Source organism: Macrobrachium rosenbergii, chromosome 55 (genome assembly GCF_040412425.1).
Source record: "Macrobrachium rosenbergii isolate ZJJX-2024 chromosome 55, ASM4041242v1, whole genome shotgun sequence".
Classification (NCBI taxonomy): domain Eukaryota; kingdom Metazoa; phylum Arthropoda; class Malacostraca; order Decapoda; family Palaemonidae; genus Macrobrachium; species Macrobrachium rosenbergii.
Window position 1 is genome coordinate 12095932 of NC_089795.1, and position 130369 is coordinate 12226300.

At 41.1% G+C, this 130369-nt stretch overlaps 1 protein-coding gene and 1 long non-coding RNA gene across 6 annotated transcripts; one reads left to right on the forward strand and one right to left on the reverse strand.

Annotated features, from left to right (window-relative positions):
• The first annotated feature begins 17584 nt into the window (after positions 1 to 17584).
• LOC136835907 (zinc finger protein 300-like) lies at positions 17585 to 85676 on the forward strand. 4 transcript variants are annotated; one of them, XR_010852286.1, is made up of 3 exons: positions 17585 to 17671; positions 84876 to 84940; positions 85336 to 85676. XR_010852286.1 is itself a non-coding variant. In XM_067099777.1 (2 exons), exon 2 carries the CDS (start codon positions 49684 to 49686, stop codon positions 50539 to 50541), a length of 858 nt encoding a protein of 285 aa, XP_066955878.1. In that variant the 5' UTR covers positions 17585 to 17671; positions 48935 to 49683; the 3' UTR covers positions 50542 to 58034. The 4 variants fall into 4 exon arrangements, 1 of the variants encoding a protein (XP_066955878.1); XR_010852285.1 differs by lacking the exon at positions 17585 to 17671 and adding an exon at positions 79438 to 79568; XM_067099777.1 differs by lacking the exons at positions 84876 to 84940; positions 85336 to 85676 and adding an exon at positions 48935 to 58034.
• Positions 85677 to 112444: 26768 nt separating this feature from the next.
• On the reverse strand, positions 112445 to 121517 carry LOC136835715 (uncharacterized). 2 transcript variants are annotated; one of them, XR_010852253.1, is made up of 5 exons: positions 121183 to 121512; positions 118288 to 118414; positions 117211 to 117366; positions 116357 to 116450; positions 112445 to 114470 (listed from the first exon to the last, which is right to left on the reverse strand). It is a non-coding gene; the product is annotated as an uncharacterized lncRNA (long non-coding RNA). The 2 variants fall into 2 exon arrangements; XR_010852254.1 differs by lacking the exon at positions 112445 to 114470 and adding an exon at positions 114717 to 114838 and having other exon boundaries at positions 121183 to 121517.
• Between the last annotated feature and the right edge of the window lie 8852 nt (positions 121518 to 130369).

The window sequence follows — 130369 nt, forward strand, 5'->3', positions numbered from 1 at the left end:
TGATTGATATAATTGTGTTTAACATTAAACATATTGCATTAATTGGGAGCCTTGATGGCCAGGTCAATTAGAGCAGCAGCTCGGACTTCTTAGAGGTCTGCGTCGCGGGTTCAAATCCACGGCCGACCGGTCAGAGAGGCAGACACTTGGCTATCCGTGTAGACACTTAGGGATTATGTATATAATCAACGGATAGGTTTGCTTGAAGCAAATGGGTGTTACAGACTTATACACATACAAACAAAAGCCACTCCAACATCTTCTAAAAACATAATGTCTCGACTGCCGACCCAACCGTGTAACAACTCCTCGCTGCTGGGAGAAAGGGCGCTGGTGACTGGTACAATACTTGTACATACGCTACCAGGGTCTAAGCGATGACAGGCAGGGCAGCCGATTAAGACTACAGTCTACCCCAAAGCCAAGTCAAAGCCCTTCACAAGAAGGCATCGTGCTTACCCCGTTCAAATGGGAAAACAAGCACGTTAAAAGAAGATATTGCATTAAATGTTTACCCAAGGTTTCAACCAATGTTATATGATTGCCTAAGTTGAAGGTGGTTATAAGGGGTTTTGATCAAGGAAGGATGCGTTAAGTTTTGCATGCCATACCGTATAAATAGCAATACAGTAACACACGGAAAGGGAGAGGCAAGCAAACACACAGCAAGTGTGTATTGTAATTGACTTCAGTACGGTGCATATGTGTACTTAAACACACAAACATGGTGTATATACATACACGTGCAAAGAGAGACACTGATAAGTAAGAAAAGTTTCGATGCAACATGACTGGGCAGTTTATACTAAACTGTTATTTTGTAATGTGTTCAAGTTTTTCAGTTCACTGGTATTGCAACTTGAGAAAAACCCATTACTTAATATATAAAATGATTTTGTTCATAAATTCACTGTAACTTTTAGAGTTATCCATCAGCGGACAGAAATGGAAAAGAGTGAGAATGAGGGGACGAACACATGCAGCCAACGAGAGATCGAAACTTCTACGACATAGTCATGACACTCAGCCGCTCAAAGTAATAAAAGAAGTGACGTGTAATGACATTTTTGCTTTTTAGCCAATAACAGTCGTGGAAACTCCCGAAGAGATAAAGCTTTGCCCAGCCCTCCCCACTCAGCTCTCCTGGCCCTCCCACCCCACAAGCACACAGTTGCAAAAGCTCCCGTGCAGACAAGGTCCCTCCCCATTAAGCACCCTCCCCCAAGTGCTTACCCGAGCCTACCACCTTCACAGTACCCCTTTCTTAGCGTGCTATATTAATGTTAACAATTAATGTTGCATTTTTCAGCCCGTGCAGTGTTGCCAACTGTACAGGAGGCTTTTTATTCATTTTTATTTGTAAATATATTTTATATACTGTATATATTGGGGTGCTCCAGTCCTTGCAAATGTGGATTAAGGAGGGGGTTACTTATGCGTTAGGAATGTGAGAAAGCATTTGCCTATAAAAATAATCTTAGGGTACATCCACACTACACCTTGTCGAAGACGTATCACAAACTGGTTAAAACAAGTTAACAACTGTAAGTCAAGAATGAATCTGTGGTAAATGCCAAACAATGAAATATAAAGTAATTAAAAACCTGTACGGCTTCCAGAAGCAATAGGAGTCTTGTAGGAGAGTTTAACATAGTAGGAAGTCTGTCTTCACAAAAAAAAGGATCACAATGCCAGCCTTCACCAAATACAGGCAAAATATAAACTGCCATCAACACCATTACAACACAAGGTCCTTTCTTGGACATTTATTTCGTAAGTCCTCACTTGGTCCATTAACTAAAGAAGCCACTGACTGTTATGCATGTCTTGTATGTAAGCCCTAGCGATGCAATGTATCTTACGTGCCTGATCAGTGCAGGAAGTAAGCGTGTGTGTCTGATATGCGAGAACTAGAGACCTTATTTAACTCTTTAGCATGGGAGGTCTTGTATTGTCAACTTGACCGGTTGTCAGTGTTACCATGTACAGTATGGGAGTCCCCAGTTTACGACGGTCTCGACGTACGTCGATCTGATCTTACGATGCTAAGAATTCTTCGCTTTCATTTTTATATTTTTTTTAATGTTAAGTACTGTTTTTATTGCCAATTATCATTTTTATAATTTCATCTGGTTTATCAAGATTGCGTATATTGTCATTTTTATAATTTTATCTCGTGTATCTAGATTGTGTGAGTTGAAATAAAGAATACAGTATTATTATTACTTTTATTATTAATAAGATCCGAATTAAGACAGTCACTGCCTCAGGAACGGATCTTCGTCGTAAATTGAGGACTGCCTCTATTGCATATGTTTCTCGTGTACTATCGAATAGCATTCGAATGACCGCACAGCATGTGATGAGCTAACATGCTCCTGTGTTTTGTATCAAACCAATTGTATTTTTGTACACTTATTTTATATAAGTAACTTACCAAATAATTACATAGCTATAGTTTCTACTTTAGGCGGCAGTTCAAAATTCAAAATTTGCAGTAGCACTCTTTTTCTGTTTTGGGTGTAGGTACACTGCCGCCCCCACTTTCGGGGAAGAATAGGTACAGCGTAGCTAAAGAGCTCAATTCGTTTCTGCCGGCTAGTGATCTAACACTAGTCATTAGCAGCTCTTGATTCATTTTTGCGGGATGGTCTGAGATCGCCTTTTGGTGAAGTACTCTTTGCTTATGGTAGTGCAGCTATTTAGCTTAGCTAGAATTCTGGAATATGTTTTCGATTGTGACTTTCCTGATTGGACTTTTGACTTATTATGTCTGACTCTAGTTTGTCCAGCATTAGGTATTGCAGCAAAGGCTGCAAAACTAGACTCACTTCTGCAAAATATGACTAGCATACCGTATGTAGTTCTTGCAGGGAGCAAATTTGCTCTCCTGAACTTAATTGTGAGGAATGTAAGGACTGGGATAAGGGGAAATGGAAGACTTTACAGACACACTTAGGTAAGTTACAGCGTGACCGACTGAGGAAAGCTACAGCTAGGGCTGAAGCTAAGGCTTCCGCTAGTACAGGTCATTCCCCAGGAGTTGATATTGCTGTTCTGACTATCCCCTCAACACCTGTGACAGCTTTTTCTCGCAGTTCCAGTCTTCCAGCTTCTCCTGTCTCTCCATTACCTAGCTCTCATTCTGCCGAACCCAATGCCATTGCCAGCATAGAAGCATGGGTAGATCAAAAATTTAATTTATTTGTGAATACTGTTTCCCAGATTGGGAATTCTGTGAGGGGTCCTAATGAACAAATTTAGTGCAGTGTCAGTGGAGGGGGTGGCTGTTCGTCCCACCGATGCGATGCTCCCAGACCAAGGTCTCTGCTAAACTCCCCTTGCTCACCTGGGAGGAAGCAAGCTGGCAGTCCAAGGGAGGTCGGGGGCGGGTTTGCCCACAAGCAGTTGTCGCCTCATCCGAGCCTGTTGCCCACCAATCCCAGGCTGTGGAGGAACGCCATTGGAAAGGCGTCTGAATGGACGTACATGCCCTATCATCAAGTGATTCAGATTCTCCCGCATCCAAGAAGCGCAGTGGGCGTTTTGCGAAAGTTTCTAGGCCGTTGAAAAGGCTGGGCGCTTCCTTGGAAACAGATTCACCCCCGTCTCGTAAGCAACCTGTAGAGAGGGAACGTAGCCCTCTCCCTTCATCTAGATTTTGGGAGTCGCCAGCGAGAGATTCCCACACCCATTCAGTTGCGAAAGTGCGTTCCGACCCCAAAAGAGTGTTTGCCAGTCCAGCTCATCGGTGCAGAGATGTAACAACTTAGGTCTCCTAACTTAAGTCTCCTAACTTAGGTCTCTTAACTAAGGTCTCCTAACGAAGGTCTCCTAACTTAGGTCTCTTAACTAAGGTCTCCTAACAACTTAGGTCTCTTAACTTAGGTCTCCTAACTCAAGTCTCCTAACAACTTAGGCCTCTTAACTTAGGTCCCTTAACAACTTGGGTATCCTAACAACTTAGGTCTCTTAACTTACGTCTCCTGACTTGACAAATGGAAATTACGCTGAAATAACCATCACATTTTCAAACGTTGCCAGCTGCCTTCGGGGGACCAGTGGGCACATTGGAAGGATTCGCAACAGTGACAATATGGGGCAGTTTCTTAGTTGCATGTGAGAACAATCGTTTGCCGATTGTTCCGTTGGTAGATTGTTGCCTCCTTCCCTATTTGTGCTTTTTCTTTGTTGGGGGAGTTGACGTCTGTCGCCTTGTCTTCGACAGCGTCAGTCAGGTTCAGAGAGTCAGGTCCAGGGCAGCAGCAAGTCATTCCAGCCCAATTGCTTGTTTTTATTTTGAACCTGATGGTCTCTGAAAGACGAGACCATTACATTGCAGAATGATGGTTTTTTGAAAGTGGAGAACTGAAGTGTTTGTCGATCTGTCAACAAGATCTCTTGACCCTTAGTTGGTTTGTTGGCCATAACGCCGACTAGATTGTTGGCGACATGTTGACAACAGCAGGCCCTAGCCTCGAGGAGCTTACCTCATTGGATGGTTCAGCCACTACATCTACAGAGTAAACCCCGTAGGGGGTTGCTGCCATTAGTGCGCCTCACGCGGTGCACTGCAGGCGTTACATAAGGTTCTGTGCAGCGTCCCTCGCATGGCCCTTAGCTGCAACCCCTTGCATTTCTTTTACTGTACCTCCATTCATATTCTCTTCCATTGTACTGTCCACCCTCTCCTAACAATTGTTTCATGGTGGAACTTGCTTTGAGGTTTTCCTCCTGTTACACTTTTTAAAACCTTATTACTATCAATTTCCCTTTCAGCGCTGAATGGCCTCATAGGTTCCAGCGCATGGCCTTTGGCCTAAATCCTACATTCTATTCTGTTCTGTTCTATTCTGCGGGGTAAATGACCCTTGTGCGATTGCAAAAACGTTCAACGGACTTCAGCGGGCCTAAACCAGGATCCCCCATAGGGGGCAAGGCTTTGAATCTTGTATCATGAAAAGCTTCTCGACCCATCATTTTTAATAGTTGTTCATATGGCTGCAAGTATGGTTGAGAGGCAAGGCTTGTATAGAACGAGAGCAACTGATACGAAAAGGATTCTTTGTGGCAGCCTTCCCTTATCAGAAATGGTTGCTGACATCACATTCCAACTGACGAGACAGATGTATTTTGGTTATTAAAATACTTTCTAACCATCGTTTCCTTTTAGGTAGCTTTGAAATTGATCCATTCGGGTAAGACCCATGTTAGTGTGTTTGTTTGTTTAAGATCCCTGTTTGCAGTTGAAGTATGTTTGGAATGTTTTGTTTCTGTCCACACCAGGATTTATTCTGGTGAGGATGGGGACGTCGTGTGTTCTAGGTCACTGAGATGAGCATGCAACCTTTGGAATGTGTGTTCATTACGTTCATACCATCTTCTTCTCCTTTCAGGTAATTAGGAATCGGTATTCCTACTTGTTTTACTGTACAGGTTTGATGATGAATTTAAATTAATTTAAATTATATTTATCCTTCGTGCAATTCTAAAAATGCAAATATGCAATTGCAAAACGTTTTTGACAGGATTCAGGCCGTCTGAAGACACGGGTCTCTCTCCCGGTGTTTTTTCCTTCATTGCTTGGCGACGGCCGTCTAAAAGGAGCCTAACAATAATGTAGTCATTCGTTAACAGTTCAGTGTCAAGTTTTATTTCTTAATTGTTCTTAGATGTATGGATGGAAAATGTCATTTGTTTTGGTACGATGAATATCTCCGAATCCGATGGTGCAAAACTCGGGGAAAAAATAAATTACGTTCCTGTTCTCGAAACTGTGGGCAATATAGAAGAAAATAAATTATGAAAATATGATCTGTCGCTCATTTAGCACGCACACTACCACCATCAGTGTTCTCCAACTACAGTGGTCCCCTTTCCCCAAAATATGTGGCCAAAAAGAGTCGCGACTTTTCAATGGACCATGAAATATTAAAACCCCAGTTTCTTTAGACTGAATTCCTCTGGACTAGATATCGCCTCTACAAAAAAAAAAAAAACTTACCAAAAGCTTACAATCAAAATTCTGGGGATCAAAAACGAAAGCATCAGGATTTTCAAAGCTAAAAAGCAAAGCCAGCATGACCAGTGAGGACCCTTTAGGAGCATTAAGAATCAAAATTACTAAACAAAAAATTGGGGTCGTGATAAAGGTTCTAACAAAAAAAAAAACACTATCTCTTATGAAACAAAATATGATTACCAACGCTTCAATTTCAGTTCTCTACGACGCCAAAAAAATGGGTCGCAAATTCAGTTGCACAGAGAAAGAGAAGCCTCGCAGCACATCACAGAGAATGATTCAAGATCTTGCGGGACAGAACAGCCATTGTGCAATTATTGCATCTGAAAATTCCAATTTTTTTTTACTTAATAGTTTGTTAATTTATCTGTTTTTATGGTAAATGATCTTATCTTTCTATATTCCCCATTACCTTCTGCTACCTCTTTTTCGAACGAACACCTTAATTTTCTCTGGAAGCTTCTGGAATTTCAAGTCAGTGGCCCTTAGGTGGGCTTGTTCTATATGAATAGGGTTCTTCATCTGAATAATAATAAAGAATATGGACATACATAGCACTACCTTATGATATTACTTGGAAATACTTTCCCACCTACGGAAGGCTTTACTAAATCCGGGTCAATTGCAAACTCTTGCCTGGAAAGAGGAGAAGATGGTATGAACCTAATGAACACACATTCCGAAGGTTGCATGCACATCTCAGTGATCTAGAGCACAAGATGTCCCAATTCCCACCGGAATAAATCCTGATATGGAGAGAAACAAAGCATTCCAAACTACTTCAACTGCAAACAGGCTTCTCAAACAAAGGAACAACACTTCCAAGTCATTGACACACGATCAAAATGGATCTTACCCGAATGCGTCCATTTCAGTCCTACCCAACCCCACAAGGGGTAGTGCCGTCAGCGCACCTCACGTGTTGCACTTGTGAGAGAGGTGTGAAATAACAAGCAGGAAGACAAGTACTGCTAGTTTATTGACGAAGCGACCCGCTTATAAAGCGGCGTGCGGACGTCTGCGTATAACACAGAGACCGCGGGTACAAAGATTTACAGGTGACCTGAGGTCAAACTATGTCTCTACAAAAATACTCTGTTACATATACATAATGCATGGCCACTTGAACAGACAATAAAATATACAATTCACAATAATGATGATAATGTGTGTTCGGCCGACCCTAGGTCGCATGTGAAGGCACCTCCTGTGACAACTTTCATATCTTTCTGTTTTCATTTTCCATTTCAGCACTGAATGACCTCACAGGTCCCAGTAGTAGGCTTTTGGCCTCAATCCTACACTCCTTCAGAGCTGTATAAAGGGGAAAGATGGTAAGAAAGTGTATTTAAATAACCAACACAAGTGTTTCAGCAATGAGTAAATAGAATAGAATGTAGTATTTAGGCCAAAGGTCAAATGTTCGGACCTAAGAGGTCATTCAGTGCCGAAATGGAAATTGACAGTAGGGAGACTTGACAGGTGTAACAGGCAGAAAGCCTCAGAGCAGTTCGAAGCAATACGGAACAATTGTTAGGCGAGGGTGGAAAGTCAGGTGGAAGAGAGAGAATATGAACGGAGGTACAGTCAAGGGAATGAAAGGAGTAGCAGCAGCTAGGGGGGGCTGAAGGAACGCTGCAAGTGTGAGAGATGGTGCGAAATAATGAGCGGGCAAAAACAGGACAGGTTCACACGGAAAACGTAGTGATTAAATATGCCTGACGCATAACATAAATACTTCGTCACTTGTACATAAAGCATGATTGTGAAGTCCCCGCTCAACGGGTTTTCTACGAAGAACCTCCCGTTTTCTACGGCGCCTTCACAGCTGACCCTTGGTCGTGGTACTCGGCCTTATCATCATTATGTAATTGTACATTTTTTACCTATTCATTTTTGCCCTTATGCACAGTGTATGTGCCAGAGTATTTGTGTCTAATCTGCTATTGATAATCATCACGTTATCTTCATGTACCAGTCCTGTCTTGTGTAGAGAATAGTTTTGACCTCGGGTCACTCCGGGGTCACCACTGCGAGAGGGTGCGACAGAAAGAGCAGGTAAGCGGGCCGCTTCCTAAATAAACCAGCAGTTCTTGTCTACGGGATGTTCACTACAGAGAACGTGGTGAGCGGGGACTTTACACAAGGACTCTTGAGTAATACCTGCAGAACACCGCGCGAGGTGCACTGACAGCGCTACCCCCCTACAGGGAGCAGTGAGTCAGATTAGAGAAAAACTTTTTTTTCTTTTTCTCCTCCTTTCTTTCATTCCCCTTCTTCTTCTTCTTCTTCTTCTTCTTCTTCTTCTTCTTCTTCTTCACATTAACATTATTTCTTATGGGAGAGAAATTATTACCTGTGCTGTAGCTATCTGTCACGGGTTACTTGCTACAGTAAAAGGAACAGAGAGAGAGAGAGAGAGCCACCCATCAGTCAGCAACAATGTGGGAAGCCTGAATCTCTCTCTCTCTCTCTCTCTCTCTCTCTCTCTCTCTCTCTCTCTCTCTCTCTCTCTCTCTCTCTCTCTCTCCCTCCATTATTCCAGAAGGAAAAACTGCAAGGTCGTCATATATATGATGAAGAGTGAAAGATCGTCTTTCATTTATATTTTGATAATGAAAATGATCACGTAAGGGCTATATTAGACGTTTAGTAAGAAACAATACCAAATTGCGCTTACAGCGAGATTGAAATTAGTAAAGCAAGGGATTAGATATATAAAATTTGATGAGATTTGGAAAAACACGAATGAATGATAACAAATTTGCGTTATTTTAGCTAAACTGTCCAACAAAATCGCCGGCTTGATCAATTTACCGTCAGCAGATCGAACCGGTACGGGTGTCGAGCAGGTAATCCACCAAGAATACTTTATTAATTACATTTATAAATAAACCAACTCGGTTTAGTATTAAAATAATAAATAAAAAATACACTCGTTACATTTTTATTAATGTAACATGTTAAAATGCGTGGTTTTTTTACCCCATAATTACCTCAAATAAGAGACCTATAGGTTACCCCAACAATGCCTTCGTAATTATATTTATCAGTGAAATTATAGAGGGATGAATAAATTTGTTTTTATTTAGCATTTCCCAACGTTTTGTGTGTGTGTGAGAGAGAGAGAGAGAGAGAGAGAGAGAGAGAGTGTAATTGTCGTGAGTGAGTGCTTCGGTTGTTGGAAGAGGGATGAGGTCGTTAGTTTGTTTGCGGCGCTGTCTGTCTGTCTGTGGAATATGTGAAGGATTTTTCAGTTTTTCTGGGAGTCTTTAGTCAGAGCTAGTGCCGGTCAGTGGTTCTTGTGTGGGACAGTTTTTGTCGTATGCTTTTCTGGGAGTTGTTGGTTTTCTTGTTGTGTGCTGTTTATTTGTGTGTGTGTTCTGTTTCTTTTTTTTGTATTTCCTTGTTGTGTTTGTGGTTGTTTGCGGTTGTGGTTGTTGCGGCGACCTTTATCCATCTCCAGCAACCGAAGATCAGGGTGAGTGTTGTTTGTTGTTTTGTTTGTGGGTTAGAATTCCGCCACTTAAATTTGGCGCCCAACGTGGGGCTGTTGTAAAATAGCCGTTAGGATTGTTTGTGGTGGGTCGAGTGAGAGTAAGAGGTCAGGATGAGTGAGATAGAGAAACTGAGAGAGGAACTCCTGAGTGGCTAGGGAACTCCAGGGCAGGCTGGAGGAGGAGAATGGGAGGCTGAGGAGTGAGAATGAGGAGTTGAGGAGTCAGTTGGAGGAGATGGGAGGAATGCTAAGAAGTGCAAAAGAAGAAATGAAAGGGGAGATGAAAGAGTCAGAAGAGAGAATGGAAGAGAGGATGGATAAAAAGTTGGAGGAATGATGAGAAGTGTGGAAGAAATGATGAAAGGTATGTTCAAGGGTGTTTTTGGAGAAGGGGCTGTTGGAGGCAGGTTCTCTGGAACGTGTGAAGGGGCAAGAGAGAAAGAAAAGGAGGAAGAAGTGAATGGAAGCGTGAGTGATGAAAGTGATATGGGAATAGGAAGTAAGAAACGAGGGAATGAGAGGCAGGGTAAGGAAAAGGGGAATGAAAAGCAAGGGAAGGAACAGAGGGAAAGTAAGGATAAGTCAGGGAAGAAAAAGGGAAGAAGGGAAAGGGAAAGGAAACTGGTAAGAAGGGTAAGGAAGTGGGAAAGGCAGGAAAGAAGGGAGAGGGTGAAGGCAGTAGTGATAGTGAGGTGGATGGAGGTGAGTGGATAAAAGTGGATAAAAAGAGGGGGAAGAAGAGTGTAATGAGTAAGATGAATGTAAGTGCAGAAGTGGACTCTTTGTATTCGGAAGAGGGTATGAAAGGACAGAGCGAAAGTAGCGAAAGTGAGAAAGAAGTGAGAAAGGCTATGTATGTGAGGGAGGTACCCCGGTGTGAAAAGTATAATGAGTATGGAAGTAGGGATGTGCATGATTTCTTTAGGGAGTATGAAAGGTTTTGTCAGGATAAGTATGGGGAAAGTAAGAGAGTGTGGGCACGAGAATTAGGAGAGTATTTGACTGGGTTTTTACTTGATATGTATAGGGTTATTATGAGTGTGGGGGATGTTGAGTATGACAAGGTGAAAGCTAGATTAGTTGAGCAAGCGAGGCGTATGAAAGCGAGTGTTAAGTATAAGAGGAAGAATGAATTTGATGAGGCAAGAATGAAAGCTGGGAAACCTTGTCACTGTATGCTTGTAGGCTGGAGACGTTGGCAAGGAAGAAGTTTGGGGATGATGGGATAGATGAATGTAAGGAGTTAGTACGGAAGTTGTTAGGGACAGTGCCAGATGGAGTTAGAGAATTTGTGAACTTGAAGCGGAAGGAGAAGAAAAGATGGACGAATGAAAGGTTGACTTGGGGAGAAATTTTGGAAATTGTAGAAGATTATGAGCTTGACAGGGTTATAAAAGAGAGCAGAAGTGTAAGTGTAAGGGCTGGGGTAGATGAGAGTACCAGAGTTCGGAAGCTTTAGGGATGCAGTGTTGAGGGGCCCAATGAGAATGGCCGATAGTGTAATAGATAGGAGTGTAAGAGCAAGTAATGTAGAGGTGCCAGTGACGATGAATGATGGGTTTGTAAAGGGAACAACGGGTTGGACGGGTTAGGGATAGTAGTGTACAAAGGGAAGGTCGGTGAGTGGAAGTCGAGCGAAGTGTTTTAGATGTGGAAAGGAAGGACATACAAAGAATGAGTGTAGGTGGGCTTTAGGAGCGTGTTTCGGGTGTGGGCAACCGGGACATTTGGTAAGGGAGTGTACGAAAGATAGGGGGGTTAAATGCTACCGGTGCGGACAGGTGGGTCATGTTGCTAATGGTTGTAGGGGTACCCTGAGTGAATGTGATATGTGGTAACTGTGGTAAGAATGGGCATTATGCGAGAATGTGTTCAGAACCGAGAGCGAAGTGTGACGAATGTGGAAGGAAGGGCATGTATCAAGTGTATGTAGACGAAAGAGGGTGACTGTGACAGCAAATTCGGGAAACTGAGTGTGAAGGGGGTTCAAATGGGTGGATCCTCCAGGATGCAAGCGGTGCGTGTGATGCATGTACGTGAGGGTTGTTGCATGAGGAGGTTTTGCTGGAAAGACTGACGAGTGCATGAGTGTGCAAGTGTGTTGTAAGGGAGTAAGATTGATTGCCTTAGTAGATACCGGGTGTAGTATGAATGTCATATTTAAGAATGGATGTGAGAAATTGAGGAATACGTGTGAGATTAGGAACTGTCAGGGGAAGTAAGAGGATTGGAAATTTAGGGGTAGCAGTGGTTGGAAGAGTGTGTGAACGGTTAGAAATTGGGGTGTAGTGATGGATGAAAGTGATTTTTGTGTGATTGAGAGTACGAATGATAAATATGATATTTTATTGGGATGTGAGTTTTTAAAAAATGCGGGATGGTGGTCCGTCCTAGTATGAATGTAATTGAATTACGTATGAAAGGGGATGTGCTTGGGGATTTGTATTTGGGGAAGGATGGTAGGGTTGAGCAAAAATTGTGGAAGAGAATGCCTGTAATTGCGACAGAGAGGGTAAAAGTGCCACATGATATTGGAGAAGTTGTGAGTGTGAAAGTGGCATGGCCGGATAGCCTCGGGATAGCCAACAATGATAGGTGTGAGTATGTGGTTGAGGGAATAGACATAAATAAATTAGTCAGGGCAAATGTGTGTGTATATGATGGGGTTTTGAACATGGGAGATCCGAGGGTATATATAACGTCATTGCCGAGTGGCAGGAAGAAGCGAGTCCGAGGAATATGTGAGGGAGATTGCGTGGGAATATTACGTACGTTGGTGAATGTGGATGATGAGAGGTACGTGAAGGTACGGCAGGTGATGACAGGTGATTTGAAAGGAGCTAATGATTGGACGTATGAGGAGTTGAAAGAAAGAGTAAAGGTAGATGAAAATGTAAGTGATAACGTAAGAGAACGATTGAGGAGAATGTTGTGGGATAGGCAGGGGGCATTGAGTCGTGGTGACGAGGATTTTGGGGGATCGAAGCTTCCGGAATTTAAAATAGTTCTGGAAGACGACACCCCCATATATCAGCGTCCCCGACATTTTTCTCCGTCTATCAATCGTGAGATAGAGGAGCAGTGTGAGGAGCTTGAGAGGGTGGGAGTGATTGAAAGGAGTACGAGCGCCTGGAATAGCCCCATAGTACCGGTACGTAAGCCAGATGGAAGTTTGCGAATGTGTGGATTATCGGAAGGTGAATGAAGTAACTGTGAAAGAGCGATTCCCGATGAATGTGGTGTCTGATTGTGTGTACAAGATGAATGGAATGAAAGTGTTTACAAAATTAGATTTGGTAAGGGGCTACTACCAGATGCCTCTGGAGGAAGGGAGCAGGCATATTACGGCCTTTTCTAGTAGTTCCTGCCACTACCAGTTCCGGAGATTAAGTTTCGGACTGGCTAATGCGCCTGCTGCCTTCCAAAGGGCAATGAATGTGGTTCTGGCCGGGTTTGATCGCAAGAAGGTAACTGTTTTTATAGATGATATTTTGATTATGAGTGAGACTGTAGAAGAGAATATGGAACTGCTTGAACGAGTGTTAGAAAGGTTGGAAGAAGTAGGAATAAAAGTAAAACTTGAAAAGTGTGCTTGGTTGGCTGGGGAGGTGGAATTCCTAGGGCATATGGTGAGTGGAAGAGGTGTAAGGAAGAGTGATAAGGTCGTGAATAAGGTAAGGGAATTTCCACGTCCCCGGACCGTGCGTGAGTTGAAAGGATTTTTGGGTTTAATTGAGTTTGGAAGGAAGTTTATAAAGGATTGTTCAGGGATCGGGAAACCACTTACTGAATGGACGGGGAAGAGAAATTGTGTAAGATTGAAATGGGATGAGCAAATGATCGAAGCGTTCGAGAGATTGAAAGAGGAGGCTGCAAGAGACGTGACGTTGGCTTTCCCGGACTATAGTGAGAATGCGAATAAACTAGAACTGTATACGGATGCAAGTAAATATAGTATGGGAGGATGCTTGGTACAAATGCAGAAGGCGAATGGGGGAGAACAATTGAGAGTAATTGCGTATGTGAGCAAGGCGTTTGGAAAGGCAGAGTTGAAATATTCGGTGATTGAAAAGGAATTGGCTGCAATAAGGTTTTGTGTGAAAGCGTTGAAAGTATTTTTATATGGGGTAGATTTTGTGATACGGACGGACCATCGACCGCTAGTATATATGGTTAAAAATGAGAGTGTGAATGCTAGAATTGCGAGAACGATAGAGGATTTGAATGAGTTTAGTTTTAAGGTAGAGTATGTACAAGGTAGACAGAATATTGTTGCGGATGCTATGTCGCGTATGTGGGCTGAACGAGATGATAGGGTTAGGAGCGACTGGGACCCGGACCAAGTACCTGTAGGATTTGTGGTAAAGCAACAGTATGTAGGGGTGAATCGAGTGTGGGAATGTCTGTTTGGGGGGTTGAGTAATTTGGAAACAAATGGATTGATTGACGGAGTACCTGCGAGCATGAACGAGTTACGTGAAAAGGTGATGAATGAGATGCCGGAAGGAGGAGTGCGCGAGGAAGGAAGGGAATTAGATGAGGAGGAAAAGTTAGTGAAAGTCTTGTTGGTAGTGGCTGAAATGTTTAAAATTACAGTACGATTGTTCTTTGGATGGAATAGGCCGGTGGAGTATAAAGGAGGGGTGGATGAAAATGGTATGAATGTGATTTTAAATGTTCACTGTGGAAAGGATACTTGTAGCTGGCTGGTTAAGAAAGGTGATTGTGGGGAAAATGAGGGAATACGGGGTAGGGTTGAGGATATCGTTGAAGATGAATGCGATGAGGATGGTTGTGAGGAAGCTAAGCAGGTGAATGTAGCCGTGAGAGCGTGTATGCATGAAGCGAAAGGTAAATTAGTAACGAATGTAGTGGTGGATCAGAATAAATATTGTAGTTTGGTAGACACGGGAGCACAAGTGTCGTTAGTGAGTAGTACAGTAGTTAGTGAATTGGAAAGGTGCGATTGGGATATAAAAAGAAAATCAACGAGTGTAAGGATACATGGTTTGGGACAAGGGAGTGTGTTAGTATGGGAGGAGGTACAACTAAAAATTCAGTTAGAGGAATTTGAAATAATACATAATTTTGTAGTCATGGATGAGAATGATATGCCAACATGTTTTTTTATTAGGAATTGATTTTATGAGAATGCATGATATAAGTGTGGATGTCGGGAGGGAATTTTAGGAAAGGGCGGCAGGGAAATAACGAAGGTTAAAGGAGGGGATGTGTCTAAAACTAGTTTTGTAGGTATGGTAGATATTGCAAGGAGTGAAAATGATTTGTTGAGTGAAGAGGAAATTAAGCAGATGCAAAATCAGTGCATGAAAATAAATATGTTAAGAGAGTGTGTGTTAGGGGTGTAAGAGTAGGAAGTTGGCCGTCTGAGTTAGAAGTGTATAAGCGAAGTGCTAAGAGATTTGTTGTATGTAAAGGTATAGTTTATTTTTGCATCAGGAAGGAATATGGGATGGGGAAGTGTATGTGCCAGTATTTTCGGAAGACGCAGCCGTGGGTATGTGTTTATTGGTGCATAATAGGTTTGGGCATCTGGGGAAAAATAAATTATGGGAATGTATGAGAGAGAGATTGTATGTGCCTGGATTGAGTAAAATTTGTGCGGATGTAGCGATTACGTGTGCGGACTGTCAGAAGGGTAAGTATCAAAGTGTGCATGCGAATCCACCTGTGTTGCGATTGCAGATGAAAGAGTTATTTGAGATGGTTGTGATTGATTGTGTGTCGTTGCCTGTGACTGCTAGAGGACATGTGGGAATGGTTGTAATGGTAGATCATTTGAGTAAGTTTGCATATGCGGTAGCGATTCGGAACAAAAAAAGAGTGAGACTGTGGCGAGAATGGTGGGTCAAGTGATGTTGCCAATGTGCGTGTGCAAGCCGACGCGAATGTTGAGTGACAATGGGCCTGAATTTGTTGGATGGGAGTTTGAGCAAATGTTGCGTGATTGGGGCATAGAACATGTGTACTCTACGCCGTATATGCCCAGTGCGAATGGATTGGCGGAACGAACGGTGAGAACGTTGACAGAGATATTACGTATGATGAGTGAATGTGATAATGATTGGGATGTAAACGTTGGGCGAGCGTTGTGGGTATACAACGCCACTGTGCATAAGGGTATTGGTATGTCTCCGTGTAAATATGTGTTAAATTTTGAAAAGATAGTGAGACCGAGATTGGGTCTATCTGAGAATGATAGGGAGGTATGGAAGAAGGCGCATGAAAGGTTTGAAAGTTACAAGGTGGGCGAGAAAGTGTTGAAAGAAGTAATCGAGAAAGGGCGGTTGAATGTAAATAAAGTGCGTGAAAAATTTGAGGGTCCGTATGAGGTGTTGGAAGTTGGTCCCAGTGGGCTTAGTTATGTTGTAGGGGAAGTATGTGTAGATGGTAGTGTGAGAGAAATGCGAGCGCATCACAACCAGTTACGTAGATGGAAGGATGTACCGGAATATGTGAGAGAGAATGGGGTGTATAAATGGTTGAAATCGAATGTGGGTGAACCAAGTATGCATGAGAGCTTGTGTATGGAGGATCAGCAATTTGTTTTGGTAGAGTATGGTAAAAACGTAAGAAAGGGAAGAACGCAAGTAAACTGAATGGTCGTAAGTTGTGTGATAGGGTGTGAGTGCCAAAGTGGAAATGAGTGATAAAGCGTGTAATACGGATGAATGGGATGGTATGGATAGAACGTATAGCATATGCGGGTTTGATATAACTGAGTTGACTGAACGTGTAGGGGTTGGTGAGCGGTTGGAGGTGAGCGAAAGTGTAAGAGTAAGAGAGCGTAGCAGTGATAGACGAGTGATTGAAAGCATGAATGAATCGTTGCAAGAATTGGAAAGGTCAATGAGCGAATGGGATGGGTTAGTTGAAGAATTGGGGAGGTATTTGGGAACGAGTTAGAGGGTATAGATGAGATTGTGGATGAAATTGAGAGTGGTAATAGTGAAGAAGATAGCGTGAATCTGAGAGAGAATGGAGGAGATGATGTGAGTTTGAGTTGTTGGAGAGAGAGAGTGATTCTGAGAGAATGATTGCGTGCCCATGAACGCGATCTAGAGGACCTGCTAGTGAGCATCCGTGGGTGTTGCGTAAGGCGATTTGAAAGAGGTGTGAAAGGTGTTGGTTGGGAAATGCTAAAAGGGGGGAGAAATATAGAGGGATGAATAAATTTGTTTTTATTTAGCATTTCCCAACGTTTTGTGTGTGAGAGAGAGAGAGAGAGAGAGAGAGAGAGAGAGAGAGAGAGAGAGAGAGAGAGAGAGAGAGAGAGAGAGAGAGAGAGAGTTGTAATTGTTGAGTGAGTGCTTCGGTTGTTGGAAGAGGGATGAGGTCGTTAGTTTGTTTGCGGCGCTGTCTGTCTGTCTGTGGAATATGTGAAGGATTTTTCAGTTTTTCTGGGAGTCTTTAGTCAGAGCTAGTGCCGGTCAGTGGTTCTTGTGTGGGACAGTTTTTTTGTCGTATGCTTTTCTGGGAGTTGTTGGTTTTCTTGTTGTGTGCTGTTTATTTGTGTGTGTGTTCTGTTGTTTTTTTTTGTATTTCCTTTGTTGTGTTTGTGGTTGTTTGCGGTTGTGGTTGTTGCGGCGACCTTTATCCATCTCCAGCAACCGAAGATCAGGGTGAGTGTTGTTTGTTGTTTTGTTTGTGGGTTAGAATTCCGCCACAAAATAACTGGACTTACAATTAAAATTATATGAATTAATTGTATTGATTACACTCTATCAATTTAACATGTTAAAATACGTTGCTATTAACCCATGAATAAGTAAAATAAGCTACGATATTTGCGATACACCTTTACCGACACCGGAACGCATTAGCCACGGTAGAAAATAACTCGGCTGCCAAAACACTTCATTAATTACGTTTATGAGTAAAATCACTCGATTTATTATAGAAATAATATAATTTCCATTACATTTTTTAACATAAAAGTAAAAAAAACGCGATTATTAACCCGAAAATGCCTCAAATAAGGACCTAATCACCTCGGGTGGAAAGCGGTCGAGTGACACTTGATGTAAACAAACTGGTGGACGTCTTGTGTCGACAGAAAATCAGCCGGAGAAATCGGTCGATTGAGACGGGAAAGGTCGACCGAATGATCGAATTGAAAGCCAGCCGAGGTAAAGCAATGATCGATGTTCAATTTCCGGGTTGAAAATCGGGTTAAATTTGAGGTTTTGCGTTAAATGTGGATGAATTAAGAGAGGCATTCCCGGCCTCGAGGCTCCTGTGGCTACGGTCGGCGATGTCAATTAACTGTTATTTAAAGCGTTAATGCCGTTGTTTAAGTTAATTAACTGTTATTTAAAGCGTTAATGCCGTTGTTTAAGTTATTTACGTGACTCAGATAACACAGGAGGTTAAATAAATGATTGATGTTAATTTCGTGAGTTGAGAACTATGTTAAATACGGTCGAATTAAGTCGGGCACCTTGGTTCGCCTTGTGGCATACGCCTCTGTTGGTTTGAGCTGTCATTTACGGTTTTACTTATGGACATTAATGGCTTCCAACATAACATGTTGTATTATGATGTGATTTTGAGGTTTATTTCCATCGCAAATGAATACTCATCCTTCCCCGGCAAATGATATATATCATTTGCCGGGGAAGGATGTCATTTGCCGGGGAAGGATGTCATTTGGCGGGGAAGGATGTCATTTGCCGGGGAAGGATATCATTTGCCGGGGAAGGATATCATTTGCCGGGGAAGGATATCATTTGCCGGGGAAGGATATCATTTGGCGGGGAAGTATATCATTTGCCGGGGAAGGATATCATTTGCCGGGGAGGGATATCATTTGGCGGGGAAGGATGCCATTTGCCGGGGAAGGATATCATTTGCCGGGGAAGGGTATCATTTGCCGGGGAAGGATATCATTTGCTGGGGAAGGATATCATTTGGCGGGGAAGGATATCATTTGCCGGGGGAGGATATCATTTGCTGGGGAAGGATATCATTTGCCGGGGAAGGGTATCATTTGCCGGGGAAGGGTATCATTTGCCGGGGAAGGATATCATTTGCCGGGGAAGGATATCATTTGCCGGGGAAGGATAAGTATTCATTTGCGATGGAAATAAACCTCAAAATCATTCAAATCACATCATAAAACAACAGAAAAACCTATATTTTATGTTGGAAGCCATTAATGTCCATAAGTAATATAATACCGCGACCTTCACAAGACAGAGCACGGCTTACAATTCACCTTTGAACTCTACCCTACGGTAATGGGGACCCCGACGGGAATCCGGGGTTTCCATACGCGATCTTCACGAGACAGAGCACCAGTATGTCCGTTTCGAACGGTTCATGTCCTGTCCGGCAAGTGCAGCACCTTGGAAACTGGTTTTTTTCTACACTTTTAGGGCTTCTGACGCTGGCGGTGCGTTTGTTTGTTTTGTCGGCCAAATGGAATGTCCCTTCGCGTGTTTAGTACTGAAGTTACCCATACGTTAACAAGTTGTTGCACTTGCCAGACGGGATATGAACCCGTTTGAAACGAGCACGCACTGGTGCTCTGTCTTCTATTGCGATAATAAAACAGTTCAGTCGAGAAATCCCCATATAAATTAAATTCAAAAAATCAAACTAAGTTAATTACAATAAACCACTAAAATTAACGTTAAATTGTTAATAAGCATCCAAAAATACTACAGAAACTGCCATTTCTCGCTAAATACGAGTGTACCTATAACTTAGTTCACCTCCTAACTGTAGCATTGCTTGGGGTTGGTTCTTTCCTCGATGCTTGAAGCCTAAGGCTAGATTAGGCTCAGAGGAATTATAGGGTTGGCTATGGCCTGTAAGTATTGACTGTAATAATGGCTCTTGCTTGCTGGGAATTTTTGACGGTGTCGGGCTTGGTTAATTCGTCCCGATATACAAACCGTCAGTCCTTTACATTTAGGAATTACTTTCAGTAGGCTGGAAACGGCTGCTAAACTCTTGAGCAAGGTGGTTAGGCAGTAACTACCGCCAGGTAGGCGCGGATACCCGCCTGCCCGGCCGTCATGCTTTGCTGACGTGTTTTCGTTCAATCTGCCTGACTGTCTTTAAGCTCTTATTATCCCTGTGGGATCTTTCTATATTTTTATTAATATATACATGTGTTTTAAACATCTGACTTACCTGGTAGTTATATATATAGCTTAAGTCCCTAGGCAAATTCAAAACTGTGACAATGTGTGATGGGTAGTCAGGTGTACCACTAGTCAAGCCCTCTGCAGGTACCTTGAACCATTCCAACTGTTCCTCAGATCTTCCGTGCCGCCATACGGTTTGCGCTTCGTTAAGAATTTTTGCTCGTTTGGCCGGCTGATTTTCAGAGTTTTGGTGAAGTACTTTGGCTTTGTGCTTTAAGCTCGTTTTTTGGATTTGATTTGGATTTTCTGGATTTGTTGAATATGTTGATTTTGACCTTTGCTCTTTGGATTTTTTCTTGATTTTCACTTTCCAAGATGTGCAGCTCTGCTTCAGGTGGCGAGAATATGTGTGAGGGTGTAAAACCCGGCTGGCTAAAGCAGCGTTGGATCCTTCTATTTGTGCTAAAATGCAGAGGAAAAAATTGAGTTAAGGATAGATGTGATGAAATGTTTTGGTTTATCAGAAAGAAAGTGGATGGATTACTACCGATATGTTTCTAAGCAGAGGATAGGATCAGAAGAGCGGGAGTAGTAAAATCTGCTCTACAGAGATAGTCAGGAATTGAAGATTCTCCTCATATCAAATCCTATTATTCATTCCCCAGTAGTGGTAGTCCCCAGAACCCCACTGATACTGATAAGGAACCAGCCTTCAAGGACATGATGGCGGCCATTCAGCCACTTGGACAAAAGGTAAAATCCTACTTAAGAGACAGAGGATTGTAGTCCCGAGAATGTCAGAATCTGAAACATTCAAGTGCTAATAGAAAAATAAGAGTGCAAGTGTTGTGGAGGGTGCAGTTGCTCGGTCCTGTCGTGCTCCTAGTCCTGAGCCTCTTCCAAGCTCACAGCCCTGTGAGAAGGAATGTGACAGGCGAAGGAGCGAGGCTTTAGCTGGTGATCGTCCTCGGCGTACCTGTTGGCGCTTCCCAGGGCGCTCACCCTCGCCATAGGAAAGCGAAGTTCAAAGTGTTTCATCCTCGTCGGAGAGCGTTACTAGAGAAGGGACTGCGTCATCGGCATATCGAGACCCTCAAAACTTCCTTGGTGGAGGCGCGTCGGGATTGACACTTCCTCAAGGATATAGTCACTGGAGCAGCCCAGAGGCGTTCCCCTCTTAGTTAGGACAATTGCTCTCAGTGAAAAGCAAGGCGTATGTTGTTATCATACGATGATAAATCACCTTCCGCTATTGGCGAAATAAGGCGGGCGTCGCCGAAACTTCATTTCCAACGTCATCGATGAAAATGAATTAGTAGTTGATAATGCGGCTCCCATAACCGATCCCCAGCAACAGGTAGCTCGCCAGATCAGTCTAATTCGGACAATACAACGAATCTCTTCCCTGATGCCGTCTTTCAGCACATAGATAAAACGGATGCGACGTTTGTCCCACGGATAGTATGTCATTAAGCCTGAGGAAACTTTTGACCGATGTCGCACAGTGACCAACTCTCAAGTGACTTCAGGGTGCAGCGGGACAGCGAGCGTGAAAATGTTTCGCCTATTCAAGAAACCTCAATCATTTCGTCAGCCTGAGAAGCTTTTGACAGATGTCGCACAGGCGTCCAGTTCTCAGCGACCTTAAGGTTGGACCCGGAACGTGGTGTCCAGAAGTCTGGAGCGCCAGGGCGCCGAGTAGCTCAAGAGGATGGGCGCCAGGAGGCGGATCTAAATGCAATACCTAATCGTTTTGTTGTCTCTGACTCATATGGAGTATGGAGTAACTGTTGCCCCCCAACACATTCTAATTTAACGCAGTTGACCTTGGAAGTACTTTGCTATGCCGTTCAATTTACATTGTTAAAAAGTTCAGTTGATTTGTTGATTACTGTACATGTAAATTACTCTTGTGCAACCAATTATATCAATACTGTACTGTAGTATCTGGTTATTACCTTTCTATTGCATTGTAGCGTGATCACACGATTGCAAGTTAATGTCCCATAATAAAATGTGATTGATATAATTGTGTTTAACATTAAACATATTGCATTAATTGGGAGCCTTGATGGCCAGGTCAATTGGAGCAGCTCGGACTTCTTAGAGGTTTTCTCCTGCGGGTTCAAATCCACAGCCGACCGGTCAGAGGGCAGACACTTGGCTATCCGTCATAGACACTTAGGGATTATGTATATAATCATCGGATAGGTTTGCTTGAAGCAAATGGGTGTTACAGACTTATACACATACAAACAAAAGCCACTCCAACATCTTTAAAAACATAAGACGTCATATACTCGACTGCCGACCCAACCGTGTAACAACTCCTCGCTGCTGGGAGAAAGGGGCTGGTGACTGGTACAATACATGTACATACGCTACCAGGGTCTAGCGATGACAGGCAGGGCAGCCGATTAAGACTACAGTCTACCCCAAAGCGATTTTTAAATCAAAGCCCTTCACAAGAAGGCATCGTTGTCATACCCCGTTCAAATGGGAAAACAAGCACGTTAAAAAAGATATTGCATTAAATGTTTACCAAGGTTTCAACCAGTGTTATATGATTGCCTAAGTTGAAGGTGGTTATAAGGGTTTTGATCAAGGAAGGATCGTAAAGTTTTGCATGCCATACCGTATAAAACAAGCAATACAGTAACACAGAGGAAAGGGAGAGGCAAGCAAACACACAGCAAGTGTGCATTGTAATTGACTTCAGTACGATGCATATGTGTACTTAAACACACAAACATGGTGTATATACATGCACATGCAAAAGAGGACACTGATAAGTAAGAAAAGTTTTGATGCAACATGACTGGGCAGTTTATACTAAACTGTTATTTTGTAATGTGTTCAAGTTTTTCAGTTCACTGGTATTGCAACTTGAGAAAAGCCCTTACTTAATATATAAAATGATTTTGTTCATAAATTCACGGTAACTTTTGGAGTTATCCATCAGAGGACAGAAATGGAAAAGAGTGAGAGTGAGAGGACGAACACAAGCAGCCAACAAGAGATCGAAACTTCTGTGACATAGTCATGACACTCAGCCGCTCAAAGTAATAAAAGAAGAAACGTGTAATGACATTTTTGCTTTTTAGCCAATAACAGTCGTGGAAACTCCCGAAGAGATAAAGCTTTGCCCAGCCCCCCCACTCAGCTCTCCTGGCCCTCCACCCCACAAGCACACAGTTGCAAAAGCTCCCGTGCAGACAAGGTCCTCCCCATTAAGCACCCTCCCCCAAGTGCTTACCAGCCTACCACCTTCACAGTACCCATTTTCTTAGCGTGCTATATTAATGTTAACAATTAATGTTGCATTTTTCAGCCATGCAGTGTTGCCAACTGTACAGGAGGCTTTTATTCATTTTTATTTGTATATATATTTTATATACTGTATATATTGGGGTGCTCAGTCCTTGCAAATGTGGATTAATGGGGGTTACTTATCGTTAGGAATGTGAGAAACATTTGCCTATAAAAATAATCTTAGGGTACATCCACACTACAGCTTATCTAAGACGTATCACAAACTGGTTAAAACAAGTTAACAACTGTAAGTCAAGAATGAATCTCTGGTAAATGCCAAACAATGAAATATAAAGTAATTAAAAATCTATATGATTTCCAGAAGCAATAGGAGTCTTGTAGGATAGTTCAACATAGTAGGAAGTCTCTCTTCAAAAAAAAAAAAAAGGATCACAATGCCAGCCTTCACTAAATACAGGCAAAATATAAACTGCCATCAACACCATTACAACACAAGGTCCTTTCTTGGGCATTTATTTCGTAAGTCCTCACTTGGTCCATTAACTAAAGAAACCACTGACTGTTATGCATGTCTTGTATGTAAGCCCTAGCGATGCAATGTATCTTACGTGCCTGATCAGTGCAGGAAGTAAGCGTGTGTGTCTGATATGTAAGAACTAGTGATCTTATGTAACTCCTTAGCATGGGATGTCTTGTATTGTCAACTTGACCGGTTGTCAGTGTTACCATGTACAGTATGGGAGTCCCCAGTTTCTGACGGTCTCAACAAACGTCGATCTGATCTTACGATGCTAAGAATTCTTCACTTTTCATTTTTATATTTTTTTAATGTTAAGTACTTTTTTTATTGCCAATTATCATTTTTATAATTTCATCTGGTTTATCAAGATTGCGTATATTGTCATTTTTTATAATTTTATCTCGTGTATCTAGATTGTGTGAGTTGAAATAAAGAATACAGTATTATTATTACTTTTATTATTAATAAGATCCGAATTAAGACAGTCACTGCCTCAGGAACGGATCTTACTGTCATCTAACTTGAGGACTGCCTCTATTGCATATGTTTCTCGTGTACTACCAAATAGCATTTGAATGACCGCACAGCATGTGATGAGCTAACATGCTCCTGTGTTTTGTATCAAACCAATTGTATTTTTGTACACTTATTTTATATAAGTAACTTACCAAATAATTACATAGCTATAGTTTCTACTTTTTTAGCAGTTCAAAATTCAAAATTTGCAGTAGCACTCTTTTCTGTTTTGGGTGTAGGTGCTATTGCCGCCCCCACTTCGGGGAAGAATAGGTACCTTGCAGCTAAAGAGCTCAAGCAGTTTTGCTGGCTAGTGATCTAACACTAGTCATTAGCAGCTCTTGATTCATTTTTTTGCGGGATGGTCTGAGATCGCCTTTTGGTCACAGAAGTACTCTTTGCTTATGGTAGTGCAGCTATTTAGCTTAGCTAGAATTCTGGAATATGTTTTCAATTGTGACTTTCCTGATTGGACTTTTGACTTATTATGTCTGACTCTAGTTTGTCCAGCATTAGGTACCTTGCAGCAAGGCTGCAAAACTAGACTCACTTCTGCAAAATATGACTAGCATAACATTATGTAGTTCTTGCAGGGAGCAAATTTGCTCTCCTGAACTTAATTTTGAGGAATGTAAGGACTGGGATTTGGGAAATGGAAGACTTTACAGACACACTTAGGTAAGTTACAGCGTGATCAGACTGGAAAGCTACAGCTAGGGCTGAAGCTAAGGCTTCCGCTAGTACAGGTCATTCCCAGGAGTTGATATTGCTGTTCTGACTATCCCCTCAACACCTGTGACAGCTTTTTCTCGCAGTTCCAGTCTTCCAGCTTCTCCTGTCTCTCCATTACCTAGCTCTCATTCTGCCGAACCCAATGCCATTGCCAGCATAGAAGCATGGGTAGATCAAAAATTTAATTTATTTGTGAATACTGTTTCCCAGATTGGGAATTCTGTGAGGGGTCCTAATGAACAAATTTAGTGCAGTGTCAGTGGAGGGGTGGCTGTTGTCCCAATCGATGCGATGCTCCCAGACCAAGGTCTCTGCTAAACTCCCTTGCTCACCTGGGAGGAAGCAGGCTGGCAGTCCAAAGGAGGTCGGGGCGGGTTTGCCCACAAGCAGTTGTCGCCTCATCCGAGCCTGTTGCCCACCAATCCCAGGCTGTGGAGGAACGCCATTGGAAAGGTGTCTGAATGGACGTGAAACATGCCCTATCATCAAGTGATTCAGATTCTCCCGCATCCAAGAAGCGCGGTGGGCGTTTTTCGAAAGTTTCTAGGCCGTTGAAAAGGCTGGGCGCTTCCTTGGAAACAGATTCACCCCGTCTCGTAAGCAACCTGTAGAGAGGGTTATAGCTCTCTCCTTCATCTAGATTTTGGGAGTCGCCAGCGAGAGATTCCCACACCCATTCAGTTCTGAAAGTGCGTTCGACCCAAAAAGAGTGTTTGCCAGTCCAGCTCATCGGTGCAGAGATGTAACAACTTAGGTCTCTGGCAAGTCTCCTAACTTAGGTCTCTTAACTAAGGTGGTGAAGGTCTCCTAACTTAGGTCTCTTAACTAAGGTCTCTAACAGTTTAGGTCTCCTAACAGTTAGGTCTCTTAACTTAGGTCTCCTAACTCAAGTCTCCCTAACAACAGGCCTCTTAACTTGGGTAAGTTAACAACTTGGGTATCCTAACAACTTAGGTCTCTTAACTTAGGTCTCTGACTTGACAAATGGAAATTACGCTGAAATAACCATCACATTTTCAAACGTTGCCAGCTGCCTTGGGGACCAGTGGGCACATTGGAAGGATTAGCGCAACAGTGACAATATGGGGCAGTTTCTTGTTGCATGTGAGAACAATCGTTTGCCGATTGTTCCGTTGGTAGATTGTTGCCTCCTTCCCTATTTGTGCTTTTTCTTTGTTGGGAGTTGGCGTCTGTAAAGCCTTGTCTTCGACTGTTGTCAGTCAGGTTCAGAGAGTCAGGTCAGGGAGCAGCAAGTCATTCCAGCCCAATTGCTTGTTTTATTTTTGAACCTGATGGTCTCTGAAAGACGAGACCATTACATTGCAGAATGATGGTTTTTGAAAGTGGAGAACTGAAGTGTTTGTCGATCTGTCAACAAGATCTCTTGACCCTTAGTTGGTTTGTTGGCCATAACGCCCGACTAGATTGTTGGCGACATGTTGACAACAGCAGGCCCTAGCCTCGCCGGAGCTTACCTCATGGGATGGTTCAGCCACTACATCTACAGAGTAAACCCGTCTGTTGCTGCCATTGGTGCGCCTCACCGGTGCACTGCAGGCGTTACATAAGGTTCTTTGCAGCGTCCCTCGCATGGCCCTTAGCTGCAACCCTTGCATTTTTTTACTGTACCTCCATTCATATTCTCTTCCATTGTACTGTCCACCCTCTCCTAACAATTGTTTCATGGTGGAACTTGCTTTGAGTTTTCCTCCTGTTACACTTTTTAAAACCTTATTACTATCAATTTCCCTTTCAGCTGAATGACCTCGTAGGTTCCAGCTTGGCCTTTGGCCTAAATCCATACATTCTATTCTGTTCTGTTCTATTCTGCGGGGGTAAATGACCCTTGTGCGATTGCAAAAACGTTCAGCGGACTTCAGCGGGCCTAAACCAGGATCCCCCATAGGAATGCAAGGCTTTTGAATCTTGTATCATGAAGAGCTTCTCGACCCATCATTTTTAATAGTTGTTCATATGGCTGCAAGTATGGTTGAGAGGCAAGGCTTGTATAGAATGAGCAAAGCAACTGATACGAAAAGGATTCTTTGTGGCAGCCTTCCCTTATCAGAAATGGTTGCTGACATCACATTCCGACTGACGAGATAGATGTATTTTGGTTATTAAAATACTTTCTAACCATCGTTTTCTGTTAGGTAGTTTTGAAATTGATCCATTCGGGTAAGACCCATGTTAGTGTGTTTGTTTGTTTAAGATCCCTGTTTGCAGTTGAAGTAGTTTGGAATATTTTGTTTCTTTCCATACCAGGATTTATTCCAGTAGGAATTGGGACGTCGTGTGCTCTAGATCGCTGAGATGCTCACGCAACCTTTGGAATGAGCGCTCGTTAGGTTCATACCATCTTCTCCTCCTTTCAGATCAGTAGGAATCGGTATTCCTACTTGTTTTACTGTACAGGTTTGATGATGAATTTAAATTATAATTTATCCTTCGTGCACTTCTGAAAATGCAAATATGCAATTGCAAAACGTTTTTGACAGGATTCAGGCCGTCTGAAGTTTGGTCTCTCTCGGTGTTTTTCCTTCATTGAACTTTCTCGTCTAAAAGGAGCCTAACAATAATGTAGTCATTCATTAACAGTTCAGTGTCAAGTTTTATTTCTTAATTGTTCTTAGATGTATGGATGGAAAATGTCATTTGTTTTGTCTGCGATGATTATCTCCGAATCCGATGGTGCAAAACTTCGGGAAAAAATAAATTACGTTCCTGTTCTCAAAACTGTGGGCAATATAGAAGAAAATAAATTATGAAAATATGTTCTGTCGCTCATTTAGTACGCACATTACCGCCAAATATGTTCTCCAACTACAGTGGTCCCCTTTCCCCAAAATACGTGGCCAAAAAGAGTCACGACTTTTCAATGGACCATGAAATATTAAAACCCCAGTTTCTTTAGACTGAATTCCTCTGGACTAGATATGGAGCCTCTACAAAAAAAAAAAAAACTTACCAAAAGCTTACAATCAAAATTCTGGGATCAAAAACGAAAGCATCAGGATTTTCAAAGCTAAAAAGCAAAGCCAGCATGAGCAGTGAGGACCCTTTAAGAGTATTAAGAATCAAAATTGCTAAACAAAAAATTGGGGTCGTGATAAAGGTTCTAACAAAAAAAAAAAAACAAAAAAAGCTATCTCTTATGGAAACAAAATACGATTACCAAGCTTCAATTTCAGTTTCTCTGACCTTCAAAATGGGTTGCAAATTCAGTCACAGAGAAAGAGAAGCTGATTTTCATAGCACATCACAGAGAATGATTCAAGATCTTGCAGGACAGAACAGCCATTGTGCAATTATTGCATCTGAAAATTCCAATTTTTTTTACTTAATAGTTTGTTAATTTCTATATTCCCCATTACCTTCTGCTACCTCTTTCGAATGAACGCCTTAATTTTCTCTGGAAGCTTCTGGAATTTCAAGTCAGTGGCCCCTTAGGTGGGCTTGTTCTATATGAATAGGGTTCTTCATCTGAATAATAATAAAGAATATGGACATACATAGCACTACCTTATGATATTACTTGAAATACTTTCCCACCTACGGAAGGCTTTACTAAATCCGGGTCAATTGCAAACTCTTGCCTGGAAAGAGGAGAAGATGGTATGAACCTAATGAACACACATTCCGAAGGTTGCATGCACATCTCAACGATTTAGAGCACAAGATGTCCCAATTCCCAGCGGAATAAATCCTGATATGGAGAGAAACAAAGCATTCCAAACTACTTCAACTGCAAACAGGCTTCTCAAACAAAGGAACAACTCTTCCAAGTCATTGACACACGATCAAAATGGATCTTACCCTCTTTTCGTCCATTTCAGTCCTACCCAACCCCACAAGGGTAGTTTTTTTTCAGCGCACCTCACGTGTTGCACTTGTGAGAGAGGTGTGAAATAACGAGCAGGAAGACAAGTACTGCTAGTTTATTTGAAGCGACCGCTTATAAAGCGGCGTCACGGACATCCGTATAACACAGAGACTGCCAGGTACAAAGATTTACAGGTGACCTGAGGTCAAACTATGTCTCTACAAAAATACTCTGTCACATATACATAATGCATGGCCACTTGAACAGACAATAAAATATACAATTCACAACAATGATAATAATATGTGTTCGGCCGACCCCAGGTAGCATGTGAAGGCACCTCCTGTGACAACTTTCAGATCTTTCTGTTTTCATTTTTCATTTCAGCACTGAATGACCTCACAGGTCCCAGTAGTGGCTTTTGGCCTCAATCCTACACTCCTTCAGAGCTGTATAAAGGGGAAAGATGGTAAGAAAGTATATTTAAATAACCAACACAAGTGTTTCAGCAATGAGTAAATAGAATAGAATATAGTATTCAGGCCAAAGGTCAAATGTTCGGACCTAAGAAGTCATTCAGTGCCGAAATGGAAATTGACAGTAGGGAGACTTGACAGGTGTAACAGGCAGAAAGCCTCAGAGCAGTTCGAAGCAATACAGAACAATTGTTAGGTGAGGGTGGAAAGTCAGGTGGAAAGAGAGAATATGAACGGAGGTACAGTCAAGGGAATGAAAAGAGTAGCAGCAGCTAGGGGGGGCTGAAGGAACGCTGCGAGTGTGAGAGATGGTGCGAAATGATCAGCAGGCAATGACAGGACAGGTTCACGCGGAAAACGTAGTGATTAAATATGCCTGACGCATAACATAAATACTTCGTCACTTGTACATAAAGCATGATTGTGAAGTCCCGCTCAACGGGTTTTCTGAAGAACCTCCCGTTTTCTACGGTGCCTTCACAGCTGACCTTGGTCGTGGTACTCGGCCTTATCATCATTATGTAATTGTACATTTATTATCTATTCATTTTTGCCCGTATACACGTGTATGTGCCAGAGTATTTGTGTCTGATCTGCTAAATTGATAATCATCACGTTATCTTCATGTACCAGTCCTGTCTTGTGTAGAGAATAGTTTTGACCTCAGGTCACTCCGGGGTCACCACTGTTGAGGGTGCGACAGAAGAGCAGGTAAGCGGGCCGCTTTCTAAATAAACTAGCAGTTCTTGTCTACGGATGTTCACTACAGAGAACGTGGTGAAAGGGGACTTTACACAAGGACTCTTGAGTAATACCTGCAGAACACCGCACGAGGTGCACTGACAGCGCTACCCCCCTACAGGGAGCAGTGAGTCAGATTAGAGAAAAACTTTTTTTTCTTTTTCTCCTTTCTTTCATTCCCTTCTTCTTCTTCTTGTTCTTCTTCTTCTTCTTCTTCTTCACATTAACATTATTCCTTATGGGAGAAATTATTACCTGTGCTGTAGCTATCTATCACGGGTTACTTGCTACAGTAAAAGGAACAGAGAGAGAGAGAGCCACCCATCAGTCAGCAACAATGTGGGAAGCCTGAATCTCTCTCTCTCTCTCTCTCTCTCTCTCTCTCTCTCTCTCTCTCTCTCTCTCTCTCTCCTCTCTCTCTCTCTCTCCATTATTCCAAAAAGGAAAAACTGTAAGGTCGTCATATATATGATGAAGAGTGAAAGATCGTCTTTCATTTATATTTTGGTAATGAAAATGATCAGTAAGGGCTATATTAGACGTTTAGTAAGAAACAATACCAAATTGCGCTTACAGCGAGATTGAAATTAGTAAAGCAAGGGATTAGATATATAAAATTTTGATGAGATTTGTTTTTGTTTTGAATGAATGATAACAAATTTGCGTTATTTTAGCTAAACTGTCCAACAAAATCGCCGGCTTGATCAATTTACCGTTAGCAGATCGAACCGGTACGGGTGTCGAGCAGGTAATCCACCAAGAATACTTTATTAATTACATTTATAAATAAACCAACTCGGTTTACTATTAAAATAATAAATAAAAAATACACTCGTTACAATTTTATTAATGTAACATGTTAAAATGCGTGGTTTTTTTTACCCCATAATTACCTCAAATAAGAGACCTATAGGTTACCCCAACAATGCCTTCGTAATTATATTTATCAGTGAAATAACTGGATTTAAAATTAAAATTATATGAATTAATTGTATTTATTACACTCTATCAATCTAACATGTTAAAATACGTTGCTATTAACCCATGAATAAGTAAAATAATTACGATATTTGCGATACACCTTTACCGACACCGGAACGCATTAGCCACGGTAGAAAATAACTCGGCTGCCAAAAACACTTCATTAATTACGTTTATGAGTAAAATCACTCGATTTATTATAGAAATAATATAATTTCCATTACATTTTTTTAACATAAAAGTAAAAAAACGCGATTATTAACCCGAAAATGCCTCAAATAAGGACCTAATCACCTCGGGTGGAAAGCGGTCGAGTGACACTTGATGTAAACAAACTGGTGGACGTCTTGTGTCGACAGAAAATCAGCCGGAGAAATCGGTCGATTGAGAAAGGAAAGGTCGACCGAATGATCGAATTGAAAGCCAGCCGTTGTTAACAAAAGCAAATGATCGATGTTCAATTTCCGGGTTGAAAATCGGGTTAAATTTGAGGTTTTGCGTTAAATGTGGATGAATTAAGAGAGGCATTCCCGGCCTCGAGGCTCCTGTGGCTACGGTCGGCGATGTCAATTAACTGTTATTTAAAGCGTTAATTTCGTTGTTTAAAGTTAATTAACTGTTATTTAAAGCGTTAATGCCGTTGTTTAAGTTATTTACGTGACTCAGATAACACAGGAGGTTAAATAAATGATTGATGTTAATTTCGTGAGTTGAGAACTATGTTAAATACGGTCGAATTAAGTCAGGCACCTTGGTTCGCCTTTTAGCATACGCCTCTGTTGGTTTGAGCTGTCATTTACGGTTTTACTTATGGACATTAATGGCTTCCAGCATAACATGTTTATTATGATGTGATTTTGAGGTTTATTTCCATCGCAAATGAATACTCATCCTTCCCCGCAAATGATATATATCATTTGCAGGTGAAGAATTCATTGTGAGGGGAAGGATATCATTTGCGGGGAAGGATATCATTTGCGAGAGAGGATATCATTTGCGGGAAGGATATCATTTGCGGGAAGGATATCATTTGCGGGGAAGGATATCATTCATCGGGAAGGATGTCATTTCCGGGAAGGATGTCATTTGCCAGGAAGGATATCATTGCGGGAAGGTATCATTTGCCCGGGGAAGGATATCATTTGCGGGAAGTATATCATTGCGGGGAAGGATATCATTTGCTGGGAAGGATATCATTTGGCGGGAAGGATATCATTTCCGGGAGGATATCATTTGCTCCCCAACCCTCTCTGTATCATTTGCCGGGAAGGGTATCATTTGCTGGGAAGGATATCATTTGCCGGGAAGGATATCATTTCCCGAGGAAGGATAAGTATTCATTTTGGCGATGAAATAAACCTCAAAATCATTCAAATCACATCATAAAACAACAGAAAAAACCTATATTTTATGTTGGAAGCCATTAATGTCCAAAGTAATATAATACGCGACCTTCACAAGACAGGAGCAACGACACAATTCACCTTTGAACTCTACCCTACGGTAATGGGGACCCGACGGGAATCCGGGGTTTCCTGCGATCTTCACGCAGACAGAGCACCAGTATGTCCGTTTGAGCAGTTCATGTCCCGTCCGGCAAGTGCAGCACCTTGGAAACTGGTTTTTCTACACTTTTAGGGCTTCTGGCGCTGGCGGTGCGTTTGTTTGTTGTCGGCCAAATGGAATGTCCCTTCGCGTGTTTAGTACTGGGGGAGAGTTGTGTCGTTAACAAGTTGTTGCACTTGCCAGACGGGATATGAACCATTTGAAACAGACGAAAACTGGTGCTCTGTCTCGTGAAGTCTTTTGTATGGAAACCCCGGTTCCCATCGGGTCCCCATTACCGTAGGGTAGAGTTCAAAGGTAAACTGTAAGTTAATTACAGCGACCACTAAAAATTAACGTTAAATTGTTAATAAGCATCCAAAATACTACAAGAAACTGCCATAAAAGGCTAAATAAAGCCGTGTTTACCTATAACTTAGTTCTACCCCTTCCTAACTGTAGCATTGCTTGGGGTTGGTTCTTTCCTCGATGTAAAGCCCTAAGGCTAGGTTAGGCTCAGAGGTGTAGGGTTGGCTATGGCCTGTAAGTATTGACTGTAATGATGGCGCTTGCTTGCATGAGGAAGATGATCGCATGACCGGTGTCAGACTTGATTTGTTCGACACGATATACAAACCGTCCCGGTCCTTTACATTTGGAATTACTTTCAGGCGTAGGCTGGAAACGGCTGCTAAACTCTTGAGCAAGGTGGTTAGGCAGTAACTACCGCCAGGTAGGCGCGGATACCCGCCTGCCCGGCCGTCATGCTTTGCTGACGTGTTTTCGTTCAATCTGCCTGACTGTCTTTAAGCTCTTATTATCCCTGTGGGATCTTTCTATATTTTTATTGATATAGACATGTGTTTGATGTTTATTAAAAACCCACGATTTGTAATAACCTTGCATAAGCCGTCGTTCCCAGCGCTGTGTCTTGGGTTTTGACGGCCAAGGGCTTTCTTGGAGAAGAATAACCGAGTGATAATGCTTCTCTTCCAGCAGCCCTTTATGTAAATACTACGCCCCTGTACATTCGGAGATATAGTTTGGGACGTAATATCTTCACTCCCCTGCATTCACCGGGACGTAAGAGTTCGTTCCCTTCTTGGGCTTCCGCCCTCCGTGTATAAGGGGCATCACTAATTCCTTCCTACTTATGCTGAGTGTTGCTCACCGCCTGCACTTGGAGAATTACGGGCCGGGTGGGAGGTTGCGGGCGTCGTCGATAAGTTCCGCTTCCACGGCGCCCTTGGTGGCCTCCCCTCCATCCTTTTTTCTCTTCCCGTAGGTTCTTTCTTTTCCCCTTTAGTAGATCTCTCTCCTTGGCCCTCTTCACTCGCTCGTCGGGCGAAGACCAGGGGCGGGGAGCGATCGGGCGACCTCTTGTAGAGTACCTCCTCCCGCTGCGTAGGGCAGTTCCCCTTGTAGCGAGAGGAGTCTCCCTCTACTAATCATCTTTGCTTTTCTTTCAGGTTGACAGAGCATCGCAGACACAGCAGTAGTTAGCTGGATATATCAAAGGATATCTCGCATGAAGCAGTCCCGACATTCATTCAGTGTTGCTTCGGGATCGACCGCAATACCTGGTTAGATGACATATTTCCGCATCGGGATCATTCTGACTCTGTTCCCACCGATGTGGATTGATCGCTGTCATTGCTGGTCTTCATGTATGCTGTTGCAATGCTTCCAGCATATCTGTGGTCCATCTGCTCCTGCTGTTCCCTGTGTTATGCTCTTGTCAACTCGACGGCAGTCTCTGGGCTGCTCTTCCTGGTCTCCTGCCGCAGCCGCCCTGATCGTTCCTGTCGCTGCTGGTGACTTTCAAGTGACATTTCTGTCCGTTGCAGTAGCTCCTGCCCTTCCGAACCGCTAACGTAGCTCCTGCATCGGCTGTCCTGATCGTGCCCACTACTTCTCCTAGTGGTTGTGCCCAGGGCCGCTTCCGTTGTGTTCCTGCCAGCTGCCCCGGGGTTACGATGTTTTGTGTCCACCATCCTGTAGAAGATGTCGGAGTGGAGGTGAAGGAAGCCGCCCTGTGGAAGTAGCCACCATCTTCTTCATCTTATCTTCGATTTCTTCTTCTGCTGCGTCTTCCCTTCCTCTCCCGAGGTCGAAGGGGGTCCCAAGAATCGGACAGACCTCTGTCGGCCGAAGGAGAGGAAGGCTGCTTCTTCCCCTTGATGCCCTTGGACGTCTAGGGACTGCCTCCTTCCGAGGAGGCAGTGGGTCTCTCGTTGGCTCTTCCCAACCTTCAGGTTAGGAAACTGATTGGCATAGCCGTGAGTTTTGTGTTTCGGAAGCCGCGGGCGCGCAGACCTCAGTTTGCGATCATGTTCCCAGTCCTAGAGGTTCCACCTCTAAGACAGGGGCTGCTTCGGGTGCTCGTTCGCGAGCCACTCCGAGTGCTTGAGATTCTGTGGAATATCGAGCATCCCGATCTGCTCTGGAGATATTTTCCTCGGCCCAGTTCGGGAGCAGTGCGAGAGAAAGGGCTGAGGCACCCAGGTGTCTCGGCTCTTCCTGCCAGCACTGCAAGCGCTCCCAGAGTGCTTGCCAGTGCTCGGTCTGGTTGGGTTCGCAGCCTGGTGTCTCGATCCTGTCGGTTCGAACATCAGAAGAAGTAGGGAAGAGATTCCCTTCGGGAGTCCTGCGGGACTTCTAAGGGACTGACTCTCTTCCGGGAGACAAGCTTCTCTCGTTGGCTCTTCTCGCCCTCGGGCAGGAACCGATTCGCAGTCTCATGTGGGATCTTGCATTTCGGGGGCCGCGAGAGCGCAGCCTCTCGAGGCCACGTCCTCTTTGCCAGTTTTGGAAGTCTGCGTCTAAGACTGGTTCTGTGCTTGGCTCTTTCGATCTCCTAGGAAACATAGCAGCCGCTCCTGATTTTTGGGAGTCTCGTTGGTAGCTCGAATTCTATGAACCACGAGCGCTTTCCTGACGAGAGGCACAGGACAAGAGAAAGTGCCGAGACACCCAGGTGTCTGGTTGCCGGGACACCCAGGTGTCTGGGTGCCAAGACGCCCGGGTGTCTGGTTGCCGAGACACCAGGTGTCTCGATACTACTCGCCAGCTGCTTCAGTTGCTTGGCCAGGCTTCATTCTTGTGTCTTGAACTTTAGGGTTCGAGCATGCAAGATAGCAGACACAGAATTCCCCTTTGAACCTTCTTCTCGAGGGGCCTCAGCCTCGAAGGAGTTTAGAGTTCGGGAAACTACCAATTGTTCACAGCAGACGAGTCCGGCCTGCCCAGTTACAATAATGTTCCCGCGATCGGCTCGGCTGAGCCCGGTCATGCTTACGAGACTGGTTCGGCTCGACTCGGCTTGCCAGACTGACTCGGTTTGGCTCGCCCTGCCTGCCTCCCAGTCCACCGCATACCAACCAGCTGGATCGCGTTCGCGTGATCAGCTCGGCCCTACTCAGTTTTTTCCGATTCGGGTTCTCGGCTATGTTCAAGTGAACTTTTTGCTCTTCCCAGGAAAGCGCTTTGCCACGGCACAAGTGCTCTTCTTCCCCCGTGTGGCAGTAATCTCCTTCGGTTGATTATCGCTCACGATCCACCTCTCCTGCTTATCTTACTGGCAGGACGGGTAGGGATACTCTTTTTCCTCACTTGTTCTCTTCTCCTCTCGGTTGTTCTGAGAGGCGCGAGACGGACAGAGAGAGCTCTGACGAAATTATCTTCGGTGTTCGGCTGCCTGGTGTGCTTTGGGTGTCGGTCCCCCGATTCTCTCGTAGTATAACCAGGTAGCCGAGGAGGGTTTCATGGGATCTGTCAAGGTCTCCCTCCAAGGGGAGAGGTACAGGAGTTTCACGCTTCAGAAACAGCAGGGGTCTTCCTCTTCAAGTTGCAATCGCCCCCGTGTTTTCGGAGAACTTCGCGCCGATGAAGATCCTCGGGACAGGACCGCGGCTCCCCCAATGAATAACCTTCATCACTCGCAACCCTTGCAGTTCCCGAGGGACGGAGAGTGTCGGGGACCACCGCGATCCTGGCTCCTGAGAGCATTCTCGACCTGATGAATTCTTTTCCTTGAAGGAGTTAATTCAGGTCAAGACACCAAACTTCCACCCCTGCCTCGACAGAATATGAATTCTTCTTGCCTCGGAGGGTCTTGCCGACTGCAGTTTTTTGGGCAATTCTGGTGCTAAGAAGAAGGACTTTGTCCCAATTCGGATCTCTGGTTTCGTAAGTCCTGAGTTGGCTCGACTCTTAGGAACAAACCTTTACTTGGTTCTGCCTTTCTCTTTCAGAGATTTGCCAGATACCTCAGTAATCAAGGTTCGTACCAGGGCACTGACTTGTCCTTTGGACAATGGCCAAGAACTTTGGGTCTTAGTCATCTCAACTGGACCTTGAGTTCAAGCCAGCCCCCCTCAACTCCTTGGCTAAGAAGTCCTAGGCTTCAGAAGAAGATTGCATCTGCTAATGCCTGGACGAAATGATACTTATCGAGTCTCTGGAACTGGCAGCGACACTGCCGAGACTGTGAATGGATTCCTTCAGGAGAAGTATCTATTTCCCTTAGGTCTCGGCAATTCTTTCCATCGAACTTCCATCCCGCCTCCTCTCCCGTGCTCCCGATTCGGGAAATGCCAGCCCAGCTAGAGCTAATTGGCTTGGTACCTTGTCATCTTGCAGAAGCTTCCCCTTGGTGTAGAATGGAAGTCTGCTTACTTTCCTCCATCCTTCTTTCCTCTTCGATGTATGAGGAAAGAGTTAGGCTAATGCTTGATTGAAGGAACCTTCGAATATGCTCGCATATTCCCCTCACATCTTGTGTCTACTTACGGATTCACAGATTGATGAATAGGCGCACACTGGTAAGACCTTGTCTTGAAGTTGTGTGACCAAGATGATTAGTACCATCTCATCACCGTCCTGGGCTCAGGGCAGCCTTTTGGCCACCGGAGAAGTCAGGATGAGTTTTGCGGCACTCATTGGTTTCGTTGAACAACAAAACCACAGTAGTGACATTTGTCGTCAAACAAGAGGCAATCGTTTGTTCCTCCTGTTTCATCACGACATTTGCAGGTACTCGAGTGTTGTTCTATTGCACACTCGGCAGCTCAGTTAACCAGATGCATTCTTGGTGGGGATGTATTGGTAGGCAAACCTGGCCTCGGGTTTGAGTGATCGGGACGGAACATGCTGCTCACTCTTTCTTCACGAAGATTCATGCAAAGACTGCTCGACTGAGAAATCCCTACTGTCCTTCTGTTGCCTCCCTGCACACAAGTCGGTAGTTTTTTCTCGCTCCTTCATACCAGACCAGGGGCTGCTCCGTTGAGGCATGCTGTCTTTTGGTGAAAACTCGATATCAACGTTTTTTTCCCTCCGTATTTGTCCGTTTTCCAGGGGTTCACAAACATTGCTCACCCCGAGTTACAGACAAATACTTGAAGACTTCGTCTTCATCCGACCTGATTGCCGAGGCATCGAAGAATTCTGCTTGACCCAACCTCCTGTAGCAGCCAAGAAGCGGTTCTTGAGGCAGTACATCCCTGTGTGTTCAGGACTGGGAGACTTTCCAGCTTTCCTTGCAAGCTCAGGCTTTCTTGCCGAGTGGCAATGGATATAGCTGGATATCCCTTGAAGTCCTGTGCAACACTGTCCCAGGGACTGGATCCGTCTTCGCTAGTGGTGTCGTTGTCGGAACGTCTTCTCGGGTCAGAGTCGCTCGTCAAGTCTGGACTTCCTTGCCTTCTCCGCCGAGGGCTGCTTCTCTCCATTTCATTTGTGAAGAACATAGGCCCTTGCGACCTAGTCTTCTATCTGAAGTAGCCTTCGTCTCCTCATTCGAGAGTTAGCTACGGATGAGAAGCTGCTTCTGTCGTGCTGTCCCAGGGAACTGTTCCCTGGGTGGCATGTGACTCTCGTTTAAGGTTCCTGTCCGTGCCTTGCACGCGCCTTACTAGAGTCGTTGGATAGAGATATGCCCTCTTAGGACCATCTCTCATCTTACCCTGGCCTTGGCGTAGAAGATGGAAGAACAGGGATGGGGATCATACCTCGACTCCTTCTCGGATGTCGTAGGTGGACTCTGAATCCATTGGCATCTACTGTCGGGTTCGAGTCCTTCTTGTTCCCCTCCTCCTTGGACTTTGTGTCGATGATCCAGATCATTCGTTACTTTGTCCTCTAAGGGAGCTGTGGTACTTTCCGAAGGGCTCGACATTCCTAACCTGGATGTCGTCAACGTTTTCGCTAGTACTGTCTCTCTCCCAAGGAAGAAGTGTCTAAGGACACATCTTCCTCCTGACTTAGTGAAGCGATCAAAGGAGGTACTCGGCAGCTGACGACGAGTGCCGGTACCTTCCACCCGAGAGCTCACGAAGTCGATGGCTTGGTCCATCCCTCGCACTTCAGAAGTTTCTGTCGGTCTGGAAGCAAGACGTGGTCTCTTAGACCACACTCTTGTCTTGTCCCTTCGGTCTTGCCCACAGGCCCTTGGAATCCTTTTTCCTTGGCTCTGTGGTGGCTGCTCAACAAGTTGTGTTGTCCTACCCGGCTCCTTCAAGAGGACGAGTAGCATCTCGCCTAAGGTGTTGGTGCTGGAAGTGAGAAGGATTCCGAGAGTGACTGGCCTCTCTTCCCCCTCCTTCTCTGTCCTCCAACTTCTCCTCCTTAGGGATGAGAATAGGGCTCGAACCAGTAGCTGCTGGAACTGGCACTGATGCGGTAAGACTACACACCGAGCACCCGTTCTATTTTTCTTATGGAATCATAGAAGCAATTCCTCTCCTTCCTCTGGCAAGGGGAGGAAGGAGAGACTGGCAATAAGGTAACCCTATCTCGGCTCCGACTCTAGATCCTTCCAGCCTATTTCGTAGGAGTCACGTTTCCTCACTCATGCGAAAGGGTCCAGTATCTGATATTTGATCTCGCAGCTCCTACACTCCGATCAATATGTCAGAGGCACGGTGCTCCTCCTCGCTCTTTCGACCAGGAGGAGTAGCCCAGGTGTGCAGAACGCCAGTCATTTCAGGCGACTCACTCAGATTCCTCCCTCCAACAAGTGAGTTTTCCTAATGTAAAGGACAGACGGTTTGTATATCATGTCAGAACAAATCACAAATTTTGAAAGTAAATTGTATTTTTCCCAACTATACAAACCTAAGGTCCTTTACATTGCATACTATGCCCACCTCATGCCACCCCTCAATCTGAACCTGGACCGAAAGGCAAACTGGAATGTTTACATCCAGGCAGGCGGGTATCCCCGCCCACCTGGCGGTAGTTACTGCCTAACCACCTTGCTCAAGAGTTTAACGGCTGTTTCCAGCACTACGCCTGAAAGTAATTCCTAATAGAAAGGACCTTAGGTTTGTATAGTTAGGAAAAATCCAATTTACTTTCAAAAATTGTGATTTTGGGCTCTCGACCGCTCTCCAGGTGTTCACGCAAGTGTTCACCCTGGTTTCAGCTTGGGCCCATTCGCGCGGGATACTTCTGTTGAGGCACCTCGGTGATTGGCTAGCACTGGCGAGTTCCCGCTCACAGTCGCTTCAGGGCAGGGATCGACTCCTATAGTTTTGCCGTGATCTCGCGATCACGGTAAATCTCGAGAAGTCCGATCTCAACCCCCATAAAGTACCTGGGCATGTGATACACAAAGCGCAAGAGTGGGCATGCTGATAGACACTGGTTCAGGAAGGCGGCAAGCTGGTCTGCCCTGACAGGAGCAGCGGACTCGGCAATGGCATCAGCTGGTTCTTAGGTTTTAGAATTTCCTTCAGTGGAGACTGAAGGAGCTCTGGTCCCAGTCTCAACACCCTCAATCCTTCCTCATTCCTCTCTCGGGAGAAGTGAGGGAGGATTTAGACTGGTATACAGGAACCTTATATTTATTTTAGTATTTACTGTCGTAAATAGTAAGTGACCTTATATTTATTTTAGTATTTACTGTATGCGTATATATTTTAAGGCATTGTAAACCCTCCCCCTACTCTTGTAAACCTTTCCCACACTGTTATTAACTTTTCCGTCGCTCTTATAAACATTTCTTATGCGCTTAAACACTTTCTATACAGGTAATCTTAAACCTACGTAATTTTAAAAAAAGTTACGAACTGTTTGATGAAAATGGCACACAATCAATTTTATTCACATTTTTCAAGGATAATCAAAGGAATCGATAGTGTGTGTGTGTGTGTGTGTCTGTGTGCATGTATGTTAGAGAGAGAGAGAGTAATCAGCATCTGGCAGATGTGAAAACAATCCCTCACGCATGTATGATTGTCGACATGTTTACTCTTGGATCTTGAGTGCGAGAAGATTAATGATGCCTCAGCAGATGAACTTATTGTTGGCAAACGACAGAATTTAAAATTATAATCCAATAAACAGGAGGAATTTGCAAACAAGTAATAAGTGAAGAATGCAAGTAAGAAAAGGAAAGAGATCGTATAACTTTTCACGAGGAAGTCATTTAAACAAACAGTCCAGGGCATCAAAGCTGAACGAGGTGCCAGTGTGTTCTATTATGGAGCCGAGTTCCTTCGACATTGCTAAAAAATTGCAAAGGCCAGTGTAACTCGATGGGTATTTACCATAGCAAAAAGAAGTGATTTGGACAGTGAGAGAAACGGAGAACGAGACTTGCTACAGTCACTTAGCCACTCGGTGCCCAGGATACAGAACACGGTGCTCTGGTTGGTTGCCTCCCATCCATCAGCCAATAGCATGCTGTGTACGTGGGCAAACTAGCTCAAGCAGAAACGGCCGTACTGCATTTTCCATACGTGCGAGTGTTTGGCTACTCGTCTGCTATACGCTACCTATTTTATTTCAGTTCCAAACTTACTGCATTAAATCCTAAAGAAGATCAGCAAACAGATTTATCAAACATTTATTGAATCATAGAAAACAATGAAAAAATGAGCAGTTTTTCTGCGTGCAGAAGTAGAGATTTTATAAGATGCTTGTTTTACCACAAAAATAAAAATTTTAGGCTAGAAAATAATTTTTATTTATAAGCAACTTACCAAGTAATTACGTTGCTATTACTTTCACGCTTGGCTGCTAAAAATTTTGAAATTCGCGGATCGCGCTGTTTTCGTTTGGCTATGTGACTAAACCCCACCCACTTTCGGGGTAAGAGAGGCTCAACTAGCAAAAGATCTCAATTTGTTTCTGCCGGCTGATGGCTGCACACCAGCCTTTAGCGGCAGCTTTGATTTTTGGAATTCGGGATTTAGGATATGTCCTCATCGGTTTGGTGAAGTATTCTTGCTTTGATAGCCTCGTGGCACTCGTAGATAGAGTTACACTTGTTTTTTCGATTATTGTGACTTTTTAATTTTCAAATTTAGACTTATTTATCAATTTTGACTTAGTTGACTTGTTTACGGTATGTCAGACTCACGTTCAACTCGCTTTAGGTATTGCAGCAAAGGCTGTAATACTCGCTTGACCAAGGAAGCTTATGATTCCCATACTATTTGCTCAGGCTGCAGAGGACAGATTTGTTCAGTTGACTTAAGATGTAATGAATATGCCGACTGGGACATTAACACGTGGAATTCTTTAAATTCCCATTTAAAGAAACTGGCTAGGGATAAGGAACGTAAAGCGGCTGCTAGACGAATTAGTAAACCTTTAGCTAGTCAGGAATCTCCTAACAATCTTGATATTGATAATGCTAGCGTCGATGTTGACGCCTCTGTGATTCCTGTTGATCCAGTTCCCAATTCTCTGTCCGTGCAACCTGCTCCTCTACCCTGCTCTCTCGCTTCCGAACCTAACCCCTTTGCCAGCCTTGCGTGTAAGATTGATAAGAGGTTTCATTTAATTGTCCAGTCAGTTGCTCAGTTAGCATCCAGGTTAAGGTTCTTATGGACAGTAAAAGTGATCCGGAGTGCCCAGTAGCGCCTAGTGCCAGTGTAGTGTTGGTGGAGTGCCCGATAGCCCCCAGTGCTAGTGCAGTGTTGGTGGAGGAGGTGGTTGCCATTCCCGCTGATTCTCCTAGGCAAAGTTCAGCGACACATTCCCCTAAAACTGGGAGGAGTCAAACTGGAAGCCTAAGGGAGGTCAGTGGGGTCTGCTCACGGGTAGTCGCCCCCTTGGTTGGATCTGTTGTTGAACACCAGGTTGCAGCCAAGCGCCACTGGAAAGGTGTTGCCTTGGATGTGCACTGCCTTTCTTCAAGCTCTGATGAGTCTTCTCCCAGGCTTCAGTGGCGTTTTGCGGATGTGTCACGTCCTCTGTAAAGACATGCAGGAAAGGTGTCGCGTTCCCCTCCTGTGCCATGTAAGAAACCCAAAGAGCCTTTACGCAGTCCCCGTCCTTCTTGCAGCCTTTGGGACGGTCCGGAGCACATATCTTTGGTTCCTCCTGTAGGAGAAAGTCAGAATGCTGCTTCCAAGTGTCCCTCTTCTCGGAAACGCCCATCCTCAAAGACGATGTCTTCTCCGGAACGTCGTCCTGCACCCGACCCTCTTCTAGCGCCCGAGAGCCCAGCTGTTTCTGAAGCTCAATTGCGTATCAAGCGCCTGGTTTCTTCAGAGCACCCAAAGACGCCTAAGCGCCCATCCTCGCTAGTTCGCCCTTCCATGTCTGGGCGCCAATCTCCTCTCAAGCATCATGGAGCACCCAAGCGCCTCACCCTCTCCGATCGCTCTGTGCTTCACGGTTGTTCAGTAGAGACAAAGTGCCCATCAGCACCCGAACGCCCGCCTTCCTCCGATTGTCTGACTTCTGCTGTTGACGCTTCGACCACGTCCGCTGTTGGTGTTCCAGTTAAACGTCCAACAACTACTCCCGCTATTAAGTCTCCCGCACTTCAAGCAGTACCCTCTGCTAGTTTGCTAATGCCTACTAAACTAGATAATAATTGAGCCTACTCAAGAAGGCTCTTCTGGGCCCCCAACCTCCAGACTTGGCCTAGTCTCTCGTATCCTCAGAGGACGAGGAAGAAGTTCTGGCTCAAGACGCTCACCCCTCTGCTTATGCGTCTCTTCTTAGGTACCTTTGGTTCCCTTCTCGAGCTTCTTCTCTCCTGCAGCGCCTTCGTCACCCTCGTCTGCATTTCTTATGAAGTCGCAGTCTTCGGATTCTTTGAGACTACCCAAGTTAGTGCTTTCTTCTTCCACTAAGAAATCTCTCAGTGACATTGATGGATGGCTAGTGGACGGGGGACTTCTCCGGATTGATCGACTCCTCCTACAGATCTGCTTTTGCCTCGGCAAGGATTTTGTTCGGTTCTTCAGAACTCGCCCACCTTCTTAAGAACTTATTTAAAGTTTTCGAAGTGTTGAGCTTCCTTGATTGGAAGTTGCTAAGTTTCCTATACTGTACTATTGCCAAAGAGTTGCTATGTTACTCGGGTAATTATTGAAGAACACCGTGATGCTAATGCTCATATGGGTGTAAATGCAACTGTGGCGAGTGTCAAGCAGGAGTTTTGGATCCCACAGGTAAGGCAACTAACTAAGAGTATATTACACCATTGTGTTATTTGTAGGAGAACGCAGGGGAGGCTATATAGGCCCAATACAGTACCTCCATTACCTGAGTTCAGGGTGCAGTGCGAGCAACCTTTTAATCCTACAGGCCTGGATTACACCGGCGCATTATGGGTTAAGGAAAAAGGACAGATCCCTGAGAAGGCTCATATCATCTTATTTACGTGCCCAGTAACCAGAGGCATACGTGTGGAGCTAGTTGATAACTAGTCCTGTGACTTGTTCCTCGTGAGTTTTAGAAACTTCTGTACCGGAAGAGATTTCCCAGCACCCATGTTGAGTGACAACGCCACCACTTTCGTAGCGGCACCAGAATACCTTAAGACCATATCGGAGAATTCCAGGGTAAAGGAACATCTGTTAGATATAAAGTGTAACTGGAAGTTCATTCCAGTGAGAGCACCGTGGTTTGGTGCTATATGGGAAAGGCTGATAGGACTTCTTAAGTCATGCCTAAAAAAGATCGTAGGCCAACCCTTACTCAGTTTTCAGGAGCTGACCTCGTATGTGCAGGTGGAGCTGGAAGAATTATCAACGATAGACCGTTAAGTTGCACGCCCGGGGATTTGAACCAGTTGGAAAGTTTAACCCCTAAGCATTTGATCCTTGGAAGAAAACTTAAGTCCTTCTCAAGACGAGTAGTAAATTGGGAAGAGGTCTCTGGTGACCCTACCTATGGACGGAGAAAGTTCACCAAGAAAAGACTCCTGTATGTGTCCAAGTTGTGTGACAACTTGTGGAAAAGATGGGAGAGGGAGTATTTAACAACGTTAAGAGAGACCCATCGAGTAGGAATGATGCATGGCTCTTGGCCCAGGATAGGGAAAGTAGTCCTCATTCATGACCAGGGGCCAAGGAGCAAGTGGAAGTTGGGCCAAGTGATCGAGTTACTTACGGGGTGAGACAAGGTCTCAGGAGTGGCTACTCTAAGAATGGCCCATAGCCAGCTCATGAGACCTGTAATTAGATTATACCCCTTAGAGGGGTAGAAGGAGATCAGGGAAATTAATCCTGCGACGGAAAATATTCAGTCAAGCACCACCCAAGCAGAAGGACTGCTCAAATAACTGCAGAAGCCAGAAAGGCATTGATAAGAACAGGACTATTGTAGATAATGTGGGCATAAGTTTTTCTTGCGAGGGAGTAATATCTCAAAACTTAGCATAAACTTCAAAAAATTATCGTTTTATATTAATGTTTCCTCTCCATTACCTTACAGTTTACAAAGAAGGAGGAAAAAGTAAACAATTTATGAAGTGGCAATGCATCAACCATCATTCGCCTAACCTAACTATACCTAATTTCTGGGTTGGTGTGAGCACAACCTGGTAATTACCAATCCTGACCGAAAGAGAAAGCATCGGCTGCTTCACATAAGTGAATCGCCAGTGCCTTATAACTGTCATATTGTAAATGCACTCTATCACCGGCAAAGTCTTTCTGCAAGCTAATGAGTCAGAATAAGTGTAGTGTTTCAAGTCTTAGGTGTAATCGTATGGCCTAAACGGTTTGAAACGTACTAACCTAATCGTAGCCGAAGTCTCATACTACGACACCAAGGTTACTTCACTCATATTCTAAATTGCATTTAAAAACACAGCATTGCATTGTGTGTACTAATCCAAGACGTAAGTGACATACACTTGCTGTTGGTTCAAATGGCACGTTCAATATTCCTAGTCTGAATTAGAATGAGATTGGCATGAGCGTAATTTCCACTTCGTAACCCTCATCCAAAGCACACCTCAAGAAATTCTCTTTGCATATAGATATGCATATAACCTAAAGGAAATCTTCCTAAATGAACTTTAAGATGAAAAGGAATACTTAAGTGGATTTGAAGGCACCGACAACTATGGCTGCATCTCCTTATCTTGAGTCCCCGTTAGATACAACTACACTGCGCCGAGGCTGTTACGAGGCTGGCTTCATGGCTGTCCTTGGCCACCACCAAACATTCGACTAACAACTGAACAACAACCGATGTCCGGTAGTTAAGCAGTCTTACACGTATACTTACAATTACATACATGAAGCAACAAAACATAATATCTTTCTTCTACATAATACGCATTTCCACTTTACGGAAAGTTAGAAAGAATGCAGAAAACTGTACCACAACTTGTGGAAAAGTACAATCTCTCTTGTCAAAGTTTCGACATTTGCTCCCTTCAGTGGAGAATGAAGGAGTTCTGTCTCCGGCAAGGGACTCCCCTGTACCTTCCTATTCCTCTCTTGACGGAAGTGAGACAGGACTTAGCCTGGTGGCTAGATGACAGGAACCTTGTAATAGGAGTACCATTACACACACCCCCCTCCCAAGATGCTTCTGTACTCAGATGCTTTGAGCGAGGGATGAGGCGCACACCTGGAAGAGTTGCTGGTTTTAGGTGTGGAGGACCAGAACGACAAGCACCTCCACATCAGTATCTTGGAAATCAGGGCAGCCATCTTGGCTCTGCAAGAGTTTCAGGATTGAGTGATGGAGCACTCCGTGGTGTTGAGCGACAATACCACGGTAGTGGCATACGTCAACAAGCAGGGGGACTAGTATCCATCCCTTCACCTCCACAGGTTGACGGTGCAGGTGCATGAGTGGGCAGTAGCTTTGGTTATCGGCAATCTGGTTTATGGCGCTTGCCTAGCAATGACGATAACCGGGTTTTCGACACCGATTCCCAGTTATCGGCGCTGATCGCTGGTTATTGGCGGTGCTGATCACCAGTTAACGGCACCGATAACCAGGAATCGGTGCTATTATCGGCGATTTTCGGTTATCGTCGTGCTGTTGGGAACGGAACCCTGCCGATAACCGGGGACTGCTTGTACTATTCAGCTGGTAGCAAACTTTCTCGTCTTCCTTCTCGGAGAGAAGCTTCTCTCCATCTCAGCTGTTAAGAGCTACAGGTCTGCCCTGGGCCTAGTCCTGTGCTTGAAAGTCTTGTCCTCCCAGGGAACTCAGGCCCCCTGAGTGAGATGTGACTCATTCTACAGGGCCTGACTCATGCACCATACAAACCCCTACGAGAGTCGTCAGACAGGGCTCTGACCCCCAAGACTGTCTTCTTGCTTGCCCTGGCTGAGTATTTGAACTGCATGGCTTTTCTTGGGGATTTCTGGGGATCTGTCTCGCTCAAATTTGTCCCAGAATTTTTAGCAGAGACTCAGAATCTGTTGGTCCCTGACGCCAGGTTCAACTCCTTCTCGATCCCCTCCCTGGAGGACTTTGTTGGTAGTGATCCAGACCAGATGCTACTGTGTCCAGGTAGTGCTGCGATACTACCTTAAGAGGACCCTACAGCTCAGGCCTTGGTGTCAACAACTCTTCATTAGTACTGGCCCGATCAAGAAAGAAGTTTTCAAGACCATGATTTCTTTCTGGCTTCATGAGACAATCAAGCAGACATACTCTACAACTGAGGAAGTATACAGGAGTACATTCCAAGCAGACCTCATGAGGTTAGGGACATTGGTCCATCCCTCGTATTCAGGGAGAACTGTCGGTTCCACAGGTACTAAAGGCGGGAGTGTGGTCACAAAAAACCACATTCACGTCCTTCTACCTTTGGGACGTTGCCCATGGGTCCATGGACACTTTTTCCTTGGTTCCTGTGGTGGCTGCTCAACAAGCTGTGTAGCTCACCAGCTCCCCTAGAGGGACAGGTAGCATCTCACGTTCGGTTGCAAAGAGAGAGTCTGAGTGAGTGACTGGCCTCCTCCCTTCTCTTTTTATACCCTTCCTCGCCCGTAGGGCAGAGAGACAGTTGGCAAACAGTCACCTGCTAGACAGGCATGCGATGCAGGTGAGCTACATAACTGAGCACTGTACCCTGTCTATAATCTATAAGTCTGTCGATTAATACATGCAAGTCCTTCCCCTCTCTCTAGCAAGGGGAGAGAGGGGCTGACAATAAAACAAAACCCGTTGGTTGTTTTATTAGGTTTTTATTGTCTCCGACACTATGGGTTCATCCAAGCCCGTTTTGAATCAGTGCTGCTGTGCATACCCATTAATTCGAAAGGCCGCCAGAAGTCTGGCAGTTGAACATCACATATGCTCAACAGGTCAGAGGCACGGCACTCCTTCCTCTGCTCTACGTGACCAGGAAGGAGGCCCAAGTGAGTCAAACTACCAGTTAGTTCAGAGATTTACTCAGAATCTTTCCACCAAGAAGTAAGTCTCCGTATGCAAAGACCAAAGGTTTGTATTCATGTAGGAACAGACTACAAATTTTTATAGTAATTTGTATTTTTCCTAACATGCAAACCTGAAGGTCTTTACACAAATGGCTCACCTCAAGCCACCCCTCATTTTGCTGGTCTGGAGTTAAGTGTGGATACTGCCGAGTCACAAACCGTGCATGTGCAGATACAATAAATGAGGAAATACTGTAATATGAGATTTTCATAGGTATACAAACCAAAACCTTACATCATATCTCCCATCTCAACCAACCCTCTTTGTTCATCAGGCCAAAAGAAGAAGTGCTTGGTGATGACGTGAGTGAGGGGAATTCCCTTACTCACTCTTCTCAACCATCAGTTGATCCATTTCCAGCTTGCACTGAAAGTTACTCCTTCATAAAAAGCTCTGGTTTGTGTGGCTCTGAAAAAAATTTGTCGTATTTGAGGAAGTGTAGCAGCACTCACCTTCGAAGACTGTCTTCAGTGTTGCTGGCCTTAATAGCTACTCATGCATTGTATCTACAGTAACAATCAGTGAAACTAATTTGAAAACTTTCATCTCTCTTGAAATTACTACATAATTCACCCCTTACTATTTTTATTGTCTGCTGCATCTGTGGATAGTATGGTGTTATGTATAACTGGATCATATAGCCTATAATTAAGCATTTACTTTATACCCTTCCTGCTGTTACCCCAAAAATTCTTTTGCTGCTCTCTTGCATTCTCTGTTCTTGGCCTTTGATTTGTTAATATTTTCATAAGAAATACTGTAATGTTAAGCTAAATATTTACAGAGGTGAGAGGCTGGGATTTAGTAACTTAATCTGTTGTTGCATTGTTGCCTGAGGAATGTTTTGATGTTGTGTCTGGACAACATTTGGTTAGAATGTATTAATATTTGGATAGTATACTGTACTGTCAAATGCACACCTTGTTAATTTGCCTGAGACCTTTATAGGAACCTGAATTAAATTTGATGTTTTTGCTTCAGTTCTGGCATTATGTTTCCTAACTCTGTGTTGCATTCTTTGATTGCAGATTCTCCCTCAGAAGAACCTTCCTTCCTTCGTCAGTTTTGAGCAGCATCATGATTTTGGGAGTGCATGTATGTTTAATGGTACTACATGTAACATTACCAATAGCAGCTCTGAAAAATTACAACAACAAATAAAATCTGTCCTGAATATTAGATTCGTACATCAGCAAAGAAATCTGGTTGTAGTCCTTCAAGATATAATACTTAATTTATAGTAGATTTGTTGGATAATCATTTGTAAACAATTTAGTGTTAAGAGTTATCAGTTGAACACATTGTCATTACAAAACAGGACAGGACGAAAGACCAAAATGAACCTAGAACATTCTTTAGAATTGCCTTTGAAAAGTGAAACTGAAGATGCATTATCACACCCCTCCATAAATCAAGAAAACAGCAACATGGCTGCCTTTAGTGAAACCAGTGATGGTGACATTTTCTCTCAGGATCCATTGATGGACATCAAAATAGAGCCAGAGGTATTCTGTGAGTCTAATGAAGATGATGAATATCCATATGAAATTAATTCGGTAGTTAATGAAAAAGACCCACTAACTTGCAAAAAGGAAGTAAAACAAGAAAAAAGGAATAGTCAGAATAGAGAGAAGCCTTTCAGATCCACTGACTGTGAGAAGCATTTTACAAGAAAATTAATCTTCCAAGTCATATCACAGATCCTACCAGAGAGAAAACATTCATATGCAATGAGTGCGGGAAAGCATTTTCCAGGAAAGCAAATCTTACAGACCATATGAGAATGCATACTGGAGAGAAGCCATTCATGTGCAAGGAATGTGGGAAAGCATTTTCCCAGAAACAAGGTCTTACAGTTCATATGAGAATGCATACTGGAGAGAAGCCATTCATGTGCAAGGAATGTGGGAAAGCATTTCCCATGAAACATATTCTTACAGAGCATATGAGAATTCATACTGGAGAGAAGCCATTCATGTGCAGTGAATGTGGGAAAGCATTTTTGCAGAAACAACATCTTACAGCTCATATGAGAATTCATACTGGAGAGAAGCCATTCATATGCAAGGAATGTGGGAAAGCATTTTGCCTGAAACCAGATCTTACAGTTCATATGAGAATTCATACTGGAGAGAAGCCATTCATGTGTAATGAATGTGAGAAAGCATTTTCCAAGAAACAAAGACTTAGAGTTCATATGAGAATGCATACTGGAGAAAAGCCATTCATGTGCAAGGAATGTGGGAAAGCATTTTCCAGGAAAGGAAATCTTTCAGTTCATTTGAGAATGCATACTGGAGAGAAGCCATTCATGTGCAAGGAATGTGGGAAAGCATTTCCCATGAAACATGTTCTTACAGAGCATATGAGAATTCATACTGGAGAGAAGCCATTCATGTGCAAGGAATGTGGGAAAGCATTTTCTCGGAAACAACATCTTATTGCTCATATGAGGATTCATACTGGAGAAAAACCATTCATGTGCAAGGAATGTGGGAAAGCATTTTCCCAGAAACCAGATCTTACAGTTCATATGAGAGTTCATACTGGAGAGAAGCCATTCATGTGCAAGGAATGTGGGAAAGCATTTTCCAGGAAAGCAAATCTTAGGGATCATATGAAAGTTCATCCTTGAAAGAAGCCATTCATTTGCAAGGAATGTGGGAAAGCATATTCCATGAAACATCTTATAATTCATATGAGAATTCATACTGGAAAGTAGCCAAACATCTTATAATTCATATGAGAATTCATACTGGAAAGTACCCATTTACAGTAAGCCCTCAATTATCTGCTGTAATATATCCAAGACTCTTGTGGAGTTTGGAAATTTATAGGTATGGTAAAAAAAAACACTTCATGGATGTAAAATGTCAATTATTCGGAATGATTCTTACTACTGTTAAAGTAGCTTATATCTTCGTGCCATTAGGTGCGATCGGCATACAAAATTTGAAGAAATAACGCTTGGCTAACCCACTAGGACTGTCTCTGTAATCACTTGTATCCCACCAGGTGGCATTGGAATGTTTACAATGACCACCCACAAAGATGTGGGGAGGCTGGTTGGGTTTCCACTTTAACAGTTGGTAAGTATCCAAATAATTGATTTTATCATGGAAATTATCATTATTTGGAATGAATCTTACTTTGTGATAATGTTAGGTGACTACCACATTGAATGAGGATGGTGGGTTAGTGTATCTAGAGAAACAATGTTCAGCCAAGTGAACTGGTTAAGGCTTGAAATGCCCATGGGTTGATGGCTTCGTTGTATAACAACTGTCCAGTTTACCCCTCCAAACTCAGAACTTCTCTGTGTGAAGAGTGTGGGGAGAAGGACATTGTGCCTCAACAGTTAGGCTAACATATAGTTGTTCCTACATAATATACAAACCCCTGTTCCTTTACTTAAGGAATTACTTCCAGCGAAGCTGGAACGGCCATTGAACTTCTGAACAAGGTGGTTAGGCACTTAACTACCATCAGGTAGGCAGGAGTCGCACCTGCCTGGATGCAAACATTCCAGTTTGCCTTCAGCCGTCATGCTATGCAGACGTGTGTACTGGCTCTCTGTCCTGATTGTTGTTTTGCTATTTTCTGGGTGGGATCTGCCTTTTTCTTTGCTGTTTATATCTGCTTGTGTGTTTGATGTTACTTTTATTGCGAACCCACAAATCATCAGATCCTGCGCGGAAGGCTGTCACCAAGCACGTGTTCCCTGGTGTTGACAGCAGGGGGTTGCACCCACTTCCGATTATCTATTGACGTTGACCTTCATGTCCTCTGCACCAGTTGCAGTGGGCATGACTAATCCTGAATCTACATGTGCTAGGTGTTGTTCTAGGTCGCACATGCAGTGGCTGAAGTTCACAGGAAGGAAACAGTTCAGGAGGAAAGCTGCCAAGACGTCGTCGGAAGGTTGTACGCCCTTGGTTGCTAACCCTTCTTCCTCGTTTCTCCTTCCTGCAGAACTTCTCCTCTTCATCTTCACTCACTTTGCCGGGTGAAGATTGTTGGGGGGCAGGGGTGCGATTGAGACAATCTCTTCTCGGGGCCTCTGCTTGCCGCAAGGGGGAAATTTTTCCCTCGGAATGAGAAGAGTCTCCCTCCGCTCACCCGACTATGCTTTTTTCTTCAGGTTTGGCGGCTGAGCACCGTGAAGTGGCCGAGCTCCAGGAAGCACGGATCTCCTCGGGGCTCTCGGGCACTGCATCGATGCAGGGTATCCTGGCACACCCGAAGGCATTGCAGGTTCCGGTAGTCACTCATGCTGCTGCTACTGTCACCACGACGGCATTTGCTAAGGTCCCCACATCGGTGTTGATACACTTCCGAACTTTGACGACCCCGGCTGTGGTGGACCAGACTGCCGTCCATGCTCCTGCTCTTCAGTATGTGGTGTCCGTACCACCTTCTGCCTTCGCGGTTCTAGTGGCTTCTACTTTGCCTGCTGCTCCTGTTGCCCCAGCTGCTCCTGCTGTTCCTGCTGCCCCAGCTGCTCCGGCTGCTCCTGTGGTTCCTGCCGCTCCCTCCTGGATGGGAGACCTGACCACCATCCTGAAGATGTCGAAGAAGGAATCAAAGAAGAGGGGTCATAAGGTGTCGTCGTCGTCATCTTCATGTTCGACTTCATCGTCTGCTGTCTCCTCCACTTTGAGTCTTGCTGGCTGAAGAAGAAGGCTTTTCTCTACCCATCCTAAGAAGTCCCACCACGGGACTTCTAAGGGGCTGCCTCCCTCCACAGGGGAAGCAGCGGCATCTCTTGTTGGCTCTTCCTGGCCCACGGCTTGGGAACCGTTTTGCATACCTCACCGGGGTCCTGCATCTCAGGAGCCTTGAGTGCATGAGCCCCCATGGCCTCGTACTTGAAACCAGTTCAAAGAAGTGCTTCTAAGACTGGTACTGTGCCTGTCTCTTCCCAAGTTTCTTCGGACACTCAAGAGGAGACCACTTCCATTGATCGTTCTGTATGAGATTCGGGAGTGTCAGGTGCTCAACTGAGTGGAGTCATTAAAAGTGCTCGAGTTTCTGCGGAATCTCAAGTGTCCCAAACCATTACTGGTGAGTCTGCGGAATCTCAAGTACCCCAAACCATCGCTGGCGAGTCCGGTCCCCAGTCTGGTTTAGGCACAGAGCGAGAGAAAGTGCTGAAACATGCAGGTGTTTTGACACTTCCTGCCAGTACCGCTTCGAGTGCTTGGACAGGTTCCTAACCTGGTGCTTCAGACTTGAGGGTCTGAGCACTCGGAGATGCAGCAATGGGGTCCCCTGTTCAGCCTTCTCGTCAGGAGGTTTTGGCCTCAAAGAAGACTGCACAAGTTCACGTCAGACAATACTCGAACACTCTACTCCAGCCAGCCCTTGCTCATGCTCGCGTGGTCGGGTTCCTCCTGCTGTCGCCACCGCGGATTGGCAACCGCCCACTTCCTTCCTCTCCTGCTGGCTCTTCCAGTAGGAGTGCTTGATCCCCGTCATCACCTGTCCCCTCAACCTCCTGGGGCTTCACTGGAAGGTACAAGTCAAACAGGAGGGACTCTGATGAGAATGCTCCTTCTTATTGGAGTTCTGCTGTGAAGGCCTACGTCCAGGGTTTGGTTCTTGGACTGAATTGGTCGTATGCCCAAATAGTCGAGGAGGGATCCCAGGGGTCTGCCGAGGTTCTCCCTTCTGTGGGGAGAGTAGATCGGGAGGACCACACCCTAGAAGGACTCGAGGGTCTTCTTCCCCAGGATGCGGACACTCCCAAGGTACAGAGGACTTTTGCAGAAGTCACTGCTGTGATTCGTCAGCACAATGATATTTGGAAGGGGACTATGATCTCTTCTGTGGGTCAACCTTCATGCCTCGAATCTTTTTGGGGTCCAAAACAAGAACCAAAGGCTTTGGTGGGGCTGCCATGGTCCACGCTTGCCGAGGGGGTGCTCGATCAAGTGAATAACCTGGTCTCTGGGCAAGAGAATTCGCTTCGATTGAATCACTCGGAGAAGCTTCTTCCTCCTCCTCTGCCTTGACAGAAGTGCTTCTACATGCCCCTGGGAGGTTCCCGCCCGACTAAACAGGTTGACCCAGATGCTGCGGTGGACAAGAGACGTGCTGAAGACAACGACCGCCTTGTCCACCAGGCAGTGCCCAAGACCTCCGGATCTTCAAGTGCCACTGCAGCCTGACCCTTGGATCAGAATAGCACTTCCTTGACCCCTAAGAAGACTCGGGCTTTGAAGGGCACTCGCAGAAACACCGAGCCTTCTACCCCTACCAAGAAGGGTGTGCAGCCACGCCCTTTTCAACCCCTTTCCAGTCGGGAAAAGGGGGCAAAGGCAAGAAGAAGAAGGGAGGACACTAGGGGAGGCGTTCCCCTCCAGCTGCTGCCATTGATGGTGGTGTGCATGTCAAGCCATTGGGCAACATGGCAGCGACATGAAGCCGGGACATAGGTCGTAGATGTCTTTCAGGAGGGCTATCTACTTCCTTTCGAGTCTCGGCCACCTCTTACCAACAACCCGGTCCGTCTCCTTACCTACATTCCCGGCTTGCTGAAGGATCTCGCACTCAAGGAGGAGGTGCAAGCGATGCCGAAGAAGAGCACTGTAGAAGTCATGTCAGATCGGTCCCCAGGCTTTAACCGCGGCATCTTTCTCGTAGAGAAAGCCTTGGGGTGTTGGAGACTGGTCATAGACCTCTCTCCCTTGAACCGATTTGTTCGCCAGACACAGTCACAATGGAAACGGCATGCTCAGTGCTCACTTCCATCAGGGAGAATGACTTCGTGCTTACCGTGGACTTGAAGGATGCTCATTTTCAAATACCCATCCATCCGTCCTCTCACAGGTACCTACGCTTTATCCTTGGGGAAGCGGTATTCCAGTTCAGGGTATCTGCTTTGGGCTCTCGACCACTCCCCAGGTGTTCACGCGGATGTTCACCCTTGTGTCAGCTTGGGTCCATTCGCACGTGATATGTCTTTTGAGGTACATCAATACAGTAATTGGCTCATCCTGGCAAGCTCCCGCTCACTGTTGCTCCAGAACAGGGATTGATTTCTCGAGTTTTGCTACAGCCTAGGGATTATAATAAATCTCAAGAAGTCCAATCTCATCCCCAAGCAGAGGATCAAGTACCTTGGCATGCTGGTAGACACAGTAGCAGCAAGTCTCTCCCTTAGACTTTCATATCAGTAGGTTCGGGAAGGCAGTGCAGCTGTTCCTGTCTCCACGGGAGCAGCCAGCTCGACAGTGGCAAGTCATCCTCGGTCACCTGCCATCCTTGGCGAAGCTGGTCTCTCATCGGCGCCTTCACCTTCGTTCTCTCCAGTCCTTTTTCAATCCTCAGTCGGAAGAAGTGAGACAGGACTTTGACTGGTGGATGGACGACAGGAACCTCGTAATAGGAGTATCCCTACATGCTCCCCCTCCCGACATGCTTCTGTTATCGGATGCATCGACTGAGGGATGGGTCGCACACTTGGAGGAGTTGCTGACTTCACGAGTGTGGAACCGGGATGACAAATACCTTCACATCAACATCCCGGAACTCAAAGCGGCCTTCCTGGCCCTCCCAAGAGTTTCAGGATCGAGTGATGTGACACTCGGTGGTGTTGGTGAGTGACAACACAGTAATGGCATATGTCATCAAGCAGGGGGGAGTCTTGTATCCCTCTTGATGCATCAGCTGATAATGCAGGTGCACGAGTGAGCAGTAGCTCACTTGATAGAGCTGTCAGCCAGATACATTCCAGGCAGAAGGAATGCAGTGGCAGACAACCTCAGTCACCAGAATCAAGTGATAGAGACAGAATGGTCCCTTCACTCAGACATTACGGAGAGGCTGTTCGAGCTGTGGGGGCTTCCCGCCATTGATCTGTTTGACACCCGGCACAACAGGAAACTGCAAGTCTTCTGCTCCATCGTGCCAGACCCATGGGCCACTGCAGAGGACTCATCCCACACCTGTGGGCCTTCCCTCCGTTTTGTCTGATTCGCAAGGTAATCAACAGGGTGTTGATCACCCCAAATCTCAGGATGATTCTGGTGGCCCCCAAACAGCCACATGCCGTTTGGTATCCCGACCTGCTGGCTCTGCTATCCAAGGCACCGCGAGAGATTCCCCCTGGCACAACCTTCTGTGTCGACCACACATAGAGCGGTACCATCAGGCAGTGCAGTCCCTGTATCTTCATGGCTTGAGACTATACAGCACCTCTTGCGAGCGAGAGGCTTTTCTCGCTGCACAGCAATAGGGATGTCTGGATACCTCAGACAATCCTCTGCAGTGGTATACCAGGGAAAATGGGCCGTCTTCTTCTTCTTCTGTGGTTGGTGTCTTAGACGGGGTCTCTCTCTCCAGTTGGGACCACTGTTCAGCAGGTCTCTGACTTCCTCGTCTTCCTTCGAAGATTCTCTTCGTTGGTCCCTGATGCCAGGTTCGAGTCATTCACGATCCCCTCCCTAGGGGACTTTGTTGATAATGATCCAAATGAGATGCTACTGTCCTGTTAGAGTGCTGCAGTACTATCTTAAGAGGACTCATCATCTTCGGCCTGAGTGTCGATGACTCTCCATTAGTTACTGGCTTGTCCAAGAAAGAGGTGTCCAAGAACACAATTAACAAAGTCAGGGGCACTGGTCCATCTCCCTCTCATTCCAGAAGAATCTGTCGGTTCCTCAGGTACTGAAGGCGGGGCTATGGTCATGACAGACCATATTTAAATCCTTCTGCCTTTGGGATATTGCCCACAAGTCCTTGGACACTTTCCTTGGGACCTGTGGTGGCTGCTCAACAAGTTGTGTAGTTTACCCAGCTCCTTTAAGAGGACAGGTAGCATCTCACCTAAGGTGTATGGTTATGGAAGTGAGAGTGATTGTGTGAGTGACTGGCCTCTCCTCCTCCTCCTCCTCCTCCTCCTCCTCCTCCTCCTCCTCCTCCTCCTCCTCCTCCTCCTCCTCCTCCTCCTCCTCCTCCTCCTCCTCCCTTGCCATCCTTCGGTCTCTTACTTTGGGCAGAGAGCAGGGTTCGAACCATCACATGCTGGAACTGGCCACCGATGCAGGTAAGTTTGCACATCGAGCATCCATTCTATTTTCCTATCTTTAGATTTATAGAGGCAATCCCACTCCTTCCTCTAGCAAGGGGAGGAAGGAGAGTCTGACAGTAAGACAAACCCAGTGCTTGTATTTGCCTTACTGTCACCAACTCTGAGGTTCACCCTAGCCCATTTTCGTATGAGATACAGTTCTCTCACTCATTCGAAAAGGCGCAGAAGTCTGACAGTTGATCTTGCAGTTCTTACACTGTTCAATACGTCAGAGACACGGTATTCTTCCTCGCTCTATTGACCAGGTACAGCGAACTCCAGTCAGTTCAGAGACTCACTGAAACTCTTCCCACCAATAAGTGAGTCGTCCTTATGTAAAGGACCGATGGTTGGTATATTTTGTAGAGAACAAATGAAAAATTTTAAAGATAATTTGTATTTCTCCTAATTATACAAACCTGAGGCCCTTTACAATTTTATGCCCACCTCATGCCACCTCTCAATCTGATACCTGGGCCAAAAGGCAAATTGGAATGTTTACATCTGGGCAGGCAGGACTCCTGCCTGTCAGACAGTAGTTAACTGCCTAACCACCTAGTTTGAAAGTTTAACAGCCGTTCCACGTTTGCTGAAAGTAATTTCTTGTGTAAAGGTTTTGTATAGTCAGGGAAAATACAAATTACTTTTAAAATTTGTCATGTTACAAGGTCATACACAACCGAAACATTCACGCTTCCACAAACTCCTTCCTGTACAGCCTAATGCTTTCATCCCTGCTTGTTGTAGATGACGTACTGCACGAATAGAAAACAAGCACGATACCGGACAGGAGAAAATAAGGCAAAATCATCAAAATTATTCCTAATGCCAATTCACACCACCTGCACTAGGACACAGCATGAAATATTCTGACAGGAACGTAAACATTCCAATGCCATGTGGTGGGAAACAGGTGATTACAGAGACATTCCTAGCGTGTTAGCCAAGCGTTATTTTTTAAAATTTTGTATGCCGATCGCACCTAGTGGCGCGAAGGTGTAAGCTAACTTCAACAGTACGTAAGTATCCAAATAATTATAAAAGGAAAATGAACATTTTGTACCTTATTTTTTTTACCTGTTTTGTGTCTATAGCACAGTACTGTATGTGCTTATAAACAGTGCAGAATACACTACAATACTGTATGCTTAATGAAAACCAAACTGTACAACACTGCTTACTGAATAAATGTATAAAAAATTAACGTTGAAATTCTCTCTCTCTCTCTCTCTCTCTCTCTCTCTCTCTCTCTCTCTCTCTCTCTCTCTCTCTAGTATTTCTCATGGGCCAAACTTGAGAAATCTCTTTTTTGTTAAGAATAAGCCCTGGGGAGAAAGAGAAATGCGCAAATGCGCAGCATAATGGTGCATACATGCATTTATATGCACATGTATACCCATTCATGTATGTTAACACATGCTTATTTGATTTTGGAAGTAGCTGCTATTTTGTACTGCATTTTCTTATCTCCACATTACAAATCTAATAACATTCCATTCAAATCTTATTAAAGATGTATCACGGCGTTAGTGTTATTTTTTTGGTGTGGCATCAAAATTTGCACCTTCCAAAACATCTTAAGATACTAGAGCTTAGGCTATCGTATATTATTGGTTGAAACGACTTTTAAATATGTATTGCACCATATTTACTGAATACTGATTTATCCAGTTATATTAATCATTACTTTATCACGTGCTGTACATCGAGTTCTTACTCTGAATGTGAGCAGTTTATAGAAACAAGGTGACATGCCGAGTTCTCTAAGGTATGGATATCAGTCCCTGGCAGAAGTGAGAGAGAGATTCAAAACTGTAATTGGCATTACCTTTGAAGGCTAAAAAGAAAGATTTCACCTCACATTTGCCTCAATTGATAACAAGGGCTAAAAAATTTTAAACCTGCAGAGTGAAGAGTGAGAAGACAAGATCTAAATGCAACATCTGATCATTTTGTTGTCTCGTTGACTCATATGGGTATGAAGTAACTGTTGCCCCCAACACATTCTAATTTAACGGTTAGGACTCGTGAAAAGTGAACAAGAACTAAAGCAATACCTAGTCGTGTGTTTTTGTTGTGTGGACAGGCAATACCTTTAAGTACTTTACTATGCAGTTCAATTTACATTGTACAAAGTTCAGTTGATTTGTTGATTACATGTAAATTACTCTTGTGCAACCAATTATATCAGTATTGTAGTATCTGGTTACTACCATTCTATTGCATTGTGCATGATCATATGATTAGGAATGGATCTCCGTCGTTACTCGAGGACTACCTGTATTGCTTATGTTTCTCGTGTGGTATCGAATACTATCTGAATAACCTCACAGCATGTGATAAGCTAACATGCTCCTTTGTTTTGTATCAAACCAATTGTATTTTTGTACCCTTATTTTTGTACACTCTTGCCACAATGTTGGCCTATCAATAAACTCTACCCTGGACATTTTTGCAACTAACTCTCTGCCATTAGTAGTAGTAGTAGTAGTAGTAGTATCAGTGTATGGTGTACTGCTATTTACTTTTAACAACTACCGTTATTGTGATCTTGTACTGAATAAAAACAAACAGATTTTCCCATAACCTGAGAAATAATGGTCTTCTTCAAGAGTTTTTCCTGGAAAGGAATAAAACTGCAGGTTTTAAAAACACAGGAATACTGTTGTCATCTAAAGGAAGTACTCAAAATAGCAAATTGTTTATACACGAATACAAACTCTTGGTCTTTACATATGGAAGTACCTTCAGCGTGACTGGAAACCGGCCATCCAATTCTTAACAAGGTTGTTAGGTGGTTAACTATCGGTGGTAAGGTGGGTAGTCCTATCTCTTTGCCCAGCAACACATCACTTACCTTCTGGCCGTCTCTGCCCGACAAACTGTTTTCCTCAACACGCCTCACCGATCCTGGTTTTTGGGATATTTTGTTTGATATATTGTGTGATTTGTGGTTGCAATTATGCAAACCCATGACTCATCACGGCCTAAGGAGGGGAAGTCTCGTGCTTTGCGGCATTGACCTGGCATTGATATATTGTGTGATTTGTGGTTGCAATTATGCAAACCCATGACTCATCACAGCCTAAGGAGGGGAAGTCTCGTGCCATGCGGCATTGCCCTGGCATAGGGAATGTTCCTTATCGTCTCTTCCTCTCCCCTTATGAAATTGACCCTCACACCTTATGCACTCATTGCTGCCAGCATGAGTGCAACCAGACTACCCCTTGTCATGAGTGTTGTGATTGGGCTTCAGAGCAATGGGTGACGTTCACATGGAAAATGAAATACAAGAGGAAGGCTTCCTGCACGTCATCAGATGGTCACACGCCTCCAGTGATGCCAAGGTTTGCCAATCCTTCTAGTACCTTCCTTTCCCCCTGTGAAACTGCCTGACATTGCTACTCCTTCTCAAGGAGAAGTCACTCCTATTGCGATCTCCTATTGCTCCGTGAATGGAGAGTCCACGGCGGCTGTGATGATGGACCAAGACGATAACCCAACTTTTTCAGGTTGGGGGGAGATACAACATTCGTTTAGGGAAACTTAGTGAGCTCTGGCCCTCCGTAGGGATCTCCGAGGAACCTTCAGTCTGGGGTTTGATCGACCTCCAGTGCCTCTGTGAGTGCCTCTGTAACTCTGACTACAGCCACAGTTATGATGTCGACAGGATCCACGATCATGGCCGTGGTCCCCAGTTGTGCATTCATACGTGATTCAGTTGACTCATGCTCCCTCCGACATCCTCCTCCTTGGTGGAGAATACTGTTTGAAAGACATTGCCATTCGCTATCATTGTCATCATCCTCGTCATGCTCCAGAGCTTTCTTCCTTTCTTCCAAAGGTCCTGTTACACAGACAGACTGGGGAAGAAGTAGTTTACTTCTCCCCACCCTAAGAAGGCCCATATGCCTTAGTATGCGCTGCCTTCTTCCATGGAAGAGGCACAGGGATCTCTCGCCTGCTCTCCTATGTCCACAGGCATGGGAGCTGTGTCATGGGGTTCTCTGGAACCCCGTGACGCATGAGCAACAGGTGTATGGGCCTCCAAGGATACCCGTGCCATCAAGACTGGTCCCCACAAGTCACCTTCTAGGGCTGGTAAAGAACCTTCCTCCCCTGCCTGCACGGGCCTCCAACTGCACATTTTGCACGGTCCTACCAGTTTGGATGCATGGACTGGTAAAGGTTCTTCTACTATTGTGGGTCCCCCCAAAGGACATCAGTGCTGTCCATGAATACCAGTCCAGCGAGAGAGTGAGCCAAGCACTTGCAGGTGCTACCTCACCCCCTGCATGACTGGAGACAAGGTTCTTTCTTCTACCATTCCATGGTTTGCCCTCCCATCCCATCCCATCCCGCTCTCCCCTGAGACAACCTTCATGCTCGTTCACGTGAAGAGTTCTCCTCGGACAGTCCCCAGTTCAGTCCTTCCTCTCTCTGGTCAGGGCTTTGGCCTCTGGAGTTCAGAGTGCTGCGCGGATGTGCCTAGGGCTCGAGATTGGGATTGTTTGCCCTCCCATCCCATCCCGTCCAAAAGAGCAGGCCTAGGGCTCGAGGTTGGGGTTCATCTCAGAGGGGTTTCTAATGGTGCAGAAGGTATCTGGGGTGTCTAATGAGGGTCTCTCCTGCTGATAGAATAGCCCGGGAGGACCGTGACCTGGAAGGGCTTGAGGGTCCTTTTCCTCAGGACATGGACACCCCAGAATTATAGAGGACCTTTGTTGAGATGGTGAAACTGATTTGTCAGTATAACTATCTCGGGAAAGAGACAATGGCCACTCCTGTGGATCGTCCTTCTGTCCATGAAGCTTTCTGGGGACCGCACAAGGAACCCAAAGCTTCGTTGGGCTGCTGTGGTCTGATCTTGCCGAAGGGGTCTAGACCAAATGAATTCTCTGGTATCTGGGCAGAACTCACTTTGTTCTCGCCACTCGTACAAGATACTTCCCCCCACCCTCCCTCGTCTGAAGCATTTCTACATGCCCTCAGAGAGGCCACTGCCGACCGAACAGGTTGACCCTGACTGGTTCATCTAGGCCCGGGTCTGTCGCTGGACCAGCTCCTTGCAGAGGAAGTCTCCCTCTCGCAGTAAGAGTCAGCAGCTCTGGAATCAACTGCTTTATTAAAGTAATTTGTATTTTTCTTAACATACAAACCTGAAGTTCTTTACTTAGGGATTCAGCCCGCAGACACAAACTGGAATGGCTGTGAAACTTTTAGACACGGTCGTTAACTACCAGTGGTAGGGGAAGCCCTGCACACTCATTGGTACCAGAATGAGGGGTGGCTGAGGTGGCTGTAAATGTAAAGACCTTCAGGTTTGTATGTTAGGAAAAATACAAATTACTTAAGAATTTGCTTTTTTTCCCTACATGAATACAAACCTTCGTTCTATACGTAGGAGACTAACCTTTTGGTGGGGGGTCTTGGCAATTCTCTGAACCAACTGGTTGGTTATACCCACCTTGGAATACCTTCCTGGCCTGGAAGAGTTGAGGAAGGAATCCCACACCTCCAGCTTGCTGGACATATGGGATGTTGCAACTGCTAGACCTCTGTAATGAGTTTGCATGATTACCTTGAGGAAGGCTTGGATGAACCCAATAGTGTCAGAGACAATAAAACTTGCTAGTAAAAATCAGCAGGTTGTTGTCACTGTCAAACCCTCTCTTCCCTTGTTAAGAGAGAGGGGTACATGCATCTAATCATTCTACTAAAAGATGAAAAACAGGGTACCCCTGTCGTGCACTCGCCTGCATAACAGCTCGTCTGTCCAGCATGTGACGACTCGTCACCTGCATCTTTGCCCTACGAGAGAGGGACAGGTCAAAGAGAAAAGAGAGGAGACCAGTTACTCACCCACATTCTCTCTCGCTTTTAGCACAGGTGCTGTTTCTGTCTGCCGCAGAGCTGCGTCAAGACCGACGGCTCCGACAACAAGAGGAAGAGGCACCTCTGGTCGCCAGGGAGCCGGTCCAGTAGCGACGAGACTCAGGGACCAGAGAAGCGTTCACACGTGGAACTGAGCAACAGCGACAGTGAGCTGGAGAATGGGACTTCCTCCTCTTTGGCGGGCCCATGTACGTTGTCAAAATAAGGTGCTTCTTATATTTTATAATTGTCTTGCAGTGTTTTCTCGTCAGTATCGTAGCTCCTGCAGAATAGGAGAGTCTTTAGTTCCTTTTTAAATTTGCATTCTTCATATTTACTCTTCACTTCAGGCGGTACTGTATTTTGTTGTATAGTCTTGGTGCGCAGTGTACAAATGCTCTCTCGCCTGACTTACAATATGTTGTAGGTTCAAATAGCCTATATACTTCACTTGCATATCTGATTACAATATTCATTTTGGGTCTCAAGAAGCTTCAGCAGTTTCTCAGATATGTTGGTTCATCATAATTTAGTGCTTTAAAGACTGTAAGTAGTATTCTATATTCTATTCTAGCTTTTACTGGGAGACAATGTAGCCCAATTAGTGCCGGGGTTATTCTGTCACGGGAATGTAGTCCTTTTATTAACCTGGCGGCTGTATTTTGTACTTCTTGCAATTTTTTTAGTAGGTAGTTAGGGAGACTGTACAGTATTCAAGCCTCGAAAGTATTTGGTTGCAAATTGCTGTTTTCATAGTATCTTCGTTTAGGTATTTTCTAATAAATGCAATGTTTCTAGTATGATAGTTACAGGTTTTTGTAATATGCAATATATTGTTCTTGATCGACAATTCATTATCAATAAATACTCCTAAGTTTCTCACTGCTGCTACAATATTTATTGTTGACGAACCAATAGTTATTCCTTTGAAGTGTTCATATCTTCGTAGTGCACTGTCAGATCCAAATAGCATACACTCATTTTTGTTTTCATTAAGTTTCAGTTTCTTCGCTGACATCTATTTTTTGATATCTTTCATTATTGCGTCAATTTTACTAATGGTGTCTTCTACCATTTTGACTGGAAAATAGATCTGGGTATCATCACTTACAGTTTATATTTAACCTTGTGCTATTTAGAATTCTAGATACAGTAATTCAATTGTGTAAGTGCCAAATAGCAGTGGACCCAGAATACTGCCTTGGGGCACTCCTTTTGTTAGGCTTTTCTTTTCTGATTTCACATTTGATGTAACCACTGTAACCTTCCTATTTTTAAGTAGCTTCTGTACCATTTGTGTATGTCATCTTCGATGCCTACTGCTCTCAGGTCACCAAGCAGTAGATTGTGGTCAACTGTGTCAAATGCTGCACGTAGGTTCGACATTGGTCTATAGAAGCTTAGATTTTCTTTATCACCTTTTTCTTTATAGGCCGGCTTTATACAAGCAAGCTTTTCACTATTTGGGAAGGATGACTGCGCGAGACTCATGCTGACAATATCAAAATACAGCTCCCGCCAGTGATCAAAGTTTTTTGCCTCTTTTATATCACTTACGGGAAACGGGTCATTCTCACAATAGGTGTTTTTTACCTTTCTCATCGTTTTGTCAAAGTCATTCATGTTCAGTTCTTTAAACTGACTAAATTTGCTATTTCTCATTGCGATCACCGGGAGATCAGGAGGGACCTCCTTATCTAAACTATGACAGATTCTTTCAATTTTTTCTTCAGAGTAGTTCACAAAGTTATCGGCCAGGTTTTTGTAGTCACTAGCTACGTCAGGTAGAACTTTTTCTTGAGTCCCCGGCTAAAATCTCATGGATTTTTGGGGGATTTTTCTCTACACTAAACATTTTATTGTAATATATATCAAACCGTTGTAATGATTTCTAGCTGTTTTATACAGTGACCAATTTTCACTTCTTGATTTTTTCAATCTTTTCCATAGACCTTCCTTCTTTCTTTTCTTTTTCTTAGCGTCACGTAATTCATTGTTAAACCATTTGGCATTTTCTGTAACCATTATTTGCCTTGTTACTTCTGGACATTTATCATTGTAGCTTGACGCCAATACACTTTTGCTACAGAATGCAAAGCAGCTTACGCATACTTAGTCGCCTGTCAAGGTATTCCTCAAATGACACCTGCACTCCTGGCTTGTTTCTCATATTTACTTTATCTCTCAACAATAAATTCATCAGCCTTAAAGTTGGTTTTGTTTCTGTAAGATCTACTCAGACAAGGTTTGGCCTCATTCTTTGGGCATTGATAGTTTTTTTTTTCAGTGTATAACCTTTCCAGATATTTATACCTAATGTTGTAACTAGTTTAAGTATTGGAGATCTACTCAGACCAAGTTTGGCCTCATTCTTTGGGCATTGATAGTTTTTTTTCAGTGTATAACCTTTCCAGATATTTATACCTAATGTTGTAACTAGTTTAAGTATTGGAGATCTACTCAGACCAAGGTTTGGCCTCATTCTTTGGGCATTGATAGTTTTTTTCAGTGTATAACCTTTCCAGATATTTATACCTAATGTTGTAACTAGTTTAAGTATTGGAGATCTACTCAGACCAAGTTTGGCCTCATTCTTTGGGCATTGATAGTTTTTTTTTTCAGTGTATAACCTTTCCAGATATTTATACCTAATGTTGTAACTAGTTTAAGTATTGGAGATCTACTCAGACAAGGTTTGGCATCATTCTTTGGGCATTGATAGTTTTTTTTTCAGTGTATAACCTTTCCAGATATTTATACCTAATGTTGTAACTAGTTTAAGTATTGGAGATCTACTCAGACAAGGTTTGGCCTCATTCTTTGGGCATTGATAGTTTTTTTTCAGTGTATAACCTTTCCAGATATTTATACCTAATGTTGTAACTAGTTTAAGTATTGGAGATCTACTCAGACAAGGTTTGGCCTCATTCTTTGGGCATTGATAGTTTTTTTTTCAGTGTATAACCTTTCCAGATATTTATACCTAATGTTGTAACTAGTTTAAGTATTGGAGATGTCACGCATTCAGGCTCAACTTGGATGTCACTCACAACCTCGCTGTTTTTGTTTTGTATCAGTAGGTCAGTGGTAAGGTTCAATAATGATGTCAGTTTTTCCACAACTTTTACGCGGTCGTGGATTTCAGGTAACTATCAATTCTCTGACATATTTGCCGTCGTTATCATCCAGATGCAGGTTGAAGTCACCACAAATCAGTATATTTTTTATATCAGCTAACAAGTCGAGGAAATCACTGAATTCATCTAGGAACGATCTCTTACTTTTGCTTGGTGGTTTATAAACTGTGATGATTTGTATGTGTTTGTTTATGTGTGTAATTTTGGTGTTGATGTATTCAAATGTACAGCACTGAACACATTTTGGTTTGCTATAGATACTTTGTACACTTTTTTGACAAACATTCCCACTCCACCACCTTTTTTTTCTCTTGGTACATAGTAAAAATTGTGAGACCCTGACATCATTTCGTTTATTTTAGAATAATCACTTACATTATTGCTTAGCCAAGTCTCCGTTAGCATGCATATATCTAGATTGTGGTCATTTATACGATTTCTAATAGTGCTAGTTTTATTTCCTACAGACTGTGTGTTTATTAAATTACATAGAAGATTATTAGTCAGAGCCATGGTGGTGGCGTGCATTTGATGATACATTGTTTATATTTGTTATCTTTGGTTATTATTTCCTTTACAATTATTAGGTTGCCATTTTCAGAAATGAGGCTACCTATCCATGGATTTTTCTTTACAATGTTATCGACAATGTCATCTTCATCCTTCGGGACATGGACTACTTTTATTTTTGGTTCAAGTTTACCCTTCTCATTTACTGATATGTTGTCGATATTCTGAATTTCCAGTTTTGCCTTTTCCAAGTTTTTCCTGTCTGGAAATCTTACAAATAAGTGTCCACCTCTTGTTGTTTTAACCTGTTCAACTGGCGCCGTTATTTTACTCATAATTTGTCGCTTTTCATTTGCTGCTGTGCTCTCTTCGTTCGTAGATTTGATCAGAAGCACTTTGTTTTGTCTTTAGTGATTCAGCATAAGTTTTGTCCATGTTTGTCAAGGTCTTTGCATCTTTATCAACATTGTCCATTTTGTTTTGGATTTCATCTGTGTTGATTGTTACGTCATTTACCTTTCAGCAGAATCTTATCTATACACGAAACCTCTGCAGTATCCCTTAAGGTATCATTCCTCATTCTCTCTTGCCCTATGTTCCTTAATATTGTTACTTAGTTTTCTGAGCCGAATCCTGAATCAATTTTGTTAATATCTCTGTTTTCTTTTATTTCTTCAGGTTCATCTTCAATGAGTTTTTGTGTGTTCTTTGTTCAGGCTTCTTGCAATTATTACAGATGTACAGTATGTTATCACTACGAAGCATTGGTGTGTATCTGACCTCGATACCTGAGCATTCATAATGGAACCATACGTCACACTTTTCACAGCGAGTTCCTTCCTCATCAGCTTCTCCAGAGCAATGTCCACAGGTTGCTGACTCTCTCTCGATTTGGGTCGACTCTTCTTCTCCATTATTTTCTTTAGAGTTCCACCTTTATGTGCTGCATCGATAATTATGAGATAATGTTCGTATGATAGTTTGATCTTCCCTTTACTTGATTTAATTTCTACAGTACAGTATTCATTTTCTCTTTTTCCCCCCTCCTCTTGGCATTCACTTTGAACATCGCGCAAGTCAGGCACTTTTACACAGAGCAGTTCACAGACACGTCCCACCTGCACGATCGCCACTGAAAAGAGTAACGCTGAGTATAGGACCAGAGGTATGATGGTGCAATCGACGGAGTAAAAAGAAAAAAACTATACATTTAAAACGATAGTAGAATTAGAAAGTATATTCATATGAATACTCTAGAAATTCACTAAGAAATTATTGCTTACTCCAGATTTTATGCTAGGCGCTAGGAGCCAAATTTTTACGCTGGTTCCGAAGGCAGTACTCTAGATCTAGCGTCAATTGCACCAAATGGGCAAACTGGGACCGACCGGGTTGTCCTCTTGATCCCCTACCGACCAATGGCGTCCTCATCATTCGGCCAAGGAGTCTGGAAAGACGGTCTGAATGACCTCTGAGACAATCGGAGGCCTCCAGTGTGCCAGCCAATCACAACACGCCACGAATGCCGCCCATCTGAATAAAGTTGAATGTGAAATGTAAAGAGATATTTTTTCATAGCGTTAGATCAGTTGTTTTAGCATTCTTTTTTATTTTAACGAGAGTGGATGGACGATTGACATCACAAAAAAACAGAAGCAGGTCTTTTATTTTGGGTAAGAAGCCCACCACAGGTGGGGGCGGGCTTTTTAACCTTATATCAAATGACGCTTTCGTTTTCCGGTAGAACATGTGCTGCAAAACGATACCACAGCTATCTGAACCTTTATCGATAGCAGCGGTTTCCATGAAAGCAGCGCCCAATATTTTGGCTGCGTTCTGCTGTATAATTGGTTTTCAGTCATTGACAGACATCCATTTATACTGTTCTTTAATTATACTCAAGCCTTTGCTGTTCTGTCTGTGTCGAATGTGCTCCTAAATGTATATTATGCACACACTATTTAATATCATAGAAGTGCACAGCATGATGACGACATTATCCAAATGTATTTGCAATTCCTGGTTGAAGGAAGGTGACGTGGCAGCAGTCAAAATGCACACAGCAATTTCAACCCAACTCAGACATGTAGTACCGTAAAATAGTTTAGAATAGAAGAATCAGTCAATCGATAAGCAAATAAACTCGAGGTGTCTCGCCTAGACATAATACAAACGTCCTTTTTCATCTTAATGATTCTCCCCGAAAGCTGCCTTCATTTTTTTTTTAGCATAGTGTTGATCTCACCCTTGTAAATACGAATCTATGGATGATATTAAGGGAAAAGGATGACTGATTTATCAATACTAGTATCAGTCAACAAGTTGATTATGAGTCCACCACAATTACAGATTGGCTAAAGTCCTGTACGAGTCTTCTGGGACATTCTCAATATACAGTTCCACTTCACTCTGTAGAGAATATGATCAGTATTCAGCATTACAAACTTTTACAGTATCAGTAATAAGGATAAAAATAAACTTATTATTTTATGGTGCAGTATATCATAGAATTTATAGGACTCCATTGAGAGTCTTAAATAATAGTGGCCTGTAACAATAGAAGCCGTTAACTCCAAAGTGGGTTTCAATGTCTTAAGGTCAGGGATGGGAGCAAGAGAGGTGAATGACAAGAATGGGACAGTACTAGTGGAAAGGCAAGAGAAAAGAGAAAGCACAAAAGGGGACAGTACTGAATGAACCGATTGTTGGATGCATGAAAAGGAAATCTTGCAAACAGTAAACATAGTTGGACGAGAAGAGAAGTAGTGGTGGTGAAGGCAATTCGTCTATGGGCAACCCTTCCAGGATTACAGCGTTTTTGCAACTGACGAAGGAAGTGCTTGCCTCTGGATACAGCCAAACGACACAGGTGCAATGACCGTTCGGCCTCACCAGAACTTGCAGGAGAGACCAAAAGAAGTACCTCGGCGAGCGTTCAACGCGTGGGAACATTCTTCGAACCTCCGGCACCATGTTTGCAAATGCCTCTTGGCAGTCCTCAACAGATGCTGCACCATTGAACTGCTGATTATAGAAAAAATCAATTTCTTGCTTTAAGGAATCAGAAAGTTGTGGATATTCCTTGACTGGCTCCTCTTTGAATGCCCAAGTTCAGAGCATTTCAGTGAAGTCGTGGTTCATTGTGAGATCAGATGAAGTGAAATACTCTGAGGCGCTGTCCGTGACCTTGAAGAACTCTACTCTGTAATGTCTATAATATTTTAATAGACTCGTTTCCAGCATCTATTATATTTCAAATTTGGAGGGAAAAGTGAAGGGGGCGGGGGGAGACAACACATTAGAATTTAAAAATTCTCAATTCTAGAGAATTTTAAACTTTCGAGTTATGACAAAACCTTGTCTTCAACCTCAGCCTTGACCTAAACCTTGACCCACAAACCTAAACCTTGAGACTTAAACCTCATCCTTGACTTAGAACTCATCCATGACTCGAAGCTTAGCTAAGCTTATGGGCATACAATGGCTACAAAGCTTAGCTAAGTTTATAGACCTTAAGGAGACAGGCCACCATTGTATGGTGGGCAGAAATCCAGTTTCGATGACTGAGGCAAAGTTGCCTAAGTCTCGAAATGGTATACCCAACCTTAAGTGAGCCTGACAGCCACTGATTTCCTTAAGGAGACAGGCCACCATCAAAAGGTGGGCAGAAATCTAGTTTCGATGACAGAGGCAAAGTTGCCTATGTCTCAAAATGGTATACCCAACATTAAGTGTCTTCTCAGAGAGAGAGAGAGAGAGAGAGGAAATGTTGCTAAGGAATGGACCTTACCTTACAGACCTTACAGTTTGTTCGGGTTGCCCCAGGTCCCTCAGTGTGAGGCACCTTTGATGTCTACCAGAGAATTGCTAACGCATCTTCCGGTATATTTTGCATCTTCCAGTCTTGGATGGTCTGGGATGCATCTTAGATATTTGTCGAGCTTATTCTTAAACACATCTATGCTCACTCCTGTTATGTTCCTCAGATGAGCTGGTAGGGCATTGAATAGACGCTGCATTATCGATGCTGGTGCGCGGTGGATTAATGTCCTGTGTGCTCTCCTTAGTTTTCCTGGTATAGTTTTGGGCACTATTAATCTACTTCTGCTTGCTCTTTCTGATATTTTTAGCTCCATGATGTTTTTGGTAATTCCTGCTATCTGTTTCCATGCCTGGATTATCATGTAGAAAGAGAAGGAGACAGAGAAAGGAAGAAAGAAAGAGAGAGAGGAAAAGTAGCCAGGGACTGGAAGGGAGGGGTGGGACCTCCCTTCCTGCCCTGTGCTGCTTCTCCTCTTCCTCTCTCTCTTCTGAGAGAGAAGGAGAAAGAGAAAGAGACAGAGAAAGGGAGAAAGAAGGAGAGAGAGAGAGAGAGGAAAAGAAGCTAGGGACAGGAAGGGGGGGGTGGGACCTCCCTTCCTGCCCTGTGCTGCTTCTCCTCTTCCTCTCTCTCTTCTGAGAGAGAAGGAGAAAGAGGAAGAGACAGAGAAAGGAAGAAAGAAGGAGAGCGAGAGAGAGAGATAGAGAGAATGGGGAAGTGAAGCTAAGTACTGAAAGCGCAGGTGGGGTCCATCCACCTGCTGGAGTGGTTTTGACCTCGCCAGCCGTTGACTCTCACCCTGAGAGCTCGTCCGCCCGCTCGCCGAACAGCCGTTGACTCTAGCCAGTGGGAGTTCTTCCGCCTGGCGAGTTGGGGGAAACTCGCCAGCCGTTGGCTCTCACTGGAAGAGTTCATCCGCCTGTCTGCCGAGCAGCCGTTGGCTCTCGGTGGGTAAGAGTTCCTCCGCCTGGCGCGTCGCTTGGGAGGATCTTCGGCTAGTCCCCCTCCCTCCGAGCAGCCGTTGACTCTAGCCAGTGAGAGTTCTTCCGCCTGACGAGGTGGGGGAAACTCGCCAGCCATTGACTCTCACCGGGAGAGTTCGTCCGCCTGCTGGGGGCTGGGGAAAGCACAACAGCCGTCGGTCCTCCTTTCGTTCCTTTGCTCTAGGACTTTTCCTGTCACTGGGATTTTGTCGCTTCTCTTCAGATCCCATAGGGATAAGCAGTTCTCAGGAGGAGCCAGGCATAATTCCACATGACCGAACCTTCCTTTTCGGCCATATCTGGCCCTTTCTGCGAGCTGACGGATTCTCTGACGTCTTCGGTTTGCCTTCCGAGGTCGTTCTTCCTCTCTCTGATGTCCTTTAAGGCTTGCTTTCGCCTTTCCTTCTCTGCCTTTCTCTGAACCTTCCTCTCCAGGTCTTCGCGCTTGATCTGGGATAGCAGTTCTTTCCTTCTCCTGGCTCCTTCGGCCTTCCTCTGGGCCTTCCTCTCTCTCTCTTCCTGCTTCATCTCTCTTTTGGCCTTCTTTTTCCATTCTCTGTGGTTGTTCCTGAGTGCCTCTTCCAGCAGTTGGATGGGAAGGAGTTCTCTTTCTCTCCATTCCTTCTCGGCCTTCTTTTGGGCCTTCATCTCCTTGTACTCTCGCCGTATGCGAGACTTCACGTCTTCCTTTCTCCTCTGCTGCTCGGCCTTCCTGTGGACCCTCCTCGCCTGGTCTTGCCACCGTATGTGCCTCACTGCACTGCTGATCCACTCTCCTGCGGCCTTCCTGGCTTCTCTCACCTCCTTCTCTTGCCGCTTTCTGGATTGCAGTCTCTGTCTCTTCAACTCTTTCTCGGCCTTTCTCTGAGCTCTTCTTATCTTACGTTCCAGCAGTATGGCTCGAAAGGCGCGTCTGTCCCACTCTCTTTTAGCTCTCCTTTCAGCCTGCCTCTCCTGCAGGATTTCGTCCAGCTCCTCTTGAATCCTGTCCTCGAGCTCCTCGTCAGCTATCTCCGCCATCTCCTCTTCCAGCGCTCTTACGATCTCCTCGTGGAGGATCTCCGCTATGAGAGAGGTCAGTCCTTCCTGCTCTGTGCTCGGTGGTTTGGGCCGTGTGCAATTTCGTCCTCTCGGCTTACTCTCGAGGCGATTTATCTTCTGGTCCTTGGCAGTGTTTTCTCTCCGGAGGCGGTCCCGTTCTCCCTCGAGATGGCGTATCTGGTCCGCCATCTCTCTCTTCATCTCTTCGTGGTGTTCATATAAGGCCAAAAGTTCAGTCTCCAGAATTATGACACTCTCGTCGTGTTTCCGAGAACGTCGTCTAGCGCCAGAGTTAGACTGCTTCGTTTCCTCAGGCAACCGATGTTCTTCCTGGGCCAATTTTCTTCGGAGACGTCCAGATTTGTCCTCTTGAAAGCGGGCATCCTTTATATTACGTCCTAGGGCAACATTAAAAATGCTAAGCATATTTTCAAACAGGTGGAACATTTTGTTTTCTGTGCCAATCTTCCTCGGCTGCCTAAAGCTTATCGAAGGAATATGCCACCGGTGGGGAAACCCGCGCAGAGTGGGACCCTTGAAGTCTCTCGTGAGAAAGCTCCGGATTCGAAGACTGGAATGTTCAGGACTGCAATAGAAGACGTCTCGAAGACTGGATCTTCAGGACTGTACTGAATGAGACTTTGAGGACCAATATGCATACACACGCATACACACATATATATATATATATATATATATATATATATATATATATATATATATATATATATATATATATATATATATATATATATATATATATATATATATATATATATATATATATATATGTGTGTGTGTGTGTGTATGTACATATATTTTGTGTGTGTGTGTGGATTGTCTGTGAATATAAATTATTGTGTATTTAAATCAATATATATGACATATTTGGTCAGGCTCATATGGACGATTTTATTGTTGATTTTAAGGCTTAAATTTCTTTTTTTGGGGGGGGCTTCAAATTCAGTGTAATGTTTATAGGAGAGAGAGATAGAACGATAGTCTCTTAGTTTATCTATTTATTTCTCTCAGAGAGAGAGAGAGAGAGAGAGAGAGATCTATCTATTCCCAGTCTATCTCTCTCTCTCTCTCTCTCTCTCTCTCTCTCTCTCTCTCTCTCTCTCTCTCTCTCTCTCTCTCTCTCTCTCTCTCTCTCTGTTGGAAGATAAAGAGAAATGAATAACTGACAATTTATCATTGGCATATCTTTCGAAAGAAGTTTGATAATTGGAAATAATATACTTAAACAGACTTACATATACTTAAATATAAAAAGATATACATAAGGAAGCACACAGCAAAGTAGAAACGGAACTGGCAAGGGAGCCGTTCCAAAGGTGAACCTCTCTATTACTACTACTAATATTAATTAATGGTAATAATTCTTGTCACTTTCAGTACTTTAATTTGCATCAGTGTTTTAGGCCCACATTTCAATGTAGTAGGTTTTTTCAGTATACTTTATGTAGGATGAAATGAAATAATCTATTAGGCCCGTCGTAAATGGAAGTAGGATTTTTTAAAATATACTTTATGTAGGATGAAATCAAATAATTTTGTAGGCCCGTCCTAAATCGAAGTAGGATTTTTCATTATAGTTTATGTAGGATGAAATGAAATAGTTTTTTAAGCCCGTCCTAGATCGAAGTAGGATATTTTTTCAATATTTTGTATGTAGGATGAAATCAATAAATATACTTTTTTTAGGATGAAATAAAATAATCTTTTCCGTCCTAAATCGATGTAGGATTTTTCAATATACTTTATGTAGGATGAAATAAAATAATCTTTTAGGCCCGTCCTGGATCGAAGCAGGATTTTTCATTATACTTTATGTAGGATGAAATGAAATAGTTTTTTAGGCCCTTCCTGGATCGAAGTAGGATATTTTTTTTCAATATATTTTATGTAGGATGAAATCAAATAATTTTTAGGCCGTCCTAAATCAAAGTAGGATTTTTTCAAAGTACTTTATGTAGGATGAAATAACATAATTTATCAGGCCTGTCCTAAATCGAAGTAGGATTTTTTTATTTTTTATGTAGGATGAAACAAAATAATTAATCAGGCCTGTCTGAAATCAAAGTAGGATTTTTCAATATACTTTATTTAGGATGAAATAAAATAATTTATCAGGCCTGTCCCAAATCGAAGTAGGATTTTTTTAAATATAATTTATGTAGGATGAAATAAAATAATTTCTCAGGCTTGTCCTAAATCGAAGTAGGATTTTTTCGATATACTTTGTAGGATGAAATAAAATAATTTATCAGCCCTGTCCTAAATCGAAGTAGGATATTTTTCATTATGCTTTATGTATGATGAAATAAAATAGTTTTTTAGGCCCGACCTAAATCGAAGTAGGATTTTTTCGATATACTTTGTAGGATGAAATAAAATAATTTATCAGCCCTGTCCTAAATCGAAGTAGGATTTTTTCATTATACTTCATGTAGGATGAAACAAAATCATTTATTACGCCCGTCCTAAATCGAAGTATGATTTTTTCAATATACTATATGTAGGATGAAATATAATCTTAAAAAAAAAATTATATGGTAAAAACTGTCCTTGAGAACTAGCAACTTCCTCAGGCCTCACTCTGCGTGTCATGTACAGTAGGATTCAAATCCTGCAGTCTGGCATTCCTTGTAACTGGTAGGGCAGGCAGCTTGGTCGAAAACATACCATTAGTTGTTGAGACCTCTTACTTTGGCCCAGTGCTTTATTAAAAGAACATTTAGTATAAAGTTAAAGTCCCCGTGGGCCTCTGTAGGCTCATAGGGCAGGCGCTGATCTCCTGTTTGTTAGGCCGACGGATAGATTACATACCATTTTATACTCTGTCAATTATCATTGAGTTCACTGGAACTGAATTATATGAGACACTGTTCCCATAACCCGTTCCACTTTACCTACCAAATAAGTATGGAGCCAGAGCGATGCGATTGTCTGGTGGACAGGCCGTTAGAGTTCAGTCTCTCATGGCAGATAGTAATGGTCTCAGGACTTTTTTCCTACATTGAGTGACTATCAAAAGTTAGGGGGTCTATTCCAGCTGTGTTTTTGTATCACTGGACTCTCATTTCCCCATGCATATAGTATTTTACACATAGTACTTCTGAAGTTACGAAACAGTGGTGTACCTACCCGTTGCATCTTATATTTTCAAACTAACAAATGCACTCAAGCTGGCAACACTACTGTGCACAGAGTGAGGTCCTCAAATTGTAATTGTGGAGGTCTAGGTTCCTTAGAACATAAAGAGGCTGATTGTTGATTGTTTAACCAATGAATGACTGGGGAATTCCGAATGGTATACACAAGGGGCCCTGAAACATCATTTTGGGGGCTACAGTCAGGCACCAAAATTGTAAACTTTATGATAATCATAAAGTGCACAACTTTGGTACCTGACTGTAGCCCCCAAAATGGTGTTTCTGGGCCCCTGTGTATATCATTCAGAATTTCCCAGTCATTCATGAAAAAAACACTCTGCCCCAGGACTGCAAGTTCCATTCATAAGAATGTGGTGAAGACTTATTTCAGATGACATATGACGTAGAATTTGATAACATGAACAAAACGGTTGTAGCCTTATATTCTGGATTGTGGGAAGTTGGCTTCATGGAGAATCTTCTTTGGTAGTTGGGCTTAAATGGCTTCATTTAACTGACTAATATTGATTATTGTAGATTTTTCCTGAACCTTTACTTTTCAAAGCAGTCTCAGTGAAACTGCACTCTCTGACCAACTTTTTTTTGTGCCCCATGTCCAGACCATTTCGTTAATTGTTATTATTTATTTATATGAAAATGTGGACTGATTTATTTCAAAGGTGCATGGTTTGTAAAGTCACCAAATCGGCGCCAGGATAGTGTTTCGGCGGCGCCATTAATTAAGTCTCCGCTGAGCTTGTTTTTGACTTCCCGTTTTCTTCAAGCTCAATTAGTCACGCCTAAAACGTGCCAGGTCACGCATTTTAATCATTTTTACTTTATGGTATTTATACGAAATTGTGTATCACATGTTTCTTCATTCACAGGCATCAAGACTGTATCTATATTGTAGCTCTGTATGTTTTGTATTGTAATTCTGTACTGATTTCACTGCATATTATTGTTTATTGTTTCGACCTCAGGTCACAGTCAATTCCATTGTCTCTCACGGCCCGGCGTCAGTCGGCCGCAAATATAAGCTGCCTGGATCTGTAATAAAGTAGCAGTAACTTTTACCTGCTCGTTTCTTTGACACCTTACAGGTTTAGCGTAGGCCTTGCCACATGTGGGGCAATACTTTGGAGGAACAGGACTATATATATACAGTATTTGGAAGCCTTCTGAAAGGTATTTTGAATTTACGGATCACAACATTTCCAGTCAGTCAACCCGATATAACCTACAGAAATAAGAACAGTATTGCACTGCTGTGTGAAACAAGCCCTGTAAAAATGTATTTTACTTTCAATACACCCGTTAATACATGCACATGCTGAACTCTGGTGGGCAAAGATTTTTTTTTATGAGGCATAAAGTTTTAAACCATGTACATGTGAGTATTTGCTTACAGGCATAAATCTGGGAGACATTTTGCCATGACAGAGTCTGTGTGTAGTAGTTTTGTGCCACAGGGTTGACTAACCATCGGCTTCTTCAGGCCTTTAAAAACATTTTTGCACAATTAAATGTACTCTGATTACATCCAGTGGCTCGATAATCACTAATATTAGTTACAATTGTGTTAAGATTATCGTTTTAATTAACTTCCGAAGCTTTATTGTGACTGCAAATTCCTACACATTGACTTCTAGACTAAGGCTTCTAGTCCATTCTCTGTGACTTATTAAAGGTAATAGACTATTCAAGAACTGATTAGGCCTGTGTTGAAGAATCTCTGATCAAGAGACCAGCAGTGTAATTAGCAAGGTAGAGCAAATGGCTGCTTTTAGCAGCAAACACCTGTCATTAGGCCAATAAGAGTTTCCTTTATATTAAAACCAAAAGCTAGAATTGACTATATTCCAACTGTATAAATAATAATAATACTAATAATAACCTTTATACATATAGATGGAATATACAAATACAATGCACACAGACTAGATACATAAGGTAACATGATAAAAATCTTTTTCTTTTAACGTGGTTTTTCCCATTTTTTGTATGGGGTAAGCACGATGGCTTCTTCTTCTTTTTTTGAAGGACTTTGATTTGGCTCTGGGGTAGACCGTAGTCTCTTACGGCTGCCCTGCCTGACATCGCTTAGACCCCGGTAGCACATGTACATGTATCGTATAATAAAGGTAATACCAGCACAACGCACTTACATGTAACCACAGACGTACTTCAATGATTAATTTCCTTACCCGTCAGGGTACGAGAAAATCAAAACTACTCGACTTTGTTGCGTGACCATCAGTCAACTTGGTTTAATTCACTTGCCACTCGTAGATAAAAATCATATATCGTGTTAGGGGCCATCTTCTGTAAGCAACAGTGAATAACTTCTGTGGGGAAGGGTTATCGGGTCTGAATGCTTCAGAGAATAAACTGTTTCCTGCTCTAGAGCAGACATTACTACAAGTATTTCACAAACATGCGATTAAACGAATGCAAAAAAAAAAAAAAAAATTGAGTACGCAAAGTCCTTAACTTAGGAGCAGTTTGCAGGTGAAGGACTTTTTAACTACTCTCCTTCACCATGCATTGTCATAAACATTACACATTGTTGCCAGCTGTTTACAATGAGATATCACCACTTCACTTCCCAAGAGCAAAGTTGCTGACATAATTCCATGGTATCATCCATCCTAAGTTTTTTTGTTGTTCTTTCTGAGAGGACTTCTAAGCTGCTCTCTACAGAGGATCGTCCACTTACAGATTGACTTGTTTAGCTCCTCCTAAGGAGACAAAGTGTGGCTGGATTCTTGTTGATGGTCGTTGGTTGGAAAGTCCATTGGATCTTGTCGAGATGACTGAGTTTATCACATGTTTGAGTAATAGTCTTTCACTGAATCACATAAAACATGCTATATACCCCGAGAACCAGATCTGTAAAGCAACCTTTACTTTTTCACTGCTGTTGTAATGAAACTTTCAACTGTCTTAATGGTTTGGATAAGGTCTCCACTGAAATGCACTTCCAGAACCTGACTTTCTACTCTTCAGTACTTCCCCTTGTGTGGACACTGTTGGACAATACCTCCAATAGTGGTGTTTGTAAACACTAGAAGTTCTTTGCAACTCTGTTTGGTAACCAGTTGTGTCCCTTTTGAGTGATGTCAGTTCATAACTGCATTTAGAGTGGAATAATGATATGCCAGACTTGTCAAGAGGCCTAGCACGGTGTAAGGTCCCTGGACAGAGACTGCTGCCTGTTGGAGAAGACTAAGTAGGTAGAAGTGATTACTATATACTTCAACCCTAAGGGGGTAGTGCCACTAGTGCACCTTATGCAGTGCACTGTAGGCATTACTTAAGGTTCTTTGCAGCGTGCCTTCGGCCCCTAGCTGCAACCCCTTCCGTTCCTTTTACTGTACCCCCTTTCATATTCTCTCTTCCTCCTGTTACACCCTCCAGACTTTCACTGCTCCATTTCAGCACTGAATGACCTCATAGGTCCCAGTGCTTGGCCTCTGGCCTAAATTCTACATTCAACTATGTGAACCTGATGTGTGTTAATTGAAATCATACACATGTAAATGTGTATGTGTACGTAAATATGGTGTATATGGGTGTGTGTATGTTTGTATAAAACAAATGAATATTTCAGTACATACAAAAAGACATATATGCATTAGAGAATGGTATTCAGAATGCATCCTTAGTCTTGTTGGCCCGTCAAATACCCGAATTTCTTGACAGAAAAATTATCCATTCCTATAATTCATTATTTAATTGAAGGTGAGACTGACCACTAAGAAATGTCCCCTCCTAATTCCACCAACCAGCCAATGGTGGAGAACCTTACAAGCTTTCTAGCCATGGGAACAAGGCTTCATTCAGCCAATGAGGAAAGCCAATAGAATAGTGAGCCATGTTAGAGGTGCTGATTGGTCAAGAGTAAACGATCGCCAGGTGAGGGACTAGTTCAGTCTTGAAGAGGCCTTTGTGGTGTTACAAGGTGTGTTTTGGGGGGCCAATTTGTACGAATTTTACAGTTAGCGGACGCCACATTTCTCGATGTATTGGCTAGTTGACCTGCGCCCATCTCTGACAAGATTTTGTAAGTAGGTGTTCCTTTTCGTGTGGTTTCAGTTTAGGAATATGTTGACATCCAGTTTGTACCATTTTTTGTAGCTGGAAGACGCCATGTTTCTCGATATACTGGCTTCTTTGTACTTAAGGAATGGGCAAGACTGGGTTACTAGGGCCTCTCTCGGACAATTTCTTCGTGTGTTTGCAATTTAGGAATACGTTATCAGGTGTTTGATGATGTATCATTGCTGAATCAACAAATGGTCTGGTAATTAGGGAGTGGTTTTAGCTGGTGATTGAGAATATTCCCTAGTGAAACTTTATTAAAACTTGGTAATGTATCATAATATTGTATTGACATCCAGTGTTGCTTGATCTTGCATCATTACAGAATCAACAAGTGATCTGGTGGTCAAGGCAGTGGTTTTACCTGGTGCATTATAATGTCTCTAAGTGAAACTTGATTGAAACTTGGTAGTAAATCGTGAAATGTCTAAGACAAGGCTGTTTCTGGAAAGGTCTTACACCTGGCACGGTCGTTTGGCTGCTAAAAGTTCATTGGCTCATTCTGTGAAGGTAGACTCACAGAAACGGTGATTATACAGAAGAACTACGCACTGAGATACCCTTTATTAATACAATTTTTTCAAAATGGACAATATAGAAAGAGAAAGGGTGTATGTAATGCAGTACGGGTGAGGTAATCAGACAAATATACTGAGATCATTTGATAAATTTACCGTCATTTGTTCATGTATTTACAAACAAGTCTCTCGAATGAAGGTTCCAGAGTGAGTTTTTCCCCGATGCTAATGGGTATTCATACGTTGTTTTCCCCGCGTTTTAACAGTCATTAGACCTCGAGTTATACCGTTCAAAATACGTGTGTATTTTATCCAGAAAGCTGCACGGCATGGGTCTTGTTTTATTGTGTGTAAGAGTTTTCTGCGAAGAAAATTATTGTGCCGACTTTCTCCCTCCGTCCGCAATTTATTCCGTCCGCCCTCAGATCTTAAAATCTACCGAGGCTAGAGGGCTGCAAATTGGTATGTTGATCATCCACCCTCCAACCATCGAACATATCAAATTGCAGCCCTCTAGCCTCCTCAGTAGTTCTGATTTTAAGGTTAAAGTTAGCCATGATCGTGCTTCTGGCAGCGATATAGGATAGGCCACCACCGGGCTGTGGTTAAAGTTCCATCGGCCGCAGCCCATACAGCATTATATCGAGACTACCGAAAAATAGATCTATTTTCGATGGTCTTGATTATACGCAGTAGCGGCTGTACAGAAAACTCAATGGCGCCGAGGAAACTTCGGCGCATATTTGCTTGATGTTAAGAGAGTCATGTGTTGTTTTATCCCACGTTTGAACGGTCATTAGAGCTCGAGTTATACTTTCAAAAATACATCTTATGTTAGGATTAAGGGAATGGCTTTTTCGAGTAAATGAAAATGAGCAGTTTTACCTCGACACCGGACCACATTTTGAAAGCAACGCCATTTTTTTTCGATGACGCCCACTGGGGACATGAACTGTTTATAAAATTCCAGCCTTGGTGACTAGGATATTCCGCTGATTAGCTTAAAATTACGCTGGTAATCTGGTGGTTATAAGAAGGCTATCAATGCAACGAATTTGTTACAATCCCACGCTTAGAACCAAGGCTGCTATCTGAGTTTCAAGACAAAATGAATAGGCCTGTGCAGTTTATCTGGGCACCTTAACCTATAACAACACCATTTCCAGAGTTCGATACTACTCGACCTATTAGGAAAGTGGTGGTATCAGCTCATTTAGGATGGTAATGCCCCCTCGTGTTCATTTTTCACTTTCCGGAAAACGTTTGAAAGGGTAGAACTATATAGTAGCTCCGCGGTGGCGACTACCTTCAAACTTAACTTTTTCTACAATTTTTTGGTTGCTAATTATGAATTTACATTTAATTTTTGGCGCTCGAGTGTAATTAACCTGTAATGAACCCCTGAAGTCAATCCTACAAGGGGTTTCCATACGCGATCTACGTATGTTTCGAACGGTTCATATCCCGTCCGGCAAGTGCAATAACTTGTTAACGTATGGGTACCTCCCCCCCGCCCGCCCCGGGGGTCAGTACTAAACACGGCGAAGGGACATTCCATTTGGCCGACAACGAACAGATGCACCGCCGGTATCAGAACCCCTAAAAGTGTCGAAAAAATCAGTTGAAAAGGTAAAAAGAGGCGCGGAGCTAGTATATAGAATTACCCTCACGTCAGTAATTAAAAAGATTCCAAACCCTGCCATTTTTTTTTTTTAAATCTTCACTGTTCAATGTCTATTCAAGGCTAAAAGCTTTCAGAGAGAGAGAGAGAAAGAGAGAGAGTACAAGTGTCGAGTGACTCCCAAAAGATATGGCTCGATTTTATTGCGGGAGTTAACAAGTCGAATTATGAACACGTTATCTTTTCAGTACAGTCAGAGTAGCACATAGGTCTAGGAATTCACGGCTGAGGATGGTTGGCAAATACATACTCAATCATTTTGAGTAAACGCAGGTCAATAGACCAGGCTGGATCGAGATGAATAGCCTTTAGGAGGTTGTTAGATAGTTGATAAAGCCGTGGTACATTATTTCATGTGTTAAGTGGAGACATAATGTTCCTATAAGGAGAGTAATATTAGCCCCAGTGTCGTCAGTGCACCTCGTGTGGGGCACTGTAGGTATTAGGCTACTTAAGGTTCTTTGCAGCGTGCCGGACCTCCTTTCATATTTCTTTCTTCTATCTCACTTTCCTCAACCTCACCTAACAACTGATTCATAGTGCTTCTTCAACTGCTTTTTTTTCCTCATGTCACACCTTTCAAAGCTTTTACTCTCAATTTCTGTTTCAGCGCCGAATAACCTCGTTACTCCTAATGCTTGGCTTTTGGCCTAAATTCCAAATTCATTTAAGTTTAAAGGCATTGTAAGAAGTAAATGGCCACGCTGCTTGCCATTCTTTCAGAATGGGTCAGTCCTGTTGACTGTCAGAAACTGGTAACAGAATAATTAATAAATTAACCAGTTCCACTGGCCACCACTGGATGCCATTTTAAACATTTCTGACGGTTGCTCCAAAGCTGATATTTCTTGAGGAATTAACTGGTGCAATTCCTTAGTAGTTTTAGGCCTCTCCGTGATTATTTTTTATCAAACTTATTTCATAATAAGTAGTGAATGTTGATAGATTTTTGTACACGGACGAGGTTTCACTTCAGGGGCTGTGCACATCTCGACCAAAGTGGCTTCAATCCATCCATTCAAGACGGTTCGATACAACTCACGGTTTTATTATTATTATTATTATTATTATTATTATTATTATTATTATTATTATTATTATTATTATTATTATTATTATTATTAGAGAGTCGTTCAAGTCATTAGTTGCTGGATAAGACAGGTTAAAACGTAAATGATTTCTTAGCAGCGAAATTTTATACTCGTCCGCTGGTAGGTGGCTCCTTGGGTGGGATTGTTCCATGCGAATAGGTTTCATCTAATAATAATAATAATAATAATAATAATAATAATAATTTATTAAGAGGAAGAAGAAATCTCTCAGTAAAGCGAAGTTAGGTACGCGGTCTATTATTGTAAATGCATAGTTTTGAAATCACCGGCGCTATATAACCTTATAACCTTAGAGATTTATAATTGCAAAATCAACTTGGTAGGTTAAGGTAGTTACATCGCAATGACGGATTTATTCAGAGTAATACAAATAGATAATTAACAAGTCATTTATGAGGGTTGCAAGACGAACGCGGCAGATATCTGAAATGTGTAAACTTCGACTGAGCTCTGAGAGATGAGATAAGTTTGTGTGTGATAAAGTCTTAAATGTTTGAAGAAATCAATCTTAGTAGTATTTATTTTATTTAAGGTTAAAGTTAGCCATAATCGTGCGTCTGGCAACGATACGAGAGCAAAAATATTATGCATGAATCCTTTTTGCCATAAACATTGACCTTACTGAAGGTTTTACATTTAGTTCTTATAGGAACATTCTTGTGAACCCAGTTCCATTCAAGCTCTGATTCAGATTCCATACTGAATATTAAGTTTGACGGAAAGTGTATGTTGTTTGTAGTTATTCATCCTGTGCCTCCGATTTGTCTGTGATACCTGTTTATGAAAGTGAGGTAGGAAAAGTGCTTCTATGTAAAGTGCACTAAATAGGATATCAAGTGGTTCATGAAGGTAATTATGTTGTTCTTCGTTTAGGTGTCCTTTCTGACAGTCGTTGTTTGATAGACCAGAGGTGGAGAGACCATTCCTTACTCAGAGACTCCCAGGATGTCGTTGTTATGACAGCATCTCAGTATTATTATTATTATTATTATTATTATTATTATTATTATTATTATTATTATTATTATTATTATTATTATTACATAAGCGGTTTTCAGCGGGAATTCTGTACCCTTTGGTAACTGCTTGTAAGGCCTGTAGGTTCTGTCACTGTTTATGCGTAGCTGACCAGTCATTTTAATCATTTTTAAAGCAGGGTTTATGACTTGACAGTCAAAACTTGAAATCTATATAAGTGGCCTTGAATAAAAGGGAATTAGATTTACAACCGGGGATTCATTTTTAGGACTGTTATCATCGTCAGAAAAAGAAGCATTAGCTTCACACTGAATGTAGGTAACCAATCAATGATTCTAAAGAGCTTCAGACCTGTCTGCGACAACTCCCAGGTCAGACAAACTGAAGGCGTTCCACCAATATTCGAAGGCGTCGAGGTAATTCCCTCACTCCCATTACTTCTCGCCATAACTTCTCACAGTGTTAATGCATGTGAAGGATGGTACCTCGGATATTTCGTAAATGAAGCTTGCTCACCACCTTGCCATTGCTTTCGCTGGCCTTGGTCATTTTGTTTACAAATGAGGAATTGTGCTTGGGATGTGTTGAGTGACAATCACAATATGGCTGTCGAAAGCATTTTCTGAAGGAAATGCGTTTTCCATACCATTCCATCAGAAATTGTCAATGTGTTTAGATTCCGAATGATTTGGCTTTCAATCTCGTTTCCAGTGTCATATAACTTATTGGTATTTGGACATTTTTCTTGTGACACGACACCAGCAAGGAGGCGTGAAAGAAATTCCAGAAACTGTAGTAACTGCAATGTAATAAAGAACAATTGGAGATTCTCGTTGACTCGTAACTGTGTCACTTGAGGAGTTATGTAGTCACAATTTTTTTTTTTTTAATTGGAGACTTATCCATTTATATCTGTTATAACTGTTGCGTGCGTCGGAGTCTTTTCCTAATAGGTAATTAATATAGGAAATCTTTTTCAGAGGAGTTTTGGCTTCAAGGCCTGCTGCCATTCCGATTCAAGTCGTGTCACTACATTCACAAAAAGGTCAGTTTGGTACAAATCACAAATCAAGTCATGAAGATACTCTCATTAAAAACAAAATTCAGATACAGTCATTGTCATAATATCAGAGGACAAAGAATTGGTCCCTAAGAAAGCAAAATTGGGTACGAGGTCTATAATTGCAAACGCGTTGCCTTGATGTCATCAGTGTGAGAGGGACATTCACCTCTGAAGTAAAGGCCTCGGCCCATGATTTACTTACGACAGGTTTTAAACGGAGGACAGTTAAATAGTGAATACTATTGTAAACATATATATAGGTCACTTGGAGACAAATTTCTCTTCATTTCTTGAGTGTCTGAGGTATTGTTACCAATCTTCTTTACTCTGTATGGTCACTGACTGGGTTGCATCAAACTGACCTTCTGTATGTACAGCAACGACTTCAGCTGGAATGGAAACGCAGGGGGGGTGGGACCAGGAACCACTTGAACAGCCAAGTCTGTGAACTGACGTCGAGGAGGAGGCAGACTGCTGCTCACCATTCATGACAGGGCAGTCGGCAGTCATCGATTGAAATCGGTAAGTTTAATGAACAAGTTAAAAAAAAAAACTATAATCAGTCCTTAACTCCAGGGTCAATGCGAGTACAAATTGTCAGTAAAAAAATTGCATAAGTCATTTTTACAATAAACGCTGGCTTTGCTGAAAGTTTTATGTATTGGCTAGGTATTATTATTATTATTATTATTATTATTATTATTATTATTATTATTATTATTATTATTATTATTCACGTGGAACAATCCCACCAAAGGAGCCATTGACTTGAAAGTCAAGCTTCCGAAGAATATTAAGGAGCCCATTAGGAAGTCAGAGAGATGCAAGAGTGTTATAGAAAATAGGAATAGGTTATTAAATTTACACAGAACTGAAAACTCAACTTACTACCAGAAGTGTCTTTTTGAATCACAAAAACGTGAAGAGGGCCAGGAACCGCAGTCCTAGTTCATTCTTTAACATAACATGGTCTGCAAAAAAATGCTATGTTGATTCTTTGAGCCAGTTCACCCTCCACATTTGCACAGAATAATTTACTGTGCTGAATCTGTTTGATAGAGGTATTCTGCTTATGCAGCTTGTTTATTTCCATAACCTGTCTGTTAACATGAAGTTAGTGAAGTACTTTTATGAAATGTGCACGAGATAGAAAATGACCTTGCTACAGGTAGTTTTGAGGGGGTTTCTGTTGCATCGCTAAAATGTTTCAAGAACCTTGTTAGTAGGCTAAGTGGCACCCCCATTCACTCAAGTCATTATACATCTGTCAGTAAAGTTCAATGATGTTTTTTATACTGAAACTGCCTCCTGAATTAGTCCTCCCTTATTAACTCAACTGTGCTGCCTAAGCTTTGGACGTGTAATGTACTGTATAGTCAGGGTACTTGAAGGATTAAAACTCATTTTCTTTTATTATTTGTCAAGATAATTAGCTTCCAAATACTACATAGGTCTAATCCCTCTGCTGTGGTTTAAGTGAGATTTAAGTTTAACTGAAACCAGTCTAACGATTAATGTGTTTCTCAGGTTCCTTGGGCGTCACGAACAACTGATCTCATCAGAGCCACGACAAGGCATCTTCAAGATTCGATTTTTCTGCAACAATACCATCGAGTGGCCACTTACTACTCCCTATTGGTAAGGAATGTGCAAATCACTTTCTTTGACCTGATCAAAGGTTAGGAAGCATATGCTTTACATGCAAGTGTAACTATAGATATAAATAATAAAAACTAGTGTACTTAGTTATTTGTGCATTAGTCTAATTCTCAGTCATGGGAGCCATTGTATCATGATAAGGAACACTGGTCTGTTCCAAGAATTCTCGAAGCTCTTTGGATGGAGCAGAAGAAACAGTCTGTCATTTTAGTATCCAGTATTTCAGCCAAATGTTGGTTTTCTCAAAAGATTTCTTGAAGAAAAAATAAGAGTCAGATACTGGATTAATCTCAAGTGGTATTGCTCTCACGATTTATGGGTCTAATTATTCACGAGAAGGGAATTATTGGGAACTTAGAAGATTTATGCTAGTCATGTACAGTTCGTCAGAATCTGATTTGTTTCAACGCTTTTTACAGCAGCCTATTGACATTCCAAGTCACAAGTTTTTGCCTAACAGCTGCAGTACTGTAACTGTATTTTTCATTCGCAGGTTCATGGTTCATCACTGGACGTACTTGGGTGGTTAGAATAGACCCAGCAGAGAGCCTAACCTTCATTGTCTCAAAGTGGTCCCCTTAGATGCCTGGTCTTCCCAAAGGCGAGTGGACACCAGATGCGGAAAGTGGACCACAAAACGCAGAGGGACTTTCGATAGTCAGTTCAGTTCAGGCGGCAGCTGGGCAAGCATTGCTTTCAAGTATTCCATGATCAAATGTTGATAATCTGATTGCTAGGACTGCTGGTCAAGAAACATGAGATAAAAGAGGAAGGTTTGTGGGGGTAATATAGCTTTCAAATCTTACACTTTTGGGGAAATACTTTTCATCATATGCTATCAATTACGAAGGACTGCATTTTATTTCAGATATTAGCAACTTTTCCATAAAACATCTTGGTACTTAACTAAAACCATTTGACGACGCACTATATTACCAAAAATTAGCAGGAGGGGTCTTGTACACTGTGTCAAAGTACCATTTCGATCAAATAATTAGTTTGAAAGATATTTGAGAGTTTAAATTTTCTCTGCTGTTCTCTAGTGGTCAATTTTAAGGTCTTTATATGAAATGGGTTGGTTTTTATGAGTATCCTGAGATGTGTAGTTGGTGAGAGCGGTAACTAGCTCTTTTCTGAAAGTAATTGAGCCAACGAGGAGACTGTTTGGATGATTTAAGACAAACTAGAGAGGGCTGGGACAATGTTAACACTGAAAAATCTTGCCAGATTACGGGAAAATGTTGAAATGGTTTTATAAAGTTATAGCCAGGTTCAAGTAGCAATAATAATAAATAATAAATAAATAATAATTGATAATTAATAATAATAAATTAATAATTAATAAAAAATAAATTAATAATTAATAATAATAATGCTGGTAAAAAGAATATTTTACTATGATTTGCTAATAGAAACTTATGCAAAGAAACCTCCCACTTTGCATTGCAATTCAATTTTGAATTAATATTTGTAGTAGCTGTGAAAAGGTGGAATTTAATATCATTAAGACGTCCTTCATAAAATACTACAGACGCTCATTACGGGTCTGAAAAAAGCCCCTGTCCCATCTGTGCCCCTTCTAGTAAAAGGGGCCTCGGTATAGGACGCTTGAGGCCTGGCTATAACGAATCATCTTTCATTACTTTGTGAGCCAAAAGATCTCAAAGTGATATGACGGCGTTAACTCCTTCCTCATCTCTTCAGGGAATTGTGTGCAGCCACCACGCATAGATGGGGCAAGTTGAACAGGCATGAATGGAATAAGTTCATTGGACTCCTCTTCAGTCACGCCTCGCAATTCCACAAGTATCTACTATGAATGAAGAACTTTGACTTCAAGAAAGGCCTGCGTTGATATTTAACAAATCTGTAGAATGCAGTGTTTGATCACCTGTGTCAATAAGTTGCCTATGGCCAGATGAAGTGGAAAACAAAATGGTTCCACCAAACATAAATCTTGGGAAGAGTCATACTTAGAGTCATACTTTCATACAGAGGGAGACTGTAATCTTACAGATGCTGACCATTAAAACTGTGACGGTGTTAAGTTTGTAATCATAAGCGTTTGGCTTATCGTGGTGATCACAGCGCCTATTGACTCAAAGTCGGGTAGATAGAGTTCAGCTTTTCTTCTTGTAGTTTTAAGTAGGAACTGTAGGAGTCTATATCATGTGAGGTAGTTCAGTATGATTCAGGAGACACATTTTATTACTGAAACCTGCTACTGGTTTGATATTTCAAGAGTAATGTTAATATCAGGTAGCTCAGAACTGTTCAGGATGTATAGACTTATTTTATACCCAAAGCTCATATCAGCTTAATTTAAAGTGATAAGCGTTTACCTAGAGTTTTTGAAAGTTTGTCAGGTAAAATCTAACTCGGTAAAGCACGTTAAACGAAGAAGAAGAAGAAGAAGGAGAAGGTTTCAGAAGCCGTAGTTATCTTGCTAAGACTTCTTATCACTTCAAGACCAGCTGTCAGTTAGTTCAGCACATTTCAGGATACACAGTTTATTTTCCACTTAAATTTTTCTATTACTGGTAAGAAGTTCAATGTTTCAGAATATACTGTAGATTGATAATTTATTTTCATATCAGTCAAACAGTAACTATGTGGTACCTCAAATTACTTCAGGACACAGTCTTTTCTACTTGAGATTCATAAATTTATTATGCTAGGTACTTCAGGATACATAGGTTTTAAAAATGAATTCTTTATATGTTTAATATTAGCCATCAAGTAGTTCTGTATATTTCAGGATAAATGGATACATAGTTTTGTTTGATCTGGAATCTAATGTCAGTCTGAGGTCAGTCAAAAGTAGCTCAGTGTATCTGGATACGTAGGTCCTTCAGTTTTCTTGTAAACTATTAGCTATCTGGCAACTTTCAGGATACATGTTTTTTTATATAAGATTCATAGCAGTTTAAAATTAGCCGTTTATCTAAACATCTTGTTTAAGTATTTCATTAGTGCAATTGTTATGTCTTCAGATAAAGTTTTCACTTCAGTTTCTGAATAGTGTCAACATCAGCTGCCAGCAACTTAGTACATTTCAGGATGCAGTTATCATTAGTGTACTATCGTCTATCAAGGAGTGGAGGAAGTGTCAGGCTACATAATATTAAACAGGAATTTCTTACAAGTGCACTGCAGTATAACACTTTAGGTAGCCATGGTTACATTTTCAAAATATATCGAGAAGTTTTTCCATCAGAGTAGCTGTGATTTGCAGTATCCATTAGGTCATTGTTCAGTGCGTGCTTGCCTTGGTACGAAGGTCACGTGAGATCAATAGTAGGTCATGCGTGTTATTTTCAGTCATTTCCCAGGAGTTCAACAACTCAAATTGAAAAAGTTCAACAGTTGCTAACAACAGGTTTGATTGAATTTATGCAATACCTGTATCTTCATATTGGTCAGTGTAGTTAGGAATAGCTGTGTGGATTCAGACCTGTGAGGTGTTGACCTTTATAGAATAGGCCATATTTTTGGCTAATGTATAAATGATTTCGCGTTATTCTTCCTCGATGAATCTTACAGATAATCTTAAACTGGCTTCCATCACAGCAGGGACTTGGAGATAAGCCTTCGTTCATAGTTCATTACTTTATTTATCTATGTCAGATGTCTTATGGAATGAATTCTGTAGCAGTTTAAAACTTAGGTTATTGAAAGGCTCTGTTTAATACAAGAGAGAAAACTGATCCTTGAAGCATTGACACATTTGCACTGTTAAGACACGAGGTATTTCAGAACTTAATCAGTTGTATCTCAAATTTGATGAGAGATGAAGAAGAACTTATCATTATTTTCAGGCAGTTAAAGGAAAACCGTGATTTTTTTGTACAGAGCTTGCCGTGAAAATAATGCGTCTTGCTTAATATTAAACATAGGTTAATTGTGTAAATATTGGAGAGGACCTCATCAAGAGCATAATTGTCATGGCATCTCTGCATATTTCAAGACACTGAGGCTGGCATGGGGAGGTTACTCTGAGGGCAGCTTGGAATTGTTGTCAGATGTATTGTAGATAAATGATTTAAGTAAACTCAAATTCCTTTTTGGGGCATTTGACACTATTACCGATGGTATATTAGGTAAATGAGTCCATCCTGTTGAATACGGTATTTGCGGATAATGGGATTTTTATGAATATTATATTGTAGGTAAATGAATCAATCAGTAAACTCGATTTCAAGCTTAACTTTAAATGAGGTTAAGTCTTGTTAACGATGGCATCTTAAGCATATGGATCAATTTCTCAGAAGGATTTATTCGTCTTAGTGTTAACATTGATAGAGAGACTTTCTGGGAAGATTGAAATTGCCTTGAGAACTAGTCAATGATATTTCCAGACCTTTATCAACTATGAAAGGAAAATTCATTTTTATCGGACTTCTTAGCTATTAGGAGAGTTGCTATTTAACTGAATTACTATTTTTTTAACCTGTTTTAGGAGACGAGCAAGTCGTGTATCTCTTTCCTTGTAAGGTTCTCACAGAGGGACAGGTTTTCCACTTAAGGTGTAAAGTGGAGTAAGGTCAGGTTAAAGAAGTTGAACAACAAAGTTGGAAAACCTACAGGGGAAGTTCTTTGATAATCAGAGATTTTTGTCATGCTTGGACTTGGCCCAAGAACAGTTGCTGGAAATTGAATCTTAACAGAAGAGTTCTGTCGAAGCTTAGGACCCAAATCAATTCTGAAATTGTCTGTATACAGTAGTTACATTTCAAGAAGGTATATGTCTTCAATTGCTTGTGGCTCTAGCGTCAGTTATTTGAGAAATTGAATTATTCCTGAATTGTAGGTCTAGTCAATTTTAGGAGAACAAGTACAACAGTGTCTTGACATATGGAGAATTTTGTTAGGATTTTTTTAGTGTTGAATTATTGCATAGAGTCCCCATTGTATTTAAATTTATCAGATCAAGGTTCTGTGAACTGTTATTGTTGAAAATTTAACTGTTATTGTTTAAAATCTAACTTTAAATTTTGAATAATGGGAAAAATTATTGTAATACCAAACTGTAAATTTATTTTATTGTATACAAGAACTTCTGTATTTCAGCTTATTGCCCAGTTCTCACCAAGACTTAGGCTTCATTTAGCTAGGAAAAGCAATTAGTGCCTTTGTTAGGTCCTAACAAAATGAAATAAGCTTAAAAACTACTGAAGATACTCTAGTGGTACCAATATAATTCAAGAAAATTATAATAACCATCATCTCCTTAGTTATGGTATATCATGCAGACATTGTAGTCTAGGTTTGATGAGCTAAATTTGGAGACACTGCTATATAGATTTCCCCAACTGGACAACGTTGGCAATAATCAGAGATAGCAACACTATTTTGCAGTGTTGTCATCTATAGAAACTGGATATAGGAATGAGATATTGTAGACTGATGTAGATAACTTGGGCATTGTTCTTATTTCCTCCTCTCAGCCTTCCATTCTGATCAGACTTCTATTTCTGTCAAATTGAAATCTCACATTTCACATTCAAGGGAATTTCTTCAGTCTCCTGTTAAAGCTGTTGCATAGAAACACTTTGCAGATTGACAGCACAGCTTGCAAGCTGCAGAATTGCACACTTTCACTTTCCATGCTGTAATAAAACACCTCCCCCCCCCTCACAATTTGTTGACCAGTTTCTGCATACTTTGCATTAAGGGAGTCTCTCTCTCTCTCTCTCTCTCTCTCTCTCTCTCTCTCTCTCTCTCTCTCTCTCTCTCTCTCTCTCTCTCTCTCTCTCTCTCTCACACACACAAACATTTTTTGCCTCATGAAAGTCTTGACATGGTTTTGTGAAGCATCGTTTCACACTTGAATTCCCCCTCATTCACACTATGTAGATTCAAAGGTGTGTTTTCCATCACTTCTAGACACAGGGATTAGATGCCTCACACTTTAACATTCTTACACTCAAAAATCTTTCTCTAAACACATTCACACTCTTAAAACACTGTCAGGGTGTTTGGTTGTTCCTTGATCTTAGATACTATTTCAATCTTAGATTGTTAGTGTATGAAATTGACGTCAGTTTTGGGGTTTTAAAACATTTGCACATATCGCTAAATTTAGGGGAATTGTATAGATTTTTGTCGTAAATTTTGATTAGTTCATGTTTTGTAATGTGATTAATTTAGGAGGTTCATACTACCTTAATATTTGAGAAAATAGGACTTTTTTTTTCGTGCTTTGTGCAAAGTGAGAACTAGAGCAGTGTCTGTCAGTTTAAAGAAAATTGTGAATTTTTGCTCATTATTAAGAGACGTAGGCTGAAGTACAGAGGTCTTCTTATATATAGATATATACACTGTATGAACACAAAACTGGAAAGATTGTAGAAAAAGACTTGAAAATAAAGGACTCCTTGGAGCCAGCATTGCAGTGCCCCGAAGGAGAGAGAGAGAGGGCCCTCAGCTGGAGGTAATGAAACCAGTCAGTTGCCAACTTTGAAGCCGACCCAAAGGGCTCAAGTTTTCTGAGCTGACAGACAACAGCTGATTGCCCAGATGGGAAGAAGTCTCGTATATACTTCCCTCGTGCTTTCCAAGACGTCTGCCATCTTTCTATGTCTCCAGGGAAGATATGTTAGATCCACAAATGTCAGAGAATGATTTGAAGTACAGTTAGCCTAAGGTGGGTTTGGCAAGGTTCATTCTAAGACAAGCTTAGGCTCACATTCAGTCCCATGGCTGTAGTTTCATACTTAGGCAAATGCTTCGTTGACCTGTAGTGTCTTATGAACTGGATAAGTGACCCTGTATATTTTTATTGTCAGAATTTTGCATCAAACTAGTATACTGGCCCCCAAAAAATCCTTTTTCATTTTTCTATGAATAACCTGTAAGAAAATCTACGACGTTTATACAGTTTGTCAGTCTGTTTTCTGCTTGCTCTAAGATTTCTTGTAAGGTTTTCTCCCACGTCTTGTTACAGAATCTGAGTGTTGTATTAAATCTCGTAGAAAACGGGGAACATTTAAGTACAAGACTTGTGGTTATGGTGTATATGTATTTTCGAATGTATTAGTCATTGTATGGTTGGCTTTGTATCTGTCAGAATTCTTTCCTTAGAGCTGTGTGTATAAATTCACTGGTAAACATTTGTGAATAGGGGTATTTGATCTGTCCTCAGAGGTACTTAAAACTGACCTGACTCAGTTTTATAATGGATAACTGACTAAAATTACTTTGTATAGGGAGACGCAGAAGTACTCTATATGTATGACTTCAAATGCTTCGATTATTTTCAAAGAAAGGTTCTGTTTTGGGGGAATTTTTATCCTGAATTGTCACATATTACTAATCACTTAATGATTAGATCCTGTTATTTCAAATACCATTTCCTGTCCTAATTCCTGTTCATTTTGTGATGTAATGGAATAATTCTTACTTTTAGAGCAACATTTACCAAGGTTAGAGAATTTATTTTCTGTACCAGATTTTGCCATTTTTTGCTGATGTTGGATTTGATTGACTGTGACTAGCTGGGTTGTTTAGCAGCAGTTTACGTGAAACTATTCTACAAGATTGTTATTTTTAAGTACAGAGTACCATTTATATTCTGCCAGATGTCTCCAAAGATATCGAGTAAGTTTTATCTAACATTTAGATAGTTGGAAATTTGTCTTGAAAGATCTAGAGTAATTCTATCAGAACATTTTGAAAGTTAAAAGTCATCTTCTTGGTCACGTTTATAACGAAGCTTTTGATTACATTTCGGACACATGCCGTCGTTCCAAAAGGGGGTACCAGCTTGGGGCTCAAACGCCTTCGTTCTTATGCCCAGCATTTCATTCGTGTACTTGAAATAAAGGAGGGATAAATACCCACAAATGCCAGTTTAGAATTCTGTGTGAGAAAGTTTACAAAGTTCATAACATCGTCAGATAATTAGATAAAGTGTGTTGTGTTAGTCTCGGAGGAATGGTTGTGGAAGCCTTTGTAAAAAGGTTAGTGTGCAATAATGTGACTTTTGATATACGTACTAGAAAGGTTATTAAAGGCCTCCTTCCACCAAAAACCTTACCATAAGGCATGCTGAGATTCTGAGGCTGTGAGGGATCATATCCCTGTTATTTAATTTGATGAGGAAACTGTCCTCAGTTACCTTTCCAATGCAAAGCTTAATGTATATAGAAAGTAACCTCATGAACAGTTAGTTAGATTAGGATTTAGATGATTCATGCTATGGAGAAACTAGTCATTTCCTTACATGAACTGCAGTACATTTCAATGCCAGTATCCGAAATGTATACATCAGTTTGTAATGGTTAAGTGGCTTCAGGTACTGACAGGTTTGCTCTGAAGGTTTGTAGACTATGAAAGTGTTGTACTGGTTTGCTGAGCTATGTGTTGGATCGTAGAATTGGAGATGGATGTCCCTGATGTGATGTACCTAAGTAAAGGCGGTATAGTGCATTGTAGATAATATTTTTTGATGGGATGTGTGATCTGAGACCTGGTTTTATTGCTTTGTGACATTGCTCCAAAATGGCTTTGGCAGGCTTTACTGAGTCCATGTACCTTTGAGAAGCCACTGGAATGTCAGCTGAATTTACAGTTTGATGTACCCCGATCTTGGGTAAGCTAAGGCACTTGCCATGACGTATGCTAGAAATGTCTTTGATTTTATATTATTACAACTTACATTTCTAGATGTCAGTGGATTTGTGCAGAGGTTTTCTGAGTGTTGGTACAGTAATGTCTTTTAGGGAGTCTACTGATGTGTGGTTTAGGATTAAGTGAGTCCCTTTTTTATGATGTTGGTTTGTGGTGTAATCCAGTTCTTGCTCGTGATGCCTTAAGATTCAAAGTGTTATTCCACGAGAGTCAAGTTTTGGAATAATTGAACGATAGAAGTTTTGCTGTTAATAGATCAGTGCTGAGAATAAGTATGGTTAATGTTCAGAGTTGTGCGTAAGTTTTTCATGGTTTGTAAACAGTAAATTTTGGTGTACAGGAAACCTTGATCATTTCTAGCTAGGAGTTTGCTCAGAGCTTTATCTTGGCCACAACTAAAATGTGGAATAGATTGTCTAATGCAGTTGTGGAATCTTCTGATCTCCAAATATTAAGCATGAGGAGCAAATTCATTTCTCCTCTCTGCTACTGACGTCTCCTGAATTTCAGGTGAAACGGTTTTATTTTCTATTCCTTCATGTTCATTTATTCATCACCTTTTCCAATAGCTTGTCTCTCTTTGCAAGCTGATTTCCCTTTGGAGCCCTGTCGAGTTTATATAAGTCGTTGACTTTCTTCATGAAGGTTCTCTGGTAAAGATTTAAAGAAGAGGAGAAAGATTGCTAGAGGTACATCAAGTTAAGATTGTTTAGAGGAATGATTTAGGACAGTGGAGAATGGAATACTGTAGAATCAGTTCGGTTTAGTGGTGTTAGACATTTACCTACTTTTTTGTTATAGCCTGTTATTTCAGTGAGTGGAGTTCAGGCCCCAGCCTTTGCTTGTGATAATCTGGGACTGCCTTTTTAGGTGCTTGATGATAGAATCAGGGTTCATCATCATTAGTGCCATCTGAATACATAATGCAAAGTTTAAAGTACAGGATATGTTTGCTGGTGCTTGGAACAAGAGTCCAGGATTCAGAAAAAGTACTGGTTCAAGATCAAATAGGACTCAGGAAGGCTTTGCTCCTGGTAGATTTTGGTTTAGAAAGTGTCTTGGTTTTTAGAAAGTCTGTTGTGTTTGTTTATGACAGTGTTGGTTTTTAGAAACACTGTTAGTCTGTGATACTCTGATATTTCACTGTCAGAAGTTTTGGGGGAAGTTTCTTTTGATGTTTTGCATTCAGGAAGTTTGTTGTGACACTTTTGCTTTTAGGAAGTTCGTCCTTGTGTCATAAGTTCACTTTTAGAAAGTCTATCAATCTGTTGGACTATTTTGAGAGCTTTCAGAGTCTGCTTTTGGGTTTTTTTTTGCATTCAGGAAGTCTCTTGGTTTATAACACATTTGATTCAGACTGTACACAGTAGCTTGTGAGGTTCTCTCTAAAATAAGTCTGTCAGCTGTAACGTATTTCTGTTTAAGATGTCTGAGTGTTGCTTTTTACTTTCATGTAAGCTATTGGTCTTTGGTGGTTTTTCCTTCAGGGAAGTCTGTTAATCTTTATGGTTTTGCCTCCACAGAATCTGTTAACTTTGATGCTGTGGCTCTCAAGATGTCTGGGTTTGTGGGTTTTTGCCTGAAAGGTCTGTGATGTTTTCTGTTCCTTTGTGCTCCTTATTGGTAGTCTGTCAGTTGCTATTGTTTCCTTATTCTTAGAAGTCTTGCTTGTCTGTACTTTTTTATGCAGACAATCTGTTAGCTTTGGTTTTCATGGCTAGAAAATTTAGTAGTTCGTGACTTTTTATGGCAAGGAAGTCTGTTAGGGAGTTTGTCTGGGCTGTAAAGTCTGTTGTTTTGTCCGTGTTTTTCCAGAAAGTTTGTTGGTTTGCTATTTTCCCTGCCAAGAAGTATTTCTGGTTTGGGAGAGTTGTTGATTAGAAAATCTTTTCGTCTGAGAATTCACTTCAGAGGCTTCACGATTTACTTGGTCAAAATGTCTTCTTATATTTCGTGAATTTTATGTTCGGGGATTTTCGCTCAAAAAGTGGGTCATTTCGAAAGTTTTCATTTTCTTTTTTGCTTGGAAAGGGCTTGTGTCGATTTGGGAGACGTTTTTCCTCAAATGTTTGTATCTTTGTAGGAAACTTTTGCCCAAAAGTGTTAGTCTTACCAAATAATTTTTATTTGGGAGATTTTTCCCTGGAAAATGTATGAACTTGGAAGTTTTATCAGTTTGGAGTTGGTTTGGGTGAGCTGATTTTGCCTAGAAATTGTGTCAGTTGATAGAGTTCTTTGCCCCAAGTGTGTTACTTTGGGAAACAATTTTTTTTTTACTAGAAAAAGTGTTAGTTTGGGGATGATTTTTTGTGAAGGAAGTCTGTTGCTTCAAGGGAGGTTTTTGTCCTGACTGGAAATTATTATAGAGTAAGTTTTTTGGCTTGGAAATGTGCACAGTGCATCGATTTTTTTTCCTTGCTCAGGAATTTCTTTAGCAATTTATTTTATCATGAGAGTTTTCGTTTAGTTTGTCAGAGTGGGTGAATTTTTTCCCACAGAAAATGGAGTTCATTTGCCTACTGAGTTTGTCAGTGTGGGGAGCCAGAATCAAACAGCAATGGAGACTGGCCTAAAAGGTTAGTTTGTGGTCTTTCCACTTGACACTGCTTGTTTGTCAGTCTTCTCAGGCCTTGATTCCTCACACCGTTGGACTGTGGAACAGCCTCCTCCCTACTGAAGATGTCGTGCAATTGGAGCTTCTTCAGAGGTTCAAGCGAAGACGCAATGCATTACTACCCTAATACTATTCTCCTTGCATTTCAATACATTTTTATGTATTTATTAATTCATTTTTCCTCTATTTTTAATGAGTGGGATCTCCTCTTTCTGTATTTCCTTTTACCACCTCCTACTTCTTCCTAATGAACACCTTAATATTGTTTGGAAGCTTCTGGAATTTCAAGTCAAAAGGCCCCTTTGGTGGGCTTGTTACATATGGATGGGATTCATCTTCTGAATAATAATAATAATAATAATAATAATAATAATAATAATAATAATAATAATAATAATAATAATAATAATAATAATAATAATAATAATAATAATAATAATAATAATTCTGCCCATGGAAGTCTCTCTTCTTTTCATCTAGAGTGTGATTTTTGTATGAGAGTCAGTTCGATGATAGAGCTTTGGCTACAAATTGTCAGTTGGGAGAGTTTTTTTTTTTTTCCCAACTAGAACTCGCAAGAATAGAGGTTTAGTATTCTCTTGAAAATTTTGGATATAAAGATGAATACTGCGTCAAGAATAAGACAAAACATTAAGATATAGAATAGGCTACATCCTGACAAAAAAAAAAAATTAAGTTTAGTGAAACTTGTGGTTTGGTATTAGCTTTTTAGAGGCAGATCTTGAGGCATAATGTCCAATTTAAAAGAAATCAATCATGAGGTTTTTCCTTAACAGTATTCATTCTCTGCTTGTGACTGTTGTAGTGGTCCAAGATGAAACAGCAATGTCCATTAATCTGTGCCCTGTACTGATGATTAATACAAAGTTGCAGGTTTTGGTGCCTTGTAGCCCAGTTCTAGTATGTGAAACTGATTTTAGTATATTTATGTGCCACATCAAACAGCAATTTTCATTTTTAGGCGGTTCTTGGCCATGTGACCCTATTCTGATAAGCAAGATAAAAAATGACTTTTTGTTGTCAGAATCAAACAGCAATTTTTATTTTTAGGCAGTTTTTGGCCACATGACCCCATTCTGGTAGGCAAGATAAAAAATGACTTTGTTGTCTGAATCAAACAGCAATTTTTATTTTTAGGCAGTTCTTGGCCATGTGACCCCTATTCTGATAAGGATAAATAAGTTATTTTCATTGTCAGTAATTTCCTGAGCTATGAAACGATTTTTCTTAATGTTCAGTCTTCCTCTGCTTTTCAAAGACTTATTAAAACTGGAAGCAGAAAGATTTGAGATGACGTCCTCACCTCAAAAAGCCCAGAGGAATGTCCCAAATCAGGTGCTTGACGTTCCTCCATAATTACCTGTTAATGAGGCTGAACTTTTGCTCCCTAATTGTGTGTTAATGAAGCAGATTATCCCTTAATTACAAGGCAATGGGATGATTATTTCTCCCTAATTAGATATTTACCTCTTAAAGAGCACGAATTCTTGCCCAAATCCATGTTAATGTTAGGTTTCTTCCCCCAAATTACCTTTAAATGAGCCTAATTTCTCTGTAATTACTTGGCAGTGGGATGATCATTTCTCTCTAATTAGATAATTACCTGTTAAAGAGGCTGATTTATCTACTGGATTACTTGTCAATGAGGCTGATTTGTTCCCTAATTACCTGGCAATGGGATGGATTCTTGTAAGGCGTATCACACAGAACCTAAACTGGCCTGGTGGGCCACGTGTAAGGCGAAGGCTGACGTTAGTCCGACCTGCTGTCCTGCTGGGGGAGGAAGAACTCGGGGCAGGAGGACAGTAGCTTTGCACGTCTCCTCCCATTTACCTGACTCAATCACTTACATTGAATGGTGTCCTTGGGCCTATAAGACTATTGGTGGTATTTTTGGGAAGGGGGGAGTGCCTCAAGGCGCGCTTGTTCCACCTGAAGGGGTTTGGGCCACTTGTCTGCTTTTGGGGAGACTGTGTGTGTGTCTTGGTGTAATTAATTGCTTTTGTTGTAACAAAGACTGGAGGATGACTTGTTATTTGAAGTAAAATAAAGTTAATTAGCTTTTGTTTGGTTTATTTGTGTAATTCCTACATTTCTCTTGCTCATAATGACATCTGAGAATATAAATGAATATTTCATACTTTGAAAATGAATCTTGTAGATGAAAATATCATGTAAACTGAAAATAGCACCAAACAAAGCATATATATAGCTTAAAAGTCTTGAATTAATGACTTGAATTTAAAGTTAAATAGAAATCTAGTTGTGAATAAATCCATATTTTGGTGCATATGAATAATAGGCTAGGCCTAAAAATGCAATTGAAATAATACGAAATATAGCTTTTTTTTAATTAAAAATGTAAAGAGAAAACTTTTATAAAATACGAGATTACAGCAAATATGTGATTTTTAAAGATTGAAACTAATCACCAAAAATCATGTGAAAATATATAAAATGATTTGTTTATATTTCTGATAAAGCCTATTTTGACATGAAACATGGGCTTTACAAGTTATAATTAAATGCATTTTATCAACAAATTCACACGGGAAAAGTTAGTCAGGCAAAGGTTTTTGAAGGAACGATTTCTAATGATAAAAGTATTCAGTGAAAATGGATCATTTCAGTACTAAATAGTTCATCCAAACAGAACTATCTTGAAAAATAACCAAGGAATTTGAAGTCATTCTTACAGAGTATATCTGCTGTACATCAGATGGGGTGTTACAGGACCTTGTATCCTGACATATTTGAGCATTTTGCCGTCAGATTTTGACATCAGAATGACTACTTTTGGTAAATTGAAGTGTCATGTTTATAATCATGACCAGGCTTCAATTTGGCCGACATTATCGACATTTTGATACCAAACTTGACGTCAAAATGCTGAAATATGCCGGGGTGACAGGCTGTGCGAGACCATTAAAATGTGCCAAGTTATTTCAGTCAAATCCGTATTGAAAAGAATGAAGTCAGTTTTATATATAAACACCTCTGAAAATGAGGTCGAAATAGCCCTATCAATTAATATTTACAAGTAAATCGTCCTCTGCAGCTTTCAAAGTCAAGAATTCTGTCAGGTACGAAGTCAATGTCGGATGGCTAGAACGTTCGAGATATAACCTTCGCTACCGTCTTTCCTTATTCTGTTTTCTGCGAGGTTCAATTTACACTAAACGACTCGTTTTCTAATAAGACGCGAGAGAAACTCTTAAAGATTTTAGAAATCTTAACGAAAACGGAGACCGGAATGCCAAAATGCACTCTAACTCTCCGTAGATATTCTTACGAGTCATTCATAGAGGAACTGCTGGACTTGGGAAAATTTCGGGAGGTTGGGCCATTATACTTCTGGGCGAAATTCTGGGGGGTTTAAGTATACGGGAATTTCACGCCTTGTTTCACAAGGGACTCCAAGTCAACCAAGCATTTGCCCAGAGAGTGAACGTAAGCTTAGGATTGCCTTGGTGATATCCTTGCCACGCCCCCAACCTTAGGTTTACTGTACTCAACATCATTCTGTGACATTTGGGTGGTCTAATATATCTTCCCTAGAGAGACAGAAAACTGGAAAAGCACTGGAAAGACTATACGAAACGTCCTCCCATCTGGGCAATCAGCCGTTGTCAGCTTAGAGAACTTAGCCATTTGGGGTCGGCTTCAAAGTTGGTAACCGGCTGGTTTCATTACCTCCAGCTGAGGGCGCCCTCTCTTTCTCCCCCGGGGTATTGTAATGGCACCAAGGGGTCAAAAAAAAAAAAAATTTTCATTTTTATAAGTAAACTCCACCCCCTTTCAAAATATTTATGGGTTTAAAAATAAAAAAAAAGGAATGTCCAGTTCATTCATAGTTTTTATTTGTTCCATTCTACAATTTACAATACTTGTCATTAATGACGTCAAAACTTTGTAGTTTTATCAATTACAAGACGTTACACCTTACAAGTCTTGCGTCATCACTTTACGAGTACTTGTCATCAATGACGTCACTGTTTTTGTGGTCACGTACGTTGATGACGTCACCTATAAGAATTTGCCAACGAAGTTTTTGCAAATGGTAGTTACGTCACAATCTATGACGTTATTTCCACCTACGTCATCAATTTGAGAACGGTTACATCAGAACCTATGACGTCACAGTATTGAACGTCATTAAATGAAGTCTCAGATTTACGTCCCCAATGACGTCACTTTTGCGAAGTCCGTCATAACCGGACTTCATGTCATTGAATACTCATCAAATGACGTCTCGGATTTACGTCATCAATGACGTCATTTTTGCGAAGTCGTCACAACCGAAGACTTCATTCAGTAGTTTAAGCTTCCATCTTCGGAAACCGATCCTAAATGGTCAGTTTCCTATTAATAACTTTAACTTTTAGCTTTGCATGGTATTTCTGAACCCTTTTTACTCTGCACTCGTAAATTTCATGTGATTATTCAGAAGCCATTTCTCACCTGTATTCCCAAGTTTCAGGTCATCTTTTAAGAGGCAATACTTGGGCCGAGTCTTAGTGGTCAATCTGGTACTCTCAAACCTTCCGGTTTGGCCTGAATACAAACAACTCTCTCTCTCTCTCTCTATAGGAGCACTTTCATTTCAACCATAACCTCTAGGTATTGTCCAATTCACGTTTAATCATCCTTTCTGAAGGGTTATTACTTTGTTTAATTTTCAATACCTTCATAAACCGTTTCTAAAAAAAGTCACCTGTGACTTTCGTACGAATTATTTTACTTCTTTGTACAGAGAGATTGTGTGTGCTTATAACAACAGAATGATTTTTCATAGAGAGAGAGAAGAGAGAGAGAGAGAGAGAGAGAGAGAGAGAGAGAGAGAGAGAGAGAGAGAGAGAGAGAATTTAGGAAATTAAACTAAGACAAAAAAAAAAAAAATTGCAGTGAACAGACGTCAAAGTCATGACTTGAAAACTCTATACCCAAAGTTCGGACATCACAAACGACAAAATGATTCACAAAAACAATGCCTGACCACACTGGGAACGCTATGCTTGATAAAGGATTCACTAGTTATTACATCTTGCAGGACGCAAAAAGAAAGTATAGCAGAGACGAACTTGACCAAGGAGCTTCAGGGAATGTGAACTTATGGTGGGAAGTATATCGGATAGACACACCTGGACTCCCAACTGCCAATATGAAAGAAGACTGACTTGATCCACACAGAACAAAGATGATGATGATGATGGATCTCCTACAAAATACCTGATAAATGACGTCACAGTACAGGTACCATGCCATGAATGGTATGTATGCTGTTGACAAAATCCCAGAAGTCCTCAGAATGAAACAAAATTATTTTCTATGCATTCTGGCAAAAGGAACTGGGTCAGGTTCAGAGGAGGAGTACAGCTGCCTTAAAAACAAAAGTATATTAGAGTCAAAACACTGAAATGATCCCCACAAGGCCACGTCCAGGATTAGCAGCAGATCCAAACCTACTTGTTAGTTAATGGCTGCTCCCGAGAAAGTGAGAGTAGATGGTTATAGCAACCTGCTTTAGGCAAATGATCTGACCATATGACAGAATCAGAGGAAGAGAAACAAAGGAGAATTCAGTTATGGCAAGCACGTTTGGAAAGAAGGGTTCACAGCAACTGTGAATGAGTACGAGTGGTGATGTAAAGATAGATTACCAAAGACAGGTGACGAAAAAAGGTACCAAGTGATGAAAGGAGTACAAAAAAAATCTGTGTTATTAAGATAAAAAGACAGACTGGGAACAGTTTGATTGACCTGAGCGATAAAATTCCAATACGTAGTCACACCAAGAGCAGAGGGAGAATATGATTAAGAGGAATTCGAGAGAGGAAGCAAAATGCATGAAAAGGTTTACATATGGATTAATGGAAATGAAGTTACCAACAGCTGGAAATCTGATGAATGATATGATGGAAATAGCTTAGACCCAAATATAAACAGCTGAGCAGAGGTCACAGACTCAAGGAAAGCACTGTGAAGGAAGAAGAGAGGTTACAGCACATGTCAGAAGCTAAGGAAGGAGTTTAGGCAAAACCTGAATTCAAGAGAGAAAGAAACGTCAGACTTGGAGAACAGTGTGTACAGCTGGGTGACCTACAAGTTTCGCAAGAAAGTTTAGACATTACAGATTTAGTCGTGCACATATTTACGATGGCTGAAGTTTATTGGGTCATAAATGGAGTCAAGGTACAACAATATCTAAGAAGCTGTGTGCAGCACCATTATCAAAGAAGCAAGTGGATGATGCTAGTCAAGTGTAGTCAAACTAGTTATTCATGAGACAAGATTGAATGACAGTGAACGAGATGGATGGATGGGTGAAATGGATGAGGTAATCAGAAATGTGTACAATTGGAAATTATGGGAGATTAAACTGAAACGACCAAAGACAAGTTAGCAGAGTTAAGGCAACAGCAACATGAGATCACAGCAGGCCATACATACTCAAAATTAGCTAACAAAACCAAACCAAAACTAAGGCCTAAAATGGTGTGCATAGTACTGGAAGCAATAAATGCTGATGTGACAACCTTGTAAATGCAGAATTAGCTATGCAGATGAAAACCAACTGTTCACGCTAAGGAGGAAGACTGGTTAGGCAGGAGGAATATTGCCAGTCTACAAAGTGGGAAATAATCACTAGGACAGTGGAAATTACATACAGTATTAATTCAGCAATTCAAGAAAGATTTAAAACACCTCACCGATAAGAGACAGAGACCTCCATTATGCTTTAAACGCTGAAAACAATGCGCTGTACACTGCAGGAAAACTCTGCAATCAGAAAAAGTTACCACATGAAACTTGGATTGGATTCACGAAAATTTGGCTTTCAAGCCAAGTGCTTACATTTATTCAGGGAATGAAAGGAGGAAGTTGGACTGGTTGGAGAGCAAGATTGAGGGCAGGAGTGGGAACGGATGTCAAGTAAAGGCTAAAATGTGGGTGCATCTAGGGGACGAAAGGACGCTGCTCATGCGAAACTTGGCACAAATGATAATTTCATTTCCAAGAAGCCACTTTTATGTCCATAATTTAGACATCACAAGAGAGTTGTGGAAAGAAATAGGTAGGGCAAGAGTTTAAAAAGGGAGACTTTAATGTGTACATTGTAATCACGTGATGGTATACCATAATTACTAAAGAGACTACAGGGGCGTATGGCAAGCAACAGCTATAACAAGATATAACAAAAATAGAAGAGAAGCAGATGGCGTATGTTACAGATACCATAAAATCTTCCCGGATGATATTTCAAGACATCACAATGGCGTAAGGCCAAGAAAGAGAAAGCCAAGAGTGAAAGTTTCAAGAAGACATCAACCACCTTGCTGTACAATGCAGAATTCCGAGTCTTGAAAAAGAGGCAATAATATTCTAGCATAAATCTAAAAGCTGAGGTGGAGCCTAACCGCCTTCCAAAGTGGATTTTAAATTTATCGATCAGTAGTTTAACCAGACCATCGAGAGACTACGAAGTGACTGAGACGGGATGCCAAGTGTACTCTAAATGCACAGAAAGGTCAAGAACTTCTAATCTGGATATGTCTACAGGTTAGAGACGGATGATCTGATGGCAAAATGAATGGAACGACATGTGAAAAGAAAGAAAATCCTGAAAGAGAAGGTGCATTAGATGGCTGGAATGTAGATATGGGTTAGTATCACTGGGGGAGGATTCAGCTGAGAAGAGACTATCAAAAGGACACATCAGGCCTGATCTCTTCCAAAGTAAACAAAAATTGCACCGATTACAGCTATCACAAAATAGGTCATGAAAGGCGGCACAGTTAGAAATGATCAACACTTGGTACAAAATTGACAAAAACATCACACCAATTGACCATAATTGCACAAGAATGCATATCTACAATTGTATCAATAATAACCCAACAATACAAGCATGCAAATAAAATACAATAACAAATTTTCGAAGACTCGTTTATGTTCAAATCATTGCATTTACAGTATATGCAACTCGTTACTTAGGCACCCTAGGGTAGAATGACTACGTTAAATATAGCTAAGAAAATCCCAGGCTCACATAGGCACTAGGGACAACTCTTCAATGGGGATGCTATTCACCTTCCCTGCAAACCCTCCCCCAACTCTATTTCAAACTTCATTCTCAAGCTGACGACACACTACTCTTGCACCAACAACAGAAGGGAGAGACAAAGGACCTTTACATAAATCAAATGTTTTGATGTATTTGTATGAAGTACAAATAATGGCCTCGTAAGAACCAAAGATCTACCTAGGCAGGAAGGTGAGGGGTAAAAGGTGCTCTCCAACAAAGATAATGACACCACTGGATGTGAGTAACAGATGCAATAGGCTAGGTCAGACGCAAGAGTAGAAGAAGAGAGAGAGAGGCAGAAGGTTGCGCAGATATAGGAGTTGAAATGGAAAGATAACTTCTGAGGAGTAGGCAAGTTCACAAACGACTCGCAAATATTGATTGGCATTTATATCTCAGGATGAGATTTAATGACCTTCTTCCATGTTTGGCAACGAGACTTCTGCAAGCAGAACTGATGAGGAACAGATAAGAAAAATGTTAAATGACTGGCAGCTAGAAAAACCCAATTTCCAAGAAGAAGATGAAAATATGCTGTGGACATGAGAGGAGACAAAACGACTGAATACCCTGAACTACCCACGACTATTCACTGGGAGTTGACCGTGCACAACACAAGTGGGGATGAAATGTGAACCAAAATGGAAGAGCAAAAACACACAAAGTTGTACATCACAGTTTGACAGACAAGTAAGGACACTGTTCAGCAGGGGTAGGGTTTGTCAAACCATCTTAATCAATGTTCCATATTTTAGTTGTAGCCAGGAAAACAACCATTTCAATGTTAAACATTGCAGAAAACAATGAGTCACCAAAGGGTTACAAATGGGACTTTCTCAGTAAACTGATTTAATTATTAAGAGAAAATACTGCATTAAAAATACATAATTCATTAATATCTAAGCAGAACATTATAGAGACATAGAACATTTAATTGAGTTTAGAAATCTTACCATATATAAAAAGAAAATGTTTATGAGGGTATGGGTCACCATGGTTAATTTGGACAAGATTTTGGGTCACTGCCAAAAATGGAAGAAAATGACAATAAAGGCTTTTCTTCACATAACAGGTTTGTTCTGGTATGGGAGAGAGAGAGAGAGAGAGAGAGAGAGAGAGAGAGAGAGAGAGAGAGAGAGAGAGAGAGAGAGAGAGAGAGAGCACATCATTTATAACGTTACCAATAAATAAAACACGAGACATTTTATTAAAAAAAAAAAATGGGGGTATCAAAGCAGCACTTTCACAATTTTTACAAACCCATAAATATTTCAGTCACATAACCTCAAGTGTAACAAAAAATATAATAAAAATCTGAATCATTTTACACATTCTTAAAACAGGTATTATAGTATATGTAAAGTAAACTTTATATCTTATCCAGAGGAATCCAACATCACAGTCTCTTGAGTGTGGTTTTAACGTAATTTCTGAGATGAAAGAGAAAAAGAGAAATGGAGGGAAATTAGTATAATTATTGCTATTACTAAACTGCAGTTTATAGGGACTGTTGAGTAACAATTTCCCTCTTCTGGCCCACCTGAAGGATCTGTTTTCAGGCAACAGGTGAAAAACAAATGAGAATGGAATGCATGAATCACTCAGCATAAAGAGTGAGAGAGAGGCCCTGTGTAAGGCTACAAAATATACTAGATCTCTCTTACAATGCATTTTACCAAAGGCCAAACAAATGTAAAAATGTCATTCTTTTAAAAACTAAATTAATTTTCCTACAATAACCCGCTGGGTTTACCCTGGCCTATATCATGTGCAGTGCAAGTCCCAGACACCATAATCCACTGTAGACAAAAAAAGGACAGCCTGGTCCCATAGGATGGCAAAAGTAAACAAAGGAGTTTTGGGGGTACCCAGACCACTGAGTTAACATTCTCAACTCTCATTAAGATAGTCCACAGGATTTGTTCTTGATGAAATATGTTACAGCCTGTTGAATACATTACCCCTCCTTAAAATCCTATGTGGAAGACAGCTGAGCTTCTATGATTTCAACCAGGTGAAAGGGACCTGAACTCCATGGGGATAAGGGGTCAGGAGCTGGACTGAAATTCTCACAAAACAAGTGGATGACTTCTAATTATTATTATTATTATTATTATTATTCAGAATACGAAACCTATTCATATGGAACAAGCCCACAGGGGCCATTGACTTGAAATAGTAAACGAAAATACATAAAGAATCTAAGATACCCCACTTGTTAAAAGGAAAAATGAATTAATAAACAAATAAAAATGTATTAAAACGTGAGATTAGGTGTGACGGATACAAACACAGAAATGCCTTGCAAACAGGCTGGCTACATGAGACATGAAAAATATTGCTGACACAGAAACATGTTCTGCTGTAGATGCTGTGCCTGAGAAACCAAAATTGAGTGAAGCATCTCTACTGGTGGTGATACTCGGAGAACAGCCGGTGAAATACGCAAGTTGTAACTGGGTTATGAAGGCTTTTTTTTTAATCAGAATGAAGCAGTAACAGCTGTAACTCCTGAGACGTAATCCTAAAATGAAGGATTTTTAACCAAATTCCAGAAAAGAGACCAAACCTGAATTGAATCTTTCAGAAAAAAAGTAATAAACTAATATGCCTTTTAAAAGGGTTGAAGGGAGGTAGGAACTTGAAAAGAGTCTGAGAAGACAAAATCAAAAGTAGGCCATGAGGTAACCTAGTATCTACAGGATCTGGGTTCATAAAGCCTACTACCTATCCAATAACATGCGTTCCAGTCAAAACTGCAGAGCGATCACCAATCAACTGAGAAATGGCAAACACTGGTGTACAAATATCAACCCTGCAGCACCTTGCCTACGTAAGTCAGCTACTGGGGCCAGTAATTTCCTTTCTTTCTGCAGTGGAATATAGTGTCTAAAAGGTCATACAAATAAGGCCAGGTTAATGTAATGCATCTATGAATAAACAAACGAAAATAATGTACTAAACAAAGAACACATTTGAATAAAGAGATTGATATATCTGCTACTGCTCAATGAAAAACTCTTAAAACCTCACACAAGAGATCTGTACGTACCTTGACCCACACTTGACAGTTAACAACTGTGTTTTACATAACCCATAATCACTGATAAATTAAACTCATGATTATGTCACATACACATAGAGCTGACATACACCGCCAAAGCTGAAATGTACAGTATGTGAACAACTTATGAAAAACATCACAAAAATTAGATTACAGCTGAAAAAATAAGATGTACTAATCCACAGCACATCTTCATCATCTCAGCACAATCACCGTTTTCAATTGCAATCAAGCAATGACAAAAACTACACCATTACTAAACTGTTCCTCTAACCAAAAACAAAAAGATGATAGAGAAGTGCCAAAAGAAAAGTAAAGTCATTAAAAATGAATACAAAAATGAGAAAATGCTCTTGACATTACAATTACTAACAGACAAATATTGACAAAATCCCAGGCCTTGCCCTGGGTTAAGTTCTTGAATTATTACCACCTGTTATTAGGCAAATCCCCAGGACAAAACGCTCAACTCTTTTGGGGCAAAAGGTTCGTTTACTACCTTAGAACAATTCCCTTGTATTTTAATAATTTATTTACATTATCTATTAACTTTTTTTAATTTGGTAATTTATCTTTTCTTTTCTAATAATTGATCTCCTCTTTCTGTAATTCCTATCACTTTCTGTTACTTCTTTCCAATGACGGCCATATTCTTTGGAAGCTTGACTTTCAAGTCAATGGTCCCAATGGTCCTTGGTCCATATGTGAATTGTAATGTGTCTTCTGAACAAATAATTATTGGGAAAATGACATTTTATGATAAAATGATGTTTCATTATATCCAAATTTTACTGTAACAACTTTTACTTTAAAATCGACAGTCCGAGATTAAAAAATATATAATTGGCAGCAGTTCTTTAAAAATATTAAAATTGATGAAGATTCTGACAAATTTTCTGCTTCCAAAACTTGACATTTGCTGTTGGTTGGAGTCTGGACATTCACAGAAAATGTGTTTATTTGTCAGTATAGACCTGCAATTACCGCATAAATGGATTATGTGCATCTTTTTTTATTAAATATTCACGATTCCAATTCAAAGACAGATTAGAATTGCTCCAACACAGAACTTTTCTTGTTTTGAAAAATGTCAAAATCCAGCAGTACGTCTGACCTGTTTTCATTTATTTTCGGTTCATAACGCCACAAAAACCTGCCATTTGTAGGAGACAGGTTTGAGAGATGTTAAATATTCACTGATCAGAATGGGTTTTTTTTTATCTGAGCATAATACTTTTGGCTTCAGATACCCTTCCAGCATCTCCATTTCCTGTATTCATGCCCATCTGGGCAGGAATCCAACCGATTTCAATGTTTACATTGCAGTAGTTTATACGTCTCCAAGGACCCCTGTTGGGAAGCAGCTCATGATAGAATAGGACAAATAACAAATGAACTGTGAGGTGAGACTCATGTCAGCTCCTCAACACAAAAATGTTTGCCTCTAGTTTGAATTCCTGAAGTTCCAACTATCTGACTGCAGGATTAGGAAAGTCATTCCATAATTTGGTCACAACAGGAATAAAACTTCTAGAACACAGGGTCATCCTGAACCTTCCAGAAAAAGGCAAGACTCAGAAATAACAGTTTGGATCTCGACGCAAACGACGATCATTATCAGGAAAAATCTGATACGGTGACCCAACTGAATGACAGTGCCAGAGATGAATACCAAGATCAGAGATCAGAAATTAAATACAAATTCAGATTTTTTCAACAATTTCATGATGCACGTTAGCTGCCGAAATCAATATTGAAAACATTCAAGAACAGAAACATTTCCCCAGGACAGACAGGACTCCTTCCCTATGCGTACAGACTGGAGTTTAGTTTAAACTTTTGTGTGAATGCCCAAGATACAAATGATACCAAACGTCAAGTTTTGGAAACAAATCAGTTAAAGGAATTTTGTCAGAATCTTCATCTTTTTCAATGAACCCTATTACAAAGTTTTTTTTATAGAGGTGCAATTTAATAAATAAAATTAAACCTTTTCATTAACAGTGACAAATCCTTTGTTGCAGCCTTGTCAGAGCTAAATAAATTGGCTCAGTAGTCTGGTGATTCTACTTAATAACAATAATAATAATAATAATAATAATAATAATAATGACAAGACTGAAAGACACTTTGGGTGAGTTTACAATCAAGAATGATGACTAGAATTCTCCTCCCATGTGATGTGATAACATTTTTAACAAATTCGAAAGCACTTTTGTCATTTTTGCTTTATCCATTATCTAATTCAAATGTACACCAAGTCTATATACATCTCAGATGGACAGAAAGGACAACAGACTCTCACATTGTTACCACATTATAATTATGATTCCATTCAATATAACAAGAGGGGGAGTATACAATGATCGTGGGGGTAGATATCAGTGGAGGACAGTGGAATACTATGCTTTGGTTGACAAGGGAGCCCAAATGTTGTTGGTGAATGCACGTGTGATTAGGGATGTTGAGTGTGTGAAATGGAACGTTAAAAGGAGAGCAGTGAATGTGTCAGTAATGGCCTGTCCACACTAGTGGGCATATGCTGCCCTTCAAACACTTCCAGCTGTTTATATTAAATTCTCCCGCTTCTGAAGCAGTGTTACCAGACAATCGCATCGTTCTGGCTCCATACTCGGTCGTTCAGTACGTATAGTGGAACGGGTTATGGGAACAGTGTTTGCCCGTCGGGCAGTGCCCGCTAGTGTGGACGGGGTTTAAGAGGTACAGCAGGAAGATGGGTTGGATGGGAGGAAGTGTGGCTGAAGGTAAAGTTGGCAGAGTTTGAGGTGGAAGCATGTTTTGTGGTACTAGGAGATGAGCAAATGCCATGTTGTTTTCTGTTTGCGATGGATTTCTTGAGGAAGAATGGATTGGTAGCGGATGTTGGGAAGAGATTTCTGTTGAAAGATGAGGTTGAGATTGTGATCAGAGAAATTCAAAATGAGTCGGTAAGTATGGCCAGGTTTGTGGGAATGATTGATAGGAGTCTGGGAGGGGAGGAGGATATAGTGGAGTTGAGTAAGAGTGAGAATAAATTGCTAACAACAGAGGAAGTTGAGGAGATGCGGCAGAAATGCCTGATAGTGAGTGAATGAAAGAGGCGTATTGGTGAGGGAGTACCTGAGAGAAGGTGGCCTTTGTTGTTGAGTGAGTGGATACAGTTTACCGAGAGATTTGTGTCGTGGGAAGGAATGGTGTAAAGTTAAGTATACCTTAGTTTAACCAGACCACTGAGCTGATTAACAGCTCTCCTAAGGCTGGCCCGAAGGATTAGACTTATTTTACATGGCTAAGAACCAGTTGGTTACCTAGCAACGGGACCTACAGCTTATTGTGGAATCCGAACCAAATATACCAGAGAAATGAATTTCTATCACTGGAAATAAATTCCTCTAATTCTTCATTAGCCACCCGGAGACTTGAACTCGGTTCTAGCGAGTGCTAGGCGACAACTCTACCGACTCACCCAACAAGGAACTAGGAATGGTGTATTTTGGAAGAGAGAGGATGGGAGAGTTGATGCATGTTCCAGTGTTCAATGAGTGGAGCGGTAGGGACGTGCATGTTTGTCCATGAGAAATATGGATGTATGGGGAAGTTTTTAAGTTAGTCGAGTGTATGAAAGAGCAAATGTTTTCCCCATATTTGTGAAGTGTGTCAGAAGGGAAAATATCAGAGAGTGTATGCTAGTCCGCCTGTTTCGAAGCTGAGTATGAGAGAACCGTTTGAGTTAGTGGCGATTGATTGTGTGGCTTTGCCAGTAACTGCAAGAGGAAATATAGCAGTTGGTATGGTGGAACGTAAAAGTTTGTAATTTGTGCAGCTGTGAAGAACAGAACTAGTGAGAATGTTGCACGAGCAGTCAGTATGGTCTTGTTGCCTGCAGGTGTGAGGAAGCCGGTTAGTGATAATGGACCAGAGTTTTTGGTAGACCGTTTGAGCGAATGTTGAGAGTGGGGCATCAAGCATGTAGTAAAAACTCCATACATGCCGAGTGCAAATGGGTTGGCTGAACAAACTATAAGGACCCTGAGTGAGATGTTACGAATGCTGACTGATAGAGAGAATGGTGGGATTTTTTGTTTAGGAAGAGTGGTAGCGATGAATAATGGGTCAGTGCATAAAAGTACTGTATGCCTCCAAGTGAATACGTGATGAATTATGAGGGGTATGTGAGAGTGAGGCATGTGTGGAGGCAGGCAAATGACAAGTCTGAGTTTCAAGGTAGGTGATAAGGTGTTGAAGGAGGTGACTGAGAAGGGAACACTGACAGTAAGGAAGTTGCGCGAGAAGTATGAAGGTCCGTATGTCGTGAAAACGCTGTGGTCAAATAGGCTGAGTTATGTGTTGGAAGACAGGAACGAAGAAAGAAATGTAAAGGTAATGCAAGCACACTATAATCAGTTGAGAAGATGGAGAGAACCACCTAAATACAGAATGGAGGAGCATCCCATTAGGAAGTTAAGGGAAGAGAAGGAGAGTGAAGAAACATAAGTTATAAATTGGGGAGATCAACAGCCAGTGTTGGTGGAATGTAAGAGAAGGTCTAAAAGGAGGAGAAGAAAGACCAAGGGTATGTTTACTATGTTGTCTGGAGAGAGCACATGATGAGTTGTTTGATTCTGAGGGGTCTGATAAGTCGGAAAGCGTAAGGAGTGAAAATACCCTTGCAGTGTTGTTTGGTGGTAGTGTGAATTAGGGTGTAATTGACTGTGAGGGATCTGAGTGGGATGTGGAAGGAGTGAACTTGGAGAGGATACACAAGGAATGTGGACGAGGATACGCAAGATTCGGTTGGATTGGAAAGAACACCGAGCCATGAGAAAGACGGTACGTACAGTGCGTGCGAGTTTCCTCTGAGTGAAAGTGTTGAAGTGGGAGTAAGTGAGAAGGAGAAAAGTTAGCAGTTTGAAGAGTTTGAAGATTTGACATTTGTTTCTAATCCTTGATATACACTGTTGGACTGAAAGTTGGAGAACCACTAAAGATACGTTTGACTTTGAGAGTTGAATGAAGGACACGACTTAACTCGGCAAATTGGAACTTTTTAAAAGGGTGCAAATTTACTACAGATGCTTTCCATTTTGATAAGATATTTCTAGTAAAGAAGCACATCTGTTGAATTTAATGAAAATGAAAGCAAAAGAGCCCACTGATGTATCTCAATGCTTTGGAACCCTGATTTAAACCCTTCTTCGAGTAATGTAAAAATTTTTTCTAGTTAATGCATAATTCTACACAAAAACTTTTGTGCTATACACATTCGTATGTTCAACTCCAGAGCAAACAATATTAGAAGAAGTCCCTGCAGTTGTTCCTAGTCCAGAGAGTTTTCAGAGGAAACTGTATCCACTTGATTAAAGTTGGAAAACTTCAGTCTTGAAAATAAAAACATCTTCAGACATTTTTGTCCAGTTGGTTCTTCATGGATGGAGATCTGCAAAATTTGGTGCATTCAAATCTCAAAGTTGAAGTTTAATTAAGCATAGATTTCACTTTGATACCATTCTTCACACTGGGCAACCATTCACATGGAAATAGATTCACTTTATTATGCAAACTTGCAAAGAAAGAATGTCCATATTTGAACATAACTAAGAGAGCAACTTTGATTAAATTTAAACCCAAATCAATAAAAAGACGAATGTACACAAAAATAACAATTAACTTGAATAACAATCACCTATTAATTTGTTAATTTTTATCTTCTTCTTCTTTCTAATGAGCACCATAGTGTTCTTCGGAAGCCTGAATTTCAAGTCAGTGGCACCTGTGGGCCTATTCCATGTGAATATGATTCATCTTCTGAAAAATAATATGACGGAAATGGACCCTCTCTTAAACAGGTCTTATTGAAAAGGATGGCTGTACTGTGCAAATTTATCTTACACGGGATCTTTTCTAGTTTCCTTATAATTCACTTTTCAGGCTCAGCGACGTTGGTCAGCAACTGGCCAATATTCATATTGGAAAAAGGATAGTGTGTGGAATGTGGGAAGTCTTTTACTGAAATAAACAGAAATCTGTGGATTCCTTCGTGTGGTAGGTACCACAACCTGAAGTAGAAGAACCTGAATCCGCACCACGGAGGATTCCACGGATTTCTGATTGAAGATTTCAATAAGAGACTTCCCGCATTCCACACACTATCCTTTTTCCAATATGAATATGGGCCAGTTCCTGACCAACATCGCTGAGCCTGAAAAGTGAATTACAGCCATCCTTTTCAATAATAATCGTAATGAAAGACATGGCAATGGTACACTCAACTCTTTAACAAAACACCATCCCAAACCAACAAGTATGAAAACCATTCAGCAATTTTACAGAAACATGAACAGAAGAAAGTGCTGGTCAGCGCATCATATCAGCACCTCAAAAGAAACAGGACTCTGATACTTTGCAGAGCAAGTAAATACAAGGCTGATGGCACAGCAGAAATTCAGTTATTAAACTGTCCCAAAACAATTCTCTCATTCTAAAAATGAAGCAAATATACTGCACACTATCTCAAAAAAGTTTTCAAGAATTGAGTTTGTCCCTCAAAAAACATCAACACGAATTTATGGAAAGTGGCAGAAATCTCTTATTGCCATAACTGAAAATTCAGTTTAAAAATGTACTAGACATCTTCATGTAATTACTGAAATACATTCAAAACCTTAAAGATTACTTGCATGATTGTGCCCCCTCTCCCTGGGTTATCTAAAAATACCTAACTCCAGTTACTTAGTGACCACAAAACCTATACTTCCAAAGATTAGAGCCTATCAGCTTTTGAACCATGGCTTCCCTGCCTTGTCATCAAATAATCTGGCTTAGAATAGCATATTCAAACAAAATGTCTCTCACTTCTTACATTTTTGATTCCATAACCATGGTTTTATTTACCGTTTCGTTAACAATCATATCTAAAATATTTTTTATGAAGCAGTTGTTTGAGACACTATCCATGACATTTAAAATAGTGGGTTTTTATGATGTTAACTGAAATGGTCATATCTGATTTGCTTAAAGAAACTGCATACTGTTTTGGAGATGGCTACACTAATCCGGATCAAATTGCAGCATTTTAACAGGCTAAATATATTGCTTTTATTCTAATTGAGGGTGGACATTTAGACCACAAAACATTGCAAAAAAAAGATATTTTGCTTGAATTACTGCCCTAAAGTTATAATGATATCTGCCAAACTGCCTTTTATATATGATTCAGCTTACTTTTGATTCTTCTAGAAATTATGCAAGTGGGGGAATCCATGTGATGTTATAACTAACTAGAGAACATTGAAAACACAACTGTGTTTAATGAAGAAAGCTGACCTCAAACCACAAGTTGCTAACAGAAGGCCTGTTTCTAGGCGTCCACACATCTTGCCACAGTTGAGTTGTACACCAACGACAAGTAAGAGGTCATCTGCAAATAGTAAACAGAATGTCATAAACTGCCATAACTTGTATAATACAATGCCCTGATGTAAAATGTCTCTAAGTAATTACTCATGATCAATTTGTTTTTATAGCCATTCAGCCGAAGTATTTTGAACGACCAACTGTCACTTGACATGCCACAAAAAGGTATGCTTGCAACCCAGTCTTACACAAGGACAACTTGGCAACAGGGATTTAAGTGAGCGACAGCAGTCTTATCAACATACAAGACCCAGTCGGAGCGTGAACTGATACAAATGACAAATCCAGATACCTTCTGTTACCTCTGGCAAAAAAAAAAAAAAATTGTCAAGAGCAGTGGTATGGTGATTTCATACCTTTTTCTAGGACAGGCCTGAGAAAAAAGTGCTGTTAACAAAAAGCAAATGGAAGGTAGGTTGCCATTCCAGAGTTCAAGGAACAGGCTGTTGACAAGCTATGTAACCCTAGGCTTAGAGAGAGTACAACCTTTTGCGATTTCAGACGTACTCTTGCAATACTTTAAATCACTTCCCAGTGTTTGAAGAAGAATCTCATAACACTTGGAGACATTGGGGAACTCCAAAACTCCTATGCGGCAAATAAAACACCGACAGCTTACTGCATAAATATTAAAATTTTTCTTTATGACGCACAGAAAATTGATTTTACACTTTGAAGCTGAAAACTTGCAAAAATGGAATATAACTAAAATAAAAACTAAAAATGTCATTTTTAGAATAAAATAAAGTTTTATATATACTTACCAAGTAACTGAAATGCTTTAGTTTCCCTTGCACGGCAGTTTAAAAAATTGGCAGGTAATGCTTCAAAGTTTAGTGCAGGTGACTGGTTCCACTCACTAACGGGAATCTCAGGAACTAGTAGCCAACGAGCTCATTCTGTTTCTGCCACGCGCCCATCTGAGGGGAGGAGGGAGGGCTCTGATCATTTTTATTATAAAAAGGAAGTTACTTCAAGTTTAACCATTGCAAAAAATAGCAGAAAAAACATTAATGATGAGGACTGCTCCAAGCTATGACAATTTTAAACAACATTTTATAGCAATAGGTCTTCAGAATTCCTGCTGTAAATTCAACTCAAAAACAAACCCCCCAAAAAGTTTTCACGTGTGTAACTGGAGGGAAACCTCAGTGTTGCAATATGAGACAATTGGAGAAGTAAATCCACAGTTATGTGTATATACATATATTTAAAGACAAATCAATAGAGATAGCTTTCGGGAACTGACAGCAGTACCGCCCTACATGGGCTGACTACAGTGCAAAGCATATCAAAATGACACCCTCAAAGTCCTGTCTAAAATTAATGCACCTGCTTACAGAAGTAACACCCAAAAGTTGGTTGCATTTTGCCCTCGGCTAAGAAAATCCAAAGGAGCAAGCACAAGAACGCATGGCCATCGTCATTTAACCCCTTGTGGACGGGTAACGTCACTTTTATTTAGAACAGTTCTAAAGGATTGGAAGAACTCTCTACATTGTATGTTTGCATTTTACTATATAAAAGTATTGGGGATATTTGGTTCCTTGATGCAGGAGATTTATAATCTATATTATTTATTAAGAGTGAGTCTATGCATTTAGACTTAAGGATCTTTTGTGGTCATTGTAAAAAAAAAATACTTCAAAATAAGATTGCTTAGTGGCAAGATTGTTAGAGTAAGGCAGTGTGTTAAGATTAAGAAGGATTTGAGGGCCATCAAAATCTGGTTAGGCAGGGTTGTGCTGTCACATGGAACTGGACTGTCCGATGTGCATAATTTTCAAGTAAATTATTAATATAAGGCTTCAGCTGATTGCCGTAGCAATCTAGTTACTTACTATAGCCTCATTGGCAGTAACACGCTCCTTTGATAGGTTCCACAGGTCCGACAAATCCACAACACGGAGTTATTGATGAGAAGTACTGCATCAATTCTGAATGCGACCACGGGACCCTTTCTCATTTCTGAAAGCAAAAATGGTATAAAAATGAAGTTCACCAAAAATATTTCACCAAACCAGAAAACATAATGACACCTAATTCATATATAGGCCCGTGAAACTACAAGTACAAGCTCTCTATATATGCCTGAATGTCAGCTAGGACAGAATGCCAAGTGGGTGTGAACAGATATTAAACAAAGACAAATTGAGATTTCAGGAAAAACCTTCCCAGCACAGAGAGACTGTGTTGGATTTATAAGGGTCTACTGCTGTACCGAAAAGGGGTGGGGTGTCTCTTTCACAACGTTCAACCTAATTCACAAGCATAGCCTACTTACAGCAGGGGAGTCTATTTCACATTTCACCTAATTCATAAACATATTTACTAAATTCACAAATGAAATCACAAATAAAATTATATTTACACCTGAATGCTACAAAAGATTCAGTGCTTACCAGCAAAGTTCAAATCGTTTGCAAATTGTTTTTTGATCATAGAAACATAGCAAGGATCAAACTTTAAAACTAGATGAAAAGCATTATATAATTTTTTTAAAATACACTTGGAAACTTTCTCTTAATGAAAACTTTTTGAACGAGAGAGAAAATAACACACCTGTTCAACATTCCCACTTGCTAATGTTAAAAAAGGGAGATGGAGTGAGAAATGTGTCTATCCAGTGTGCATTATATGGCAACATAGAGATCTGAGTACAGTACATATGACAAACATTGCTGAATATGCATAATCAACATTAAATTATATAAATCTTAGAAAAGGGTGCTTGAATATACCTCCAAACAGCAGCAGCTGGATGAGAGACTATGAACATGATATGAGGGCTATGTGGCATAAAAAAATCCAAGACCGTTGTGGACAACACAGTACAAGAGGTTATGTGGCATCAAGGACCCAAGACTGAACTACCCAGCACAGGGACTATGTGGCATCAAGAACCTAAGACTGTTGTGAACAACTTGTAAGGAGGTTATGTGGCATCGAGAACCTAAGACTGTTGTGAACAACTTGTAAGGAGGTTATGTGGCATTGAGAACCTAAGAATGTTGTGGACAACATGGTACAGAGGGGCTAGGTGGAATCAAGAACCCATGACTGCTGTGGACAGCACAGCACAGAGGCTATGTGGCATCAAGGGACCCGACATCCCAAATCTTACGATACACCTACAGGGATTCTCAGGGCAAGAATGATCTGCAACTACTGCTGGTTAAGTTACAGAATCCCTGAGGCTTGGATGCTGGCCAGTTATCACAAGGGAGTTCCAAGTCAATATGATTGTGCGAGCGAAGGTACTTCAAAATGCCATTTGGGGATGTTAAGGCATCATCAGCCCTTGGTAGCAATGTGATTCACCAATGTATCACAGTTTGACCTTCCCACTAATTCTCACTGAACAGGCCATGTGTCCACCTTAACCTTCCCACTAATTGATACTAACAGGCAATGTGCTACACCCTAAAATTCCCAGTAATTCCCACTAACAGGCAACGTACCACTACTAGGCAACATGTTAAAGCCTAACCTTCCCATTAGGAGGCAATGTATCACAGCCTATCCTTTCCACTAATTCCTACTAACGGGCAATGTACCACTAATAGGCAACATGTTAAAGCCTAACCTCCCCACTGGCGGGCAACACATCATGGCCTATCCTTTCCACTAATGGGCAACGTGCGCTAAGACTGGTGTCGCAGCATCTGGGGTATCGACACCATTATAAAATTAAACAGGAAACTAAAACAACTTAACCTACAAAAAAAAAAAAGGGCTGTGGATAAACATATCAATTAGATGGAGACATCTGAAACATGGCACTGAAAGTCTGCAGTAGCTAACCTACAATAAAGCATTTCTGGAATAGCCTAACCACCTAGGGCCTAACCTTTCCAACTGAATTACGAGGGCAGAACAGAAAAGAAGGTATTATTTTACTTATGGACATTTAATTGCTTTCAACATAAAATATAGGTTTTTCTGTTGTATTACGATGCGATGTGAATGATTTTGAGGTTTATTTCCATCGCAAATGAATACTTATCCTTCCCCGGCAAATGATATACTGTATACATAATTAATAAAATGACGACTTGTCAGAATACTGCACCCCCTCTCCATAGCTAATACAGCAAAACTGTGTTTACTAAATACAGTTTTGCCGTATTAGCTATGGAGAGGGGGTGACAGTATTCTGATTAATTTTGTATATATTTGCCGGGGAAGGATAAGTATTCATTTGCGATGGGAAATGATATATATCATTTGCCGGGGAAGGATAAGTATTCATTTGCGATGGAAATAAACCTCAAAATCATTCAGATCACATCATAATACAACAGAAAAACCAATTAGTGTCCATACGTAAAATAATACCGAAAAGAAAACGCAAGCAAGCAGATAAATGAAGGAACAAAGAAAAGACACGACGTCTCCGTCACCTCTGATGCATATATCGCATTTGTTACCACAACCATTAATCCTTGGGCTGCTTATAATTTAGTAGGCTATTAGGCTCTGGCGGGCATGATGACTCAATGCAAGGGACATTGACTGGAGTCAAAAGGCTCTGGAGGGCATGACTCGTCTAGCAACACCAAGGACTCACCACTCTTTACCGACTCATGAAACCTCGAGTCAAGACTCTGGGGTTCACGACGCAACGAAGGACTCACCACGACTCACGACGCTTGACACCGGCCATTGTCTCCTTAACCACGAACCCAAAAACTTAAAATCGACACTAAAACGCCAACTGGACGTTAATTACACACCTGCCGTAATTACTAAACGTCATTAGTTCACGCGGGTGTCATTACATTCACATGACATCCTCCATTCGCTTCAAAATTTCATTTCACGACAAATTCCAGCTTAGCGTCCAAGGCAGAGCGGCCATGTCTCCCTTCCCGTCTCTCCGAACTCGGCGGCTTTTTATGCCTCATATCACCTAAACGCGTCGTTTTTATCACATTCACATCGTGTTTATTTAATTCCGCCATATTTATGAATACTTGGTTGCTGATAAAGGTTGTTTTTTCTGCGAAATGACGGCAAATATGAGCCGAAATTCGTCGCGTGACACTTTCAAAACAACGCGTGACGTCATGGGGAGGATGGTTGCTAGGCAACGGGAGAAGACGCGGGGGGAAAACACTTTTTGAAAGTAAATGAAAGAAAAAAAGGAAATCGAGAGATAGTTAAGACATTCAGACGCGATTAGTTGTAACATTTATAAGGGATAATTAATAATAATCATAATTCTTCGGTATATTTAACCGTATGCGGGATCGAACACACGACAAGCATCCCAACTTTAGAAAGATTGCCACCCTATGTTATCGTACCACTCACTAGTTCTCGGACAATGGGAGAGAAAATCAAAAGAAAATACGAAGATAATTAAGATATTCCGATCTGTTTTGTTGCAAAATAATAAAATATAACTAATAATAAATTAATAATTTAAAAGTATTTTACCAAAAAATGGCGGAAACTCGCTATAACTACTCGAAAACGTTAGAAAGCCACCATCCATTTTGCTGCAGGACCACGTTCTTCATAGCTTTCGAGTTTGAAATATTGACGATAAATAACAATTATAATAAATTTTATGGCCAGTTAACGACTAATAAACTTCATAAATTAAGAAAAGAAAGAAGTATAAACATTCTAGACTTATTTTAGCGGAAGATTAAACACTCTTCTTCTGTTTCTCTTCAGTATATTGGTTCCTCTTCTATTTACCTTCGTCTTGCATTCCATATATTTGCATATATCTAAATTTAACACGTTTATTTCCACGCCTATATTTTTATCGTATTATACAATTAATTTGCGAAATGTAAAACATATCTGAAAATTAGTTTTAGCGGTAAAACAATAATTATTTTTAATTCGAATTTCGAATCAAAGAAAACTGAATAATGGCAAACTCAAGTAAAATAACAGCATTGTTTACATCAGGGATGAGTGACAACGAACCTAAAAAAAAACCCTCGTAATTCCCTCTGCGCTCGCATCTGAATCATTTCCATATAAATTTTGAATGTATTTATTATCATATTTAATATTTATACTCAATATCATATTCATCTTGTGTTTAAGATTGATATTCTTCTTAATTAACTTTAGGTTCGTCAGAATCACGAAATTTACGGGGTCCGCAACACTATAGCCTCCTATTGGCACTTTAAGTAACTAAAATAAAAAAATAAAAAAAATAAATAATAACTGACAACTTTATTTGGTTACGTAAACATTTCACCTTCGATTTTACGTAAATGACGGCAAATTTTAACAATTTAATATGAGATATGTATTGGAAAATTATTTTTATTTTCTTTTGTATTAAATATTATTCTTTACATTGGCTGAAAACTCTAAAATAAATCGATATTAAAATCATCATAAAGCAACTATTGAACTGCGTGGTATTTCCTGTGTATAGCTATTGTATAATTATTACTAATTGGTATATAAAAATATTTATTTTAATTTATTGGATTAAACATAATAAGAATAAATGAATATTATAGTGATTAATAACAAAAGCTATTAATAAAGAAGAATTTTGGATAAAACCAAGAATTTTAAAAGGTATTTTCCCTTCACAGTTTGGTAAAATAGACGGTCGGGCAATCTTTGAAACTTGACAGAAAATTTAAAGTTAAACATCAAATCATATTTTAAAATTCAATAACTAAAAATTTTATGGACACCAAATCAAATAATATAAATTATTAATAAATATTAGGCCTTTAAAACTCAGATTTTACCTTAAAAACTTTATATTTTTGAGAGATTTCTTTGAGTCCTCTTGTAAAATATTTCCCAGACGTCATTGAATGGGAAACAGGAATAAAATAGCATTGAATTCGTCACGTAGAAAATGTATTCAATTTTGGAATAAGCTGGCACTAGATATTTATAAAATCATATCTACAGGCCCACAAATGAGTCAGGACCACACCATTTAAAATATTTACTTCAAATAATTATTTTTAAAGTTATGGCGGTATCTTGTAATTATCCAGAATATTATCTACGATTTAAAGTATTATTTGTTAAATATCTCCCTGTTTAATATAAAATATGAATTATGAAATTATCTAAGTCTCATTAGTTATTAAGATTAATTAACGAAAATCATTGTGACTATTTATAAAATATATTTTTATATAACTCATAGCAACTTAACAATTCACGCAACTTAAAGGCTTTTGATTTATAATAATTTAATCCCAAAATGCATCAGTCTAATCCATATTGAATCTAAAATTAACAAAAGTTTATATGCTTATATGAAAAAATTATATATTTTATAGATTTTTAAAGTTTCATCTCATTGTCCTATTTTTATTTTAAGTTCGTTTACCTTAAAAATATCTGTCTGCTATGTACCGTCTGCTGGGAATTCTCAAAAAATGACTATTGTCTTCTATGCTTCAAAAACTGATATTTTGTATATTTTTATTTTTAGATGAGTTATATATAAATAATAAACATATAGATATTAATTCTATAACAAATAAACCCGTATTTTATTGTAAAATAAATCATTTTAAGGGCTTTCTGCTCTGAATGTTTTGGTAATTAAGGAGGCAGACGAATTTCTCAAAAGATCGAACTGCAATTTTGTTAAAAATGATTTATGGTGATTTTAATCGTTATTGAATTGTTCCTTAATGATTTATGCAGATTCTAGAAGCATATAAGTCGAAAAACTGAGAAAATACGCCTTGAAAGGCGTAAATTGAAATGAAGATTTTACGATATTTTCGCTTTATTTAACGTTACAACGCGATTTTTTCAGCTTTCAATTGCTATAGAGTTGTTCCTTTATAATTTATGCAGATTCTGAAACGATATTTTCCTTCATATAATTCTTTTTTAGTCCGAAATACTAAGAAAATGCACCTTCAAAGACGTAAATTGAAATAATAAGATTACGCTATTTTCCCTTTATCAAATATTATTTCAGGTTTGTTTCTGCTTTTATTTGACATAGAATTGTTCCTAATTAATATACTCTGATTCTGGAAGCGTATTTGCTTTAATTTAACGTATTTTTATCTCGAAATAAGGGGAAAATACCCCTTCAAGTACGTAAATTGAAATAAAAACGTTAAGCTATTTTCGCTGTGTTTAACCTTATAACGTGCTTTTTTCGGCTTTTAATCGTTATAGAATTGTTCATTAATGATTTATGCAGATTCGGGAAGCATATTTTCCTTCATATGATGCTTTTCTAGACCAAAATACGGCGAAAATACGCCTTCAAATACGTAAAGGGGTTAATGTACGTTTTCTCTTACACCACGTTTTCTATGATAGATAATATGGCAAACTCAACTAAATCTGAAAAAGCTATTATTCAAGACGTATTTCGGTCGTATTTCGAGCAACAACGACGATAAAACCGAAGAATATTAGTATATATGAGAACTTAAGTTAATAAAGAATAATTAAGCGTCGATTTTAGATAAATAAAGCACGTAACAAGACGAAATCATGCTTAAATAAGGTACAGAATCCGTTGCGTTTTTGGACCAAGACAATAAAAAACATCTTAAACATTCGAATTTGAATTAAATCGAAGACTTCATTTTGAATGTTTATTACCGTTAGATATCGAATGCCTTCACTTTTTCAAAGCTTAAGCTTTAAAAATGGCATTTTATCCTTATATATTAACGTAATTGAGTCGCGATCTCTTCCAAAATACGTAACAATAAACATCTTAAACATTCGAATTTGAATTAAATCGAAGACCATTTTGAATGTTTATTACCGTTAGATATCGAATGCCTTCACTTCTTCAAAGCTTAAGTTTGAAAAATGGCATTTTCTCCTTATATATTAACGTAATTCAGTCGCGATCTCTTTCAAAACACGTCAAATACGATGCAGAATCAGACGCGATGGCAGGAAATGGCGTAAATGTCATAACGAGCGTATTTCAGGCGCATTTGGAAAACCGGCCTCTGAGAAGAATTTGGTTTCTTTTTTTTCGATAATAGGTGGCCATAGTGTTCCTGACCCCGTAAAGTGAATAATATATATATATATATATATATATATATATATATATATATATATATATATATATATATATATATATATATATATATATATATATATATATATATATATATATATTATATTTTTTCTTCTTTTTTAATTAAGAGGCGCGAAATATGAATTACGTCGGGCGTTGAATGCGAAGTTTTTAGATGTTTTTGACGCGGAACCTTTAAGAAAAAGTTAGTTAGGTGTGATATAAGTTTTTTAAATGTTAGTTAGGTGTGATGTATACGTTTTTTAAAAAGTTAGTTAGGTGTGAAATAAGTTTTTGAAAAGTTAGGTGTGAAATAAGTTTTTGAAAAGTTAGGTGTGAAATAAGTTTTTGAAAAGTTAGGTGTGATATAAGTTTTTGAAAAGTTAGTTTGGAGTTGTATATAAGTGTTTTGTAAGTTAGTCAGGAGTTATATAAAGGTTTGAAAATTCTAAATAATCGTGAAATTGTTCGTAGAATGTGGAAATGACTGCCGATTTGTGTCAGGATGAGAGAGAGAGAGAGAGAGAGAGAGATGTGGGGATGAGATTGCTGACACATTTCACATAGGAGTTAAGGTTTTAATGTGTCGAATACGACGTTTTTAGATGTTGGCTGATGCGATGTAATAAAAAAGTTAGTTAGGAATGTTACAATGAATGTTATAAGTGTTTGATAAGACTATAGGGGCTTTACGTAGAGTCGAAATTATTATAAAATTGCTCGTAAAATGTGTTTATGATGACTGATTTGTGTCAGGATGAGAAAGAGAGTACTGGCGTTCAGTTACTACCGAGTTTCATCCTGGACCTGTTAATTGTTATGTTTATTTGAGCGCTTGGACAAGCACAAATCCAAGGAGGAATGATGGCTCTGCTTAACTACCCTCACCTGTAACAGTGTTTAAATTTTATCATGAAATATCTCGTGAATCCTTTGCCAGAGACGTATTATTGAATATTGAGCTCCTTGTGTTCACTGTCAACTTCTTTATTAGTTTGTTTTGACAAAATTCGACGTCTTCCACTCTCTAGAATTACTCTAACATTGAGTTTTACTATTTAGACTTTTAGAGTTGCATGACAGAGAGAGAGAGAGAGAGTGGTCTCGTTGACAGAGTAAGCACTTGCTCCTTTGAATAACCAACCCACGGGGTTGAACTTCCCTCATCTAAAATGATTTTCCGCCTATTTGCCAAATTTAAATAAAACTGTGATTCACATTCCAAAATATAGGCGCCCAGGGTGTATGAATACTTGTTAGTACAGATTTTCACTTCCTAAACTCGCCCGGTCTAACCAGTACCTAAAAAATTCCACTGAAGAAATATCTGTGTTTTGTAACCGAACGATTTTGTGGTCATTTCAAATAACAGTGTAACGAATTCTTTTGCAAAAAGAGTAGAAATGTTATTGACTGGGAAAACATTTCAAAACACAGATACTTCTTCAGTGGAGTTTTTATTTGATATATGTTATTCTTGGACACAAAGGGAGGTGGAAATTCTCACTAAACCTGATGCCATTAACAAATATTAAAATATGAAAAAAGTTAAAGCCTGAGGATGAGATGTTTCATAACACATCCACACATATGGTTATCACATTCACTATTTATCACGAAATATCGCACGAGTCCTTTTACCGTTTTATCACTTGTTTAGTTGCTTGCATCCGCTGTTAAATCCTCTTCAGGTTGCTTTCGCAGTCACTGGTGTATTTACACATTGCCTTTAACTTCACTTTTTATGGAGAGCAAAATCGTTACGTTTTTCCTCGCCGGGACCTAAGGTAGCACTGACTAATACTCTCTAGTATGGCATGAGAGAGAGAGAGAGAGTGACCGGAACTTTCGCTCCTTTCCGCAGAATGAGAGAGAGAGAGAAGACCAGAACTATCGCTCCTTTGTGGAACATGAGAGAGAGAGAGAGAAGACCAGAACTATCGCTCCTTTGTGAAGCCTGAGAGAGAGAGAGAGAGAGAGAGAGAGAAAGACCAGAACTATCGCTCCTTTGTGGAACATGAGAGAGAGAGAGAGAGAGAGACCAGAACTATCGCTCCTTTGTGGAACATGAGAGAGAGAGAGAGAGAGAGAGAGAGAGAGAGAGAGAGAGAGAGAGAGAGAGAAGACCAGAACTATCGCTCCTTTGTGAAGCCTGAGAGAGAGAGAGAGAGAGAGAGAGAGAGAGAGAGAGAGAGAGAGAGAGAGAGAGAGAGAGAGAGGCCTTGTGCCAAATCAGAATCTATCAAAAAATGTTCATCCCAATCCTTTCAATTTCCGAATAGAATTTACTTTTTATCGCAGTAAAATACGTATACAATTCTAAAAGACATTCGAATGTCATTTAGAGTTTTTCTCTGGCAACATAAGTGGATTGTTGACCTAACTTAAGCTATATTGCCACAAGCTGACGAAAGTCAATGATGTTCATTCATTCTTGCATTTCAGAACTGATCCTCAATCCATGAAGAGAGATTTTCAGTTAACAAATTGACAAAGTGTCTGCAACATTTGCGAGTATCGGTGGTCAAAGTTTTAGGTTAAGTACAGAATTCCATTTCACAAATTCTGTACATCTTATCAAAAGCTCACCATGGCATAGTGTGGTTTGGGGAAAACTTAATTCCCTATATAATGTCATTAAGAAACACGAAGAACAGCTACGTTCTCTCTCCTCGCTTTTACCAACAAAGGTCTTTCGATAATATGATTTGCTCTCTCCTACAAACACTCCACAGTCCATTCCTTCGGAAGCTTCTGCAATTTCAAGTCAATGGCTCCTTTGGTGGGCTTGTTTATTATGCAGAGGGGTCTATGTTCAGAATAATAATAATAATAATAATAATAATAATAATAATAATAATAATAATAATAATAATAATAATAAATTAATGAAGAAGAAAATGGATTCTGTGCATGTTATATTCAAAAGTCCTTTTTAAAATACTTTTGAAAGGTCCTTTCAAAAAGGCTTCTTTCAAAAGTCCTCCACCAGAAACGCCTTTCGATTATGTCTTTCCAAGAAACCATTTTCAAAATGCTTTCTCAAAAGTTACTTTCAGAATGCATTTTCAATAGCCACTTCAAATAGGTATTTCAAAATGCATAATTTTTTTTCAATTGTCTTTTTCAAAAGGCATTTTCAAAAGTTAGTTTCAGAATGCATTTTTAATAGTTATTTTCAATAGCCACTTTAAAAAGTCATTTTCAAAAGGCTTTTCAAATGTCTTTTTTAAAAAGCATTTTCAAATGCTCTTTCCATTTCAGGAGGCATTTGAAAAGGTATTTTCAAAACACATGTTCAAAGGCCTTTCAAAAAGCCCTATCAAAATGGCATACTCAAAAGTCCTTTTTCAGGAGGCATTTCAAAAGGTATTTTCAAAAGACATGTTCAAAGGCCTTTCCAATAGTTCGCGAGCCTATACCAGTTCGAGACATAGGCAACTATGCCTCTGTCATCGAAACTGGATTTCTGCCCACCTTTTGCATAGTGGCCTGTCTCCTTAAGGAGATCAGTAGCTGTCAGGGCCACTTAAGGTTGGGTATACCAGTTCGAGACATAGGCAACTTTGCCTCTGTCATCAAAACTGGATTTCTGCCCACCTTTTGCACGGTGGCCTGTCTCCTTAAGGTCCATAAACGTAGCTAGGATTGGTAGCCATTGTATGCCCATAAACTTAGCTAGGTTCTAAGTCAAGGATGAGGTTTAAGTCTCAAGGTTTAGGTCAAGGTCAAGGTTCTTCAAGGTCACTGTTAGTGCCGCAGAGTATTGAAATGAGTGTTTCCCTTCATCTGATCTCACAATGGACTGCGACTTTAGTGAAATGCTCTGAACTGGGGCATTCAAAGAGAGGCCAGTCAAGAAATACCCAGAACTTTCTGATCCCTAAAGCAAGGAATTGATTTCGTCCACAGTCAGCAGTTCAGTGGTGCAGCATCTGTTGAGGACTGCCGAAAGGCATTTGCAAATATGGCGCCGGAAGTTCTAAGAATGTTCCCACAGGATGACATTGATTGTTTGGAATGAAATCTCCCTCAGTCTCGTCAAAATTTCTTGTATCGAACAGCTTCACTTTTCCCTTAATTTCAAATCATTTTGATGGTGTAAAAGCTTCAAGGGCTTTTTTTTTTTGGCACAAAATGCTTCCTCATATGCAAAGTATGCGTAAAAAGATCCTCTGAGTTTAATCTGATTATTAACAATAAGTCAAAAGGCTTCATGTAGTCATACACTTTCACCACCACCTTGAGTCGGTCGAGGAGAGCTTTTTGGTATGTGAAAAAAGGTACTATGTCCTCCCAGTGACTTGGGAGGCAAAAGGAAGAGCCCCCTTAGGGTCAGGAACACCCAGAATGTGATCACTGACACACTCAGGGCCTCGAAACTGAGCTGCGATGGACCTGAGTTTTGTCCCATCGAGAATGGATGCGAGGTGCACTGTAGGCATTATTTAAGGTTCTTTGCAGCGTCCCTTCCATGGCCCGTAGCTGCAACCTCTTTCATTCATTTGCTGTACCTCCGTTCATATTCTCTTCTTCCATCTGACTTTCCACCCTCTCCCAACAACTGTTTCATCGTGCTTCAACTGCGAGATTTCCTTCCTGTTGCACCTTTCTAACCTCTTACTGACTATTTCCCTTTCAGCGCTGAATGACTTCTTAGGTCCCAGTGCTTGGCCATTGGCCTTAAATTCAGTATTCCATCAAGAATGGGGCTGGCGTGGTCACCCTTGTGGCATGTCTACGACTGGGATGGTTTCGAATGCGGCGCCAACAGGCACAATGCCACCAGACCTCCCTAGGAAGCGAAAGAGAAAGTTGGGAGGTGTAGCTTAGCATAGGTCATGAGGAAGAGGAGTACAGCATAGTAAATCGATGCAGGAAGAGGGAAGCAGGAAGACTTA

Bases quoted from the DNA above. Each gene is read 5' to 3' on its own strand.
- LOC136835907 (XM_067099777.1), top strand. From the start codon at position 49,684: ATGAGAATGCATACTGGAGAGAAGCCATTCATGTGCAAGGAATGTGGG.